Here is a 144,179-nt window from a genome sequence, read left to right as displayed (position 1 = left end):
TAATTGAATTCAAATTCCACCAGCTGCCATGTTATCCCCAGAGCATTAGCCTGGACCTCTGGGTTACTAGTCCAGTGACATTACCACTATGTCACCATCTCCCCACTAAAACTCCCAAAAAGTAACATAAAACTTAGAAGTATTGTGAACTTGAAAAGCATAGCTACGGACTTCAAGAGGACATGGACAGGGTGGTGGAACGGGTGGACAAAGGGCATGTGAAATTTAATCCAGAGAAAGACGGAGTGATATACTTTGAGAAAGTGGTTAATACGGTACCCTGGACTTTGTAAACAGAGGCATACAAAAGCAAGAAAGTTATGATAAACCTGTACAAAGCCTGTAGTGGTAGTGTGACTCACTAGTAAGCTAGAGGCCCAGGCTAATGCTTTGGGGACATGGGTTCAAATCCCACCACAGCAGCTGATAAAATAAAATCTGCAATTGAAAGCTAGTCTCAGTAAAGGTGACCATGAATCTATCATCGATTATCGTAAAAACCCATCTGGTTCACTCATATCCTTTAGGGAAGGAAATCTGCCATCCTTACCTGGTCTGGACTACACGTGACTCTAGACCCACAGCAACGTGGCTGACTCTTAGTTGCCCTCCGAATTGGCCACTCAGTTCAAGGGCAATTAGGGATGGGCAACAAAAGCTGGCCTTGCCAGTGACGTCCACATCCACATCCTGTGAAAGAATTGGAATAAATTGATTCGACCTTAACTGGAGTACTGCGTCCTCTGTGAAATTGTTGGGAGAGGGGGCAGTAAAGGTTGATGAGAACGGGCCCAGGGAATTTCCATTACTTCAGCGGCAATGCTGGGTTTTTCTCCTCAGAAAAGATTGAGAAGAGATTTGACAGAGGTGTTCAAAAATCATGAGAGATCCGGACAGAGTAAAGGAGAAATTGCTCCCATTGGTGGAAGGGTTGAGAACCAGAGGGCAACAAAATAAGGTGACTGGCAAAAGAATAAAGGGTGGAACATGGGGAAGAACTTCTTCAATACAGCGAGAGGTTAGGATCAGGAATGCACTGGCCAAGAGTGCGGTGGAAACAGATTCAATTTGCTTTTCAAAAGGGAATTAGATAAGCAGCTGAAGAGAAAAAAATTGCAAGGCCAAAAGGAGAGGCACTAGGGGGGTGTCTCTCATAGAGTGCTGGCGCAGACATGACAGGTCCAATGGCCTCCTTCTGTGCTGTAACCCATTTCATAATTCTATGAGGATAAGGTGTGAATCGTTTACGATTGAGGTGAGGGAGGAATTCCTTCACCACAAGGGATGTGAATCCTTAGAAATCTCTACTCCAGAGAGCCGTGGATGCTCCATCATAGTTTAGTCAACAGCGGACTACACCCCATGGGCTGCAGCGGTTCAAGAAGGCAGTTCACCACCACCTCCTCGAGGGCAAGTAGGGAATTAAGGATGGGCAATAAACACAGGCCTAGCCAGCAATGCCCACATCCCGTGAATGAACGAAAAAAAATGTACTGCTGAAAAAAAGAGACATATTGAGGCTTTTCATCTTGCACTCAACAGGACACTTCACAAGAATACCAACATAAGGGGAAAACAACAATTTATGCTGTATGAGAAGAGAGTGCTGATTGGTTGGCAAGTGGACTCTGATTGGTGGAGGCGTTGCCATGGAGAATGCACCAATTGATGATGGCTTACAGTTAACTGCCAGCATTGTTTTAAATTTAAAACAGGCAGCTTGACCCTAATTGGTCAAGGCATTGCCCTGAGGAATGAGTCAGCGAATGGCTGTCACTTATTGTTTCGCTGAAACATGTGCAATCTGTGTACGTGTTCTGTGCAGAGAGTAGAGCGGTGTAGAAACCTGGAGCCTTGGCTCTGCAAGTCACGGGGGCCGACCTCCCCGCCGCCCCCCCCCCCCCCCCACCCCCCCCCCACACCCCCCCACACCAAGTTCCAAAATGGGCTGAAGGGGAGGACATGTGAAGCAGGATTCAGATCAGCTGTTAAATTTGCTCGAAAGCATTGAACCACAGTCCTTAAATGCAACACGTAGGGGGCTACAGAAACAGCTCAACACGAGATGCTGCTGAGTTGATCCCACAAGACCACTCACTGGCAGTTCAAGCAGCTGGCCAGCGCTCCATTTAAACAGCCGGGTCTGGATATCACAGGGGCTTCTTCTGTCCCAGAACGGGGCTGGATTTCTGATATAACTGGATCAGTACAACTGTGGAATCATACAATGGAAGCAGCAGAGGAGACCATTCAGCCCACTGCGTCTGTGCCAGCTTTTTTGGAAGGGCGATCGAGTTAGTCCCACTCACCTGGTCTGTTTCAATCCCCCCTTTTCAACTATTTATTCTAATGCCCTTTTGGAAGCTGTTTTTGAGCCTGCTTCTACCATTCATTGTGTAAAAGGAAACTGCATCTCCCCCTTGAAATTTTTGGCCAATTATCCTAAATCTGTATCTATTGGAAACCATTTCTCCTTATTTACTCTGTAAAATCCCCTCATTATTTTAAACATCTCCATTAAGTCTCCCTTTAACCTTCCCTGCCCTGAGGTGAACAATCCCAATAAAAGAAAGCCGGACGTTTAATTTTTCTTTTTCTTCTCATTCTTTCACGAGATGTGGGTGCTGCTGGCAAGGCCTGAATTTGCTGCCAATCCCTAATGACCTGTGAACTGAGAGGTTTGCTAGGCTATGTCAAAAGGCGGTTAAGAGTCAACCACAGTACTGTGGGTCTGGAGTTACACGTAGGCCGGACCAGGTAAGGACAGCAGATTTGCTTCCCTAAGGTAAACCTTACACCAGGCCCCAGAAGGATCTTTACGTCAATCGATGATGGTTGTCATGGCCCCCATTACTGAGACTAGCTTTATATTCCAGATTTATTCAATGAGTTCACATTCTGCCAGCTGCCATGGTGGGATTGGAACCCATGCCCCCAGGGCATTTGCCTGGGCCTCTACATTACTAGTCCAATGACATTACCATGATATCACCGTCTCCTCGAAATAGGGAGGTAACAGACAGGATTCAATTTGTGATGAGCCCTCAAATCCAATCGCGGGCTCAGACTGCGTTATACACGGGAGGCAGTTCACTGGGTGGTGTTGGAGTCAGGTTGGAGAGCCGTGAGCTGCCCTGCTGATGCACCTACCGGTATTCTGTCTTCTACATTGAAGTGGTTGGGATCTGGGGTGAGCCGTGATGGTGTCCAGATGGGAACATAGTTGTCCACCTCCAGGCTGGTCAGTGAGTGACCTGACACAGTCAGTGTCTGTTCACCCACCCGGCTGGTGTCCTGAGAGCTGCCCGGTGGGTTGAGTTCATCCACTGGGGAGGCAACATACAATCGGTCAGGGTGGACGGTGGTACTCGTAGGGCACGGACCAGGCAAGATGGCATGATGTTCAGACCCTCTGGCGATCTGCTCAGAATCAACGTTCTCCCTCCTGTCAGTCAGGTCGGGAGCTGGAGGGTCCTCCTGCATCAACGGGCCGGCTCCACTGTGCGAGGACGAAAGGCACTTGCCCGGGGCACTGGCGGACTCCGGTGAGCGAATGCCACGACCTCTGTCCTGGGTCAGGCAGCAACGAGGCGAGTCAGGTTTGTAGAGAGAGGCATCATGCAAGCGTCCTCTCCTGGCATCCAGCTGGGAGCCACTCCTTGGCGTACCTCGGCTGGCAGTGTCTGACAGCTGGCCATCGCTCTGGGCGGATTGCTGGTGGTCAGCCTGCCGGCCAGCAGTTCCGGAGGTCGCTGCAATACTTCTCCTTGGCAGAGAGTTGGACTTTGGAGTCTCGCTAATCCGTGACAGGATGTGATTGAGCGAGTCGGCAATGGCGCTGTACGCCCGCTGTCGGGGTGAAAATCCTCTCAGGCCGTGTAAGACCAGGCTGTCAAAGCTGGGCTTGTTATCTGGGCCATGGTGCAGGTCCCAGGCCCCAACTTTCTCCATGTAGCTCAGGGGAGGCATGGACTGCAGGGTACCCGGAGAGGCCTGGCTGGTGGAGGAGGCGGCGTTCTGACTGGTGCTGCTCAAAACCTGCTTTCCAAACGAGGGGGCCAGTGAGAACTTGGAGGTGCCAGCCAGAGGAGCCTGGCTTTCAATGAGGCGATTTGCCACTCGCCTTCCCTGGCCCAACTGAGCAGGGCCCTTGGCTGGTAAACTCAAGGGAACGGCTGGTGTAGACTGACAAATGGGACTGGCTAAAGAAGTGAGGAGCGAGGAGTCGGTGAAGCTTGGTGGACACACAGTGGGAGAAAGCTCACTGTCTTTCTGCTCCCGCTCTGTGCTACAACCAGATAGTCCCATCCCATTACCCTTCCTGTCCCCACTCCTGATGGGCAGGACCTCGATGATTGTATCGTCCTTCCCACAGAACAAGCTGGCAGACTCGATGTTGGCTCCTGAGGTGACACCATTCTTGGAGGTAGCAGACAAACTGCGAGAGGATGGTCTTTGACATTCCAAACTTACTTTAGAGTGAGATGTTTGACTGGTAGCACTCACTTGCTGCTCCTGCAATTGGACCGCAGCGTCAGAAAACTCTGGTCTCGCTGGGTCCAATAAACCCATATTCCCAATTCCAAGAGGCTTGGGAAAGGTGATCCCTGGGTCAGACAGGTCAGGTTGCTCGTGCGGCACAAGGAGCTCAGGGTCGGATGATTGCGGAGAAGCCAGAGCTCTCCTGGGGTTGGCAGCAGGATTGTCAGAGGCACTCGGCTCCCATTGCTTCCCAAGGTCTGCACTGCCATGTGCGCCCCCTGCCCCGAGCAAGCTGCTCCTCTGGTTATCACTGAGGGGTCGATTCGTTTCAGTCACACTGCCGGAGCTGGATGTAAAGGCAGGGCTGCTGGGCAATCCAATCTCCTCCTCCAGTAATCGTGGACTGGACAGCTCCCTGCCCAGAGGCAATGCCTGTCCAGGAAAAGGCACCATGTGCACTCCGCCAGTCTGAGGGTGGGATCCATCACTCCTGACGCATGGCGACACACTGGGAAGCTCCATGAAGCGCTGGTCACGGATGAATTTCTCTGCTCGAGCAAAGTCCTCGTCTTCGGTGGCCTCTGACCACCTTGGGCTGGGGGGCGTCAGGGAATGCTGTGACAGGGAGCAGGTGCTGTTGATATCCCCAAGTGGGTGCTGTGACAGGGAGAGGCTGCCCCTCACACAGTTTGAGGAAGCCTCGGAGATGACTGCCTGCTGGAAGGTTCTTGTGTATCCCTCGCACGAGACTCCAGATAGGTCAGGGGTCCCCCTGAAATATAATTGAACAGGAATTGGTGAGTCTCACTGGAAAGATGGTGGAAGGAAATGGCGTTGCTTAGCTAAGTTTAACTGAAATAGTTTTCTTTCAAGAACTATCATTCTAGGGCACAGTACATGACTGGTTTCAGGCATGACATATGGTGAGTGCAGCAGGCTTGGGAAAACAGGCGACTTTGGAAATAACGTTCCCAAAGAAATACGCTTTGGAAATAAACAGAAAATGGGAAGCACCACACTTTGGATACAAATTGGCTGAATGACAGGAAACAGAGAGTTGGAGGTGAATGGTTGTTTTTCGGAGTGGAGAATGGTATTCAATGGGGTTCCCCGGGGGTCACTACTAGGCCCACTGCTTTTCTTGATGATATATTAATGGCCTAAACTTGGGTGTATAGGGCACAATTTCAAAACTTGCAGATGACACAAAGCTTAGAAGTATCATGAACTGTGAGGAGGATAGTGACAAAACTTGAAGAGGACATAGACAGGTTGGTGGAACGGGCAGAGTGTAGCAGATGAAATTTAACGCAGAGAAGTGTGACTGATTCATTTTAGGAGGGAGAACAACCTGACACAATATAACATAAAGGATGGAACTCTGAAGGGGTGACAGGAACAGAGAGAGCTGGGTGTACAAGTACATAAATCATTAAAGGTGGCAGGATCGGTTGAGAAAATGGTTAAAAAGGCATTCAGGATCTTTCTAAATAGGGGCATAGAGTATAAAAGCCAGGAAGTTTTCATGAACCTTTTGTTATGAATTTGTAATTTCACGACTCATGTGTTTTTGAAATATGTTGTAGTTGGGGGATTGAAACTATTAAGTGTCAGATAAAAGATAACTCCTGATTTGAGAAGCTGGTAAATAAGCCACTAAGATAATTGCCAATCAAAGCATGGTCATGGTGGCTTCAAGAGATCAGAGGTGGAAATGTGAAAACTGTAAACAACGGGCCACCTCTTTTTGAGTCTTGGAGATGGCGGGATGGCTACAGTTAAACAAAGAAAGGACTTAAAATATCAATATACTTTTCAGATCAAAGGGCAGCTTTGGAAATTGGAGACAATTTGTTTAAATCTCTATTTTGGACATTCCGGGTGTGCCACATTGCTGTGGGGACTGATTGGAGGATTGTGTTTTGAATTTATCTGTGTGTTTTCTCACAGAAACTGTTCGTCAGCTTGGGAGCAGCTTTAAACAGGCAGTTTATGTACATAGCTGGAACAGTTTGGAAACTGGCAGAAAGAGAGAGAGCGAATCTGCCAGAGGCGGTAAAGGAATTCTTTTTAAATTCATTCACGGGATGTGGACTTCGCTGGCTGGGCCAGCATTTATTGCTCATCCCTAATTGCCCTTGAGAAGGTGGTGGTGAGCTGCCTTCTTGAACCGCTGCAGTCCATGTGGTGTAGGTACACCCACAGTGCTGTTAGAGAAGGAGTTCCAGGATTTTGACCCAGCGACTGTGAAGGAACAGCGATATATTTCCAAGTCAGGATGGTGAGTGGGTTGGAAGGGAACATCCAGGTGGTGGTGTTCCCATCTATCTGCTGCCCTTATCCTTCTACATGGTAGTGGTCGTGCGTTTGGAGGGTGCTGTATAAGGAGGCTTGGTGAGGATCAGGAGAAGAGGGCTATCAGGAACCAGGGGTATTTCTGAGTTGGAGTCACCATGCAAGAGTGCAGTGAGGCCCATGCTTGAGTTGGGGTGCCCACAATCATGAGGTGCCTAAGCAAATTCAGAGGCTTGCTGAACTGGATGTTAGTGAAAGGAGCCCAAGAAATCTCATACCTCAGAGGAAGGGACCTGCAGAGACACTGAGGAGAATCAAAGTGAATTCCTGAGAGCTGTGGCACACCTTGGCTTCAGCCCAGGAGAAGCAAAGGAATCCTCAAAAGTAAAGTATTGGGGAATGCTCGGATGGAAATAAACACTGAATGGGGAGGGACCCACTGAGATTTTTGGACTTCAAGAATAAGTGCTGTTCAGAAATAGAGACAGTTTGAGAGAGTTATGTTGGTGTTTGTGGGTGTTAGGGATGAGTTTTGGGTTTGGGGTTTAAGTTTGATTTGTATTTCTGTATTTATGTATTAAGAAAGGTCAAATTGAGTTTTAGTTTCACTTTAAAAGGAACTTGCATTTCTAATGAGAGTTTTACGACCATAAGCTAAGCAAACAAGAGTAGAAGAATTGGGCTGTTGCCGAGCGACAGGGATCCAGAGAGGCAGGTCCCTCCCACAGACACACAGCAAAACAAGTTACAGCAGTTTTGTTTTAGAAGCTGTTGGAATTCAGCTGGTTTTGAAGACTGCTGCCAAACAGAAGGGGGCTGATAGCCAGCTCTAAGCTAAAGTTGGTTTTGAAAATAGCCGCCAGGAGAAGCTGGAGCAAAGGGGACAGATAGCCAATTACAAGCTAAGGACAAACCCCAAGAGTCCAGGGAGTGGAATAGGAGAAAGTCTAAAGAAGACCTTCTAGTCAAAGGGAAGTACAGTTACCTGGAAAAGGTCCTGTTAAGTGAAGTTAAGAGTTGAGGGCAGAGAGAAAGACTCCAAGCTTCAGACTTAAAGAGACAAAAGCTGCAGAAAGCAGATTTAAAGCGAGAACAACTTTCAAGAGGCAAGAAGGTCCAAAGGGACAACTGAAGGTCTGTAACTCTTTGCTATGGACATGTGAAACAGTCGTACTGTTGACGGCTGAGTTGGTGAGAGACAGCTTGAATGCATGTGGTGGCCCAGGGGAGAGGAATATCAAAAGGGGAGTTCGAAACCCTGGAGGTGAACCCTTGAAGGCGTCTGAGAGAAAGCGTTGCTTTGGGAGAAGATTCCAAGGCGAGGTCTTGGAGAGTGGAGATTGGAAACCCTCATGTGAAAGACAGAGTTCAGTGAGACCAGTTGGCTCACGGTGTGACAAGCGTCTGGGGGTAGTTCAGGAGAGATCCATAGCATCTAGTTCAGGTGACATCGGTTACTTGGTTTCAAAGTGTGGTGTGTCTGACCACAGGTCGCCATAGGTGTACATAGACTGTACTTACTGTTAACATTAAAGTATAAGATAGCATTTGTAACTTGTGTTATCCTTACAAATCTGTATATATCTAGAAAGGTATAGTTGTGTGAAGGGGTATTGTAATATAGTTACTCTTTTCTTGTTGAATAAATGTTTAATCTTTTGTTAAAAGTTCATTAGCTGACTCCTGTGACTACTCAATAGCTACTCTCCACAAATCGAAATGAACAAATTAAAAGTTAGGGTCCATCAAGCTGGGATCCACTCTGGGATCAGGCTTGCCTAGGGGTGACCTCAGCTGGGGATCGTAACAGTGCTTATGAAATATTGTGCTAATTTCGTAGTACTGCCTTGCCATTTTTGAGGGAAAAGAAGAATTCCAGTTTTCCCCTACCCGTTGTAATTTTTGCTTTCATTGCTGAATGGCCTAACTGTGCCCCCTTGGTCTGCATACCTCCACCAGAGGAAACAGTTTCTCTTTATTTACCTCATTGGATCCCTTTAATCGTTTTAAATACCTTGATTAGATAACCCCTGAATCTATATTCAAGGGAATTCAAGCCAAGTCCACATAATTTAACACTTCAAGATCCTGAGTATTGCTGAAAAAAGGGACTTCTTTTGTCAAAGCTTTTCGTCTTGCACTCATCAGGACAATTAGCAAGAAAACCAAACTTAAAGTGAACAATTTATAACGCACGAAAAGAGAGTACTGATGTGTTGGCAAGTGGGCTCTGATTCGTAAAGGTGTTACCATGGTGAATGCACTGGTTGATGGTGACTGACAGGTAACTGCCAAGCACTGTTTGAAATTTAAACCAGGCAACTTGACTCTGATGGGTCAAGGCATTGTCCTGAGGAATGAACCAGCTAATGGCTGTCATTTATTTTGTATAGCTGAAGCAGGCGCAATGTGTGTACATGTTCTTTTTTTCTGCAAAGAACAGGCCCTGTGTATTAATATACGTAGCTTCCAGTACAAATGCACTACACTGCAAGCCTGACTGACAATCTTAAATTGGTTGTCAGCGTGGAAACATAAAAGCATAGGAAATAGGAGGAGTAGGTCATTCGGCTCTTTGAGCCTGTTCCGCCATTCAATCTAATCATGGCTGATCCTCTATCTCAACACCATACTCCTGCTCTCTCCCCATACTCCTTGACACCTTTAGGGTCTAGAAATCTATCTATTTCCTTCTTAAATATACGCAGTGAAACAATGGAGCGCAACATGATAATTTTTAGCACAATGAGGATTATTTAACAAATGTTGTCCAATCGTGGAATCACATCTAATGTTGGACACTACTTTTGAGTTTTGCAAACATGGGCTGGTTGGGTAAGGTCTGTCCCTTGCCCATTACGAGCAGTGGCTGGGAAATGCTTTTTGATACGATCCACCAGTATTTGTGACGTACAGCCAACATACCTACCATCAGCACACTGGCACTGAAATTCATATACCGCATTACTCTTTTGTGTGAGAGGCAGGACATCTGTTTGGCTTGACAGCAGCATCCTGTTAGCAGTGAATATCACTCATGTTGCTACTGCATAGCAGCAGCGTGAAACAGCTGGCTTCACCTGTTGCTCAAATTTTTGCGATACCTTGCCCTTCCAAGTTAATCTGAGGTAGACTGGGCACTTTTCAGGGCCGAAAATGACAGCCTTAGGCCCGTTCATGAGTTTGTGCAATATACAGCGTGAAATCATCTGATCAGGGTCGCCATTACCCCGCAGGATGTCTTTAATGCGCCCTGTTGAGGTGTAGAAAATTATGAGGGGGTCTAGATAAGGTAAACAGTAAAGACTTGTTTCCCTGAGCTGAGGGGTCCATGACCAGGGGGTATAGATTTAAGGTGATTGGTTGGATTAGAGGGGTCATGAGGAAAAACCTTTTTACCCAGAGGGTGGTGGGTGTCTGAAATTCACAGCCTAAATCAGTGGTTGAGGCTGAAACACTCAACTCATTTAAAAGCTACTTGGATCTGCATCTGAAGCGCTGTAACCTGCAAGGCTACGGAGCAAGTGCTGGAAAGTGGGATTAAAATGAACGTCTAGTGGTTTTTCATCTTTTTCTGGCCGGCACAGACATGGTCTCTTTTTGCGCCATATCATTTCTATGGTTCTCTTTCGGCATCAAGCTTATGTGGTGAGCAAATGGCTCGGGCCCTATTTAATACCCATTATCAAACAGGCGAATCTGCGCTGTACCCCTTCCAAGGCCACACTATTCTTCCTGAGTTGCGACACCCAGAACTGGACACAGTTCCTCCAGTTGAGGTCTCATCAGTGCTCTGTAGGACAGAGGCATCACTTCCTCACTTTAAACTCAATGCCTCTTGTAATAAAGGCTGCCATTTTGTTAGCCTTTGTGGTTGCTCTTTGTACCTGTGCTCACTCTTGGTGATGTTTATACCTGGACACCCACACTCCTCCACAGCTCCTGCTCTTTCCCAATTTAGACTATATCCTGATTTGCCTTTCTCAGATTCAATGTCGATGACCGTACCTTTCCCCTTGATTCCCAAGGTAGGGGACAGTCTGTTTTGTACCATGTAATGCACAGCGCATTAATCTGTGAAAATCGAACAATTTTCAACATAACCTGTCTCCTTAAGGCACACACCAATATTGCACATACCGAGATCAACTCCAGATTTATTTTAAGGCTAATACTTTTTCAAAAAGATGATACTGTTTCAGCCAGTTAGGTGTAGTTTCATTTTGTTCATTCATGGGTTGTGGGCTTCGCTGGCTGGGCCAGCATTTATTGCCCAACCCTTGTTGCCTTTGAGAAGGTGGTGGTGAGCTGCCTTCTTGAACCGCTGCAGTCCACGTGGTGTAGGGAGGGAGTTCCAGGATTTTGACCCAGCGACAGTGAAGGAACGGCAATAGATTTCCAAGTCAGGATGGTGAGTGACTTGGAGGGCAACTTTCAGGTGGTGGTGTTCCCATGTGTCTGCTGCCCTTCTCCTTCTAGATGGTAGTGGTCGTGGATTTGAAAGGTGCTGTCGAAGGAGCCTTGGTGAATTCCTGCAGCGCATCTTGTAGATGGTACACACTGCGGCTACTGTGCGTTGGTGGTGGAGGGAGTGAATGTTTGTGGATGTGGTGCCAATCAAGCAGACTGGTTTGTCCTGGATGCTGTCCAGCTTCTTGAGTGTTTTGGGAGCTGCACTCATCCAGGCAAGTGGGGAGTATTCCATCCCACACCTGACTTATGCCTTGTAGAAATAAGGACAGGCTCTGGGGAGTCAGGAGGTGAGTTACTCGTAACACGATTCCTAGCCTCTGACCTGCTCTTGTAGCCAAAGTATTTATCTGGCTAGTCCAATTCAGTTTCTGGTCAATGGTAACCCCCAGGATGTTGGCAATGGGGGATACAGTGATGGTAATGCCATTGCACATCAATGGGCGATGGTTGGATTCTCTCTTGTTGGAGATGGTCATTGCCTGGCACTTGTGTGGCATAAATGTTACTTGCCACTTGTCAGCCCAAGCCTAGATATTGTCCAGGTCTTGCTGCATTTGGACATGGACTGCTTCAGTATCTGAGGAGTTGCGAATGGGGCTGAACATTGTGCAACCATCATCAAACATCCCCACTTCTGACCTTATGATGGAAGGAAGGTCATTGATGAAGCAGCTGAAGGTGGTTGGGCCTAGGACACTACCCTGAGGAACTCCTGCAGTGATGTCCTGGAACTGAGATGACTGACCTCCAACAACCACAGCCATCTTCCTTTGTGCTAGGTATGACTCCAACCAGCAGAGAGTTTCCCCCCAGATTCCCATTGACTCCAGTTTTGCTTGGGCTCATTGATGTCACACTCCGTCAAATGCTGCCTTGATGTCAAGGGCAGTCATTCTCACCTCACCTCGGGAGTTCAGCCCTTATGTCCATGTTTGAACCAAGGCTGTAATGAGGTCAGGAGCTCAGTGGCCCTGGCAGAACCCAAACTGGGCATCAGTGAGCAGGTTATTGCTAAGCAAGTGCCGCTTGATAATATCACGTGGGGTGAATCAAATTGGCTGAAGACTGGCATTTGTGAAGCTGGGGGCCTCCAGAAGAGGCTGAGATGGATCATCCACTCGGCACTTCTGGCTGAAGATTGTTGCAAATGCTTCAGCTTTATCTTTTGCACTGATGTGCTGGGCTCCCCCATCATTGAGGATGGGGATATTTGTGGAGCCTCCTCCTCCAGTGAATTGTTTAATTATCGGCCACCATTCATGTGGCAGGACTGCAGAGCTTAAATCTGATCTGTTGGCTGTGGGGTCGCTTAGCTCTGTCCATCACTTGCTGCTTATGCTGTTTGACATGCAAGTAGTCCTGTGTTGTAGCTTCACCAGGTTGACACCTCATTTTTAGGTATGCCTGGTGCTGCTCCTGGCATGCCCTCCTGCACTCTTCATTGAACCAAGGTTGATCCCCTGGCTTGATGATAATGGTAGAGTGGGGGATATGCCGGGCCATGAGGTTACAGATTGTGTTCGAGTACAATTCTACTGCTACTGATGGCCCACAGCGCCTCATGGATGCCCAGTCTTGAGTTGCTAGATCTGTTCGAAAGCTCCCGTTTAGCATGGTGGTAGTGCCACACAACATGATGGAGGGTATCCTCCATGTGAAGGTGGGACTTAGTCTCCATAACGATTGTGCAGTGGTTACTCCTACGGATACTGTCATGGACAGATGCATCTGTGGCAGGCAGGTTGGTGAGGATGAGGTCAAGTATGTTTTTCCCTCACCACCTGCCACAGACCCAGTCTAGCAGATATGTCATTTAGGACTCGGCCAGCTCAGTCAGTAGAGGTACTATCGAACCACTCTTGGTGATGGACATTAAAGTCCCCCATCCAGAGTACATTCTGTGCCCTTGCTGCCCTCGGTGCTCCCTCCAAGTGATGTTCAACATGGAGGAGCCCTGATTCATCAACTGAGGGAGGGCGATATGTGATAACCAGCAGGAGGTTTCCTTGCCCATGTTTGACCTGATGCCATCAGACTTCATGAGGTCCGGATTTGATATTGAGGACAACCAGGGCAACTCCCTTCCGACTGTATACCACTGTGCCACCACCTCTGCTGGGTCTGTCCTGCCAGTGGGACAGGACATACCCAGGGATGGTGATGGTGGTGTCTGGGACATTATCTGTAAGGTATGATTCTGTGTGGATGACTAGGTCAGGCTGTTGCTTGACTAGTCTGTGAGACAGCTCTCCCAATTTTTGGACTAGCCCCCAGATGTTAGTGAGGAGGACTCTGCAGGGTCAACAGGGCTGAGATTGCCATTGTCATTTCCGGTGCCTAGGTTGATGCCGGGTGGTCTGTCCAGTTTCATTACGTTTTTGTGGCTTTGTAGCAATTTGATACAACTGAGCGGCTTGCTAGGCCATTTCGGAGGGCATTTAAGAGTCAACCACATTGCTGTGGGTCTGGAGCAAGACCAGGTAAGGGCGACAGATTTCCTTCCCTAAAGGACCCAGATGGGCTTTTACAACAATCGACAATGGCTTCACGGTCATTATTAGACTTTAAATTCCCGATTTTTATTGAATTCAAATTCCACCATCTGCCAAATTCCACTACACCATCACCTCCTTCGAAGGGTGTCACTTCAACACGCGACAGGCATGCACTAGATGGCCAAATTTCACAAACAACTTCTGACCACACCTCAGGTACCTCGCATGGAAACCACAGCCCATTCCGACTGCTAATAGGATCTGCTAAAGGCAGTCAGCACGTCATTAATTTCAAGAACGCATGGAATTTCTTTCCTTGTGGCCTTAATCCAGAGGCCTGGACGAATGTTCCGGAGACCTGAGTTCAAATCCCACTGTGGCAACCGGGGAATTTAAATTCAATTAATTAAATAAATCTGGAATTGAAAACTAGTTTCAGTAACGGTGACCATGAAAATACCAGACCGTCATCGGAACCAATCTAGGTCACTGACGTCCTGTAGGGAAGGAAATCTTCTGGATTTACCTGGTCTGGACCATCTATATGTGACTCCAGAGCTAGAGAAATGTGGCTGGTTCTTAACTATCCTGCAATAGCCTAGGAAGCCACTCAGTTAAGGGCAATAGGGACAGGCAATGATTCTGGCCTTGCCAGTGATGCCCTCATTCCATGAGTAAATTTTTTAAAATGTAAAAATAAAAAGACCTATGTTGATATTTCAGTCACACACCTATAGCTGAGCAGGAAAATAAATTGTGGTGAATGATTCAATGTTCCTGTCCTTCAGATTATCCACTCAATGAGTACAAGCAATGTCACGCCACGTCCAGCATGCACAACCCTCAACAACTTCAATCTAACTCGTGCTTTTAATGTAATAAAACAACGCAGGGAGTTTCACAGAAGCTCATCACACTCAGATGCCACCACTTCTCTGCTGAAGGTCTGTGCTGAGGGCTGCTGAGTCTGAAGAGTGCGGGAGTTTTACGGGCTAATTTCTCCCTGAACTCTCATTTTTTCCTTTAATTAAGCAATCAAGTAAATATTACTCTAAGCTAAGAGAAGTTAGGTTTATTCCAGCTTTAAAGAGGGGTATACAAGCTCTCCGAGCTGCTGCAGCTAGTTAATTAGGTAGTTAGCTTAAACTGGCTTTCAGAGCTTGACTCTTTTTTTCAGGAAGTATAAAAACAGGGGTTCCTCAGTGTTGCTTGGGTATCTGTGCTGAGTGCTACTTTGAGTGCACAGGATGTGAAGCTAGGAGTTTGTTGAGGAGGGAACTATAAATTAAGAAATATAAATTCATTTAATTAACTCTGCCAGATGGCAGGGTGGATGAGGTGGAATGGTTGCAGCTCCTGGATGCCAGTGCAATCTGTGGCACCAACATCTGCAGTGAGTGTTTGCAGCTTAAGGAACTTTGGCTCAGAGTTAATGAGCTGGAGGCTGAGCTACAGACATGACGGCTGATCAGGGAGGGGAAAAGTTACCTGGACGCTTTGTTCCAGAAGGCAGTCACACCCCTTAGGTTAGTGTCATCCGATCTGGTCAGGGGAGGAGGTTGCGACTGAAACACAGGCAGGTAAGGGGATTAAGAAGGTGGGAGTGCAGGAGATTCTTAAGGCTCTTGACAGGCTAGATGCTGAGAGGCTGTTTATCCTTGTGGGAGAGTCGAGGACCAGAGGGCATAATCTCAGAGTAAGGGGTCACCCATTTAAGGCAGAAATGAGGAGGGGTTTCTTCTTTCAGAGGGTAGGGAATCTGTGGAATTCTTTACCGCAGAGGGCTGTAGAGGCTGGGTCATTAAGTATATTCAGGCTGAGATAGTAAGATTTTTAATCAGTAAGGGAATTAAGGGCTATGGGGAAAAGGCAGGCAAGTGGAGTTGAGGAGTAGCAGATCAGCCATAATCTCATTAAATGGCAGAGCAGACTCGATCGGCCAATGGCCTACTTCTGCTCCTACATCTTATGGTCTTATAGCTTGTACGGACAAGAGCGAGGGTTGCAGTGTGGATAAGCAGATTGACCATGGTACAGGGAGCCATTCAAGTGGGGGAGTTAAAAGGAATGTAGTGGTAGTCTGAGGTAGTATAGTCAGGGGTAGACATTGTTCTATGCAGCTGAGAGCAAGAATCCAGAAGACTTTGCTGTCTGCCCGGTGCCAGGGTTCAGGATATCTGCTCAGGGCTGGAGAGGAACATGTAGTGGGAGGGGGAGGAGCCAGTTGTTGTGGTCCATGTAGATTCCAACGGCAGAACCTCAAAGGTAATAATCCCTCTGGATTATGACCTGATCGCTGTGCAAATTCGCATAGGGTCAATAAAATGAGAGAGATAAAAGCGTAGCTCAAAGACTGGTGTGGGCCAAGTGGATTCTGGTTCGTTGGGCATTGGCACCTGAACTGGGGAAAGTGGAGGCTGTACCATTGGGTCTATACCTGAACCTTGCTGGGACCCAGTGTTCTAGTGAGCTGTATACCTAGGGAAGTAGAGGGTTTTAAACTAAATAATAGGGGGAAGGGATCAAATTTGAGGAGATGTGCTAAGTCAAAGAGAAGAGACAGGGCAAGAGAGAAAGGTATTAATCTGGGAAATGCTAAACAGACCATGGCAGGAAGGGACAGAGTTCAAATTTAAGAGTAAATCAGCAGGGAAGGCTAGAGATTACAAAAATAATAGAAGAACAAAACTAAAGGCTCTGCATCTGATTGCATGTAGCACTCATAACAAAACAGATGGCCTGATGGCGCCAATAGAAATAAATAAATACAGTCTGACAGCCATTACAGAGACATGACTGCAGAATGACATCGATCGGGACCTGAATACTGAAGGGTACGTGACACTTAGGAACAACAGGAAGCTAGGAAAAGGTTGAGGTGCGGCTCTCTGAATTAATGATGGTATTAGCACATTATAATGGTATTAGCATATTAGAGAGGGATGACCTAAGTTCAGGAAACCAGGATGTAGAAGCGGTTTGAGTAGAGATGAGAGATGATAAAGGCAAGGAGTCACTTGTGGGAGTAGTGTACTGGCCCCCACAACAGTAACCACATGGTAGGAGGGGTATAAAGGAAGAAATAATGGGAGCTTGTCAGAAAGGTACGGTGATCTTCATGGGGCATTTTAATCGACAGGCTGGAAAAATCAGATGGGCAAAGCTAGGCTAGATGAGGAATTCATAGAATGTTTTTGGATTGTTTCTTCTGGTGCCAACCAGAGAGCAGGCTATATTAGACCTGGTATTGTGCAACAAGATAGGATTAATTAATGACCTCATAGTGAAAGCAACCTAGATAGCAGCGATCATAATGTGTTTGAATTTTACATTTGGTTTAAGGGAGAGAAGAACAGGTCTAAGACTAGCATTTCAACCTTAAATAAGGGTAATTATGAGGGCATGAAAGCAGAACCAGCTGAAGTGAACTGGCAAATGAGGATAAGAGCTAGGCCAATAGAAATGCAGTGGCAGACATTTAAGGGGACATTTAAGGGGATATTTCAGAATACACAGAATAGATACACTCCAAAGGGAAAGAAAAATTCCAAGGGCAAGGCCCACCATCTGTGGTTAACTAAATAAGGTAAAGATGGTATCAAACTTAAAGAAAAAGCATACAATTGCACAAGGATGTGTGGCAGGTCAGAAGATTGGACAGAATATAAAAAAACAGCAATGACTAAATGAGTAATAAGGAGGGGAAAATTAGAGTACGAGAAAAAACTAGCTAGAAACATAAAGACCGATCGTCAGAGTTTCAATAGTTATTTAGAAAAGAAGAGTTAAAGTGAGCATTGGTCTGATAGAAAGTGAGTGTGGGAAATTAATAATGGAAAATAAGGAGATAGCAGGTGAATTGCACAGGTATTTTGCATCAGTCTTCACTATAGAGGATACAAGTAACATCCCAGAAGCAGCCGTAAATCATGAAATGGAAGGGAGAGAGGAACTCAGGAAAATTAATCACCCAGGAAGTGGTACTGAGCAAATTGTTGGAGCTACAGGCTGATAAGTGCCCGGGTCCTGATGGACTTGATCCTAGGGTCTTAAAAGACATGGCTAGTGAGATAGTCACTAATTGATTTTAATTTTCCAAAATGCCTTGGGTTCAGGGAAGGTTCCATTAGATTGGGAAATAGCAAATTTGTAACTCCTTTATTCACAAAGGGAGGGAGACAGAAAGCAGGAAATTACAGGCCAGTTAGCTTAACATCTGTCATAGGAAAAATCACAGAATCACAGTGCAGAAGAGGCCCTTCGGCCCATCGAGTCTGCACCCACACGTGAGAAACACCTGACCCACCTACCTAATCCCATTTACCAGCACTTGGCCCACAGCCTTAAACGTTATGACGTGCCAAGCGCTCATCCAGGTACTTTTTAAAGGATGTGAGGCAACCCGCCTCCACCACCCTCCCAGGCAGTGCATTCCAGACCATCACCACCCTCAGGGTAAAAAAGTTTTTCCTCACATCCCCCCTAAACCTCCTGCCCCTCACCTTGAACTTATGCCCCCTTGGGACTGACCCTTCAACTAAGGGGAACAGCTGCTCCCTATCCACCTTGTCCATGCCCCTCATAATCTTGTACACCTCCATCAGGTCGCCCCTCAGTCTTCTCTGCTCCAACGAAAACAACTCAAGTCTATCCAATCTCTCTTCATAACTTAAATGTTTCATCCCAGGCAACATCCTGGTGAATCTCCTCCGCACCCCCTCCAGTACAATCACATCATTCCTATAATGTGGAGACCAGAACTGCACACAGTACTCCAGCTGTGGCCTCACCAAGGTTCTATACAACTCCAACATGACCTCCCTACTTTTGTAATCTATGCCTCGATTGATAAAGGCAAGTGTCCCAAACGCCTTTTTCACCACCCCACTAACATGCCCCTCTGCCTTCAGAAATCTATGGACACACACGCCAAGTTCCCTTTGTTCCTCAGAACTTCCTAGTGTCACGCCGTTCATTGAATACTTCCTTGTCAAATTACTCCTTCCAAAGTGTATCGCCTCACACTTTTCAGGGTTAAATTCCATCTGCCACTTATCTGCCCATTTGACCATCCCATCTATATCTTCCTGTAGCCCAAGACACTGAACCTCACTGTTAACCACCCAGTCAATCTTTGTGTCATCCGCAAACTTACTAATCCTACCCCCCACATAGTCATCTATGTCGTTTATATAAATGACAAATAATAGGAGACCCAGCACAGATCCCTGTAGTACGCCACTGGACACAGGCTTCCAGTCACTAAAGCATCCTTCTGTCATCACCCTCTGCCTCCTACAACCAAGCCAATTTTGAATCCACCTTATCAAATTACCCTGTATCCCTTGTGCCTTTGCCTTCTTTATAAGTCTCCCATGTGGGACTTTGTCAAAGGCTTTGCTGAAATCCATATAAACTACATCAACTGCACTACCCTCATCTACACACCTGGTCACCTCCTCAAAAAATTCAATCAAACTTGTTAGGCATGACCTACCTCTGACAAAGCCATGCTGACTATCCTTGATCAAACCTTGCCTCTCCAAGTGGAGATAGATACTCTCCTTCAGAAATTTCTCCAATAGTTTCCCTACCGCTGACGTGAAACTCACTGGCCCTGGCTTATCTCTACAACCCTTCTTAAATAGCGGAACCACATTAGCTGTTCTCCATTAGCTGTTCTGTGAGGAAAAGCTTTTTTACCCAGAGGGTGGTGACGGTCTGGAATGCACTGCCTGGGAGTGGTGGAGGCGGGTTGCCTCACATCCTTTAAAAAGTACCTGGATGAGCACTTGGTAGTTCATAACATTAAAGGCTATGGGCCAAGTGCTGGTAAATGGGATTAGGTAGGTAGGTCAGGTGTTTCTCACGTGTCGGTGCAGACTCGATGGGCCAAAGGCCCTCTTCTGCACTGTGATTCTGTGATTTTCCCTATGACAGGTGTTAAGCTAACTGGCCTGTAATTTCCTGCTTTCTGTCTCCCTCCCTTTGTGAATAAAGGAGTTACACATTTGCTATTTTCCAATCTAATGGAACTGTCCCTCCCCCAAGGGAGGATGGCACCTCCGTGGCCAGAGAGGAATTAAAAATTTGGGTCAATGTTAGAAACTATTACTAAAGATGTTATAACACGGTACTTCGAAAAAAATTGAGGCAATTCGACAAAGTCAACATGGTTTTGAGAGGGAAATCATGTTGAACCAATTTATTAGAGTTCTTCAAAGAAGTAACACGTACTGCAGATGAAGGAGAGCCAGTGGATATACTGCACTTAGATTTCCAGAAGGCATTTGATAAGGTGCCACATCACAGTATTGCAGAAAATGAAAGCTCATAGTGTAGGGGGTAACATGTTGGCATGGATAGAGATTGGCTCGCTAACAGGAAACAGTAGGCATAAATGGCTCATTTTCTGGTTGGCAGGATGTGTCAAGTGGTGTGCCACAGGGATCAGTGCTGGGGCCTCAACTTTTTACAATTTACATAAATGATTTAGATGAAGGGACCTGTATGATTGCTAAATTTGCTGATGACAAAGAGAGTGGTAGGAAAGTAGGTTTTGAAGAGGACATAGGGAGGCTCCAAACGGAGGATAGGTTAAGTGAGTGAGCAAAGATCTGGCAAATGGAGTACAATGTGGGAAAATATAAAATTGTCCATTTTGGCAGGAAGAATAAAAAAGCATATTATCTAAATGGTGAGAGATTGCAGAGCTCTGAGAAGCAGAGGGATCTGGGTGTCCTTGTGCATGAATTGCAAAAGGTTAGTATGCAGGTACAGCAGGTAATTAGGAATGCTAGTAGAATGTTATCGTTTATTGTGAGGGTAATTGAATATAAAAGTAAGGAGGTCATGCTTCAATTATACAGGGCATTGGTCAGATCACATCTGGAGTGCTGTGTACAGTATTGGTCACCTTATTTAAGGAAGGATGTAAATGTGTTAGAAGCAGTTCAGAGAAGGTTTACCAGACTAATACCAGGAATGGGTGTGTTGTCTTATGAGGAAAAGTTGGACAGGTTAGGCTTGTATCTGCTGGAGTTTAGAGAAATAAGAGGCAATTTGATTGAAAAAAAGATCCTGAGAGGACTTGATAGGGTGGATGTGGTGAGGATGTTTCCTCTTGTGGGAGAATCTAGAACTAGGGGTCACTGTCTAAAAATAAGGGGTGGCTCATTTAAGACAGAGATGAGGAGTATTTTTTCCTCTGAGGGTAGTGAGTCTCTGGAACTCTCTTCCTCAAAAGGCAGTGGAAGCCAAGTCTTTTAATATTTTTAAGGCAGAGGTAGATAGATTCTTGATAAGCAAGGGGATGAAAGGTTATCGAGGGTAACGTTACAATCAGATCAGCCATGAACTTATTGAATGGTGGAGGAGGCTTGAGGGGCCGAGTGGCCAATGCCTGCTCCTAATTCCGATGTTTATGTAATATGGTGCCTTTATTACTGAGTGATTCTGGTCTGCTGCCCGAAACTCATCAGCCTTCCCCAATCTAACCCAGTTCTTTTCCTCAGACAATGAAACCCTGATCACCTTGCCGCTTAGCTTGGTTAAGGATTGGATTCTTCACTTTGATGAATGCAGAAGTACGTAGCACATGTCTTACCTGAGAGGGGCAAACTCCATTGGAGAGCGATGAAAGAACATGCTGGAAAGTTTTTCCTCCTGATTCTGCATGGAGTAGGAAGCTAAGAGTGGGAGTGCAGGAGACAACCCACTTCCCTGAAGCTCTGTGGGAAGAACAACAATCCCCTGTCAGCCCTCTCTACTGAAAGGATTACACATGGATAAGGTGTCCCCAATAAAGGTTAAACCCAATACAGTATGAAGTGGAGCACAAATTCAAATACCTTTCGGGCCCCAGATTAAATTAGTCCTTTTGCATTTGGCATCTTTCCCTTGAAGACATTTCAAGGGCCAGAGAGGCCTCCGGGGCTCATTTCAATTTTCTAAGGGGACCAGGAAGGAATTTCTCAGATACATTTCCCCCAGGTCAGCCTGGGTTTTCACCTCTCCTTGGAGACCACGCTGCTTTAGGTGAGGGTAGTTCGTGTACATATTGTTCTGATGAAAGGTTAACTCTCTCTCCACAAATGCTGCTCAGTGTTTCCAATATTTTCTGGTTTCATTTCAGATTTCAAGCATCCGCAGTATTTTGCTTTTGTGTTGTAGAGTTTTATTCAGTTCTAACAAAACCTCCCAGCATTTATATTCAATGCTTCAGCGCCAGTGAAAGAAAATACTCTATATGCTTTCTTAACCATCTTATCTACCTGTTCTATACCTTCCGGGATGCATTCCTCGGTCTGTCTGTTCCTCTTCACTTCTCGCTATCCTGCTATTTACCATGTAATTCCCTTACCTTGTTTATCCTCCCCAAATGCATTATCTCACTCTTCTCCAGATTGAATTCAATTTTCTGCCCACCTGACCAGGCTACTGATAACTTCCTGCAGTCTATCCTTCTTTTTTATTTAAACCAATTTTTGTATCATCTGCAAACTTCTTAATCATGCCCCCTGCATTCAAGTTCAAATCACTGACATATATCATGAATAGCAAGGGAGTCAGCTCTGCAGAACCCCACTGGAAACAGCCTTCCAGTCACAAAACACGCATCAACCATTACCCTTTACTTTCTGCTACTGAACCAATTTTGGGTCCAACTTGCCACTTGGCCTTGGATCCCCGCGTGTTTTAACTGTTTAACTGGACTGCCGTGTGGCAGACTAGTCAAAAGCCTTAACAAAAACAGAATTACCTGGAAAAACTCAGCAGGTCTGGCAGCATCGGCGGAGAAAAGAGTTGACGTTTCGAGTCCTCATGACCCTTCAGCAGAACTGCCGAAGGGTCATGAGGACTCAAAACGTCGACTCTTTTCTTCTCTGCCGATGCTGCCAGACCTGCTGAGTTTTTCCAGGTAATTCTGTTTTTGTTTTGGTTTTCCAGCATCCGCAGTAGTTATTTGTTTTTAGTCAAAAGCCTTGCTGGAATCCATCTCGAAATTCAAACGTGCTACCCTCATCAACCCTCCTCGGTGTCTCTTCAAAGAGTCCCATTGTTAGTCAGACACAACATTCTCTTAACAAATCCATGCTGACTGTCCTTGATTAATCCCATTTCTAGATGAGGGTGAATACTGTCCCTCACAATTGTTTCCAATAATTTGCCCACCACCGAGGTTAAGCTGAGTGCTTTTTAATTTGGCAGTCTATCCCTTCCTTCCTTTTGAAACAACATACAATGTGAACAGTCCGGCAGTCCTCTGTAACCAGAGAGGGCTGGAAAATCACGGTCAGAGCATCCGCTAACCTCTCCCTTGCTTCTCTTAACAGCCTGGGATACAGTTCATCTGGGCTTGGCGAGTTACCCACTTTCAAAGATCCAAACTCCTTAACACTCTGACTCTCATTGCTGTGGTGGAATCTGTGGTTTGCAGGACCAGTTTTGGGGGTGGGGGGGATGTGAGAACTGTTGTCTGAACAAATGACTTGTCAAGTGTTCTGGTGGGCGCACTGACCATGGTTTCAAAAGTCTGTACTTTTTAGTGTTAGATCCTAACTGGAACTGAAACCGGTTGAAACCAGCCAAAGACACAGAGCCAGCTGAGCTCAGATTGTTCGGCAGTGCAGTACTAGGCAGGCTGAGGGGAGGAGAGTGTGGCACAGCTGATAAAGGACGTGGAGGCTAGATTCAGGAATGGGCAAATAAAAGGCGACAGCCACCGTTTCAGTTATTTTAAAGGTACTGGTTGACCGGAACCGGCCATACAGTGCACTGGATCCTTACGGAGGGTTTGGATAAAGGTAATGCCGGCGAATCCACACCATCAAGCATGTCATGAGCACAGCTGATAAGGGTCTCGAGAAATGCACCTTTGTGTCAAAGATTGTACCTGTGGAATTCTGGTTGAGGGGAAGCTGTGAGAAGTCCTTGAAAAGAAGCTGGAATTTTATCTGAGGAAGATCAGACCTTTGATGGACTCGGTGGCTGAAATTGGTGGCGGACAGGCTGAGTGGCCAACTGAAATATTACATGGGATCGACCTTTGTTGTGTCTGTCATGCAATGCGTGATTTAATAAAATATTGATCATGATTGGTCTGTTAATTCATGGTTAACTTACAGTGACTTTGGTTTGTTCTTAAAGTAATCATTATAAAAAGCAAAATCTTGTCCATTGGTTTCTTGTTGGGGTCATTCAGTAAATTTGATTATATTTATTTGTTGGTTTCCACAGGGATCATAACACTTACTTTAATCCCATTCGATATTTCACAGTCCTCCTCCTTATCTGCACTGTTCCCCCTTTTATACTCATTTCAAAATTTGTTAGGAAAAAATACATTGTTCAAAGCAAGAGTGAATTATAAATCCCATCATGGTGATAACCCCTTCATTCAGCAGGATCTGAGAGTGGGTCAGTGCCCAGGATTCTCTCACCATCACTTACCAAGCATTTGTCTGGGTCGGCGTTCTCCAAAGTCCCCCTGTGTACTCATCGATTCTTCAGTAACAGTGATCATCCCTTCCTCCATGGTGGGGAACTCCTCTGCATCAGCCAGTGGTAGCCGAGACACAGATGCTGAAGTCATTCCCCCAATATCTGTTGTTGCCTGCAGCTGAGGCCCTGACTCGTTTCCCTGTGGTGAAAACAGAGAACGCAGCGCTTGACAGGGAACAGCACCAACTCGGTCTACAGTTCCGTCAATTCCACAAAACAGAACAGGATAATTGGCCAATGGGTCCATGCTGGCAGTTGTGTTCCTCTCACCTTTTTACATCTCACCCCATCAGCATATCCTTCTAGTCCTTTCTCCCTTTTGTGCCTATTTAACTTCCGCTTAAATACATCCAGGCTATTTGCCTCTACCACTCCCTGTGTAGGGAGTTCCACATTCTCATCACTCCCTGGGCAAAGAAGTTTCTCTGAATTCCCTACTGGATTTATTAGTGACTATCTTGTATTTCTAGCCCCTAGTTCTTGCCTCCGCCATAAGAGGAAATGTTTTCTCCACGTCTACCCCATAAAACACTTTCATTACTTGATGGACCTCCATCAATTGCCACATATTTTGTTCTGAACTGAACTGTCTACAAGTGGCTCCTTGAATGTATGTGTGCTCAATAAACTTATGGAAAGAAAATAACCAGCATGATGGAGGGAGTCGTGGAGTTGGTTTATGAGGAGTAACTGTGTAAATTGAGCTTGTTTATACATAAACATGGGTCAACATACGAATTAGGAGGAATAGGCCACTCGGCCCCTCAAACCTGCTCCGCCATTCAATAAGATCATGGCTGATCTGATTGTAACTTCAACCCCACATTCCTGCCCACCCCCGATAACCTTTCATCTCCTTGTTAATCAAGAATCTATCTAGCTCTGCCTTAAAAATATTCAAAGACTCTGCTTCCACCACCTTTTGAGGAAAAGAGTTCCTAAGACTCACAGCCCTCAGAAAAAATTTCTCATCTGTCTTACATGAGCGACCCCTTATTTTTGAAAAGCGACCCCTAGTTCTAGATTCTCCCACAAGAGGGAACATCCTCTCTACATCCACCCTGCCAAGATCCCTCAGGATCTTATATGCTTCAATCAAGTCACCTCTTACTCTTCTAAACTCCAGTGGATACAAGCGCATCCCTTAGAGGTTGAGACAGGAGAAATTATAATGAGGAATGAGGTAATGGCAGAGATGTTAAACAAAGATTTTGTCTCTCTTCACACTAGAAGACACAACATACATACCAGAAAGGGTCTAATGAGACAACAGAATCTAAAATAATTAATATTAAAAAAGAATACTGGAGAAATTAATGGGGCTGAAAGCACAAATCCATAAAGTTAGTGAACAGGCAGGTACAGCAAGCAAGTAAGGCGGCAAATTGACCTTTATTGCAACAGCATTTGAGTACAGGAATAAAGATGTCTTACTGGAACTAGATAGAGCCTTGATGAGACCATACCTGGAGTATTGTTTGCAGTTTTGGTCTCCTTATCTAAGGAAAGATACATTTGCCATAGAGAAAGTGCAGCGAAGGTTCATCAAACTAATTCCTGGGATGGAGGGATTGTCCAAGAGGAAAGATTAAATAGGTTGGGCCTTTATTCTGTGGAGTTTAGGAGAATGAGAGATGATCTCATTCAAACATAAGAAAATTCTTACGGGGCTCGATAGGGTAGATGTAGGAAGGATGATTCCCCTGGCTGGCGGGGGGGATCTAGAACCAGGGGACACAGTCTCAGAATAAGGGGAAGGCTATTTAGGACTGAAATGAGGAGGAATTTCTTCACTCAGAGGGTGGTGAACCTTTGGAATTCTCTACCCCAGGGGGCTGTGGAAGCTCAATCACTGAGCATGTTTAACACCGAGATCAATAGATTTCTACATAATAAACATCAAGAGATACGGGGATAGCACAGGAAAATGTGGTTGAAGTAGGTTAGTCATGGTCTCACAGAATGACTTGAAGGGCTGAATGGCCTACTCCTCTCCTGTTTATGTTTTTATCTTAAAATTAATTTATGGGATGTGGACGTTACTTGCTGGACCAGCATTTATTGCCCATCCCTAGCTGCCCTTGGTGGTGGTGAGCTGCCTTCTTGAACCGCTGCAGTCCATGTGGTGTAGGTACACCCACAGTGCTGTTAGGGAGGGAGTTCCAGGATTTTGACACAGTGACAGTGAAAGAACGGCGATATATTTCCAGGTCAGGACAGTGAGTGGCTTGGGAGGGCAACTTCCAGGTGGTGGTGTTCCCATCTATCTGCTGCCCCTGTCCTTCTAGATGGTAGTGGTCATGGGTTTGGAAGATGCTGCCTAAGGAGCCTTAGTGAGTTTCTTAAGGAGTCTCAACTACAAATGAGTGGAAATGCAGTCTTGGGCTGACAAGTTGCAAGTAACATTCGTGCCACACAAATGCCAGGCAATGACCATCTCCAACAAAAGAGAACCTAACCATCTCCCCATGACATTCAATAACAATACCATTGCTGAATCCCCTACTATCAACATCCCAGGGGTTAACATTAACCAGAAATTGAACTGGACTAGCCATATAAATACTGTGGCTACAAGGGCAGGTCAGAAGCTAGGAATCCTGCAGCAAGTAACTCACCTCCTGACTCCTCAAAGCCTGTCCACCATCTACAAGGCACAAGTCAGGAGTGTGATGGAATACTCCCCACTTGTCTGGATGAGTGCAGTTCCCACAACACTTAAGAAGCTCAACATCATCCAGGACAAAGTAGCGAACTTGATTGGCACCCCTTCCACAAACATTCACTCCCTCCACCAGCGATGCACAGTAGCAGCACATACACTGCAGCAAATCACCAAGGTTCCTTCGACAGTACCTTCCAAACCCACGAGCTCTACCACCTAGAAGGACAAGGGCAGCAGACAGATGGGAACACTATCATCTGCAAGTTCCCCTCCAAGCCACACACAATCCTGACTTGGAACTATATCATTCCTTCACTGTCGCTGGGTCAAAATCCTGGAACTGTCTGCCTAAGAGCCCTGTGGGTGTACCAACACCACGTGGATGGCAGCTGTTCAAGAAGGCCACTCACCATCAGTTTCTCAAGGGAGATTTGGGATGGGCAATAAACGCTGGCCTAGACAGTGGTGCTCAAATCCCATGAATGGAAAAAAAATTAAAACCTCACTGTGCAAGCCTCACATGCAACCAGCCAGGTTGAATTTAAGCAAAGCTTGGCAGTTAAATGTCAGTCATCAGTTAACTGGTGCATTCTCCATGGCAACACCTCTATCAATCAGAGTCCACTTGCCAACCAATCAGCACTCTCTTCTCATGAAGTATAAATTGTTGTTCCCTTAACATTTGGTATTGTTGCGAATGTCCTGACGAATGCAAGACAAAAAGCTTCAACGTGTCTTTTTTCAGTGATACTTAAGTTCTGCGCTGCCAAACAACTTTTTTTTATTCATTTACGGGATGTGGGTGTCGCTGGCTAGGCCAGCACTTATTGTTCATCCCATATTGCCCTTGAGAAGGTGGTGATGAGCTGCCTTCGTGAACCGCTCCAGTCCATCTGGTGTTGGTACACCCACAGTGCTGTTAGGGAGTTTTGACACCGCGACAGTGAAGGAACGGTGATATATTTCCAAGTCAGGGTAGTGAGTGGCTTGGAGGGGGACTTCCAGGTGGTGGTGTTCCCATGTGTCTGCTGTCCTTGTCCTTCCAGATGGTAGTGGTCGTGGGTTTGGAAGGTGGTGCCTAAGGAGTCTTGGTGAGTTTCTGCAGTACATCTTGTGAATGGTACACGCTGCTGCTACTGTGCATCAATGGTGGAGGGAGTGAATGTTTGTGGAATGGGTGCCAATCAAGTGGACTGCTTTGTCCTGGATGGTGCCCAGCTTCTAAGGTGTTGTTGGAGCTGCACTCATCCAGGCAAGTGGGGAGTATTCCATCACACTCCTGACTTGTGCCTTGTAGATGGTGGACAGGCTTTGGGGAGGCAGCAAGTGAGTTACTCATCGCAGGATTCCTAGCCTCTGACCTGCTCTTGTAATCGCAGTATTTATTTCGATAGGCCAGCTCAGTTTCTGGTTAATGGTAATCCCCAGGATATTGATATTGGGGGATTCAGCGACAGTAATGCCATTGATTGGCAAGGAGCGATGGTTAGATTCTCTCTTGTTGTAGATGGTCATTGTCTGGCACTTGTGTGGCATGAATGTTACTTGCAAATTGTCTGCCCAAGCCTGGATATTGTCACGACTGGATGTGGCAGGACTGCAGAGCTTAGATCTGATCCATTGGTTGTGGGACCAATTAGCTCTGTCTATCACTTGCTGCTTATGCTGTTTGGCACGCAAGTAGTCCTATGTTATAGCTTGACCAGGTTGACACCTCATTCTTAGATATGCTTGGTGCTGCTCCTGGCATGCCCTCCTGCACTCTTCATTGATCCCTTGGCTTGATAGTAATGGTAGAGTGGGGGATATGCCAGGCCATGAGGTTACAGATTGTGTTTGAGTACAATTCTGCTGCTGCTGATGGCCCACAGTGCCTCATGGATTCACAGTTGCTAGATCTGTTCAACACCTATCCTATTTAGCATGGTGGTAGTGCCAAACAACACGATGGTGGGTATCCTCAATGTGAAGGCAGGACTTCGTCTCCACAATGACTGTGCGGTGGTCACTCCTACCGACACTGTCATGGACAGATGTATCTGCGGCAGGCAGTTTGTTGAGGATGAGGTCAAATATGTTTTTCCCTCTTGTTGGTTCCCTCACCACCTGCCGCAGACCCAGTCTAGCAGCTATTGTCCTTTAGGACTCGGCCAGCTCAGTCAGTAGTAGTGCTACCGAGCCACTCTTGGTGATGGACATTGAAGTCCCCCACCCAGAGTACATTCTGCACCCTTGCCACCCTCAGTGCTTCCTCCAAGTGGTGTTCAACATGGAGGAGCACTGATTCATCAGCTGAGGGAGGGCAGCACGTGGTAATGAGTAGGAGGTTTCCTTGCCCATGTTTGACCTGTTGCAATGAGACTTCATGAGGTCCGGAGTCGATGTTGAGGACTCCCAGGGCAGCTCCCTCCTTACTGTATACCACTGTGCCACCACCTCTGCTGAGTCTGTGGGACAGGACATACCCAGGGATAGTGATAGTGATATCTGGGACACTATCTGTAAGATACGATTCCATGAGGATGACTATGTCAGGCTGCTGCTTGACTAATCTGTGAGACAGCTCTCCCAATTTTGGCACAAGCCCCCAGATGTTACTAAGGAGGACTATGCAGGCTCGACAGGGCTGAGATTGCCCTTGTCCTTTCCGGTGCCTAGGTCAATGCCAGGTGTTCCATCCAGTTTTTTGTCGTAGTTTGAGTGGCTTGCTGGGCCACTTCAGGGGGCATTTAAGATTTAACCACATTGCTGTGGCTCTGGAGTCACATGTAGACCACACCAGGTAAGGACAGCAGATTTTCTAAAGGACATTAGTGAGACAGATGGGTTTTTACGACAATGGTCTCTTGGTCATCATTCTACTTTTAAATCCAGATTTTAATTGAATTCAAATTCCACTATCTGCTGTGGCAGGATTTGAACCCAGGTACCCAGAGCATTACCCTGGGTCTCTGGATTACCAGTCCAGTGACAATACTACTATGCCATTGCCTCCCCCATAATATCCGAATATTAATTTCTTTCAGTTCCTCATTCTGATTAGTCCCTTGGATCTCTATTATTTCTGGGGAATTTCTTGTATTTTCCTCCATGAAGGCAGACACAAAGTAATTATTTAGCTTCTCTGCCATTTCCTTATTCCCAATTATACATGCTCCTGTCTCTGTTTGTAATGGGTCCACGTTTTTCTTTTCTAATCTTTTCCTTTTTACAAACCTATAGGAGCTTTTACAGTCCATTTTATGTTTCTTGCTAGTTTACATTCATATTCTATTTCCTCTTTCTTTATCAGTTTCTTGGTCCTTCTTTGCTAAATTCTAAAGTACTCCCAATCCTCAGGCTTACCACTTTTTTGGCAACTTTATAAGCCTCTTCCTATTGCAATTTTTAATTTCCTTTGTTAGCCACGGTCGACTCATTTTTCCTGTTGGGTTTTTGTGTCTGAAAGAAATGTATATTTGTTGTAAACCATGTATTAGTTATTTAAATACTTGCCATTGCCTGCCTACTGTCACACCTTTTAATGTATTTTCTCCATACACCACAGCCAACTTGCCTCTCATACCTTCGTAGTTTCCTTGGTTTAGATTTAAGACTCTAGTTTCAGATCGAAGCACATCGTTTTCAAGCTTAATGGAAAATTCTATCATATTATGGTCACTATTCCCCAAAGGGTTCTTTTACCACAAGCTTAATTAGCCCTCCCTCATTGCATCATACTAGATCTAAAATAGCCTGTTCCCAAGTTGGTTCCTCCACATACTGCTCTGAAACAATCTCACACACATTCCAGGAATTCGTCCTCCTCAGCATTCGTGCTCTTTACATTTACCCAGTGTATATGTAGATTGAAGTGTCCCATGATTACTGTATTACCCTTGTTACATGCACCTCTGATTTCCTGCCCTCCATCACCACTACTGTTTAGTGGTTTATAAACAACGCCTGTCAATTTTTGCTGCCCCTTACTATTTCTTAGCTCCACCCAAACTGATTATACATCTTGTTCTTCCCATCCAAGATCCTGTCTCACTAAGGTACTGATCTCACCCTTTATTAACAGCATTACCCCACCTCCCTTTCCTTTCTGCCTCTCCTTCCTCAATATCAAATATCCTTCAATATTTAGTCCCCAGCCTCGATCACCCTACAGCCACATCTGCTCACTCCCTTCCCCGTGGTGTTACCTGCTTTGCTCTCTGGACGATCGCCTCTCCCAGTGAGAAGCCACTCACGTTGGACAGGTGGGTCCCACTTTCAGGGCTACTGGTTTCACTGACCAGCTCCTCCAGGCTACGGGTCATTGGTGGCGTTGTCGCTATCACCTACAAGAGACATGTTGCAATTGCTTCAAAATACATTATTGTAGCAGCCAGTAAGCTTCGCAATTTCCTGTTGTCACATTTTGTCCCACTTTTTGTGCCAACTTTTTCAGGTTATAAATTTTCACGTCCACATGTTCACAAGTTCATGCCACTCTAAACCTGTCACTGGGAAACGCAGTCTGCCCACTAAGTTCGCGTAGTTCACTCATAATGCATTCTGAACATTTTTTATTCGCCATTCTTTTACTGAGTAATTGAAATTATTAATGTCCAAAATAGATGTAAACATTTTCTTTAAAAATAAAAAAGAATTACATATTTCACAAAATATGATGAAATGTATCCCTAGAGTTGTCTTATCTGACTTTTCACTTGAAGGGCTGCCTCTCTCCAAAAAGCCTGGGATTGGAGTTGATTCTTTTACCAACAGACGTGACATGTGAGCAGAATTTGGAATTGGGCAGTAGCAGTGTGAATAATATACTGGCTACAGGACCAAAAGCAGAGTGGTAGTGAATAGCTGTTTATCAGACTGGAGGGAAGTGTACAGTGGTGTCATCCAGGGGTTGATCAGGGGTTTATCAGGACCACTGCCCTTTCTGATATATATTAATGACCTAGTCTTTGGTATAGTGGGCATCATTGCAAAGTTTCCCAATGATGTAAAACTCAGAATATAGTGGATAAAATACAGTTAAATTTCATCTCCTATCTGTCTGCCCATTTCAAGCAACGAAGTGTGAGGTGATGCACTTTGATGGGAAGAATTAAGTAAATTATTTTATTTAAAAGGGAGTTCTTAGAAGGAGTCACATGTTCTGTGGATAAAGGGGAACCGGTGGATGTACTGTACTTGGATTTCCAGAAGACATTTGATAAGGTGCCACATCAAAGATTATTACAGGAGATAAAAGCTCATGGTGTAGGGGGTAACATATTGGCGTGGATGGAAAACCGGCTAGCTAACCAGAAGCAGAGAGCTGGCATAAATAAGTCTTTCTCCGGTTGGCAGGATGTGACGAGTGGTGTGCCACAGGGATCAGTGCTGGGGCCTCAATGTTTTACAAGTTATATAAATGACTTGGATGAAGGGACTGAAAGAACGGTTGCTAAATTTGCTGACAACACAAAGACAAGTAGGAAATAGCGAAGAGAATGAAAGGCGGCTACAAAATGACACAGGTAGATTAAGTGAGTGGGCAAAGATCTGACCAATGGCGTTTAATGTGGGCAAATGGGAGATCATTCATTTTGGCAGGAAGAATAAAAAAGAAGCTTATTATCTAAATAGTGAGAGACTGAAGAACTCTGAGATTCAGAGGGAGATTCTGGATGTCCTAGTGCATGAATCACAAAAGGTTAGTGTGCAGGTACAGCAGGTAATTAGGAAAGCTATGTTATCATTTATTGTGAGGGGAACTGATTGCAAAAGTGGGGAGGTTACGCTTCAGTTGCACAGGTCATTGGTGAGACCACATTTGGAGCACTGTGTACAGTACTGGCCTCCTTATTTAAAGAAAGATGTAAATGCATTCGAAGCTGTTCAGAGAAGGTTTACTAACTAATACCAGGAATGGGTGGGTTGTTTTATGAGGAAAGGTTGGACAGGTTAGGCTTGTATCCACTGGAGTTTAAAAGCGTAAGAGGCGACTTAATTGAAACCTTTAAGATTCTGAGGGGTCTTGACAGGGTGGATGTGGAGAGGACATTTCCTCTTCTTGGAGAATCTAGAATGCGGGGTCACTGTTTAAAAATAAGAGGTGGTTCATTTAAGACAAAGATGAGGAGAAATGTTTTTCTCTCATGCGGGTAGTGAGTCTTTGGAACACTCTTCCTCAAAAGGTAGTGAAAGCTGAGTCTTTGAATATTTTTAAGGCAGAGCTAGATACATTTTTGATTAACAAGGGGGTGAAAGGTTATCTGGGTTTTGCAGGAATGTGGGGTTGAGGTTACAATCAGGTCAGCCATGATCTTATTGAATGGTGGAGCAGGCTCAAGGGGCTGAGTGGCCTACTCCTGCTCCTAATTCATATGCTTGTATGAATGCAGTTCATATGCATGAATGCAAGAACTCACCAAGCCTCCTTAGACAGCACCTTCCAAACCCATGACTACTACCGTCTAGAAGGACAGGGGCATCAGATAGATGGGAACACCACCATCTGGAAGTCCCCCTCCAGGTCACTCACCATCCTGACTTGGAAACATATCACCATTCCTTCACTGTCGCTGGGTCAAAATCCTGGAACTCCCTCCCTTACAGCACTGTGGGTGTACCTACACCTTATGGACTGCAGCAGTTCAAAAAGGCAGCTCACCACCGCCATCTCAAGGGCAACTAGTGATGGGCAATAAATGCTGGCCCAACCAGCGAAGCCCACATCTCATGAGTGAATAAAAAAATGGCACAGAGATACCAGGAGGCATATTAATAAAATTTAGGAAAGATGTGAAGGCTTGAGACAGGTTGCAGAAAAGACTTACAAGAACTGTTCCAGGGAACAGAGACCTCAATTACACGAAGAGATTTGAGAAGCTGGCACTGTTCTTCCCAGTGAAGAAAAGGCTGAGAGAAGATTTGATAGGGCTAGCTTTTAGGGCTAGGAAATTATGAGGGGTCTGGACAGTGTCGATAAAGAAAAACTGTTCTCATTGGTGGAAGGGTTGAGAACCAGAGAACACCGATTGAAGGTGATTGGCAAAAAAAATAATGGTGACATAAGGAAAAAACTTTTTACACAACGAGTGTTTAGGATGTGGAATGCACTGCCTGAGAGGCAAGATCAATCGGGGCTTTCAAAGAGAATTTAACAATTATTGGAAGAGAAAAAATTTGCAGCGCTACAAGTTAAAGGGCAGAAAAGTGGGGCTAGCTGAGTAGAGAGAGCCAGAACAGACAGGATGGCCCTTTTGGCCTCCTTCTACTGTAGCCATTCTATGATTCTATTCTATGAGAATGTTTTTACATTGTGAATTGCTGTGCATTCTGTAATGCACTGACTAAAAGGATGATAGAACCAGATGGAATTGCAACAATCAAAAAGAAACTGGATAAATACTTGAAGGGAAGAAAATTACAGGGCTCTGGGCAAAGAGCAGGGACATGGGGTTAATTGGATAGCTCTTTCAAAGAGCAAGTACAGGCACGATGGGCCAAAAGGCCTCCTTCTGTGATGTATCATTCGACGACCATGGGCACTACCCTGTATAACAAATTTCCTAGAATGCATCTTGAAGTCAGTCACACTGAGGAGACATTATTAAGTTATTTGAAGCTAGTGGACAAATTTTCAAGGAGTTTGCTTCGCTCTGTGTTGACATTAGGGGAGAACAAGACTGAGCGTTGCACTCAATGGCTGAACAGGCCTTTGGCAATCACTGTTTAAACTCGCACACAGGAACACACTAAGGTGTGTCACAGGCTCCTGCAGATTTAGAACAAGGTGGGGCGAAATCGGGATATGCAAGTGCTCCTCGACAGACTGGTAGTCAGTCCCGAGACAAGAACGCCAGTTTGCACTCGGAACAATTTTCACACAGCTCTACCGCTACCCCAACTTCCACTGAATCAGTAAGCTAACAGACGCGACATTGGTATATCTCAGCTGCAATTACCTTCAAAGAGTTTTATTTAAGCGTGAAACAACGGAAAGCTGACCAGCAGAGACAATGCAATCAGGCTAATTCCAGTAGTCCCTGTAATTCATGAGGTTGCAGCTCAGTCTAGTTAGGCTCATCAAGAACAACAACTCACATTCATCAGCCAACAGACATATGAATTGCAGCCTTGACGGAGAGGCTGTCTGTAAGGAGAGAAAGTATACCTTTCTGTAATTAAAGCATAATATGCTGTATATTCCCAAACATTTTCAGGTTTTGTTTTTAGACCGCTTTCTGGTTACAAATCATGCATCCTTGGTCACCTTCCTTTTACGCTGAGTGTAAAGTGCAAACACAGAGGGATTGCACTCCAACTTTTTCCTGGCAGGAAGGTGTGGATCCTGCAGGGACACAGTTTCATGTTTACTCTCACACAAGGAGCCCATTCCTCATGAATAAAAGAGTACCTTTCACAACCTTTACAGTCAATTTAAAGTACTTTTGAAATGTAGTCATTGTTGTAGTGTAAGAAACACAGCAGTCCATTTGCAAAGAGCAAGATCATATAAAGAACAATGTGATAACGAATAGATCATCTGTTTTTTTTAGATCTGAGCAAAATACTGTGGATGCTGAAAATCTGAAATAGATAACAAAGTGCTAGAAAAACTCAGCAGGTCTGGCATCATCTGTGGAGTCACATTAGAGACGAAATGTTAACTCTGTTTTTCTCTCCAGGGATGCTGCCCAACTTGCTGAGATTTTGTTTTTGAGGTGTTGGTTGAGAGATAAATATTGGCCAGGACACCGAGGAGAACACCCTTACTCTTCAAAATGACACCCTGGGATCTTTTACACCCTCCTGAGGGGGGGGGGGGGGGGGGGGGGGGAAACGGGGCCTCGGTTTAACATCTCATCCAAAAGACGGCACCTCCAGCAGTGCAGTGCTCCCTCAGTATGGCACTGAAGGGTCAGCCTAGATTTTTGTGCAGAGTTGCTGGGGTGAGGCTTGAAGCTGGAACTTTCTGACTCAGAGGCGAGAGTCAAGCTCACAGGGACAGACAGGAAATTATTGAAGCCTCACCTGGCCGAACATCCCTTCAGAGACTTTCCAGTGAAGATGAATAAAGACCTGTCCCTGAACCGAGATGGGGGGATGGGGAGGGTTCCTGACTCACAAAGTCTTTCCTCACTCTCAGCTTCACAAGTCTTTGGGGTTAGGGGCTACAGGAAAACCCGAGGCTGCTGTGGGGACCAGGCCCGAGGTGGTGGGGGGGGGGGGGGGGGGGCGCGAGGGTTTAATTTAAACTAAACCCTAGAGACCAAAATCACGGGAGACCGAGGCTCTGCCTTAGTTATTGGAACAACTGAACAAATATCATGTGTAATGAATGTGCCCCACGGCTCAATGGGCTCTCACCTCGCTTTCCGCTCGCTCCATCTGCAGCTCCCCAATCAACAGACCGCATCGCGCATGCTCCTGACGGACCCCGAGCCGCACCGCGCATGCTCTCCCCGGCAGCGGACCGCACCGCGCATGCTCCCCCCGGCAGCGGACCGCACCGCGCATGCTCCCCCCGGCACGAACCGCACCGCGCATGCCCGTCCAGCAGCAGCCGCCAAGACGGTCGCCCGGGCGGTTGCTAAGGACGCTGCGTCCCCGCCTCGGCGGGAAAGGCAGGCGGGCGGGCGGCTGATTGGGTTTGGTTGGAGGGGGAAGAGCTGAATCCTACTTGCTCCAATTCTTCTCCCCAGATTCGAACCTCCTCTCCTGCCAACACTGATTCTTGCTGGGGTCAGTTCCACCATGACCATCATCCAACCCCCCAACCCCACACACTCTTCCCTAAAGCAAAGTACTGCAGGCCAGTGTTCCAGGGGAGGGCAAAGGAAACGCTTCAAAGACACTCTGAAACTCTCCTTGGAGCTCGGCAGCATTGACGTTACTGACTGGGAAGGCGCTCGCTCACCAATCGTCCAAAATGGCGACAGCTTGTGCATCGGGCTGCATCGCGCTTTGAGTCCCAACGTCTCAGTGACGAGGCAGAGCGGCGGCGGCAGAGAAGGGAAGAAAAGGAAGCAGATCCTGCGCTCCGGATCCCGCTACCTCATGGGTCGTCCTGCCCCCATGTGCCCAAGTCCCTACAGGGTCAAGAAATGGCCGGTTCAGTCACTTGAAGACTCCTGGGAGAAAGCTGAGTAGATGTCATCCTCGAATTGAGGGACAGCTGGTGACAATAGAAACAGGGGGAGGCCATTCAGCCACTCCAGCCTCCTCCACTTTCAGTTAGATGATGATTTGATCTACGCCACAGCTCTATTTTCCTGCCTGTGCTCCATATCCCCTTGATATGCTCGCTCAACATTCGTCTCGAAAGTTTCAATTGACCCCCAGAGTCCACAGGGTTTTTGGAGGAGCACTCTCCTCCATGTGAAGAAATGCTTCCTGATTTCACTCTGGAACGGTCTACCTCTCATTTTAAGGTTGTGCCCGTTTGTCCTGGAGACCCTGATCAAAAGAAATAGTTTCGCTCTATCAAATCCTTTTAACATTTTACTCTCATCGATCAGATGATCTTTCAATCTTCTCACCTCGATGGCAGCCAATTCTATGAACTGTACTCACAATTTAGCAGATATGTATTAAGATGAGCATGTAGCATCAGATATAAATAAATGCATGAGTATCAACACCATCACTGTACTTGAATGTAAATTCTGCATCCATTGACGTGCAATGATTGAATACAAATGAATGTATTTATGCTAACACTTTCTGGACTGATGTACCTCAGAGTGCCTTTTATCTGATATCATGACCATACAATCTACACAATGTTTGTCAGATCTTGGGTTTGTTTACAAATAAAAAAAAATTGTTGGAGGCGGAATGGTTGCAGGCCCAAATTGTGATGGATCATAATCTTAGCCCCTTTTTGAGACAATCCCAGATCAGGAGTACCACTCAGTACCTCTCAATTTAGGGAAGGTTAAGAAAGACGTATCTCGAAGAACACAAGGAAGATGCTAAATGGTCTATTTGATGGTCTAAATGATCTATCTCTGCCGAAAGGAAAGGAAAGCTGTATTACCATCCTCCGGATAGATTTTTTAAGAACTTTAAGCCAGATTATGAAATCCTGGATATTATCGGGGTCCGGGCTACTCCTTAGTAATGTACTCCTCCACTAAAGAGAGTACAGAGTCGGGTTCTCAAGCTGGTGATACAGAAGACTGTGTGAAACAAGATAGATTTTAAAATATATAGAAGTTTATGAAAGAACTGCACATGCAATTCAAAGACAGGTGGAAACACTCAACTGAAACGTGAAATGGGTTCTAGGAAAAAGAGAAAAAAATACAATCTTATTTCTTGTAGAGAATCCAGTTTTAAATTTCTCAATTATTGTTACAGTAAAATGTTTTAAGTAGGATATCCTTCAATTATTAAAGTAGCATTTTCCTTAATTTCCCCAAGTGAAGTCTACAGTTAGGGAGAGAATCATCTTCATTGAGCATCAGCAGTTAAACCTTTATCTTGTGAGAGATGCCTGAGTGAGTTCAGCAAATCGGAAAATCGTATGACTTTTCTCAATATTTATAGTATTTTTTGGAGGCTGCATAGCTAATTTCTTACCGATAGGGGTGGTATCTTAATTGTAATTAAGTTCAGCCCCTTTATGTTCCAAATTTGGTTTTGATCACTGTTAATTTCTACTTAAGGACAGCCCTTTTTGATTCTAAGAAAATTTATTTAACTGTCAAATTCTACGTAGGCCTCACTGATTCCAGGAAAGCCAAGCTTGCATGGACTTGTGGTGGTTAATTAGTCAGGGGTCTGCATTTTAAGGTTATAACATGGTTCCAGGTTGTAAAATTTCCAATTGAGTGTGATCTTGGATTATCAGTATCAACTCATCTTATCAAATCCTACATTGTGTCGGCGTTCCTGACAGTGTACAGAAAAAAATATGCTGATGTGCAGTTTTGGGAATGCGTTTTTCTTATCGGGGATTTTCTTACTGCTGTAAGCAGACACATGTCTGTACATGTGAGGATGCGTGATTAGACATTGTTCTTTTAAAAAACTAGTGAGATGTAAGCCGCCTAAATGTAAACAAAACAGGATAGGAAAGAGTAAAGTAAGGGAAGACAAAGGAATAAATAGAGTTAAAGAATGAGAGTCTAAAAAGATGGCTAAACATAAAGTGCATGGAAATCCTTTTTAAACTGAGTTAAGATGTCGGTACAGTGGTGCGCACAGTATCCAAAAATAAAAAGGGAGCTCGAGACAATTGGGTTGGAAGGAAGCAGACGTGGTAAAGATTACTGAGACATGGCTACAGAAAATCAGGACTGGGAATTAAACACTGCAGGGTATGATATATTTGGAAAAGATGGAGATGGAGAAGAGCGGGGTGGATTAACTTCAGGATAACAAGATGGCAGTAGAAAAAAGGGACACAACTATGAGCAAGACAAAAATAGAATCTATGTGGATAGCAATAAAAGATAATCAAGGATCAATCACAGTAATAGGCGTCGTCTACTCACCACCTCAAAGTGGGAGGAAGGTGGAGGAGGAAGTATGCAAATTAGAGGATTGAGGAACATTTAGAATAATAATCATGGGGGATTTCAATTACTCTGATATTAAATGAACAGAAAAAGTAGGTAAAGGGGATTAGGGTTAGGAGTTTCTATAGTGTGTACAGGATTTCTTTCTAACCCAGTATGTTAAAAGCCCAACAAGGGAAGATTGGCTATTGGATCTAATAATGGGGAATGAACCAGAGCAGATGCGAAAAGTAGAAGCGGGGAATATCTAAGCAACAGTGACCATAATATAATCCTCGTTAAGATGATGATAGAGAAGGACATAAATAAGACAAAAACCATGTAGGTTGGAGCAAAGCTGATTTTGAGGGCCTTTTTTAATCAAATGGCAGGGGAGCAGTTATAATTTGATGTCGAGGTTAACAATTCATTCATTGAGGGGCAGAGATTCGAACTTAGGAAAATAAAGTGTGCAACAATATTGGCAAATATGTGGAAAAACAATGGGAAACATTTAAAACGGTGTTCAACAGAGTGTGGGGGAAATATTACAGAATCTTTATAGTGCAGAAGGAGGCCACTCGGCAAATCGGGTCTGCACTGGCTCTCTGGAAGAGCATTCTACCTAGTCCCGCTGCCTTATCCCTGTACCTTGCACATTCTCTCTTTTCAGGTAGCAATCCAATTCCCTTTTGAATACCTCGATCTATCCTGCCCCCACCACCCTCTCAGGAAGTTTGATCCAGACTCCTCCCTCTGGGAGAAAAATTTTCCTCGCATCACTTCTACTCCTTTTGCCAATTATTTTGAATCTGTGCCCTTTAGTTCTTGATGCTCTCCTGAGTGAGAACAGTTTCTCATTATTTACCATGCCCATACCCCTCAGGATCTTGAATACCTCTATCAAATCTCCTCTCAGCCTTCTTTTCTTCAAGGAAAACAGTCCCAGCCTCTCCAATCTATCCTCATAGCTACAGTTGTTTATCCCTGTAATCATTCTTGTGAATCTCCTCTGTACTCTCTCCAATGCCCCCACACCCTTCCCTAAGTATGGTGCCCAGAAATGGAAGCAGTATTCGAGATGAGGCCTATCTAGTGTCTTATACAAGTTCAACATGACCTCCTTACTCTTGTACTCAATGTCCCTGTTAATAAAGCCTAAGATACTATATGCTTTATTAACTGCTCTCTCAAAGTGCCCTGCCATCTTCAATGACTTAAGTACATATACACCGAGGTCCCTTTGTTCCTGCACCTCCTTTAGAGTTTCTCCCTTTATTTTATACTGTCTCTCTATATTCTTCCTGCCAAAATGAATCACCTCACACTTCTCTGCATTGAGCTTCATCTGACACTTGTCTGCCCAATCCACCAACATGTCTATGTTCTTTTGAAGTTCAAGACCAGCCTCATCACAGTTGACAACGTATCATTTTTGTATCATCAGCAAGTTTTGAAATCATGCCCTGAACAGCACAGTCCACCCTAGGTCATTAAAATATATCAGGAAGAGCAAGAGTCCCAACACTGACCCCTGGCGAACTCCACTACAGACTTTCCTCCAATCTGAAAAACAACCATTTATCACTACCCTCTGTTTCCTGTCATTCAGCCAATTTCTTACCCAAGTGTCTGCTTTCCCTTTTCTTCCATTACCTAGGATTTTGCTCACAAGTCTGTTGTGTGGCACTGTATCAAGTACCTTTAGAAAATCCAAATATACCGCGTCAACAGCGTTGCCCTTATCAACCTTCTCTGCTACCTCCTTAAAAAACTCCAGTAAGTTAGTTAAACGTTATTTTCCCTTACTTAATCCATGCTGGCTTTCCTTAATTATCCTGCACCTGTCGAAGTAACTATTGATTTTGTTCCAGACTATAGTTTCCAGAAGGTTTCCTACCACTGAAGTCAAACTGACTGGTCTGTAGTTGCCAGCATTATCCTTGCACCCTTTTTGAACAAAGGTGTAACATTCGCAATTCTCCAATCCTCCAGCACCAGTCCTGTGTCTAAGGAAGACTGGAAGATTATCGCTTGTGCCTCTGAAATTTCCACTCTCACTTTCCTCAGTGCCCTTGGATGCATCTCAACTGGTCCTGGTACCTTATCAATTTTAAGTAAAGATAGCCTTTCTAACACCCCCGCCTTCTCAATTGTAAAATCCTTGAATGTACCGGTTATCTCCTCTCTCTCCTTGACCTGGGTAGCATCTTCTTCCTTTGTAAAGACAGATGGAAAGTATTCATTTAATACCTCCACTACTTCTCCAGCCTCCACATGCAAGTCCTCTTTTTTATCCCTAATTGGCCCTACTCTTTCTTCTTTTACCACCCTTTTATGTTTCTGCCATTCTCTTTTCATGCTCTCTCCTTGCTTTTCTTATTAGCTTTTTCACTTCCTCTCTGGTCTTCTGTATTCAGCCTCATTCTCCATTGTATTTTCTGCCTGACATCTGTCATATGCGTACTTCTTCCTTTTCATTTTTACCTCTATCTCTCTTGTCATCCAGGGCGCTCTGGATCTATTTACCCTCTCTTTCCCCTTCAAGGGAATATACCTTGACATTGCCTGCAATACTTTATCTTTGAAGATGGCCCATTGTTCAGCCACTGTCTTTTCCGCCAACATTTGATTCCAACTCACTCGACTCAGGTGCATTCTCATCCCATTGAAGATGGCTTTCCCCCAACTAATTATCCCTGTTCTGGATTGTTCCTTGTCCTTCTCCAGGGCCAACCTAAACCTTGTGATATAATGGTCACTGTTCCCTAAATGCTCTCCCATTGATATTTGATCCACTTGGGCCAACTCATTCCTCAGAACCAGGTCCAACAGTGCCTACCCTCTCGTTAGACCAGAAACATACTGCTGCAGAAAATTATCCTGAACACATTCCAGGAACTCTCGCCCCTCTTGCCGCCTTGCACTATTCCTATCTCAGTCAATATTTGGACAATTGAAGTCCCCCATTATGATTACTCTATAATTCTTGCACCTTTCTGTAATTTCTTTGCAAATTTGTTTCTCCACATCCCTTCCACTGACTGGTGATCTATATACTATATCGATCAATGTTATTGCACCTTTTTCATTCCTTACTTCTAGCCAGAGAGATTCCGTCCTTGACGCCTTTGGAACATCATCTCTCTCCAGTACTGTAATAACATCTTTAATCAATATTGCGAAGGGTTCTCAAAATTCCCACATTTTTCATCTCATCAACAAGGATATGACTTATGGACTTTTATGGCAGAGGACCCAACTGCTGGGTTAAGTGTAGAACCCTGCAGATAGGAGGCTAGGGCGAGAGGAGACAGAATACGCATTCTTCCCTTTAAAACAATCAACCCAGAGGAAGACTTCATCTTACACAAAACTAAAGCCCATCAAAATCTTGCATAAATAATCGCTACTAACTACTAAGGCAGGAAGGCCGCAATCAATGCAATTATGCGAACCTATCAATACTCTACATATACAATGGCTTTCAGTTCAAGACTAGTTACGGGGGCAGGAAGACAATGATAAACATCATGCGAGCCCATTAAAAACAACGATCACCTGAAGAAGCCCAAATCAGACAAAGATCTAACCTTGATTTGGTTTCAGATAAGAAATTTGAGAAAACAGTATAACTGGGCCAGCAGTTACAAAGAGAAAGGGAACAGAGGAGGGGTGAGCAGTTTTTGGAGTGGTTGAAGCAGAATTTAAGCAGGGAGCTGAGCCAAGCGGAGGAAGGAGATCTGGAGGTTTGCAGGCCCGCAGGCAACATCACGGTGAGGGGCATGGGGTGGCAGGCTCAACCGAAGACAACAAGGCCGCAACCGCAGCCCTCCACGAAGATCGACCACCCACAACCGCCCCCTCCACCCAACTGAAGAACCTTCGCAGATTCCACAGACCAGGACCACGTGGGGACGGCAGGCCCCAGAGGACACAAAGAGCGTACCCCAAAACTGCAACCGGCTTACCTGGCTGGATTTCGAACTGTCAAGGAACCCTGGTTGGTGAGCATGATCCCTGACCTCTCCTAGTTCAATTTAGTTAGGTTTTGGGGGTGGGACGAGGGTACGGGGATTAGTAGCGTGATTTTTCCTCGTTATGCCGTGTGTTCCCCATTCTTAACTAAGTGTACTTTGTAGGTCTGTATAATCTCAGTGTAATCCTAATGTTATAAGTTCATTTGTGTCTTCAATAAACCCAGTTTTTTTTTTCTTGCACCAAAACCAGTTGCCTGCTGCACTTTGTCACAACCCCCAAATAAGTCCAAGGTCTAGAACCCAGGGAGTGGGAGCGATTCGGACTGCTCAGAAGTCAGAGGTGAAGCTGACACACACACCACCCCCTACAATTGCCACTCCAACCCTTTTCTTCCTTTCCTGTCTATCCTAAACACCTTGTACCCAGGAATATTTAACACCCAGTCCTGCACTTCTTTGAGCCAGGTCTCTGTTATAGCAATAATATCACAATTCCATCTGTCAACCTGTGCCTTTAGTTCACCAATCTTGTTAACCACATGCATATTAACCCTGATTTAGGCTTTTTTACCTTCCCCCTTACTCTGGCCCCATCTAATGATTTAATATTGTCTTCTCTAATTCTAGCAAACTTTCCAAGTATTCTATTAAAGTTGATACTACTCGCTGATATATCCTCAGCAGTTAATACTTCTCTACTTCCCACTGCCAGTTTTTCTCCTCCCCTCTCTGAATTTCCCCCCCAGGTTCCTATCCCCCTGCCAATCTAGTTTAAACCCTCTCCAACAGCACTAGCAAACCTCCCCATCAGGACATTAGTCCCAGTCCTGTTAAGGTGTAACCTGACCTTCTTGTACAGAGCCCACCTGCCCCAGAACCGGTCCCAATGCTTCAGAAATTTAAAGCCCTCCCTCCTACTCCATTTCTCCAGCCATGTGTTCACTGCTCAGTCATGCTATTTTTATGCTCAGTACTATGTGGCACTGGGAGTAATCCTGAGGTTACTGCTCCTGAGGTCCTGCTTCTTAATTCTCTTCCTAACTCCCTAAAATCTGCTTTCAGAACCTCATCCCTTTTCCGACCTATGTCATCGGTCCCAATGTGGACCACAACCTCTGACCGTTCACCCTCCCCCGCCAAAAGAATGTCCTGCAGCCACTCTGTGACATCCTTGGCCCTGGCACCAGGGAGGCAACATACCTTCCTGGAGTCACATCTACGGCCACAGAAATACCTTTCTGCTCCCCTAACTGTGGAATCCCCTACCATTATAGCACTTCAACTCTTCTTCCTCCCCTCCTGTGCAGCTGAGCCATGAACTTGGCCCTTGCTACAGTCGTCTGAGGTACCATCTCACTCACCAGTATCCAAAATGGAAAAATGGTTAGAGAGCGAGATAGCCTCAGGATTCCGGCACTACCTGCCTGTTTCTCTTAGATATTCTGGTGGTCACTCATTCCCTCTCTGCCTGTGCACTTCTTAGCTGCGGTGTGACCACCTCTCTAAACAAGCTATCCACATCCTCCTCAGCTTAACCTATCTACATATTGAGGGTGAAGTAAGGCATTCATTAAGTACATAGACAGCAGGATAAGAGAAAATACGAAGAGGTTAGGAGAAAATTTAAAAAAAACAATTAGGAAAGCAAAGAGGAACAATGAAATTATCAAGGAACATAAAACAAAATAGTAAAATATTTTACAGGCACATCAAAAAAAGGAAGTTTGTGATGGACCATTAAGGGTTAGACAGGATAATATCAAAGAACATGGCAGAAATATGAAATACTTATTTCACTACGGTATTTACCAGCAAGATTAGGCAGGTAGACATGACATTGAATGATGAGATGTGAAATGAGATTTAAAATTTAAAATTTAAAAAAGGGAATGCATTGAATAAATTAAACTCAAAGAGGATAATATTCCTGGTCTAAATAGTTTGCATTCATTTATTTTTTTAAAAAATCTAGAGAAGAGATAGTAAAGGCATTACTGGATGTGTCCAGGGAATTATAGATCAGTCAGCTTAACATCAGTGGTAGAAAAGATGATGGAATTGTTACTCGAATTTTTTGAGACATCTTACTCTTCCAGGGTAATCCAAGGTGACTGGGCGCTGTTTTATGCAGTAGCAACACGAGTGCTATTCTCCACTAACAGGAGGCTGCCACCAAGCCAAAAAGATGTTCTGCCTATTACACAAATGAGAAATGTGGTATCTAAATTTCAGTGCCAGTGTGATGTTAGGTATGTAAGCCGTACATCCCAAAGACTGGCGGATCATATCAAACAGCATGCCCCAGTCACTATGTGCAACAGGCAGGGTACAGACCTGCTTAGGCTGATAAGTGACAAGTAAGATTCGTACCACACAAGTGCCAGGCAAAGAACATCTCCAACAAGAGAGAATCTAACTGTCGCCCCTTGACATTCAATGGCATTACCATCACTAAATCCCCCCACTATCAACTTCCTGGGGGGGTTACCATTGACCAGAAACTGATCTGAACTAGCCATATAAATACTGTGGCTACAAGAGCAGCTCAGAGGCTGGGAATTCTGTGGTGAGTAACTCACCTCCTGACTCCCCAAAGCCTGTCCACCATCTACAAGGCACAAGTCAGGAGTGTGATGGGATACTCCCCACTTGCCTGGATGAGTGCAGCTCTGACAACACTGAAGAAGCTGGACACTGTCCAGGACAAAGCAGCCCACTTGATTGGCACCCCTTCCACAAACATTCACTCCCTCCACCACCAACGCACAGTGGCAGCAGCGTGTACCATCTACAGGATGTAAGAAATGCTGGCCTAGTCAGCGATGCCCACCTCCCGTGAAAGAATGAAAAAAATTTACATTAACAATTTGGACTTGGGAATCAAAAACACAATTTCTAAATTTGCAGATGGCACCAAATTGGGTGGATAGTCAATACTGAGGAGGATTGCAATAAATCACAGGAGGACATGAATAAACTCGAAGAATGGACAAATAACTAGCAAGTGAAATTCAGCACAGATAAATGTGAGATAGTACATTATGTTAAGAAGAATAGTGAGGTCATTATTAAGTTTTTTCATTTATTTGATGGGATGTGGGCGTCGCTGGCTAGGCATTTATTGCCCATCCTTAATTACCCTTGAGAAGGTGGTGGTGAGCTGCCATCTTGACCTGCTGTAGTCCATGTGGTGTAGGTACACCCACAGTGCTATTAGGAAGGGAATTCCAGGATTCTGACCCAGCGACAGTGAAGGAACGGCGATATATTTCCAAGTCAGGATGGTGAGTGACTTGGAGGGGAACTTCCAGGTGGTGGTGTACCCATCTATCTGCTGCCCTTGTCCTTCTAGACAGTGGAGGTCGCACGTATGGAAAGTACTGTCCAAGGAGTCTTGGTAAGTTCCTAAAGTGCATCTTGTAGATGGTACACGCTGCTGCCACTGTGCGTCGGTGGTGGAAGGAGTGAATATTGAAGGTGGTGGATGGGGTGCCGATCCAGTTGGCTGATATGTCCTGGATGGTGTCGAGCTTCTTGAGCAAATTCCACCTTTCCATCCATCAACTCTATCTTCCACTATTAGTTCTAATGCAGGAATTCCTCATGTTATTTGTATATTATATTTCACCGCCATCCCTTCCTCTCTCACTGGCATCCAATGCCCACTTCCTGGCTATACATTCTGCCTTCTACCCATACATCTTGTTCCCTCCAAGGTCCCACTTGAATCTGATGGCTAACAGACCCGTCCACTCCTCTTTGCTGCCCCTGGTGCTGGTCGCCCGGTCTCTTTCATGCCCATGGCAAGTTTTAAAGGGCTTTACCAGCCAGTGAAGTGGAAGGTTTCCACTGAGCCACAGCTGACTGTCCCTACAGAGGATGGGGGAATGGGATAGGTGTGACGGGGGTTTGGGTCAGGGCCGGAGCGGGGGAATTGGGGTAGATAGAGGCCCTGGTGCTGATTGACATCAGAAAATGTTGACGCGATTCCCAGGCACTCGAAACAGATCATGCAGTCCCAATCTGGAAGAAACTGAGTGTACTCTGCAACCACAAAATTTCAAAATGTAAAACTTATGTTTACACCGAGGTGGAATTCTTGCTCCAAATCATTGCTGAAGGAGGAGGGTCCAAAATCTAGTTTTAAAGAGATAAAAAAAACAAATCTCCAAGGATACAGGGACTAACATTCATTTCTATTTTTTATTCGTTCATGGGATGTGGACATCTCTGCCTAGGCCAGCATTTATTGCCCATCCCTAATTCCCTTGTTCAGGGGGCATTTAAGAGTCAACCACAGTGCTGTGGGTCTGGAGTCACAGGTAGGCCAGACCAGGTAAGGACAGCAGATTTCCTTCCCTAAAGGACATTAGTGAATCAGATGGGTTTTTCTGACAATCGGCAATGGTTTCATGGTCATCATTAGACTTTCAATTCCAGATTTTTATTGAATTCAAATTTCACCGTCTGCCATGGCAGGATTCGAACCCGGGACCCCAGAGCATCACCCTGAGTCTTATGGTAAAAGGATCAGTAAAGGCTTGATGGACCTAATGTCCTGTATCCTTGTCTAACTCAGTGGGTAGTACTGTTGCTTATAAATCAGAAGATTGTGAGATTAATTCCACCTTAAGGCAGTAAATCCATAATCCAGGCTCACAGTCTCAGTGCCATACTGAGGGAGCCCTGCATTGTCAGAAGTGCTGTCTTTCAGATGAAACGATAATCCAAGGCGCTCATCGGCCCTCACAGGTTGACATATAAAATCCTGTTTTGAAGTGTAGGGAAGTTCTCCCTGGTGCCCTGGCTAATATTTATCCCTCAAGCATCATCACTGAAACAGATTATTTTGTGATTATCATGTGGTTATTTGTGGCAGCTTGCTGTGTAGAAATGAATATCTTGCGATTCCAGGGTCCTACTCCAGTATCTTCGCTTCTTTGTATGAGCATTAGCTGTCGCCATAATTTTAAGGGTTTGTTCTGTGTCCCACAGAAAGGTCTGGAGCCTTGTATGGTTCAACATTTCAAGTGTTTACTGGTAACACGTAACTATAAACGTCTCCAGGCAGGGCCAGCTCTAGACCTGACTAACCTACATTACACTGGTGACAGCATTTCAAACCTGCTTCATTTGTTGTATAGTGCTTTGGGACGTCCTAAAGTTATGAAAGGCACAACAGTAATGCAAGTTCTTCTTCACTCTTTACTGCCCTTGATCGAGTGTGGCATCAAGGAGCTCTGAGCAAAACTGAATAGGAATCAGCCGGGAAACTCTCCACTGGTTTGAGCTATACCTAGCACAAAAGAAGATAGGAACATAGGAAATAGAAGCAAGAGTAGGCCATTCAGCCCGTCGAGCTTGCTTTGTCATTCAGACAGATCATGGCTGATCATCCACCTCTATGCCATTTTCCCCACTATCCTCATATCCCTTGATGTTGATGTCAGTTCCAGGGACACTGCTACAGGAGTTCCTCAGGGTAGTGCCCTAGGCCCAACCATCTTCAGCTGCTTCATCAATAACCTTCATCAACGAATGCAGTAGACTAAGTTAGGGGAAATGCAAGTGAAATGCTGCTTCACTTGAAAGGAGTGTTTGGGCCCTTGGACGGTGAGGAGAGAGGAAGTGAAGGGGCAGGTGTTGCATCTTCTGCGTGGGCATGGGGAGGTGCCATAGGTGGGGGTTGAGGAGTAGGGGGTGATGGAGGAGTGGACCAGGGTGTCCCGGAGGGAACGATCCCTATGGAATGCCATCAGGGGGGGTGAAGGAAAGATGTGTTTGGTGGTGGCATCATGCTGGAGTTGGCGGAAATGGCGGAGGATCATCCTTTGAATGCGGAGGCTGGTGGGGTGAAAAGTGAGGACAAGGGGGACCCTATCATGTTTCTGGGGAGGAGGAGAAGGCCTGAGGGAGGATGCGCGGGATATGGGCCGGACACGGTTGAGGGCCCTGTCTACGACCGTGGGTGGAAAACCTCGGTTAAGGAAGAAGGAGGACATGTCAGAGGAGCTGTTTTTGAAGGTAGCGTCATCAGAACAGATGCGACGGAGGCGAAGGAACTGAGAGAATGGGATGGAGTCCTTACAGGAAGCGGGGTGTGAGGAGCTGTAGTCGAGGTAGCTGTGGGAGTCGGTAGGCTTGTAATGGATATTGGTGGACAGTCTATCATCAGAAATTGAGACAGAGAGGTCAAGGAAGGGAAGAGAAGTGTCAGAGATGGACCATGTGAAAATGATGGAGGGGTGGAAATTGGAAGCAAAATTAATAAATTTTTCCAGGTCCCGACGAGAACATGAAGCAGCACCGAAGTAATCATCGATGTACCGGAGAAAGAGTTGTGGGAGGGGGCCGGAGTAGGACTGGAACAAGGAATGTTCCACATACCCCATAAAGAGACAGGCATAGCTGGGGCCCATGCGGGTACCCATAGCCACACCTTTTATTTGGAGGAAGTGAGAGGAGTTAAAGGAGAAATTGTTCAGTGTGAGAACAAGTTCAGCCAGACGGAGGAGAGTAGTGGTGGATGGGAATTGTTCGGGCCTCTGTTCAAGGAAGAAGCTAAGGGCCCTCAGACCATCCTGGTGGGGGATGGAGGTGTAGAGGGATTGGACATCCATGGTGAAAAGGAAGCAGTTGGGGCCAGGGAGCTGGAAATTGTTGATGTGACGTAAGGTGTCAGAGGAATCATGGATGTAGGTGGGAAGGGACTGGACAAGGGGAGAGAGAAGGGAGTCAAGATAACGAGAAATGAGTTCCGTGGGGCAGGAACAGGCTGACACGATCGGTCTGCCAGGACAGTTCTGTTTGTGGATTTTGGGTAGAAGGTAGAAGCGGGCCGTCCGAGGTTGGGCGACTATCAAGTTGGAAGCTGTGGGAGGAAGATCTCCAGAGGAGATGAGGTCAGTGACAGTCCTGGAAACAATGGCTTGATGTTCTGTGGTGGGGTCATGGTCCAGGGAGAGGTAGGAGGAAGTGTCTGTGAGTTGACGCTCAGCCTCCGCGAAGTAGAGGTCAATGCGCCAGACAACAGCACCACCCTTGTCAGCGGGTTTGATGACAATGTTGGGGTTGGACCTGAGAGAATGGAGTGCAGTGAGTTCAGAGAGAGACCCACCCCGTTTCTCCCCCCTCCCTTTTTTTTCAATAATTTATATAGATTCTTCTTTTCCCACCTATTTCCATTATTTTTAAATCTAAAACTAAAACTTTGTTAGTCTTTCCACCCCACCCCCACTAGAGCTGTACCTTGAGTGTCCTGTCTTCCATTCTTAATTAGCACTTTTCTTAGACAATATCACCACCTTCAACACCTCTTTGATCCTTTTGTCTGTGACATCTTTTGATTATCTGCTCCTATCACTGCTTGCTTATCTCCACAACCACCCCACCCTCAACTTCTCTCTCCCCGACCCCACCTTAAACCAGCTTATATTTCACCCCTCTCCTAACTATACTTCAGTTCTGCCGAAGGGTCATGTGGACTCGAAACGTTAACTGATTTCTTCTCCACCGATGCTGCCAGACCTGCTGAGTTTTTCCAGGTAATTCTGTTTTTGTCCATGGTCAACTTTCCCACCTCACTTATTGTTTTCGCCCGTCTCAAAGATGGCGGCCGACCCGTTCAACCTGTCACAGCTGCTGAGCGGACATGCGCAGTACGATCTGCTGGCCGGGGTTGGGGGTGGGGTTGGAGCCTGGGAACCGCGCGCCGCGCCATTTCCGCTTCCGGCCGGGTTGTTGTGAGGCGCGGGGCCTAGAGTCTGAGGGAGACCCGGAGCCCGGGGGAGGGCAGGAGAGAGAGAGAGAGGGACAGCCCGAGGCCGGGGGCCCCAGCGGCTGACGGAGCTTCAGGATCCCCGGAGGGTGATCGCCGAGTCAGGCCGGGGCCTGCGGGCCCCGCACCACCACCACCAGCAGCAGCTTCAGGAGCCCTGGCCTCTCCTCCCCACGGAGCGGCCGACATGAGCGGCAGAGGCCGCGAACAAACCGACCCGATCTGGTGGCTGGAGAATGGTGAGAAACCGAGGAGTGGAGGGGGAAGCAGAGGGTGGGGAAATATGGAGGGAGAGGGAGGGGAGGTGAGAGGGAGAGGGGGGAGGAGAGGGGGAGGGGAGGGGAGGAGAGGGGGGAGGGGAGGGGAGAGGAGAGGGAGGAGGGGGGAGAGGGGGGAGAGGAGGGGGAGGAGGGGGGGGAGGAGGGGGGAGAGGAGGGGGGGAGGAGGGGGGAGAGGAGAGGGAGGAGAGGAGGGGGGAGGAGGGGGGAGAGGAGGGGGGGAGGAGGGGGGAGAGGAGAGGGAGGAGAGGAGGGGGGAGAAGGGAGGAGAGGGGAGGAGAGGGGGGAGGGGAGGAGAGGAGGAGAGGGAGGAGGGGGAGAGGAGGATAGAGGAGGAGGGAGATAGAGGAGGGGGGAGGTGAGAGTGTGAGAGGGAGGAGGGGCGAGAGGGAGGAGGGAGAGGGAGGAAGAGGGGGTGAGAGGGAGGAAGAGGGGGTGAGAGGGAGGAGGGGAGAGGGAGGGAGGCGGAGGGGAGGTGAGAGAGGGAGGAGGGGTGAAGAGGAGGAGGAGAAGGGGTGAGAGGGAGGAAGAGGGGGTGAGAGGGAGGAGAGTGCAACTTCCTTTTGGGAGGGCAAACACAGCCAGGGAATACACAATGAATGGTGAGACCCTAGGAAATACAGAGGATCAGGGGAACCTCGATGTACATATCTATGGATCTCTGAAGGCAGCAGCACAAGTACATAAGGTGGTTAAGGAGTCATATGCGACACTGTGTGCAGGTCTGGTCACCACATTATAGGAAGGATGTGATTGCACTGGAGGGGGTGCAGAGGAGATTCGCCAGGATGTTGCCTGGGCTGGAGCGTTTCAGCTATGAAGAGAGAATGGATAGGCTCGGATTGTTTTAGAGCAGAGAAGGCTCAAGGGGGGTTGGGGGAGGGAGGAGGGGGACCTGATAGAGGTATACAAAATTACGTGGGGCGTAGATAGGAAGAAACTTTTCCCCTTAGTGGAGGTGTCAATAACCAGGGGCATAGATTTAAGGTAAGGGGCAGGAGGTTTAGAGGGGACTTGAGGAAATATTTTTTAACTCAGAGGGTGGTTGGAATCTGGAACACACTGCCTGAGGGGGTGGGAGAGGCAGGAACACTCAGAGCATTTAACTATTTAGATGAGCACTTGAAATGCCTTAGCATACAGGGCCACGAGCCAAGTGCTGGAAAATGGGATTAGAATAGATAGGTGTTATGACTATATGACTGGGAGGGGATGAGAGTGTGGAGGGGAACGACCAGGGGTGAGGGGAGTGACCGGAAGAATGGGGTGAGAGGGAGGAGGGGAGCAACCAGGAAAAGCCGGGTGAGAGGGAGGATGGGTGCGACCGGAGACGAGGTTGAGAGGGAGGAGGGGAGTGACCAGGTGAGAGGGAGGATGGGAGCGACCAGGTGAGAGGGAGGATGGGAGCGACCAGGAGAGGGGGGTGAGAAGGAGGAGGGGAGCAACTGGGGAGTGGGGGAGAGGGAGGAGGGGAGTGACTGGGGGTGGGAGGGAGGAGGGGAGTGACTTGGGGGGGGTGGTGGGGGGGATTGGTGGAGTGACCCCGGGGAGGGAGATGGGGATCGACCGGGGGTTGGGGGGCAGGAGCAACCAGGGAGGGCGAGAGATGGGCGGACAGGGAGGAAGGAATGAGGGGCAAAGCAAAGAGGGGAGACAGAGACAATTCTGTGAAGATCAGTGCTAGGGCAGAAGATTGGAGAATGTAAAACCAGCGAAGAATGACTAAAGAGGGAGAAATGAGAGAAAGCTAGTAGAAATATGAAAACTGATAAGATTATTAGGTATTAAAATACACAGGTATTTAAAAAAAGCAAAGGATTAACTGAAGTGAGCATTGATCCCTTAGAGGGTGAGACTGGGGAATTAATAGGGAATGGGGGAAGCATTGAACTGGTATTTTAACAGAATGTCAGAGCGTTATGACCTAATGCCATTGCCCTGCCTTTTCCCTGTGCCCCTGCACATTGTTTCTATTCAAATAATCGCCTAATATCCTCTTGAATGCCTCGATTGAACCTGCCTCCACCACACTTCCAGGCAGTGCATTCCAGACCCGAACCACTCGCTGTGTGGAAAAGTTTTCTTTCAGGTCACATTTGCATCGCTTGCAAATCACTTTAAACCTGTGCTCTCTCGTTCATGATCCTTTTACGAGAGGGAACAGCTTCTCCCTAACTAGTCTGTCCCTCATGATTTTGAACATCTCTATCAAACCACCTCTTAGCCGCCTTCTCTCCAAGGAGAACGGTCCCAAATTCTCCAATCCACCCTCATAGCTGAAGTTTCTCATCCCTGGAACCATTCTTGTAAACCTCTTCTGCGCACAGTCCAATGTGTTCACATCCTTCCTATAATGTATAATATATAATATATAATCTATAACTGTACACAATACTCCAGCAGAGGTCTAACGAGTATCTTATATAAATTCAGCATAATCTCCTTGCTCTTGTACTATATGCCCCTATTAGGTTACTATACGCTTTATTAACTGCTCTCTCCACCTGTCCTGCCACCTTCAATGATCTATGCATAGATGTACCCAGGTCTTTCTGCTCCTGCACCCCCTTTAGAATTTCACCCCTTATTTTATACTGTCTGTACATGTTCCTCCTACCAAAATGCATCACCTCACATTTCTCTGCATTGAACTTTATCTGCCCACTCCACCAACTTGTCTGTCCTTTTGAAGTTCCACACTGTCCTCCTCACAGTTCACAACACTCTCAAGCTTCGTATCATCTGCAAACTTTGAAATTGTCCCCTGCACATGGGGACAGTTTCAAGTCCGTGTACACCACATCAACAGCATTACCCTCGTTGACCTTTTCTGTTACCTCTTCAAAAAACTCCAGCAAGTTAGTTGAACACAATTTCTTCTTTAGAAATCTATACTGGCATTTCATTATCAACCCGTATTTTTCCATGTGACTACTAATTCTATGCCGAATAATTGTTTCTAGAATCTTGCCCACCACTGAAGTTAAACTGACTGGTCTGTAATTGCTGGGCTTATCCTTATACGACCTTTTTTGAACAAGGATGAAATGTTTGCAATTCCCCAGTCCTCTGGCACCTCCCTTGAGTCTAGGGAAGACTGAAAGATTATGGCCAGTACCCCTGCAATTTTCACTCTCACTTCCTTCAATATTCTTGGATGCATCTCATCTGGTCCCAGTGCCTTGTCAACTTTAAGTACCGACAGTCTATTTCCTCCTTACCAATTTTGAACCCTTCTAGTGACAGAGTTTCCTCGTCACCATGGCCTGAGTAGCATCTACCTCCTTGGTAAAGACAGATGCAAAGTATTCATTTAATACCTCAGCCACGGCCCCTTCGTCCATGTGTAAATTCCCTTTTAGGTCCCTAATCGGCCCTATTCCTCCTTTTACCACCCTTTTACTATTTATATGCCTATCGAAGACTTTGGGATTCCCCTTTATGTTGGCTGCCAGTCTTTTCTCGTAATCCCTCTTTGCTTCTCTTAATATACTTTTTCATCTCCTCTCCGGACCTTCTGTATTCCTCTTGGTTCTCAATTGTATTTTCTACCTGATACCTTTCTTAAGCACACTTTTTCTTTATCTTAATTTCTATCTCCTTTTTCATCCAGGGAGCTCTGGATTTGTTTGTCCTACCTTTCCCTTTCGATGGAATATATCTTGACTGTGCCGAACCAATTCTTTCTTGAAGGTAGCCCATTGTTCAGCTACAGTTTTCACCCGGCAATCTTTAGTTCTGGTCTATCTTGTCTCATCGATATTTAACACCCAGTTCTGCCCTTATTTGAGCCATGGCAATCTGCGCCTGTAACTCTCCAATCTTGTTTACTCCGTGCATTCATATACATGCATAGTAACCCTGATTTAGATTTTGTTACTTTCTCCCTCACCCTACCTATTAACTTACTATTCTCGCTTCTGTGTCTCCCTTCACTGTAAAAGACCAAAAACAATGCCAAAATGAAGAGGTAAAAGGGAGAGAAGAACTTAAAACATTCACCAGGGAAAAGGTACTTGGAAAATTATAAGAGCTAAAAGCTTACAACTCCTCTGGACCAGAGAGCCTGCGTCCTAGGATCTTAAACACAGTAGCTGCAGAGATAGTAGAGGCATTAATTGTGATCTTCCAAACTTGCCCAGATTCTGGGAATGTCCCAGCGAATTGGAGAATCACTGATGTAACACCTTTATTCAAGGAAGGAGGGAGACAGAAAGCAGGAAATCTAGGCCAGTCAGCCTAACGTCTGTCATTGGGAAATGCTAGAATCCATTATTAAGGAGGTAATAGGGCATTCAAAAAATCATAATACAATCCGGCGGAGCTAACATGGTTTTGTGAAAGGGAAATCATGCTGGACTAATTTATTAAGACTTCTTTGAGGATGTAACTAGCAAGGTGGATAAAAGGTATGTGTGGATGTGCTGTACAGGTACTTAGATTTCTGAAAAGATTTGCTGAGGTGCCACGTCAAACGTTATTGTGCAAAATAAGAGCTCATTGTGTGGGGCGGGGTAACATAGTAATTCGGATGGAGGATTGATTAGCTAAGAGGAAGCAGAGTGTAGTGATAAATGAGTCATGTTCGGGTAGGCAAGTGATGGAGTGCTACAGGGATCAGTGCTGGGACTTCAACTATTTACGACCTTTATCAATGACTTGGATAAAGATGATGTATGATGTATATTTGCTGGTGACAATTTCCTACCTACCTTTGTGAGTTGTCAAGAAGACAGAGTCTACAAAGGGATTCAGATAAGGGACTCATTTATGAGTCGGCAAAAATTTGGCAGGCGGAGTATAGAAACATAGAAAATAGGAGCAGGAGTAGGCCATTCCGCCCCTTGAGCCTGATCCACCATTCAGTGTGATCATGGCTGATCCTCTCTCAATGCCATTCTCCCACACTCTCCCCATACCCCTTAACGCCTTTAGAGTCCAGAAATCTATCTATTTCCTTCCTAAGTATATTCAGTGACTTGGCCTCCACAGCCCTCTGTGGTAGAGAATTCCACAGATTCACCACCATCAGAGTGAAGAGATTTCTCCTCATCTCAGACCTAAATAGCCTACCCCAAATCATGAGACTGTGTCCCCTAGTTGTGGACGAACCCCCACCCGCCCCAAGCCAGGGGAGACATCATCCCTGCATCCAGTCTGTCCAGCCCTGTCTGAATTGTATATGTTTCAATGAGATCTCCTCTCATTCTTCTAAACTCCAGTGAATACAGGTCTAGTCGGCCCAATCTCTCCTCATACGACAATCCTGCCATCCCAGGAATCAGTCTATTGCACTTCAGCTGCACTCCCTCTATGGCAAGTATATCCTTTCTTAAGGTTAGGAGACCAAAACTGTGCACAATACTCCAGGCGTTGTCCCACCAAGGACCTGTACAGCTGCAGTAAGATATCCCTACTCCTGAACTCAAATCCTCTTGCAATGAAGGCCAACATACCATTTGCCTTCCTAACTGCTTGCTGCACCTACATGCTTGCTTTCAGTGATTGGTGTACAAGGACACCAAGGTCCCTTTGTACATCAATATTTCCCAATCTATCACTATTTAAATAATACTCTGCCATTCTGTTTTTCCTAAAATTGGATAACTTCACACTTATCCACATTATTCTGCATCTGCCATGCATTTGCCCACTCACTCAACTTGTCTAAATCGCCTTGAAACCTCTTAACATACTCCTCATCGCTCACATTCCTACCTAGTTTTCTGTCATCAGCAAACTTGGAAACATTACATTTGGTTCATCCAAATCATTGATATATATTGTGAATCGCTGGGCCTAAGGACAGATCCCTGCGGTGCCCCATTAGTCACTGCCTGCCACTCTGAATAAGACCCATTTATTCCTACTCTCTGTTTCCTGTCTGCTAATCAGTTCTCAATCCATGCCAATATATTACCCCCAATCCAATGTGCCTTAATTTTACACACTAACCCCTTATGTGGGACTTTATCAAAAGCTTTCTGAAAATCCAAATACACCACGTCAACTCTACTAGTTAAGTCCTCAAAAAATCCCAGTAGGTTTGTCAAGCATGATTCCCTTTCATAAATCCATGTTGACTTTGTCTAATTCCGTTGATATTTTCTAAGTGTCCTTTTATCACACCCTTTATAATAGATTCTAGCATTTTCCCTACCACTGATGTTAGGCTAATCAGCCAGTAATTCACTCTTTTCTCCCCTCTTTTTTTAAATAGTGGGGTTACAGTTGCCACCCTCTAATTTGCCGGGACTGTCCAGAATCTACAGAATTTTGGAAGATGACAACCAACACATCCACTGTTCCCATGGCCACCTGCTTTAGTACCCTGGGATGTAGATTATCAGGCCCTGGGGATTTATTGGCTTTCAGTCCCATTAATTTCTCCAGCACCATTGTTTTAGTCATACAATTCCTCCTCCTCACTAGACCCTAGGTTCTCTAGTATTTCTAGGAAGTTATTTGTGTCTTCTTCTGTGAAGACAGGACTAAAGTAGTTGTTTAATTGCTCTGCCATTTCCTTGTTTTCTATTATAAATTCTCCCATTTCAGACTGTAAGGGGCCTACATTTGTCTTCACTAATGTTTTTCTTTTTACAAACTTATAGAAGTTTTTACGTTCTGCTTTTATGTTCCTTGCAAGTTTGCTCTCATACTCTATTCTCCCCCTCTTGATCAATCTCTTGGTCCTCCTTTGCTGCATACTAAATTGCTCCCAATCCTCAGGCTTGCTACTTTTTCTAGAAACTTTATATGACTCCTCTTTGGATCTAAATTACTATCCTTGATTTCTTTTGTTAGCCATGGTTAGGTTGCTTTTCCTGTTATGTTTTTCTGCCGGAAAGGAATGTATAATTGGTGCAATGCCTGCATTCATTCCTTAAATATTAGCCACTACCTATCCACCTTTTAATGAAGTTCCCCAATCCATCAATAGCCTTTGTGGTTTCTCCTTGTTTAGATTTAGGACTCTAGTTTCGGATCGGAATACTTCTCTTTCCATCCAAATGAAGAATTCTATCATGTTGTGGCCACTCTTCCCTGAGGTACCCTGCACAACAAGATTATTAATTCACCCCTTCTCTTTGCACAGTTCCAAATCTAAGATAGCCTAGTTGGCTTCTCGATGTATTGGTCTTAAAAACCATCTCTTGCACACTCCAGGAATTCATCTGCCACAGTATAATTGCGAATTTGGTTTGCTCAGTCTATATGCAGATTAAATATGGTGTGGCAGGAAGAATAGAAAAGTAGTGTAGTACTTGAATGGAGAGAGACTGCAGAACTCAATGGTACAGAGTGATCGAGGTGTCGTGATACCTGAATCACAAAAACTTACTATGCAGGTACAGCAAGTTATTAGGAAGCCAAATGGAATGTTGTTGTCTATCACAAGGGGAATTGAGTACAAAAGTGGGGAAGTTTTGTTGCAGTTGTACAGGGCATTGGTGAAACCACATCTGGAGGACTGTGTACAGTTTTGGTCTCCTTATTTAAAAAGGGATATGATTGTATTAGAAGCAGTTCAGAAAAGGTTCACTCAACTGAGTGAACCTTCCTTGGATGCACTTTGGCAGGAAAAAATCAAAAGGCAGACTATTATTTAAATGGAGAGAGATTCTAAAAAAGTGCAGCACAGAGGGATCTAGGTGTTCTTGTGCATGAAACACAAAAAGTTAGCATGCAGTGCAGCTAGTAATTAAGAAGGCAAATGGAATTTTGGCCTGTATTGCTAGGGGGTTGGAGTTTTAGCATAGGGAAGCCATGTTACCACTGTACAGGGTGTTGGTGAGGCTGCACCTGGAGTACTGTGCACAGTTTTGGTCCCTGTATTTAAGAAAGGATATACTGGCATTGGAGGCAGTTCAAAAGAGATGCGCTAGGCTGATTCCTGGGATGAAGGGCTTGACTTATCAAGAACAGCTAAACAGGTTAGGCCTTTATTCATTAGAGTTTAGAAGAATAAGGGGTGATCTTATTGAAACGTTAAAGATTCTGAGGGGGCTTGACAGGGCAGGTGTTGAGAAGATGTTTCCACTCATGGGGGAACTTCAAACTTGGGGACATAGTTACAGAATAAGGGGACACTCATTTAAAGCCTCCAGATATGGTTTCACCAATGCCCTGTACAACTGCAGCAAAACTCCCCCACTTTTGTACTCGATTCCCCTTGTGATAGACAACATTCCATTTGCCTTCCTAATAACTGTGAAATAATTTCTTCTCTCCGAGGGTAGTGAATGTCTGGAATTCTCTACCCCAGAGAGTTGTGGAGGCTAGATCACAAAGTATTTAAAGATGAGGCAGATAGATTTTTAAAATATCGGGGAGTTGAGGGCTATGAGGAGCTGGCACGAAAGAGGAGTTGAGGCCTGGGGCAGATCAGCCATGATTTTATTGAATGGCGGGGCAGGCTCGAGGGGCCAAATGGCCTACTCCTCCTATTTCTTCTGTTCTTATGCAGGGGTTAGCGTGAGAGTAAAGGCTGGAGAGGTAGGGCCTGTATCCACTGGCGTTCAGAAGAATGAGAAGCAATCATATTGAAACATATAAGATCCTGAGGGGACTTGACAGGGTGGATGCTGAGAGGATGTTTCCCCTTGTGGAGGAATCTAGAACTAGGGGACACAATTTAAAAATTAGGGGTCTCCCATTTAAGATGGAGATGAGAAATCTTTTCTCTCAGAGGGTTCTCTTCTACAGAGCGCAGTGGAATCTGGGTCATTGAATATATGCAAGGCTGAGTTGGACAGATTTTGATCGACAAGGGAGTCAAGTGATTTGATGGGTAGACAGGAAAATGGAGTTGGCCACAATCGGGTCAGCCTGATCTTTCTGAATGGTGGAGCAGGAGTCGAGGGACTGAATGGGCTACTCCTATGTCTTGTGTTCTTGTGGGGAGAGAGGGAGGGAGCGTCAGAGTCGGAGAGAAAGGACGCAATAGGGAGGGAGTCAAAGCCGGAAAGAGGGCAAAGTGGATGTGGGATGGGGATCGGAGTCAGAAAGAGGGAGAGTCGGGGGAGGGAGAGAGAGGGGATACTGGAGCCAGAGCGTGAGAGAGAGTGGGTCAGAACCGGGGGGGAAAAGAGAGAGAGAGTGCGGGGTCAGAGCTGGAGGGGCAAAAGAAAGACAGAATGATGGAGCCAGGGAAAGAGAGAGAGAGAATCAGAGATATCAGGGATGGGGAGAGAGAAAGAGAAAATAAGGGATTTTGTAGATCATGAATGGTTAAAGTTATAGCAGGACCTCTGGTATGAAACAGGGAGGAATTGTAGAGGATGAAAGCAGGGCAAAAAATCTTTTTACATTGTTCCTCCTTACGAATGATTGTGTGTGTGAGCTCATCAAGGATATGAAACCATTCTTAGAGCTCACTGTAGAGAAGGAACTGGTTATGGAAAAATCATGGAAGAAGCTAGATTAAGCCTTGAATCTGGTAGGATGCACCTTTGAGTTCAGAGGGGAGATGGCAGAGACTTTGGTTACCGGTTCAATCCTCCTCCAATGTGTAAATTGTTTTTTTAATGATTCATTTACAGGATGTGGACTTTGCAGGCTGGCCAGCATTTATTGCCCATCCCTAGTTGCCCTTGAGAAGGTGGTGGTGAGCTGCCTTCTTGAACCGCTGCAGTCTCTGTGGTGTAGGTACACCCACAGTGCTGTTAGGAAGGGAGTTCCAGGATTTTGACCCAGCGACAGTGAAGGGACGGTGATATATTTCCAAGTCAGGATGGTGAGTGGCTTGGAGGGGAACTTCCAGGTGGTGGTGTCCCCATGTGTCTGCTGGCCTTGTCCTTCCAGATGGTAGTGGTCGTGGGTTTGGAAGGTGCTGCCTCAGGAGCCTAGGTGCATTTCTGCAATGCATCTTGTAGATGGTGCACACTGCTACTACTGTGCGTCGGTGGTGGAGGGAGTGAATGTTTGTGGGTGTGGTGCCAATCAAGCGGGCTGCTTTATCCTGGACAATGTCAAGCTTCTTGAGTGTTGTGGGAGCTGCACTCATCCAGGCAAGTGGGGAGTATTCCATCATACTCCTGACTTGTGCCTTGTAGATGGTGGGCAGGCTTTGGGGAGTCAGGAGGTGAGTTACTCACCGCAGGATTCCCAGCCTCTGACCTGCTGTTGTAGCCACAGTATTTATATAGCTAGTCCAGTTCAGTTTCTGATCAATGGTAACCCCCAGAATGTTGGTAGTGGGCGATTCAGTGATGGTAATGCCATTGAACATCAGGGGATGATGGTTAGATTCTCTCTTGTTGGAGATGCTCATTGCCTGGCACTTGGGTGGCATGAATGTTATTTTCCACTTGATAGCCTAAGCGTGGATATATGTCCAGGTCTTGCTGCATTTGGACATGGCCTGCCTCTGTATCTGAGGAGTCAAGGATGGTGCTAAACATTGTGCAATCATCAGCGAACATCCCCAATTCTGACTTTGACGAAGCAGCTGAAGATGCTTGGGCTGATGACACTACCCTGTGGGCCTCCTGCAGTGAGGTCAGAAGCTGAGTGGCCCTGGCGGAACCCAAACTGAGCATCAGTGAGCAGGTTATTGCTAAGCAAGTGTCGCTTGATAGCACTGTTGATGACTTCTTCCATCACTTTACGGATGATCGAGATTAGACTGATGGGGTGGCAATTGGCCGGATTGAATTGGCTGAAGACTGGCATCTGTGATGCTGGGGCCTCCTCCAGAGGTCCAATTCAGCCAATTCGATTCACTCCACGTGATATCAAGAAACAGCTGAAGCATTGGATATTGCAAAGGCTATGGGCCCTGACAATATTCCGACAATAGTACTGAAGACTTGTGCTGCAGAACTTGCTGCACCCCTAGCCAAGCTGTTTCAGTACAGCTACAACGCTGGCATATACCCGGCTATGTGGAAAATTGCCCAGGTATGTCCTGTGCACAAGAAGCAGGGCAAATCTAACCCTGCCAATTACTGCCCCATCAGTCTACTTTCCATCATCAGTAAAGTAATGGAAGGGGCCATCAACCTTTGGTGGGTTTGTCCTGTCAGTGGGACAGGACGTAGGCAGGGATGGTGATGGAACAGTCTGGGATATTGACTGTGAGGTATGATTCCGTGAGTATGACTGTCAGGCTGGGCTAGTCTGTAAGGAAGCTGTCCCAATTTTGCCATAAGCCTCCAGATGTTAGTGAGGAGGACTTTGTTGGGTCGACAGGGCTGGGTGTGCCTTTGTCATTTCTGGTTCCTTGATCCACATATTTGTTGAGCTTCCACCTCCAGTGAGTTGTTTAATTATCCACCACCATTCACGACTGGCTGTGGCAGGACTGCAGAGTTTAGACCTGATCCGTTGGTTGTGGAATTGCTCAGGTCTGTCTATCACTTGCAAGAAGCACAGTGCTGTAGCTCAACAAGGTTGACACCTCATTTTTAGGTATGCCTGGTGCTGCTCCTGGCATGCCCTCCTGCACTCTTCATTCAACCAGGGTTTATCCCCTGGCTTGGTGGTAATGGTAGAGTGGGGGATATGCCAGGCCATGAGGTTACAGATTGTGGTTGAGTATAATTCTGCTGCTACTAATGGCCCACAGCACCTCATGGATGCCCAGTCTTAAGTTGCTAAATCTGTTTGAAATCTATCCCATTTAGCACAGTGGGAGTGCCAAACAACACGATGGAGTGTATCCTCAATGTGAAGATGGGACTTCATCTCCACAAGGACTGCGAGGTGGTCACTCCTACCGATACTGTCAAGGACAGATGCATCTGTGGCAGGCAGGTTGGTGATGATGTCAAGTATGTTTTTCCCTCTTGGTGGTTCCCTCACCACCTGCCGCAGACCCAGTCTAGCAGCTATGTCATTTAGGACTCGGCCAGCTCGGTCAGTAATGGTGCTACCGAGCCACTCTTGGTGATGGACATTGATGTACCCCACTCAGAGTACATTCTGCACCTTTGCCACCCTCAGTGCTTCCTCCAAGTGATGTTCAACATGGAGGAGCACTGATTTATCAGCTGAGGGAGGGCGGTACGTGGTAATCAGCAGGAGGTTTCCATGCCCATGTTTGACCTGATGCTATGAGACTTCATGGGGTCTGGATTCAATGTTGAGGACTCCCAGGGCAACTCCCTCCCGACTGTATACCACTGTGCCGCCACCTCTGCTGGGTCTGTCCTGCCTGCGGGACAGGATGTATGCAGGGATGGCAATGGTGGAGTCTGGGACATTATCTGTAAGGTATGATTCCGTGAGGATGACTGTATCAGTCTGTGAGACAGTCTGTGAGACAGCTCTCCCAATTTTGGCACAAGCTCCCAGGTGTTAGTAAGGAAGATTTTGCAGGGCCGACAGGGCTGAGTTTGCTGTTGTCCGTGCTGGGTGATTTCATTCCTTTTAGACTTTGTAGCGGTTTGGTGCAACTGAGTGGCTTGCTAGGCCATTTCAGAGGGCATTTCAGGGTCAGCCACATTGCTGTGGGTCTGGAGTCACATGTAGGCCAGACCAGGTAAGGACAGCAGATTTCGTTCCCTAAAGGGCATGTGAACCCAATGGGTTTATGCCCATTGTTCATGGTCATCATTAGACCTTCAATTCCAGTTTTTGATTGTGTTATGGTGGGATTCAAACCCAGGTTCCCAGAACATTACCCTGGGCCTCTTGAATACCAGTCCAGTGACAATACAACTTCACCACCGCCTGCCCAGTTTTGGGACTGGAGAGTGGGTAATGTAACAACCTAAGTCAAGAAGGGAAAAGGAAGCAAAGGGGAATTTTTGATGCCTGTTTGGTGACTGGAAGGCTGTTTCTAGTGGGTCCAAAGGCCTCAGTACCAGGACCGTTGCTGTTTGTGATATCTGTCGATGGTATTTACTGAAATGTAGAGGACAAGGTTAAATTTGCAGACCCAGTGGTTGACAGTGAGGAAGAAAGTTGTCGACTGCATGAGATGTCAGTGGACTGGATCAGGTTGGCGAAGAAAGAGGCAAATGCAATTCAATGCAGTAAAGTGAGAGGGAATGCATTTGGGAGGACAGAGAAGACACGGGAGAAATCAAAGGTTTTTATTCTTTTCATGGGATGTGGGCATTGCTTACCATATCAGCATTAGTTTCCCAACCCTAAATGTCCTTGACCTGAGTGGCTTGTTAGACCATTTCAAAGGGCAGTTAAGAGTCAACCACAACAGAGTTAATTATCAACATCCTGGGGGTTGTCATTGACCAGAAACTGAACTGGACTAACCATATAAATACTGTGGCTACAAGAGCAGGTCAGAAGCTAGGAATCCTGCGGCAAGTAACTCACCTCCTGACTCCCCAAAGCCTGTCCACCATCTACAGGGGAGTGATGGAACACTCCCCACTTGCCAGGGTGTGTGCATCTCCAACAACACTCAAGAAGCTTGATTCCATCCAGGACAAAGCAGCCCGCTTGATTGGCACCACATCCACAAACATTCACTCCCTCCACCACTGATGCACAGTAGCAGCAGTGTGTACCATCTACAAGATGCACTGCAGGAATTCACCAAGCCTCCTTAGACAACACCTTCCAAACTCGTAACCACTACCATCTAGAAGAACAAGGGCAGCAGATAGATGGGAATACCCCCACCTGGAAGTTCCCCTCCAAGTCACTCACCATCCTGACTTGGAAATATATCGCCGTTCCTTCACTGTCGCTGGGTTAAAATCCTGGAACTCCCTTCCTAACAGCACTGTGGGTGTACCTACACAACATGGACTGAAACAACTTAAAAAAGAATTGGTCAACACAGGAAACAAAAGTGAGGGTAAATGGGTGAAGCTTCACCCCTACCCAAACATAAGTTGAAACTTTCCTCAAAACCCACCACTGATTAAACCTTTGGTCACCTCATCTGGTATCTGCTTCAGCTTGGTCTCTTTTTTTGATTACTGATATGAAGTGGATTGAGACCTTCTGCTATGTTAAAGACACAGATAGTTGCTTGATGTGGAAAAGGGTTGGAGCTGATTGTACCCAACATTTAACAGTGGGTGCACTTTTCTTGCTGTTTCCGGATGATTTAGACTGACAATTCCCAGTCCCTATAACGAATTGGGTTCAACGGGTTTCCCACACCTGGCGGTCCACCCAGTGTAATGCGCACGCCGCCCCGGCTATCTAAGGGCATCGCAGATCTGTTATTGCTCAGCCTTGTTTGGCTGTACGCTACTTGTCCTTCCAAGAAATTGGACGCGGACCACACTTGGTTATAGCAGACAGAATCCCAATGTAGCTTGTCTAAGACTCCACAAAGGTGTAGGTGTGTTAATGGAATGGGCAGACTCTGGACAATTTCATGTGCATAAATTTGAGGCAATTCACCTTGAAAAAAACCAGACACTAAGAGGGTGAACGTCATGGAAAGACGCTGAAAGGTGTGGATACATAGAAAAGCCTCTGGGTTCACATGCACAATTCCCTCGAGCTGCAAGTGGAGGGAGACAAGACCTTTAATAGGGCCAGTAGAATATTTCAATATAAAGTGAGACACAGAGATGAGGAACTGCTTCCACAGGAGCAGAGAAGGCTGAAGAAATTTAAAAATTAAAATTATCAAGAGCTTTGTGTGCTGGTAGTGGGCAGGGCAGATGTTACAATTCGGAAACTATACCTTCAGATTGAAAATTTCAAATGTCACTCTATTTTAATATCACCCATGACCAGAGAGAGTGACTGACTTGAACAAGTATGAGCTCATCAGAGAGTCAGCATGTATTTGTAAGGGGTAGGTCATGTCTGACTAATGGTTTTGAATTTTGGGAGATCATCATCATCACTGATGATAGGGGAGTGGCTATGGCTGTTGTCTATGAGGGCTTCCAGGAAGCATTGGTAAGGTTCTGCAGAAGGAATTACTAGCAAAATCAGAACACCCAGGAACGGAGGTAATCTTATGAAACAGCAATTAGCTATTTAGTAAGAGACGGTGATCTCGACTGTAGAACTCCTGATGCTGAAGGGTTAACAATACATTGCCAGTTGCTGTTCTCTGAACCACATTTGAATTGTACATTTGCCAAGTATTGCTCGAGTTTTAGTTTCATTTCTGCTTTATCTTTCTGATTTTAATCGGTGACTCAAACAGCAGTTCCCACCTTCAACACAGTATTTATTTGCAGAAGGGTTTTTATATTGAACAAGGCCTTTTTAAAACCGCTTTTGTTATGGAGAGTAACTTATTTGCTGGAATCCAAAGACAGCGTTGAATTTGTTTTAGTTTGGAGCTTAAAGGTTCATCTGTGCCCTTTCAAAAATGGCAGTCTCACTATCGACCAAAAGTGGACCCTGGTAGTGAAGTCCCTCTAGAATAAGCATTTATCAATTTGGTAGGTGAATATTTCAATGTTATAAAGAGGCAACAAGAATTTAAGGACTTGTCATGCGGATAAAGATGCTTTCGAGACTGCTTGCCATCAGCAGATGCGGGTAAGGATAATGTTTTGAGGGCTGTTTCCTGCCTGTGTTTTATGCTGTGAAATGGCAGGCCTAAGCAGCCCAGGAGTTGCCACTCTGTGGGCCATTCATTGATCCTTCAGTGATCTGAGTAGAGGGCTGTGTGTGTGAAATGGGTACAATGCCATTTATAGGGGGGGGAATCCGAGGGGCAGTGTGTCTCGAAGAGTTTGGAGCAAACTACAATTAGTAAATGAAGTTCAGTCAGCATCTGAGGGATTTGAGTCCTTGGAGACGAATGATAAGAAAGACCACTTGAAGTAGAAGCTGAGCTGTCTGCTTTACTCTCGGGCTTACCTCTGTCACTGGTGCTGCTTTTAAACAAGTCTTGAGTGTTTAAGAGTTAAGAGACCTGACCTTCTAGAATCCACGTGTGATGTTAGCGCTACAGCAAATTTGCACAAAGTGATGTTCCACAAACAGCATTGTGATAATCTGTTTTTGTCATGTTGTTTTGAGGAATGAATGTTGGATGACAGTCACCTGCTTTTCCTCTTAATTGTGGCCATGGAATCACAGAATCACACAGCGCAGAGGAGGCCCTTCGGCCCATTGAGTCTGCACTGGCACGTGAGAAACACCTGACCTACCTACCTAATCCCATTTACCAGCACTTGGCTCATAGCCTTGAATGTTATGATGTGCCAAGCGCTCATCCAGGTACTTTTTAAAGGATGTGAGGCAACCCGCGTCCACTACCCCCCCAGGCAGTGCATTCCAGACCGTCACCACCCTCTGGGTAAAAAAGTTTTTCCTCACATCCCCCCTAAACCTCCTGCCCCTCACCTTGAACTTATGTCCTCTTGTGACTGACCCTTCAACTAAGGGGAACAGCTGCTCCCTATCCACCCTGTCCATGCCCCTCATAATCTTGTACACCTCGATCAGGTCGCCCCCTCAGTCTTCTCTGCTCCATCGAAAACAACCCAAGTCTACCCAACCTCTCTTTGTAACTTAAATGTTTCATCCCAGGCAACATCCTGGTGAATCTCCTCCGCACCCCCTCCAGTGCAATCACATCCTTCCTATAATGTGGAGACCAGAACTGCACACAGTACTCCAGCTATGGCCTCACCAAGGTTCTATACAACTCCAACATGACCTCCCTATTTTTGTAATCTATGCCTCGATTGATAAAGGCAAGTGTCCCAAATGCCTTTTTCACCACCCCACTAACATGCCCCCCCCCGCCTTCAGAGATCTATGGACACACACGCCAAGGTCCCTTTGTTCCTCAGAACTTCCTAGTGTCATGCCGTTCATTGAATACTTCCTTGTCAAATTACTCTTTCCAAAGTGTATCACCTCTCACTTTTCAGGGTTAAATTCCATCTGCCACTTATCTGCCCATTTGACCATCCTGTCTATATCTTCCTGTAGCCCAAGACACTGAACCACACTGTTAACCACCCGGCCAATCTTTGTGTCATCCGCAAACTTACTAATCCTACCCCCCACATAGTTATCTATGTCGTTTATATAAATGACAAATAATAAGGGACCCAGCACAGATCCCTGTAGTACGCCACTGGACACAGGCTTCCAGTCACTAAAGCATCCTTCTGTCATCACCCTCTGCCTCCTACAAATAAGCCAATTTTGAATCCACCTTATCAAATTACCCTGTATCCCATGTGCATTTGCCTTCTTTATAAGTCTCCCATGTGGGACCTTGTCAAAGGCTTTGCTGAAATCCATATAAACTACATCAACTGCACTACCCTCATCTACACACCTGGTCACCTCCTCAAAAAATTCAATCAAACTTGTTAGGCATGACCTCCCTCTGACAAACCATGCTGACTATCCCTGATCAAACCTTGCCTCTCCAAGTGGAGATAGATTCTCTCCTTCAGAATTTTCTGACGTGAGACTCACTGGCCTGTAGTTCCCTGGCTTCTCTCTACAACTCTTCTTAAATAGCGGAACCACATTAGCTGTTCCCCAGTCCTCTGGCACCTCCCCCATGGCCAGAGAGGAATTAAAAGTTTGGGTCAGAGCCCCTGCGATCTCCTCCCTTGCCTCCCTCAGCAGTCTGGGACACAAATCATCCAGATGGAGATTTTAAGCCTGCCAACACCTCCAATACCTTGTCACTCCCTATATCAATTTGCTCAAGAACCTCGCAGTCTCTCTCCCCGAGTTCCATACCTTCATCCTCATTCTCTTGGGTGAAGATGGATGTGAAGTATTCATTCAACACTCTAGCGATGTCCTCTGGCTCCACCCATAGATTACCCCCTTGGTCCCTAATGGGCCCTACTCTTTCCCTGGTTATCCTCTTCCCATTGATATACTTATAGAATATCTTGGGATTTTCCCTACTATTACCAGCCAGAGCTTTCTCATATCCCCTCTTTGCTCTCCTAATTGCTTTCTTAAGCTCCACCCTGCACTTTCTGTACTCCACTAATGCCTCTGCTGATTTGCTTCCCTTGTACCTGCTAAAAGCCTCTATTTTCCTTCTGATTGTATCCTGAATATCTCTGGTCATCCATGGTTCTCTGGGCTTGTTACTCCTTCCTATCACCCTAGAGGGAACATGTTGAGCCTGTACCCTCCCCATTTCCTTTTTGAACGCCCCCCACTGTTCCTCTGTAGATTTCCCCACAAGTCGCTGTTCCCAGTCTACCTTGGCCAGATCCTGCCTTATTTTACTAAAATCCACTCTCCCCCAATCCAAAGCATTTTTTTGCAACTTGTCTATTTCTTTGTCCATAACAAACTTAAACTGTGCCATGTTGTGGTCGCTATCACTAAGATGCTCCCCCACCACCACCTCAACCACCTGTCCGGCTTCATTCCCCAGAATTAGGTCCAGCACTGCGCCGTCCCTTGTTGGACCCTTTACATACGGGATCTTTTACGTCCACCTGAGAGGGCAGACAAGTCCTGGTTCAACATCACTGAGAGTCATGGGGGATTGGGGTGTATGGAGCTGTGAAGGTTCCCCATCACTGAGAGTCGCAGAGGTGGGGTGCGGTGAGCCTGGGGGATGGGGGAAGGCAGGGGGGGTGAAGATTCCCCATAATTGAGAGCCTCGGGAAGGGTGAAGATTTACAGGCACTACAGGGGGATAGGGTGCGGCAAAGGTTCACAGCCACTGAGAGCCTCGCGGATGAGGAGAGGTGGGGGACGAAGATCGCTCCTTAAATAAGGAGATGAAAACTACATAGTACTCGAGGTGTGGTCTCACAATGTCCTGTACAGTTTTAGCAAGACTTCCCGATTTTTATGTTCCATCGCCCGTTGTAATAAAGGCCAATATTCCATTTGTCTTCCAAATTACTTGCTATACCTGCATGCTAACTTTTTGTGATTCATGTACAAGGACACCCAGATTCTTCTGTACTCTGCATTCTGCAGTCTCTCTCTCCAATTAAATAAAATCCTGCTATTCTTTTCTTTCTGCCAAACTGGACAACCTCCCACATCATACTCTCTTTTTACCCACTCACTTATCCCTGTTTGTATCCCTTTGCAGAGTCTTTATATCCCCCTCTCAACTTGCTTTTCTACCTATCTTTGTATCATCAACAAATTTGGTTTCAATATACTCACTCCCCTCGTCCAAGTCATTAATATAGATGGTATGTAGTTGAGGACCCAGCAATGATCCCTGTGGCACAGCACGAGTTACTGTCTGTCAACCTGAAAATGAGGGTCTGGGACAATGGAGCTCAGGCTGAAGATCAGTCATGATCACATTGAATGGCGGAGAAGGCTCGGTGGACCCTACTATGTCTTGAGTTTTTATGTCCTACTCCAGGACTCGATCACAAACAACAAAGCTGACACTCCACTGCATTACTGACAAGAATGCTTCACTGTCGGAGGGGCCGTCTCCCTAGGGCTCTCAGTGACGGTGAACTTTCACTGCCCCACTCCCCGAGACTCTGTGACGGTGAACTTTCACTGCCCCACTCCCCGAGACTCAGTGACGGCGAATCTTCACCGCCCCACTCCCCGAGACTCTGTGACGGCGAATCTTCACCGCCCCACTCCCCGAGACTCTGTGACGGTGAATCTTCACTGCCCCACTCCCTGAGACTCTGTGACGGTGAATCTTCACCGCCCCACTCCCCGAGACTCAGTGACGGTGAATCTTCACCGCCCCACTCCCCGAGACTCTGTGACGGCGAATCTTCACCGCCCCACTCCCCGAGACTCAGTGACGGTGAATCTTCACCGCCCCACTCCCCGAGACTCAGTGACGGTGAATCTTCATTGCCCCACTCCCCGAGACTCTGTGACGGTGAATCTTCACCGCCCCATTCCCTGAGACTCTGTGACGGTGAATCTTCACCGCCCCACTCCCCGAGACTCTGTGACGGTGAATCTTCACCGCCCCACTCCCCGAGACTCTGTGACGGCGAATCTTCACCGCCCCACTCCCCGAGACTCTGTGACGGCGAATCTTCATTGCCCTCACCCCGCTGAGGCACTCAGTGATGGCGAATCTCCACCCCCCTGAGGCTGTGACACCGAATCTCTCCCCCCACCCCATCCCCCCGAGACTGTGACAGTGAATATTCACACCCCCACCCCCCTCAGTCTCTCAGTGATGATCAATCTTCACCACCGCCTCAAACCCATCCCCCAAGACTCTGTGGTGATGAATCTTGAATGCCCCTCTTCCCAATCCCTCTGCGACTCTCAGTGACGGTGAGTCTTCACCACCACCCCATCCAAGCCCTGCCTGTGGGAGTTTCTCCCAGACAGTGTTGGAATGTTGAAAGATGTGAGGCGCCAGGGATGAGAAAAATATGCTTTGTTTTTGCCTGGTGTTAGGTTTGTTTTACATCGTGATTCTAACAGATTTTATTGTCATTTCATGAACTGAATTGCTGGAATTCTGTTGAGACTGAAATAGCTCTTTGTTCAACAATCTCAGAATTGTATCTGAAGTGTCACTCTGCTCCTAGCCAATATTCTGGCCTTGCATCTCCTGTTAGATTGCTTAATGTCTGCCTATCGTGAGGTAAAGATTTTTCCCATTGCTTGTGAGGAAAGCCATTTACTCTGCAGACGGTGATGGTTAATGCTGCTGAATCTGTAGCATGGGACTGCATTAGTATAGAGTGAGAGGGGCATGGGCTAATCCAGGATACTCAACATTGTGTTTTGTAAAGGGGTTGATCACACTGGGCTTATCCTAATTGAGCTATTTGACAAAGTCAGAGTTTGTAAGTAAGGAAATATGGTGGATTTTGGGTGACATTTGATGAGATGCCACATGACAGACTTATTACATGGCATGTGCCTTTTTTTTATATTCATTCACGGGATGTGGGCTTCGCTGGCTGGGTCAGCATTTATTGCCCATCCCTAGTTGCCCTTGAGAAGGTGGTGGTGAGCTGCCTTCTTGAACCGCTGCAGTCCATGTGGTGTAGGTACACCCGCAGTGCTGTTAGGAAGGGAGTTCCAGGATTTTGACCCAGTGACAGTGAAGGAACGGCGATTATATTTCCAAGTCAGGATGGTGAGTAAGTGACTTGGAGGGGAACTTCCAGGTGGTGGTGTTCCCATCTATCTGCTGCCCTTGTTCTTCTAGATGATGTAGTTGTTGTAGGTTTGGAAGGTACTGCCTCAGGAGCCTTGGTGAATTCCTGCAGTGCATCTTGTAGATAGTACACACTGCTGCTACTGTGTGTTGGTGGTGGAGAGAGTGAATGTTTGTGGATGGGGTGCCAATCAAGCGGGCTGCTTTGTCCTGGATGATATCAAGCTTCTTGAGTGTCGGAGCTGCACTCATAAGGCAAGTGGGGAGTATTCCATCACACTCCTGACTTGTGCCTTGTAGATGGTGGACAGGGTTTGGAGAATCAGAAGGTGAGTTACTCGCCACAGGATTCTTAGCCTCTGACCTGCTGTTGTAGCCACAGTATTTATTTGGCTATTCCAGTTCCGTTTCTGGTCAGTGGTAACCCCCAGGATGTTCCTAGTGGGGGATGGTAACCTTCCACACTGGGCACACCATGAGTGGAGAAGTACAAATGGGGTGCAGCAGGTTTTTGAAGGATGAGGAGTGATGATGAAGACAAGCTGCAGATGCCTTGAGCGCACTGCGACACTGATGGTGAGTATTTTATTTTAAAGGAATGGAATGTTTTTTCCCCTAAAGTTTGTGTCCTTTTTCTTTTTGCAGAAGACCATTACCTGTCAACATTGAAGCATAAAGTCAACGTTTACCAACATAACCTGCAGGACAATCCAGCGGTGACCACTCAGGTACGGATGCAGTACGTTGGGGCACCTGTCATTCAACTTTGATGCCGTGGTAGGTAATGTTCAGGGACAAGCATGGTGCTGCCAAATTGCTCGTGGTGAATCCTGCTGATATGTGTTTACCCAGCGGAGGTGGCGGGGGTGGGTGGTGTGGTGTGATGTTAGAATGGTTTTCGAACTTCCCTGTTGTGTGGATCCAGTGAGAATAAGAACTTCTCACGGACACCTAACCTTGGAAAAATAGTGCCAGCCAGGAAAAACGGTGCCACTGCAGAACATGTGTGCATGCATTTCCTGCAACCACAAGCATTTTTATTTTTATTCATATGAATATAATAAAATAAAAGAAATATATATATATGTGTATATCTGTGTGTACGGGGGGAGGGGGCCCCTGTTAGCTCAGTTGGCTTGTCGGCTAGTTTATGGATCAGATGACTGCCAACAGCATATGGTTAAATCCCTGTTCCGGCTGACGTAGACCTGCCACCTCATCCTACCCGTGGCAAAAAAAAAGTCCTGGCACTTTACTGGAGTTCAGTGAATAATTGCCAAGGAACTCGAGCAGAAGATGGTGTATATACAGTAAAATCCCAATGAGTCGAATCCCAGGGGTCCTGCCCACCAATTTGTGTTAAAGCGGAGCTTTGTGATCGCTGGGGAGGCCCATTCCCACATGAGTGCAACTCTATGTAACCCAATACGCCTACAAACGTTGTCCAGGTCAAAAATGGCAGCTTCAAACGCCAGATAAAAACAAAGTAAAGCAATAAATGTGTGAAGAAGTCTTTATTCAATTTGCTTGCACCTTACAATAGCCTGACCTTGTCTGGACCTTGAGCTTTGCATTGAAAAATGTCGCGAGTTGGATCTGGAAAACCCCTGGTTTTTTTGTGCGTTCAGTGTGTTGTCTCCAGATGTGCACGATACAAGTCCACCTTGTTGTTAGTGCAGTCAAAAGTGTTTTCGGTGTTTCTGTGCTGCAGCATGAAATCCCAGACCATCTCCGCGGCCTTTGGGGCATCAGCTTAGGGAACAGGCAGCCGATATCCGATTGACAACTCTTGTTAACTTTTTCCCAGGTTTAGCCATGCTCGCTCAGAGGAGGAACTCTGTCACATGATGGCTTGCCCAGTGCTCTACGATTTTTGGGCTCGCGTGGTCTAACTCTGGTTGGCGTGGTCATGTGACAAAGCTAGACAAATTTGGCTAATCCGGAGTTACCAATGTGGAATTCTGGCTTATTGTGGGCGTTGTCCTGTGGAATTTACTATTCTGACACCTTCGACATAATCGGAATTTTTGTGTCATCGGAGTTTGGCTCATTGTGATTTCACTGTGTATTTGTAGGTAAACATACAATGTATTAAAATCTTGGATATGGGCCCATTTCCTGTAACACCTCATCTCATCTCGCTGAATTTCAGTGATTTCCATTTCACCCTCTGAGCTTAGCCCCTCAGCCTGTGTCACAGTGGTGTCAATCATTCCTGGTGCCCATTGTTGAAGAGGACCATATGGCGCCATGTTCTCTAGTATAACGGGACTGCTAAGTACTGTTTGTCCCCATTCTTCCCACTTCCAGCTTCTGGTGCTCCACTGCTCACAGATCACTTCAGGAAATTTGGAACCTCAGGCAGCCCACTCTGTATACCACCGTCAGTCAGTCCCTGCAGTTCCCATCCCCCTTGCCTCTCACCACAGTTCCAGCTTCCCGTCCGGATTGGGAGCCTTGAACCGTTCCTGAATCGCTCACTTCTACTGAGGTTGCCTGCTCCCTTCAAGTATTGGTTCCTCCCTGCCTCAGCGCATGGGGCCACAGGCTTCTCTTTCATACACCCAGCCACCATCTTTCAGTCAGACACGATGGGCCAAATGGCCTGCTTTTGTGCCATAAATCATTCCGTGATTCTGTCTGTCTGCTTGTTCTGACTGTGCTTCTCCGGTCATGTCGTCCTCCTTGCCTTCAAGACATCTATAAGACCATCAGACATAGGAGCAGAAGTAGGCCATTCGGCCCATCAAGGCTTCTCTGCCATTCAATGAGATCATGGCTGATCTGATAATCCTCAACTCCACGTTCCTGCCTTTTCCCCATAACCCTTGATTCCCTTACTGATTAAAAATCTGTCTCTCTCAGCCTTGAATATACTTAATGACCCAGCCTCTACAGCCCTCTGCGGTAAAGAATTCCACAGATTCACTACCCTCTGAGAGAAGATATTCCTCCTCATCTCTGTCTCAAATGGGCGTCCCCTTACTCTGCGATTATGCCCTCTGGTCCCAGACTCTCCCACAAGGGGAGACAACCTCTCAGCATCTACCCTGTCACGGCCCCTGAGAATCTTATATGTTTTAATAAGGCTGCCTCTTCTTCTCCTAAACTCCAATGAGTACAGGCCCAACCTACTCAACCTCTCCTCATAAGAAAATCCCTCCATACCCAGGATCAACCTAGTGAACCTTCTCTGGACTGCCTCCAATGCCAGCATATCTTTCCTTTGATAAGGGGACCAAAACTGTTCACAGTACTCTGGCTGTGGTCTAACTGGTGCCTTGTATAATTTTAGCAAGACTTCCCTGTTTTTATACCCCATTCCCTTTGAAATAAAGGCCAACATTCCATTTGCCTTCCCTATTACCTGTTGAACTTGTATGTTAGCTTTTTGTGATTCATGCACAAGGACTCCCAAGTACCTCCGTGCTTCAACCTTTTGCAGTCTTTCTCCATTTAAATAATATTCAGCTCTGCTATTCATCCTGCCAAAGTGCATAACCTCACATTTTCCCACGCATTATGTTCCATCTGTCACTTTTTTGCCCACTCACTTAACCTGTCTATATCCCTCTGTAGACTCCTTGTGTCATCCTCACCACTTGCCTTCCCATCTATTATTGTATCATCTGCAAATTTCACGATAGCACATTAACTTCGCTAATCTAAGTCATTAATATATATTGTAAATAATTGTGGCCCCAGCACTGATCCCAGTGGCACTTCACTTGTTACAGGGTGCCATCCCGAAAATGCCCCCCGTTTCCTCTATCCATGCTAATATACTACCCCCAACACCATGGGCTGTTATCTTATTAAGTAGCCTTCCGAGTGGTACCTTATTTGAGCGCCTTTTGGAAATCCAAACATATTACATCTACTGGTTCCCCATTATCTATCCTGCTGGTTACCTCCTCAAAGAATTCTAATAAATTTGTCAGGCATGATTTTAACTTGATGAAGCCATGCTGACTCTGCTTGATTGGATTATATAATTTGAAATGCTTTGCTATTACATCCATTATCCTAGACACTAACATTTTCCAATGACAGATTTTAAGCTAATTGGCCTACAGCAACTATTTTTTGTCTCCCGCCCTTTGTGAATAAGGGTGTTACACTGGCAGTTTTCCAATCCTCTGGAACTTTTCCAGAATCAAAGGATTCTTGGAAGATTACTACCAGTGCATCCACTATCTCTGGAACTGGTTTCCAAGTATGTAGTGGAAAAACACAGACTCACTGTTTTCAAATACTGTGGACCCTGATTATTCCCAGGGTTTCGGTATTCTGTTGAATACTGATTATTCCGAGGTTTTTGTATTCTATGGATACTGACTCCCCTGGGATTTTTGTATTGTGGGATTAAATTAAGCACTGGTATAAATGCTGTGGTTACAAGAGCAGGTCAGAGGCTAGGAATCCTGCAATGAGTAACTCACCTCCTGACTCCCCAAAGCCTGTCCACCATCTACAAGGCACAAGTCAGGAGTGTGATGGAATATTTCCCACTTGCCTGGATGAGTGCAGCTCCCACAACACTCAAGAAACTCGACACCACCCAGGACAAAGCAGCCCGCTCGATTGGCACCTCATCCACAAACATTCACTCCCTCCACCACTGATGCACAACAGCAGCAGCAGTGTGTACCATCTACAAGGTGCCTGCAGGAATTCACCAAGGCTCCTTCGACAGCACCTTCCAAACCCATGATCTCTACACCTAGAAGGACAAGGGCAGCCAATCCATGGGAACACCCCCACCTGGAAGTTCCCCTCCAAGCCACTCACCATCCTGACTTGGAAATATATCGGCCATTCCTTCACTGTCGCTGGGTCAAGATCCTGGAACTTCCTCCCTAACAGCACTGTGGGTGTACCTACACCACATGGACTGCAGCGGTTCAAGAAAGCAGCTCACCACCACCCTCTCAAGGACAACTAGGGATGGGCAGTGATAGGCAGTGGCCCCCACATCCTGTGCAAGAAAAAAAAATGTCCCCCAGGATTTAGATATTCCGGGGGCGCTGAGAATTGCTGACAGTAATTTTTTAAATGTTCTGTCTTGCAGAGGGTGGAACGCCTGTTTAAAAATCTGGTAGAGAATAATCCAATGGAAGTTCATCCGTGCATCTTTAATGAGGACACAGTCAGGATGGAGCATCATGGCTTTGGTAAGTTGTGGCAGCAATATTCCTGCTTGCTCTTCGTGTTGACCTTGATTCTATTTTTGTTGGAATTTACGCACATTTCAGCAACCCTAATCCCCCCCCACCCCAGTTTTCCCTCCCTCCAGTGCTGGCATATAATTTAATGAGGTCCTGCTCCCTCTGCTTAGTTTCTTTAGTCAATATTCTTCTATGGGTGGGCTTGTACAGTGGCTGAAGGCAGCTCAGTAACTTATTGTGTGAGCTTGCTATGTGCAAATTGGCTGTTGCTTTTTTCTGCATTCTTCATTGGCCATAAAGCACTGTGGGGCGTCCTGAGGTATTGCAAAGTGCTCTCGAAACCTTGTATTTACAATGGTGTGTGTTAGCTGATTGTATTGATCCTGTAGGAGTAGAATCGAGCGAGGAGGAGGATGATGATTACACCTATGAAGATGAAGACTATTCCAATGACGACGATGACCACAATGTGAACACGTTTTGTGGACTGCGGCGAAATTTCCTCTCTGATATTCCAGAGTTGTCATCCAAGCATAAAGATATTACAGATCCATACAGTATACAAGACTCCAATTCATATAGAGGTTCTGCCGAGGTCAGTAAACGTAAGAAATACAACTGCGCGGCACTTTAATGCAGGGGTTTTGTCTCGTTCAACTGCAGATTTAACCCAATAGCGTCTGTCAGTCTCAGTGAGACCCCGTCTATCCTGGGGGTGCCACTCAGTCTCAGTGAGACTCCGTCTATCCTGGGGGTGCCTCTCAGTCTCAGTGTGATCCTGTCCTGACCCGGGTCAGTGTCGGTCTCAGTGTGATCCCGTCCTGTACTGGGTCTGTGTCGGTCTCAGTGTGATCCTGTCCTGTCCCGGGTCTGTGTCTGTCTCAGTGTGATCCTGTCCTGTCCCGGGTCTGTGTCAGCCTCAGTGAGATCCTGTCCTGTCCCGGGTCTGCGTCAGTCTCAGTGAGACCCCGACCTGTCCCGGGTCTGTGTCGGTCTCAGTGTGATCCTGTGTTGTCCCGGGTCTGTGTCGGTCTCAGTGTGATCCTGTCCTGTCCCGGGTCTGTGTCGGTCTCAGTGTGATCCTGTCCTGCCCTGGGTCTGTGTCAGTCTCAGTGTGATCCCATCCTGTCCCGGGGTCTGTGTCAGTCTCAGTGTGATCCTGTCCTGTCCCGGGTCTGTGTTGGTCTCCGTGTGATCCTGTCCTGTCCCGGGTCTGTGTCAGTCTCAGTGTGATCCTGTCCTGTCCCGGGTCTGTGTTGGTCTCCGTGTGATCCTGTCCTGTCCCGGGTCTGTGTCAGTCTCAGTGTGATCCTGTCCTGTCCCGGGTCTGTGTCAGCCTCAGTGAGATCCTGTCCTGTCCCGGGTCTGTGTCAGTCTCAGTGAGACCCCGACCTGTCCAGGGTCTGTGTCGGTCTCAGTGTGATCCTGTGTTGTCCCGGGTCTGTGTCGGTCTCAGTGTGATCCTGTCCTGTCCCGGGTCTGTGTCGGTCTCAGTGTGATCCTGTCCTGCCCCGGGTCTGTGTCAGTCTCAGTGTGATCCCATCCTGTCCCGGGGTCTGTGTCAGTCTCAGTGTGATCCTGTCCTGTCCCGGGTCTGTGTTGGTCTCAGTGTGATCCTGTCCTGTCCCGGGTCTGTGTCAGTCTGTGTGGTCCTGACCTGTCCCGGGTCTGTGTCAGTCTCAGTGAGATCCTGTCCCGGGTCTGTGTCAGTGACAGTAAGATCCTGTCCTGTCCCAGGTCTGTGTCGGTCTCAGTGTGATCCTGTCCTGTCCCGGGTCTGTGTCAGTATCAGTGTGATCCTGTCCTGTCCCCGGTCTGTGTCGGTCTCAGTGTGATCCTGTCCTGTCCTGGGTCTGTGTCGGTCTCAGTGTGATCCTGTCCTGTCCCGGGTCTGTGTCAGTGACAGTGAGATCCTGTCCTGTCCTGGGTCTGTGTCGGTCTCAGTGTGATCCTGTCCTGTCCCGGGTCTGTGTCAGTGACAGTGAGATCCCATCCTGTCCCCGGTCTGTGTCGGTCTCAGTGTGATCCTGTCCTGTCCTGGGTCTGTGTCGGTCTCAGTGTGATCCTGTCCTGTCCCCGGTCTGTGTCAGTGACAGTGAGATCCTGTCCTGTTCCGGGTCTGTGTCGGTCTCAGTGTGATCCCGTCCTGTCCCGGGTCTGTGTCAGTCTCAGTGTGATCCTGTCCTGTCCCGGGTCTGTGTCAGTGACAGTGAGATCCTGTCCTGTTCCGGGTCTGTGTCGGTCTCAGTGTGATCCCGTCCTGTCCCGGGTCTGTGTCAGTCTCAGTGTGATCCTGTCCTGTTCCGGGTCTGTGTCAGTGACAGTGAGATCCTGTCCTGTTCCGGGTCTGTGTCGGTCTCAGTGTGATCCTGTCCTGCCCTGGGTCTGTGTCGGTCTCAGTGTGATCCTGTCCTGTTCCGGGTCTGTGTCAGTGACAGTGAGATCCTGTCCTGTTCCAGGTCTGTGTCGGTCTCAGTGTGATCCTGTCCTGCCCTGGGTCTGTGTCGGTCTCAGTGTGATCCTGTCCTGTTCCGGGTCTGTGTCGGTCTCAGTGTGATCCTGTCCTGCCCTGGGTCTGTGTCGGTCTCAGTGTGGTCCTGACCTGTCCCGGGTCTGTGTCAGTATCAGTGTGATCCTGTCCTGTTCCGGGTCTGTGTCGGTCTCAGTGTGATCCTGTCCTGTCCTGGGTCTGTGTCAGTGACAGTGAGATCCCGTCCTGTCCCGGGTCTGTGTCAGTGACAGTGAGATCCTGTCCTGTTCCGGGTCTGTGTCGGTCTCAGTGTGATCCTGTCCTGTCCCGGGTCTGTGTCAGTGACAGTGAGATCCTGTCCTGTCCCGGGTCTGTGTCGGTCTCAGTGTGATCCTGTCCTGTCCTGGGTCTGTGTCGGTCTCAGTGTGATCCTGTCCTGTCCCGGGTCTGTGTCAGTGACAGTGAGATCCTGTCCTGTTCCGGGTCTGTGTCGGTCTCAGTGTGATCCTGTCCTGTCCCGGGTCTGTGTCAGTGACAGTGAGATCCTGTCCTGTTCCCGGTCTGTGTCGGTCTCAGTGTGATCCTGTCCTGTCCCGGGTCTGTGTCGGTCTCAGTGAGATCCTGTCCTGTTCCGGGTCTGTGTCGGTCTCAGTGAGATCCTGTCCTGTTCCGGGTCTGTGTCGGTCTCAGTGAGATCCTGTCCTGTTCCGGGTCTGTGTCAGTGACAGTGAGATCCTGTCCTGTCCCCGGTCTGTGTCGGTCTCAGTGTGATCCTGTCCTGTTCCGGGTCTGTGTCGGTCTCAGTGAGATCCTGTCCTGTTCCGGGTCTGTGTCAGTGACAGTGAGATCCTGTCCTGTCCCCGGTCTGTGTCGGTCTCAGTGTGATCCTGTCCTGTCCCCGGTCTGTGTCAGTGACAGTGAGATCCTGTCCTGTTCCGGGTCTGTGTCGGTCTCAGTGTGATCCTGTCCTGTCCCGGGTCTGTGTCAGTGACAGTGAGATCCTGTCCTGTTCCCGGTCTGTGTCGGTCTCAGTGTGATCCTGTCCTGTCCCGGGTCTGTGTCGGTCTCAGTGAGATCCTGTCCTGTTCCGGGTCTGTGTCGGTCTCAGTGAGATCCTGTCCTGTTCCGGGTCTGTGTCGGTCTCAGTGAGATCCTGTCCTGTCCCGGGTCTGTGTCGGTCTCAGTGTGATCCTGTCCTGTTCCGGGTCTGTGTCAGTGACAGTGAGATCCTGTCCTGTCCCCGGTCTGTGTCGGTCTCAGTGTGATCCTGTCCTGTTCCGGGTCTGTGTCAGTGACAGTGAGATCCTGTCCTGTTCCCGGTCTGTGTCGGTCTCAGTGTGATCCTGTCCTGTTCCGGGTCTGTGTCAGTGACAGTGAGATCCTGTCCTGTTCCGGGTCTGTGTCAGTGACAGTGTGATCCTGTCCTGTCCCGGGTCTGTGTCAGTGACAGTGAGATCCTGTCCTGTCCCGGGTCTGTGTCGGTCTCAGTGAGATCCTGTCCTGTTCCGGGTCTGTGTCAGTCTCAGTGTGATCCTGTCCTGTTCCGGGTCTGTGTCGGTCTCAGTGTGATCCTGTCCTGTTCCGGGTCTGTGTCGGTCTCAGTGTGATCCTGTCCTGTCCCCGGTCTGTGTCGGTCTCAGTGTGATCCTGTCCTGTTCCGGGTCTGTGTCGGTCTCAGTGAGATCCTGTCCTGTTCCGGGTCTGTGTCAGTGACAGTGAGATCCTGTCCTGTCCCCGGTCTGTGTCGGTCTCAGTGTGATCCTGTCCTGTTCCGGGTCTGTGTCGGTCTCAGTGTGATCCTGTCCTGTCCCCGGTCTGTGTCAGTGACAGTGAGATCCTGTCCTGTTCCGGGTCTGTGTCGGTCTCAGTGTGATCCTGTCCTGTCCCGGGTCTGTGTCGGTCTCAGTGTGATCCTGTCCTGTCCTGGGTCTGTGTCGGTCTCAGTGTGATCCTGTCCTGTTCCGGGTCTGTGTCAGTGACAGTGAGATCCTGTCCTGTTCCGGGTCTGTGTCAGTGACAGTGAGATCCTGTCCTGTTCCGGGTCTGTGTCAGTGACAGTGAGATCCTGTCCTGTCCCTGGTCTGTGTCGGTCTCAGTGTGATCCTGTCCCGGGTCTGTGTCAGTGACAGTGAGATCCTGTTCTGTTCCGGGTCTGTGTCGGTCTCAGTGTGATCCTGTCCTGTCCTGGCTGTGGGGTCTTGGTCTCAGTGAGCGTTTGGATGCTGTTGATGTGCTTTGATGCAGTATCATTTCCATCATGATGAATTTTGCAGGAGGCAGAGAGAATTGGTCAAGAATTGGTCAATGAAGAAGAACAAGCTAAAAGGAAGGCTGAAAAACGAAGACTTAAGAAAAAAGTGAGTAGAGTGTGTTATGTTGACGCAGGGCTCCTGTTTCTGATCCGTGCCCTAGGTAACTGTATTTACACAGGGCTCCTGTTTCTGATCTGTGCCCTAGGTAACTGTATTTACACAGGGCTCCTGTCTCTGATCCATGCTCCAGTACCTGTGTTTGCACAGGGCTCCTGTCTCTGATCCGTGCCCTAGGTAACTGTATTTACACAGGGCTCCTGTCTCTGATCCATGCTCCAGTACCTGTGTTTGCACAGGGCTCCTGTCTCTGATCCGTGCCCTAGGTAACTGTATTTACACAGGGCTCCTGTCTCTGATCCATGCTCCAGTACCTGTGTTTGCACAGGGCTCCTGTCTCTGATCCGTGCCCTAGGTAACTGTATTTACACAGGGCTCCTGTCTCTGATCCATGCTCCAGTACCTGTGTTTACACAGGACTCCTGTCTCTGATCTGTTCCCCAGGTGCCTGTGTTTACACAGGACTCCTGTCTCTGATCCATGTCCCAGGCACCTCTGTTTACACTGGACTCCTGCCTCTGATCTGTTCCCCAGGTGCCTGTGTTTACACAGGACTCTCTCTGATCCGTGCTCCAGTACCTGTGTTTACACAGGACTCCTTTCTCTGATCAAAAACAGAATTACCTGGAAAAACTCAGCAGGTCTGGCAGCATCGGTGGAGAAGAAAAGAGTCGACGTTTCGAGTCCTCACGACCCTTCAACAGAACTGGTGAAGGGTCGTGAGGACTTGAAACGTCGACTCTTTTCTTCTCCACCGATGCTGCCAGACCTGCTGAGTTTTTCCAGGTAATTCTGTTTTTGTTTTGGATTTCCAGCATCCGCAGTAGTTTTTTGCTTTTATCCCTGTCTCTGATCCATGTCCCAGGCACCTCTGTTTACACAGGACTCCTGTCTCTGATCCATGTCCCAGGCACCTCTGTTTACACAGGGCTCCTGTTTCTGATCCATTCCCTAGGTACCTGTGTTTACAGAGGACTCCTGTCTCTGATCCATGTCCCAGGCATCTCTGTTTACACAGGACTCCTGTCTCTGATCCGTGCTCCAGTACCTCTGTTTACACAGGACTCCTGTCTGATCCGTGCTCCAGTTCCTGTGTTTACACAGGACTCCTGTCTCTGATCCATGTCCCTGGCACCTCTGTTTACACAGGACTCCTGTCTCTGATCCGTCCTCCAGTACCTGTGTTTACACAGGGCCCCTGTGCTCCAGTACCTGTGTTTACACAGGGCCCCTGTGCTCCAGTACCTGTGTTTACACAGGACCCCTGTGCTCCAGTACCTGTGTTTACTCAGGGCCCCTGTGCTCCAGTACCTGTGTTTACACAGGGCCCCTGTGCTCCAGTACCTGTGTTTACTCAGGGCCCCTGTGCTCCAGTACCTGTGTTTACACAGGGCCCCTGTGCTCCAGTACCTGTGTTTACTCAGGGCCCCTGTGCTCCAGTACCTGTGTTTACACAGGGCCCCTGTGCTCCAGTACCTGTGTTTACACAGGGCCCCTGTGCTCCAGTACCTGTGTTTACACAGGGCCCCTTGTGCTCCAGTACCTGTGTTTACACAGGGCCCCTGTGCTCCAGTACCTGTGTTTACACAGGGCCCCTGTGCTCCAGTACCTGTGTTTACTCAGGGCCCCTGTGCTCCAGTACCTGTGTTTACACAGGGCCCCTGTGCTCCAGTACCTGTGTTTACACAGGGCCCCTGTGCTCCAGTACCTGTGTTTACACAGGGCCCCTGTGCTCCAGTACCTGTGTTTACACAGGGCCCCTGTGCTCCAGTACCTGTGTTTACACAGGGCCCCTGTCTCTGATCTGTGTCCCGGATCAATGTATGTTAATGATTTTGTTTTCACCTCATTATTGGCGCATCAACAGGATATGACTCTTGGCCTGTATACTATAATGCAAACACATTACCCGCTGTGCCATGCTTAAAGTTCAGTGATGGACATTCACTGGATGTTCATTTTGCTGCACAAATTATGATTCATGTTTGGTGATCAATGTTGATTGGAATTAATTTTCTTCAGAGACAAAAAGAGAGAAGACGGCAGCAAAAATTGGAAAAAGAAAATCGAAGTGAGAATAAAATTGGAGAGAATGTTAAGGATAAGGTAAGAGCACTCTCCTGATGTATTGATGAGCTCTGGAGGAGATGGGATCTTACAGGCTGAAGAGTTGCGCCTAAATGGAGCTGGGACTGAGTGCCATTGGGGAAGGTGTAAACTAACTTGATAGGGCTGTTGGAGCCAGGAGATAAAATCGGAGAATACCAGGTGCGCAGAATCCAGGGAGAGATAGCATTAGAGTAGGGAATAATATGTTAATAGGTGGGGTCAGAGTAAGGGAGGAAGTTTAAAAAAAAGTCAAATCAGTGTTACTGTGCTTGTATGCGAATGCACAGAGCGTGGTTAATAGGATTGGTGAGTTACAGGTGCAGATTGCCATGTGGAAATGTTGTAGCTATAATAGAGAGCTGGCTCAAAGATGGGCAGGACTGGGTGTCACATATTTCTGGATATAAGGTGTTCAGGAAAAACAGGATAAGAAAGAAAGGGGGAGGTGTGGTGCTGTTGATGTAGGAGAGCATTGCAGTGCTGGATAAAGAGGATGCCCCAGAGGAGTCAAGGACAGAAGCTATTTGGCTGGAGCTACAGAGCGTAAAAAGGGTAATTACATTGCTCAGTGTCGTCTATATCCCACCAACTGGGAAGGATGTAGAGGAACAAATTTGCAAGGAAATTAGGTGCAAAAATTCAAGTCCCCACCCAGAGTACATTCTGCGCCATTCGCGACTCCTCAGATACTGAAGCAGTCCATGTCCAAATGCACCAAGAACTGCACAATATCCAGGCTTGGGCTGACAAGTGGCAAGTAACATTCACGCCACACAAGTACCAGGCAATGACCATCTCCAGCAAGAGAGAATCAAACCATCATCCCTTGATGTTCAATGGCATTACCATCACTGAATTCCCCACTGGCAACATTCTGGGGGCTGCCATTGACCAGAAACTGAACTGGACTAGCCATATAAATACTGTGGCTACAAGAGCAGGTCAGAGGTTAGGAATCGTGCGACGAGTAACTCACCTCCTGACTCCCCAAAGCCTGTCCTCCATCTACAAGGCACAAGTCAGGAGTGTGATGGAATACTCCCCACTTGCCTGGATGAGTGCAGCTTCCACAACACTCAAGAAACTTGACACCATCCAGGACAATGCAGCCCGCTTGATTGGCACCACATCCACAAACATTCACTCCCTCCACCACTGATGCACAGTAGCAGCAGTGTGTGTACCATCTGCAAGATGCACTGCAGGAATTCACCAAGACTCCTTAGACAGTAAACCCACGACCGCTACCATCTAGAAGGACAAGGGCAGCAGATAGATGAGAACATCACTCCCTGGAAGTTCCCTTCCAGGCCACTCACCATCCTGACTTGGAAATATATCGCTGTTCATAGAAACATAGAACTAGCAGCTGGAGTAGGCCATTTGGCCCTTCGAGCCTGCTCTGCCATTCCTTATGATCATGGCTGATCATCCAACTCAATAGCCTGCTCCCGCTTTCTCCCCATACCCTTTGATCCCTTTCGCCCCAAGAGCTCTATCTAACTCCTTCTTGAAAACATACAATGTTTTGTCCTCAACTACTTTCTGTGGTAATGAATTCCACAGGCTCACCACTCTCTGGGTGAAGAAATTTCTCCTCATCTCAGTCCTAAATGGTCTTCCCCTTATCCTCAGACTGTGACCCCTGGTTCTGGACTCCCCCACCATCGGGAACATCCTTCCTGTATCTACCATGTCTAGTCCTGTTAGAATTTTATAGGTTTCTATGAAATCCCCCCATATTCTTCTAACTTCAGCGAATATAATCCTAGCCGACTCCATCTCTCCTCATATGTCAGTCCCACCATCCCAGGAATCAGTCTGGTAAACTTTCGCTGCACTCCCTCTATAGCAAGAACATCCTTCCTCAGATAAGGAGACCAAAACTGCACCAGGTGTGGTCTCACCAAGGCCCTGTACAATTGCAACAAGGCATCCCTATTCCTGTACTCGAATCCTCTGGCTATGAAGGCTAACATACCATTTGCTTTCTTTGCCGCCTGCTGCACCTGCATGCTTACCTTCGACTGGTGTACAAGGGCACCCAGGTCTCGTTGCACATTCCCCTCTCTCAATTTATAGCCATTCAGATAATCTGCCTTCCTGTTTTTGCTACCAAAGTGGATAACCTCACATTTATCCACATTATATTGCATCTGCCATGCATTTGCCCACTCATTCAGCTTGTCCAAATCACACTGAAGCATCTCTGCATCCTCCTCACAGCTCACCCTCCCACCCAGCTTTGTGTCATCTGCAAATTTGGAGATATTACATTTAGTTCCCTCATCTAAATCATTAATATATATTGTGAATAACTGGGGTCCCAGCACTAATCCCTGCGGTACCTCACTAGTCACTGCCTGCCATTCGGAAAAAGACCCGTTTATTCCTACTCTTTGTTTCTTGTCTGCCAACCAGTTTTCTATCCATCTCAATACACTACCCCCAATCCCAATGTGCTTTAATTTTACACGCCAATCTCTTACGTGGGACTTTGTCGAAAGCCTTCTGAAAGTCCAAATAAATCACATCCACTGGCTCCCTCTCATCAACTCTACTAGTTACATCCTCGAAAAATTCCAGTAGATTTGTCAAGCATGATTTCCCTTTCATAGATCCATGCTGACTCTGTCCGAATCTGCCACTGTTTTCCACGTGCTCAGCTATTAAATCTTTTATAATGGACTCTAGAATTTTCCCCACTACCGACATCAGGCTGATTGGTCTATAATTCCCTGTTTTCTCTCTGCTTTCCTTTTTAAATAGTGGGGTTACATTAGCTACCCTCCAATCTGTAGGAACTGCTCCAGAGTCTATAGAATCTCGGAAGATGACCACCAATGTATCCACTATTTCTCGGGCCACTTCCTTAAGGACTCTGGGATGTAGATTATCAGGCTCCGGGGATTTATTGGCCTTCAATCCCATCAATTTCCCCAACAGCATTTCCCTACTAATACTGATTTCTTTCAGTTCCTCCCTCTCACTAAACCCTGTGTTCCCCAACATTTCTGGTATGTTATTTGTGTCCTCCTTTGTGAAGACAGAACCAAAGTATGTATTTAGTTGGTCAGCCATTTCTTTGTTCCCCATTATAAATTCCCCTGTTTCTGACTGTAAGGGACCTACATTTGTCTTCACCAATCTTTTTCTCTTCACATACTTACAGAAACTTTTACAGTCAGTTTTTATGTTCATTACAAGCTTACTCTCGTACTCTATCTCCCCCTTCTTAATCAATCTCTTGACCCTCCTTTGCTGAATTCGAAAGTGCTCCCAATCCTGTTTTTTCTGGCCAATTTGTATGCCTCTTCCTTGGATCAAATACTGTCTCTAATTTCCCTTGTAAGCCAAGGTTTGGCCATCTTTCCTGTTTTACTTATGCACCAGACAGGAATAAACAATTGTTGCAGTTCACCCATGTGCTCTTTGAATGTTTGCCATTGCCTATCCACTGTCATTCCTCCACTGTTGCTGGGTCAAAATCCTGGAACTCCCTTCCTAACAGCACTTGTGGGCGTACTTACAACATATGGACTGCAGCGGTTCAAGAAGACAGTTCACCACCACCTTCTCAAGGACAACTAGGGATGGGCAATAAATGCTGGCCCAGCCAGCGAAGCCCAAATCACATGAATGAATGAATAAAAAAAAAGTCTACATTTAGATAACCAGGGAGAGGGCAAGACTTTGCTCAGGGGGATTTTCTACAGTAGCATGTTTCCAGTTCAGTGAGAAAGAAGGCACCGCTAGACTTGGTTCTTGAGAATGAGGTAGGCAAATTAGATTACATGTCAGGAGGAGAACATTTTGGGGACAGTGATCATTTTATCATAAGGTTTAGGCCAACTATGGAAGGAAAAAGAGCAGCCCAGAGTGAGTATAGTTAACTTGGGGAAAGCCAACTTCAATGGGGTAGGGACGTACCTGGGTGGAATAGATTGGAGCCAAAGGTTGGCAGGGAAAACGGTAGCTGATCAATGGGCCATCTTCAAAGAGGAGATGGTGTAGGCAAGTGTAACGCCTCGAAAGGGAAAGGTCGGACAAATAAAGCCAGAGCTTCCTAGATGACAAAAGAGATCGAAATTAAGGTAAAGAGGAAAAAGTGTGCTCAGGTTGAAAATGCAATTGAGAATAGGGCTGAATACAGAAGGTTCAGAGAGGAAGAGAAGCACAGAGGGAATATGAAACGAGTTAACATAAAAGGGAATTCCAAAGTCTTCCATAGTAAAAGGGTGGCCAAAAGGAGGAGTAGGGCTGATTAACGACCAAAAAGGGGATTTGCACATGAGTGGCAGGGGGCACGGCTGAGGGAGTAAATGAATACTTTGCCGCTGTTTTTAACAAGAAAGATGCTATCCAGATGTTGGTGAAAGAGGAGGTAATTCAGACACTAGAAGGGTTTGAAATTGATAAGGAGGTGGTATTGGATAGGCTGTCTGTATGTACTTCAAGTTGATAAGGCACTAGGACGGGGGGAGATGCATCCAGGGATACTGAGGGGAGTGAGAGTGGAAATTGCAGAGGCACTGGCCATAATTTTCCAGTTTTCCTTAGACTTGGGGATGATACCAGAGGACTGGAGAATTGCAAATGTTACACCCTTGTTCGTAAAAGGGTGTAAAGATAAGCCCAGCAACTGCAGGCCAGTCAGTTTAACTTTGGTGGTGGGGAAATTTTTAGAAACAATAATTTGGACAAAGTTGATAGTCACATGGACAAATGCGAATTAATTGAGGAAAGCCAGCTTGGATTCTTAATGGAAAATCTTGAGAGAGTTGACAAGGGCAGTGCAGTTGTTGTGGTGTACATGGACTTCCAAAAGATGTGTATATATATATATATATAATATATAAAATATGTATATCCTATGTGTCTTAATAACCTAGACTTTGGTGTACAGGGCACCATTCAAAGTTTGCAGATTATTCGAAATTTGGCCATATTGTAAATTATGAGGAGGGTAGCATAGATCTTCAAAGAGACATAGACAAGATGGTGGAATGGGCAGGCAGGTGGCAGATGAAGTTCCACGTGGAGAAATGAGAAGTGATTCATTTTGGTATGAGGAACATGGAGAGACAATATAAAGTAAAGGGGAGAACTCTAAAGGGGGTGCAGGAGCAGAGGACCTGGGGGTATATGTGCATAAGTCATTGAAGGCGGCAGGACAGGTTGAGAAAATAGTTAATAAAGCACACAGTATCTTGGGTTTTGTTAATAGGAGCATAGAGTACAAAAGCAAGGAGATTATGTTGAACTTATATAGGACACTAGGTTGGTTTCAGCTGGACCATTACATCCAGTTGTGGGCAATGCGCTTTAGAATCATAGAATAGTTACAGCATAGAAAGAGGCTATTCGGCCCGTGTGTCTGTGCTGGCTCTCTGCAGGCGCAGTTCGCCTAATGCCACACTCTTGCCTTTTCCCAGCAAACCTGCAAATGTTGTCTCTTCTTGTGATTAAGTTCTCTTTTGAAAGCCACTGCTGAATTTGCCTCCACCATCGTCTCAGGGAAAGGATGTGAAGAAATTGGAGGGAGTGCAGAAAAGATTCACAAGAATGGTTCCAGGGATGAGGAACTTCAGTTACCAAGATAGATCAGAGAAATTAGGATTGTTTTCCTTGGAGATGAGCAGATTGAGAGGAGATTTGAAAGAGGTGTTCAAAATCATGAGGGATCTGGATAGAGTAGATAGGGAAAGCTGTTCCCACTTGTGAAAGGATCAAGAATGAGAGGGCACTGACTTAAAGCAATTGGTAAAAGAAGCAAAAGTGACATGAGGAAAAGCTTTTTCATGCAGTGAGTGATTAAGGTCTGGAATGCACTGCCCAAGAATACAGGGGAGGCCGTTTCAATCAAGGCATTCAAAAGGGAATTAGGCCGTTATCTAAAAAGGAAGAATGTGTGGGATTCCCGGGAGAAGGCAGGAGAATGGCACTCGGTGAATTGCACGTTCAGAGAGCCAGTGCAAACATGATGGTCCAAGTGGTCCCCTCATGAACTGTAACAATTCTACGATTCTGTGAAGTACTTCATGCACCAGAGCTTGCAGCTGAGCTTCTCCCCTCTATTCAGTTAAAACTGTATGTAACACTGAACCACGCACAAAAACACTGTCCCATTGTTAACGTCTGATCCATAAGAAGATAAGTAAGGCATGTAGCCCACCAAACCTGTTCATCTGTTCAATAAAGTCATGGCTGATCCACCTCAATTGCACCTGTCCTATTACCGGTGTTCCCTTAGTGTCCAAATACATATCAGTCTCGGCTTTGAAAATGCTCACCGATTGTGCATTCGTATCCAGGTGGGATAGAGAATTCTCAACCCTATCTCCCTATCTCAGTTTTCTCATCCCAGGAATCGCTGTTTTCCGTGTAAAATTAATCAACCTCAAGTCTGTGGGATGGGATGTTCAGCTGAGGCTGCTGTCGTCTTTCTCGGGTGAACGTCAAGGGGTTTAAAGAAGAAAAGGGCCCTGGTGCCCTGGCCATTTATCCCATTGTGGTAATTTATAGCCGAAGTCCATGAGGAAGGACTGTTGGCATTTCCTCTTCATCAGAAAGATACAGTTGGTTGTCTCACCTGAAAGGCACCACTCCACATTAGGTGTGGGGCAGGCAAGGAGGTAGGCCTCCCACAGCCAGTACGAGGATTGAACTTGCCTCGTTGGTGTCATTCTGCACCATGATCTAGCCATCTAGCCAACTGAGCTAATTGACCCCCCCACATGGTGGGGATAGCATAAAGCAACTATTCTTTGTTATGCAGGAGCTCAGGTAAGTTTCCCTTTCCCTCCCAGCTGGTGTGTCTAGCCGCCTGTCTCAATGTGGTGTCAGTACCTTACCCGGATTGTGCGGAGTTAAAGGATTTATGCTGATTTACAAAAAAATTTACTGAACAGTTTGAACTAATGTCGGGTCTCTTCTGATTGCAGAAAGTTTTATCAAAGAAAGAAAGTTGTAGCGACGGAGAGGAGGATGACGAAGAAGTGAGTGGAAATGTTAAACGTGGTCTTGATCTGTCACCTGAGAAAGGGCCTTCGGCGTGCAAAAATCAGAGTTCCGACAGAGCTAACAGTAGGCATGAGGATAGTGTGAAAGTGGCTGCTAAAGACAGTAAAGCGAAGAGGGATAGAGTGGGTGAGGATGAGAACGCAGCCGATAAATCTGTGTATAATTTCGAGGTAAGGACTTGGGCTTTGCAACACTCCAGATGATGGAGAGTTAGCTGCGGTGGCTTTGTGGAGAAGGGCTAAGGGGTTTGAAAATTCCCCCTCTGTTTTTGTGGGGGCGCCATGGTGGTGGGCAACTTGCAACCTCCCCTCAGGAGCTGGTGTCCCTCTCGCTTAACATCTCTGCAGTGCGTCTGAAAGCCTGGAGCAAGGGAAGGCCATTGAATCTATCAAGCCGACTCCGCCTAAATCACATGTTGACTTGTTCAAAACTCACTCTCCTGCTGCTCCCTTGCCCTCGCCTCCTTCCCCCCCACCCTCGCATGCCCGCCGTCCACTCCACCCCTCCTCTCTAGAAATACGGCTAGTTTATTTCCTTTTACCGCCTTTCCCGTTGTCCTCCTGGTAACTTGATTGCGTTTTGAGTGAAAAAGGTTTCTCCTGTCATCCCTTCATGCTGTTACAGTCCTGATTAGTGATGCTTTTAACGGAGGTGGTTCTGTCCCTGGTTTCTGGCGCCCTTGTCCCCGTTGAACTACCAAAATATTTAGGAAGGAGGAAAAGGGAACCAGCTCCTCTGTTTGTCTTGCTTGTGCTGGAATTTGGAGGAGTGGGAGTGCGCGTGCGGTTTCTGGGCTGGTGGATTAAGTTTCTGTTGACACTGTCTGCTCTTCTTGCAGGATGAGCTGGACATGAACAGTTCTTTTGTTTCAAAAGCTGTCAACCAGATAAAACGTAAAATGAATATAAAACCTAAAGCTGAGAGGAAAGAGAACGAGAAAAAGAAAGGTGAAAAGAAACTAGAGGTGAGGAAGCTTCTGACCATTGCTGCACGAGCTCGAACCCGCTAAACTGTTAACTCGACACTGGCGGGTGGCTGCTTATTGCCCATCTGATGGCACCGACTCTTGGGGACTGGCAAAAACACCAACCTGCATTTATTTTGCCTCTTTAAAGAAAAAAATGTAAAATCATCTCCAGGCACCTTGACAGGAGCACACAATCAGATAAAATTTGATCCTGATTAACAGAGAGAGATTAGGACAAATGACCAAAAGCTTGGTCAAAGAGAAGAGGATTTTAAAGAGCTTTTGAAAGGAGGGAGTGGCTCAAGGAGAATTATTCCGGAATTTGAGGCCGAGAGGGCTGCCGATAACGGAAGAGTTAAAATCAGGATGAACGAGAGGCCAGATTTGGAGCAGCACAAAGAACCTTGGAGGGTTTTTTTAAAAATTTATTCGTTCATGGGATGCGGGCGTCACTGGCTAGGCCAGCATTTATTGCCCCGTCCCAAATCGCCCTGGAGAAGATGGTGGTGAGCTGCTGCCTTGCACCGCTTCAGGCCCATGTGTTGTAGGAACACCCTAGAGCTTGTGGGGATTTCAGATGAATAGAATGGAAGAACAAGGTCACAAAAATAAAGGATGAACATTTTAAAATTGAAGCCTCACCAGACAGGGAGCCAATGTAGGTCAGCAGGGACGAGTGAATGGGCCTTCATGCAAGGTGGGACACCGGGCAGCAGACTTTTGGATGAGCTGCAGTTTATGGCAACTTCACAGTATTTTCCCCAAGTGTATGTGTGTGTGTGTGTGTGTGTGCGTGCGGTGGGGGTGGTGGTGCAGCAATGGGTTATTTGATCATGGTTGAACAGAATAAGACATCAAATCTGAATTTCGATCTTGCCCTTGCTTGCCATCTGTGTTACCCTGTGTTGTGAGCAGGGATCAGCTGGTCACGATGAGAGAACGGTTACTTGAGCAGGTACTATCTTGCACTGTGAACCCTGATTTCAGTCGGAACTTCTGCTTGGATGTCAGGCTCATTAACGTAATGTATGTTGAGGAAATTATAGTTTTAACATTACTCAGAAATAGGAAGGCAGGACTTCTGTTATGTGGAGAGACGAGAGAAGCTGGGGTGGGTAGAAGGATAAGGGGAGATTTGGTAGAGATGTTCAAAATCATGAGGGGCTTCAATAGAGCATTTCGGGAGAACCTTTGTGGCTTGCTTGCACATTTGCCTCCAAGCTAGAAGCTTATGGCTTAAAACCCAATGGGACTTCCCATAATCTAGCCTATACTGCAGCCAGTATTGAGGGAGTGCTGCAATGTTGGAGATGCCGTCTTTCGAACGCAACATTAAACTGAGGCCCTGTCAGCCCCCTGAGCCCACGGGTAAAAGATCCCGTGGTATTGTGCAGAGAGAAGCTGAGGTGCGAGTGACTGCCCTTGACATCAAGGCTGCATTTGACCGAGTGTGGCATCAAGGAGCCCTAGCAAAACTGGAGTCAAAGAGAATCTGAGTGGTTGGAGTCATACCGAGCACAAAGGAAGATGATGATGGCTGTGGTTGTTGGTGGTCAGTCATTTCAGCTCCAGGACATCACTGCAGGAGTTCCTCAGGGTAGTGTCCTCAGCCCAGCCATCTTCAGCTGCTTCATCAGTGACCTTCCTTCCATCACAAGGTCAGAAGTGGGGATGTTTACTGATGATTGCAGAATGTTCACCATTCATGGCTTCTCAGATACTGAAGTAGTCCATGTCCAAATGCAGCAAGCTCTAGACAATATCCAGGCTTGGGCTGATAAGTGGCGAGTAACATTCGTGCCATACAAATGCCAGGCAATAACCATCTCCAACAAGAGAGAATCTAACCATTGCCTCTTGACATTCAATGGCATTGCCATCACTGAATCCCCCACTATCAATATCCTGGTGGTTACCATTGACCAGAAACTGAACTGGACTAGCCATATAAATACTGTGACTACAAGAGCAGGTCAGAGACAAAGAATCCTGTGGCGAGTAACTCACCTCCTGACTCCCCAAAGCCTGCCCACCATCTACAAGGCACAAGTCAGGAGTGTGATGGAATACTCCCCACTTGCCTGGATGAGTGCAACTCCAACAACACTCAAGCATGACACCGTCCAGGACAAAACAGCCCGCTTGATTGGCATCACATCCACAAACATTCACTCTCTCCACCACCAACGCGCAGTAGCAGCAGTGTGTACCACCCACAAGATGCACTGCAGGAATTCACCAGACAGCACCTCCCAAAACTCACGATCACTACCATCTAGAAGGACAAGGGCAGCAGATACATGGGAACACCACCACCTGGAAGTTCCCCTCCAAGTCACTCTCACCATCCTGACTTGGAAATATGTCACCGTTCTTTTACTGTTGCTGGGTCAAAATCCTGGAACACTCTCCCTAACAGCACTGAGGACTGCAGCGGTTCAAGAAGGCAGCCCGCCACCACCACCTTCTGAAGAGCAATTAGGGATGGACAATAAATGCTGGCCTAGCCAGCGAAGCCCACATCCCATGATTGAATAAAAAAAAGGTGACTTCTCTATTGTTTAACATCCCTCTCCTGGAGCTGGTCAAAGGTCATTGCCCTGATAAGTTAACACCCTCTCTCTCCACAGATCCTGCGTGACTTGCTGTGTGTTTCCATTTTTTGTTTTTAACCCTCTCTCTCACTCTGGCACTATTTGCTGTTCTGGGATTTCACTGGGTCCAGAATGACATTTCCCTACATCAGTGGCTATGTCAAGTAATTCATTGTACAATGTTCTTTACACCTTTCACGGTGACAAAGTACAAGATGTGTGATCATGTTTTAATTACTTGTTACTTCTCTCTTTGTCAGCAAACTGCAGACTCGAACGCCTTGAATGCGAAGATTTTAGAATTAGCAGGTAAGCTGAAGCCATGGTTGGGAATCTGTTAGTGTAGACATGTGGTCTCAATCTTGGATCGCTGGTAATGGAGAGGATGCTTTGTGTACTTAGTGAAGATCATTGACACAGAGTCCTGAGGAAGGATGTGAAGGTTCAGTTACATAGGAAAGGAGGTGTGAAGATTCACTGACACTGGGAGAGAGGGAGAAGGGGGTGTGAAGATTCACTGACACTGGGCGAGAGGGAGAAGGGGGTGTGAAGATTCACTGACACTGGGAGAGAGGGAGAAGCGGGTATGAAGATTCATTGACAGAGAGAGAGAGGGCCAAGGGCACCTGAAGGTTCACTGACTCTGGGAGAGAGGGAGAAGGGGGTGTGAAGATTCATTGACACTGGGAGAGAGGGAGAAGGGGGTGTGAAGATTCATTGACAGAGAGAGAGGGCCAAGGGCACCTGAAGGTTCACTGACACTGGGAGAGAGGGAGAAGGGGGTGTGAAGATTCATTGACACTGGGAGAGAGGGAGAAGGGGGTGTGAAGATTCATTGACAGAGAGAGAGAGAGGGCAAAGGGCACCTGAAGATTCACTGACACTGGGAGAGAGGAAGAAGGGGGTGTGAAGATTCACTGATATTGGGAGAGAGGGAGAAAGGTGTGAGGATTCACTGACACTGGGAGAGAGGGAGAAGGGGGTGTGAAGATTCACTGACACTGGGAGAAGGAGAAGCGGGTGTGAAGATTCACTGACACTGGGAGAGAGGGAGAAGGGGGTGTGAAGATTCACTGACACTGGGCGAGAGGGAGAAGGGGGTGTGAAGATTCACTGACACTGGGAGAGAGGGAGAAGCGGGTGTGAAGATTCACTGACACTGGGAGAGAGGGAGAAGGGGGCGTGATGATTCACTGACACTGGGAGAGAGGGAGAAGTAGGTGTGATGATTCACTGACACTGGGAGAGAGGGAGAAGGGGGTGTGATGATTCACTGACACTGGGAGAAGTAAGTGTGAAGATTCACTGACACTAGGAGAGAGGGAGAAGGGGGTGTGAAGATTCACTGACACTGGGAGAGAGGGAGAAGGGGGTGTGAAGATTCACTGACACTGGGAGAAGGAGAAGCGGGTGTGAAGATTCACTGACACTGGGAGAGAGGGAGAAGGGGGTGTGATGATTCACTGACACTGGGAGAGAGGGGGTGTGATGATTCACTGACACTGGGAGAGAGGGAGAAGGGGGCGTGATGATTCACTGACACTGGGAGAGAGGGAGAAGGGGGCGTGATGATTCACTGACACTGGGAGAGAGGGAGAAGGGGGTGTGAAGATTCACTGATACTGGGATAGAGGGAGAAGGGGGCGTGATGATTCATTGACACTGGGAGAGAGGGAGAAGTAGGTGTGATGATTCACTGACACTGGGAGAGAGGGAGAAGTGGGTGTGATGATTCACTGACACTGGGAGAGAGGGAGAAGTAGGTGTGATGATTCACTGACACTGGGAGAGAGGGAGAAGTAGGTGTGATGATTCACTGACACTGGGAGAGAGGGAGAAGTGGGTGTGATGATTCACTGACACTGGGAGAGAGGGAGAAGTGGGTGTGATGATTCACTGACACTGGGAGAAGTAGGTGTGAAGATTCACTGACACTAGGAGAGAGGGAGAAGGGGGTGTGAAGATTCACTGACACTGGGAGAGAGGGAGAAGGGGGTGTGAAGATTCACTGACACTCGGAGATTCCCAGGGTGGGGGGAAACGGGGAAGGATGTGATTGAAGATCCACTAACACTGGATGAGATCAGTGCAGGGAGAGGTCTTACATGAAGATTCAGTGACATCCAGAGAACATGATGTGAAGGTTTGGCTATGTAAATGCTCAGCAGATGAGTAAATATACCCGATTGCTGTGAAGAGGTGCTTCAGAGAGTGATTGGAAAACCTTTTTTCCAAGCAGATTATCGGAAGGAGTAGATTTGATGCAATTTGAAGCTGGATCTTCATCTGAGAGAAATTCTCAGAACTGCTTGATGTTTTTTCAGGAAATTCAGGCAATGAATTGCCTCTTCTTGCCCCTGACACTACTATCCGTGTCTATATTTGGATACTTTAAGTCCCCATTAATAGTAATCTATAATCTTTGCACCTCTCTGTAATTTCCTTGCATATTTGTTCCTCTACATCCTTCCCACTAGCTGGTGGCCTATAGTGGAGCAATGTAATTGCACCTTTTTTTTACCCCTTAGCTCTAGCCAAATCGATTCTGTCCTTGACCCCCTCTGGGACATCCTCTTTATCCAGCACTGCAATGCTCTCCTTAATCAATAGCACCACACCTCCACCTTTCCTGTTTTTCCTGAACCCCTTGTATCCAGGAATATTTAACACTCAGTCCCGCCCTCCTTTGACCTAGGTCAGTGTTACAGCCACAACATGGCAATCTCTGCCTGGGACTCACCAATCTTATGACCACACTCCATGCATTCACATACATGCATAGTAACCCTGATTAGACACAATTACCTTCTCCCTTAGTTTGACTCCACCTAGAAACTTCACTATTCCTGATTCTCGTGCCATCTGTTTCTCTCGGTATTCTGTGCACGACAGTATTCCTCTGATATTTTCTCTTGGTTCCCACACCCCTGCCAAGTTAGTTTACAACCCCTCCCCAAAGGGCACCAGCCAAACGCCCCGTAAGGAACTCGGTTCCAGCTCTATTTGGGTGTAACTCATCCAGCTTATACTGGCCCCATCTCACCCAGAGCCAGTCCCAATGTCTCAGGAACCTAAAGCTCTCCCTCCTGCATCATATTTACATCCATGCACTCACCTGCTTTATCCTCTTATTTCTGTACTGACTTGCGCAAGATACAGGGAGTAATTCTTTTGAAATCCTGCTTGCTACTTTCCCTAAATTCTGACTGCCGGACCACATCCCTCTTTCTGCCTGTGTCACTTGTACAAATGCGGACCATGACTGCTGTCTGTTTACCCTCTCCCCTCCGGGTTCTCTGCAACCGCTCAGTGATCCTGGCACCAGCAAAGCAACACGCCATCCTGGATTCATGTTTGTGGTCGCAGAAACACCAGCCTATTCCCTGAGCTGTCAAATCTCCTAAACTATATTGCTCTTCCAGTCTTCCTTGTGCACTCTGTACAGCAAAGCCATCTGTGGTTCCTCGTACTTCGGACTTGGCTCTGGCTGCACTCCCCAGGTGAACCATCACTCTCATCGGCATTCAGAACTGAACACGGGTTGGAGTGGAACGCACTCGAGGGATTCCTGCACTATGCCTGTTTCTACTTCACTATCTGGTGGTTTCTTTTTTCCCCTCTCCCTGCATACTCTTAATCTGTGGGGTGACCACATCTATAAATGTGCTATCCACAAAGTTTTCAACTTTACAGATGCCCGGCAGTGACGCCAGCTGCTGCGCAAGTTCAAAACCCAGAGCTCGGTTTGCTGCAACTGATGAGACTTGCTGCACAAACGGTTATACAGGACATAGGAAGTGTCCTGGAGTTCCCACATTGCACAGGATGTGCACCCTAGAGGTTGGAGCCACCCTGCCATTTCACTGTTAATAATCTTGCTGCTTCTAATAAATCTTACTCCTACGAGTAACTCTTAGTCAATGCTAATAAACCTTACTAATAGTTAATACATTTTACCGGTATGAATAAACTTTACTTCAAAGAAAGATAAGACTTATCTGTTTATTCCCTATTTAGATAAACTAAATAGGGGAATACACCCCAGCCAATCACCTCTCTCCTGATGTCACACCTTGATTTTTTTTTCTTTCTGAAATGCTGATTCTGACTGGCAGTGGTGGCTGGCGATTCATATCCCCGTTCCCGCTGTCTCCCTCTCCGCGCTGTTCATATCCCCGCTCCGGGTCTCTCCTCCTCCCTGTTTATATCCCCGCTCTGGGTCTCTCCTCCACCCTGTTCATATCCCCGCTCCGGGTCTCTCCTTCTTCGCACTGTTCATATCCCTGTTCCCGGTGTCTCCTCCACACTGTTCATATCCCCGCTCCGGGTCTCTCCTTCTCCCTGTTCATATCCCCGCTCCGGGTCTCTCCTCCACCCTGTTCCTATCCCCGCTCCGGGTCTCTCCTTCTCCCTGTTCATATCCCCGCTCCGGGACTCTCCTCCACCCTGTTCATATCCCCGCTCCGGGTGTCTCCTTCTCCGCACTGTTCATACCCCCGCTCCGGGTCTCTCCTCCCTGTTCATATCCCCGCTCCGGGTCTCTCCTCCGCGCTGTTCATATCCCCGCTCCCGGTCTCTCCTCCTCCACACTTCATATCCCTGCTCCGGGTCTCTCCTCCTCCACGCTGTTACTATCCCCGTTCCCAGTCTCTCCTTCTCCGCGCTGTTCATATCCCCGCTCCGGGTCTCGCTTTCTTCAGGCTGTTTATATCCCCGCTCCAGGTCTCGCTTTCTTCAGGCTGTTTATATCCTTGTTCCGGTCTCGCCTTATCCACGCTGCTCATATCCACACTCCTGCTCTTTCCTTATAGAGTCATAGAAGTCTACAGCACAGAAAATAGTCCTTCAACCCATCGAGTCTGCGCCGGTCAAACAAGTACCTAACTATTCTAATCCCATTTTCCAGCACTAGGCCCATAGCCTGTATGCCACGGCATCGCAAGTGCACATCCAAATACTTCTTAAATGTTATGAGGGTTTCTGCCTCTACCACCCAGTGAGTTCCAGATTCCACCACCCTCTGGGTGAAAAAATTCTTCCTCACATCCCAAACCTCCTGCCCCTTACCTTAAATGTATGCCCCCTGGTTATTGATCCCTCCAAGAGGAAAAGTTCCTTCCTGTCTACCCTATCTATGCCCCTCATAATTTTATACACCTCAATCATGTCCCCCCCTCAATCTCATCTGCTCCAGGAAAAATAGCCCCAGTCTATCCAATCTCTCCTCATGACTAAAACTCTCCATCCCAGGCAACATCCTGGTAAATCTCCTCTGCATTCTCTCTAGTGCAATCACATCCTTCCTATAATGCAGATTCCAGAACTGCATGCAATACTCTAGCTGTGGCATAACCAGTGTTTAATACAATTCCAGCATAATCTCCCAGCTCTTATATTCTATGTCTCAGCTAAAAAGGCAAGAATCCCATATGCCTTCTTAACCACCTTAAGGGACCAGTGGACATGCACTGATCCTCGGTACTTCCCAGGGTCCTACCATTCATCGTGTATTCCCGTGCCTTGTTTGTCCTGCCCAAGTGCATCATCTCACACTTATCCGGATTAAATTCCATTTGCCACTGGTCAGCCTATCTGTCCAGCCTGTCTATACCCTCCTGTAATCTAAGGCTATCCTCCTCACTATTTACCACCCCATCAATTTTCGTGTCATCCACGAACTTAACGATCACCCATAGAACCATAGAAAAGTTACAGCACAGAAGGAGGCCACTCGGCCCATCTTGTAAATGCCAGCCCGAGGACACCCAGGTGCCCTTCCTGCACCCGGCCCATAGCCCTGCAGCTTACAGCACTTTAGGTGCAGATGCAGGTACTTTTTAAAAGAGTTTAATGTTTCTGCCTCTACTACCAACTTGGGCAGCGAATTCCAGACACCCACTACCCTCTGTGTAAAAAAAATTCTTCTACATGTCCCCCCTATGCCTTCTGCCACTTATCTTGAATCTATGTCCCCTGGTTCTAGAATTCTCCATCAAGTGAAACAATTTTATCCTGTCCACTCTATCTATTCCCCTCATAATTTTGTACACCTCAATCAAGTCACCTCTCAGCTTTCTTTGTTCTGAGGAAAATAACCCCAACCTATCCAATCTCTCCTCGTAGTTACACTTTTCTAACCCTAGCAACCTTCTTGTAAACCTCCTCTGCACTCTCTCCAGAGCTATTACCCCCTTCCTGTAATGTGGTGTCCAGAACTGCACACAATACTCCAGTTGTGGCCTCACCAGTGTTTTATATAATTCCAACATTATATCCTTACTTTTATATTCTATACCTCTGCCAATGAAGGAGAGCATTCCATATGCCTTCTTTACAACTTTGTCTACTTGAACTGCTGCCTTCAGGGACCTGTGCACTTGTACGCCAAGATCTCTCACTTCACCTACCCTACTTAGTATATTCCCATTTATTTTGTAATCCCTGTAACTGTTTGACCTCCCTAAATGTATGACCTCACACTTCTCTATGTTAAAATCCATCTGCCACTTTACCGCCCACTCCACCAACCCATCTATATCGTTTTGGAGATTATGGCTATCCTCTACACTATCCGCTACTCGGCCAATCTTTGTGTCATCTGCAAATTTCCCAATTGTGCCCCCCACGTTCACGTCCAAATCGTTAATATATAACACAAACAGCAAGGGTCCCAACACCGAGCCCTGTGCAACACCACTTTAGACAACTTTCCATTCGCAAGGGCATCCATCGACCATTACCCTTTATTTCCTGTTACAAAGCCATCCTTTTATCCAGTTTGCCACATTACCCTGAACCCCATGGGCTTTTACTTTCCTGACCAATCTGCCATGTGGGACCTTGTCAAATGCCTTGCTAAAATCCATGTACACAACATCCACTGCACTACCTTCGTCAACCCTTCTTGTCACTTCCTCAAAGAATTCAATCAAATTTGTGAGGCAAGACCTTCCTTTAACAAATACATGCTGACCATCCCTGACTAGTCCATGCCTTTCCACATGACAGTTAATCCTATCTCTCAGGATTGATTCTACTAATTTTCTCAACACCGATGTGAGACTAACTGGCCTATAATTGTTTGGCATTTCCTTTGATCCCTTTTCAAACCCTCCTACATTCAAGTCTAAATCATTTACATATGCCACAAACAGCAAGGGACCCAACACTTATCCTTGTGATACCCCACTGGACACAGGCATCCAGTCACAAAAACACCCCTGGACCATCACCCTCTGCTTCCTGCCACTCAGCCAATTCTGGATCCAATTTGCCAAATTGCCTTGGATCGTATGGGTTCTTACCTTCGTTATCAGTCTCCCATACGGGATCTTGTCAAAAGCTTTGCTGAAGTCCAAGTAGACTACGTAAAATGCACTGCCCTCATCTACACATCTGGTATCCTCTTCGAAAAATTCAAGCAAATTGGTCAGACATGACCTCCCCTTAACAAAACCATGCTGACTGTCCTTGATTAATCCCTGCCTCTCCAAGTGTAGATTTATTCTGTCCCTCAGAATTGCTTCCAATAGTTTCCCCACCACTGAGGCGCTGTTTATATCCTACTCCCGATCTCTCCTTCTCCGTGCTGTTTATATCCCCCCTTCCGCTCTGGTCTTTTCCGTGCTGTTTATATCCCCGCTCCCGGTCATGTCTCCTCCGTGCTGTTTATATCCCGCTCCCGGTCATGTCTCCTACACGCTGTTTATATCCCACTCCCGGTCATGTCTCCTCCACGCTGTCTATATCCCGCTCCCGGTCATGTCTCCTCCACACTGTTTATATCCCTGCTCCCGGTCATGTCTCCTCCATGCTGTTTATATCCTGCTCCCGGTCATGTATCCTCCGTGCTGTCTATATCCCGCTCCCGGTCATATCTCCTCCACGCTGTTTATATCCCGCTCCCGGTCATGTCTCCTCCGTGCTGTCTATATCCCGCTCCCGGTCATGTCTCCTACACGCTGTTTATATCCCGCTCCCGGTCATGTCTCCTCCACACTGTTTATATCCCCGCTCCCGGTCATGTCTCCTCCACACTGTTTATATCCCCGCTCCCGGTCATGTCTCCTCCACACTGTTTATATCCCCGCTCCCGGTCATGTCTCCTACACGCTGTTTATATCCCGCTCCCGGTCATGTCTCCTCCACACTGTTTATATCCCCGCTCCCGGTCATGTCTCCTCCACACTGTTTATATCCCGCTCCCGGTCATGTCTCCTCCACACTGTTTATATCCCCGCTCCCGGTCATGTCTCCTACACGCTGTTTATATCCCGCTCCCGGTCATGTCTCCTCCACGCTGTTTATATCCCCGCTCCCGGTCATGTCTCCTCCACGCTGTTTATATCCCCGCTCCCGGTCATGTCTCCTCCACGCTGTTTATATCCCCGCTCCCGGTCATGTCTCCTCCACGCTGTTTATATCCCCGCTCCCGGTCATGTCTCCTCCACGCTGTTTATATCCCCGCTCCCGGTCATGTCTCCTCCACGCTGTTTATATCCCGCTCCCGGTCATGTCTCCTACACGCTGTTTATATCCCCGCTCCCGGTCATGTCTCCTCCACGCTGTTTATATCCCGCTCCCAGTCATGTCTCCTACACGCTGTTTATATCCCGCTCCCGGTCATGTCTCCTCCGCGCTGTTTATATCCCCGCTCCCGGTCATGTCTCCTACACGCTGTTTATATCCCGCTCCCGGTCATGTCTCCTACACGCTGTTTATATCCCCGCTCCCGGTCATATCTCCTCCACGCTGTTTATATCCCACTCCCGGTCATGTCTCCACCGCGCTGTTAGTATCCCCCAATGATCTCTCTTTCCCGCTACTCTGACTGAACTCTCGCCTTCTCCAAGCTGTTTATACCCCAATCCTGGTCAAGCTCTTTTCTAGTGCTCTGACTTATCTGCCAACCTTTTTATTCTGCCTCCTGCCATGAAGCCTGAATCATTGACCTGTACCTCAAAAAGCGAGGGACCCAGCACTGAGGTCTGTGGAATCCAACTGGAAATAGCCTTTGAGTGACAAAAACACCTGTGGACCATTACCCTTTGCTTTGTCAATGAACCAATTTTGCATCTAACGTGTGGGAGGGGTGTCCATGTTAGAATCATCAGGCGTGGGCTTGGGGTAGAGTTTATCTGATAGGCTGAATGGGCCTTTGCTTCTCTGAATGTGCTTGTGTTCTTATTAATTGGAGCCACTGACTGGTTAATTTTGTTTCCCTCTGTAGTGCAAGGTAATAGTATGGCTAATAAGGGACGCTACGGAGACGCGGTGGAATATTTTACAGAAGCAATTAAATATGATCCCAAGGAGTATCGGTAAGAGTCTGTATCCAATTTTCAACATTGCCAGTATGGTCTGTCTGAGGGAGGGTGGGCTGGAAGTGATGTGGGTACTTGTCCAACATCCTAGTGTCAGTCACCGCAGAAGCTTGCATGGAGGAGTAAAACATTTACTTTCAGAAATGCTGGCCGTCCTAAAGTGCTTTACAGCCAATAAACTACTCCTGCAATGCAGCTACTGTTGACATGCAGGGAATGTTGCAGCCAATTTACACACAGCCAGTTCCCATAAACAGCACTGTGTTAATGACCAGATAATCTCTTTTAGTGATGTTGGTCAAGAGGTGAATATTGGCTGGGACACTGGGAGAATGATCAGTCCAGGTACAGCCCATGTCTTTTGGACTCGGATGAGTCTCCTACCACTGAGCCAAGGATCAGCCTTGGCGCTGGAATCCATCCAGTATCATGTTGGACTTGAGAAAGCGGTGTTTTGTTTCAGTTGTGATTGTCATGCCCTTTTCATATTTCCCCTCTATCAAGTAAATCACAACATTCAGTGTCAAATAAGAGGATTTAATTAAGTCTATCCCTCCCAAATGCCAGTTAGTGTAAATGGAAATTCATGAGAGTGGAGCTGAGGCACATTAATGTCACAATGCAGAGGGAAATACTTAACCTGTGCTGTACCTGCCCTGGGAGTGTTTGATGGGGACAGTGGAGAGGGAGCTTTTCTCTATCTAACCTCGTGCTGTACCTGCCCTGGGAGTGTTTGATGGGTCAGTGTAGAGGGAGCTTTACTCTGTATCTAACCCCGTGCTGTACCTGCCCTGGGAGTGTTTGATGGGGACAGTGTAGAGGGAGCTTTACTCTGTATCTAACCCCGTACTGTACTTGTCCTGGGAGTGTTTGATGGGACTGTGCAGAGGGAGCTTTACTCTGTATCTCAACCCGTGCTGGGAGTGTTTGATGGGGACAGTGTAAAGGGAGCATTACTCTGTATTAAACCTGTGCTGTTCCTGCCCTGAGAGTGTTTGATGGGACAGTGTAGAGGGAGCTTTACCCTGTATCTAACCCCATGCTGGGAGTGTTTGATGGGACAGTGTACAGGGAGCTTTACCCTGTATCTAACCCCATGCTGGGAGTGTTTGATGGGACAGTGTACAGGGAGCTTTACCCTGTATCTAACCCCATGCTGGGAGTGTTTGATGGGGACAGTGCACAGGGAGCTTTACCCTGTATCTAACACCATGCTGGGAGTGTTTGATGGGGACAGTGCACAGGGAGCTTTACCCTGTATCTAACCCCATGCTGGGAGTGTTTGATGGGACAGTGTACAGGGAGCTTTACCCTGTATCTAACCCCAGGCTGGGAATGTTTGATGGGGATAGTGTGAAGGGATCTTTACTGTGTATCTAAACTGCACTGTACCTGCCCTAGGAGTGTTTGGCAAATTCCTGAGTAATTTTTGGTTTGACTTTGATTCTTCCACAGGCTGTTTGGAAACCGTTCTTACTGCTACGAGAGACTGAAGCAATATAGTCGAGCACTGAGTGATGCTCAGATTGCAGTGAACCTGAATCCATCATGGCCAAAAGGATATTTCAGGAAAGCGAGAGCATTAGCTGGAGTTAAGGTATCTTTCATCTCGGTTTTGCTCTGAAATTTTTGTGCCTGTAACAGAATACTTGGGGCTAATTCTGATCGTTATGGTTTTAGTGAACGCTGCTTCATTACACTTTGAGGCTTTGTACCCCTGCTATTGAGGGCAGTCAACCCCTCCCATCCCCACGTAAATCCCTTCCCTTCTGCGTGATTGTTGCTGTGAACCCATACTTTACTGTTGCTTTTTATTAGGCCGCCGTTCCTGGCTTCCTATTAAAAACTGGACCTTGGTCACTGGCCAGAACAGGTACTGTTGATCTGTCATTACCTGTCGGAACCTGAAGCCCCAACTATCACCAAGTGCTCATGGTCATCGTGTGTTTTGCCAAATCATGTTCTTTTCAACCAGCCTTCAATGTCTGCTGCGGGTTGGTTGAAGAAGACTATTTTTGTGTATTGCTGAGAAAACAGACAGGCTGTCGACGCCTTTCGTCTTGCACTCATCAGGACAGATGCAAAAATACCAAATTTCAGTGAGCTACATGAGCAAAGGGTGCTGATTGATCGAGCATTGCCATGAGAACATACCAGGGAAATGTCTCGACCAGAGTCAGCTTGCCAATCAATCAGCAACCCTTTCTTGTGCAGTATAAATTGTTGCTCGCTTTGAAATTTGGTATTCGTACGTCTGTCCCGATGAGTGCAAGATATAAAGCTTCAATAACATGTCTCTCTTTTTCAGCAATATACAAGTTCTGTGCTACCAAGCGACCAAGACTATTTGTGTGTCATATTCTTCAGATATGGGGAATAATGGTGGGCCACTGCCCATCCCTCGTGGGGAGGGACCATGAGTATTTATTACCCATCTCTGGTTGTCCTTGGGAGCATTAAGAATCGATCCTGTAGGACTGAAGTTGCGTGTAGACTGGAGTGGATAGGGATGGCAAGTTCCCTTCCCTGAAGGACATTAACAAAGCAGTTGGGGTTTGTGACAGTTTGACAACTTCACGGTCACTCTCCCTGGTGCCAGTCCCACAAACTACCGGATTTGCTGAATTCAAGTTTACATCTCGCCATGGTGGGATTTAAACTCATGACCCCCCCGGGATTGCTGCTTCAGTACAAGGACCTCACACTCCCACATCCCAGTAACTTCTCACACAGAGGCTCCATCCCTTCCATCAGCCCTTACCATCTGAGGAGTGGGGCAATTCCCTGTGCTTACACAAGTAATCATGCCTTTTTTTTATATCGCTGTCGTTATAACCTCAGGCCTTTCCTTTCACATGCAGAGATATATAGAGGCCATAGAGGCTTTTCAGGAGGTGCTGAGAATTGATAGTTCCTGTAAAGATGCCGAATATGAACTACTTCAAGTCCAGATGCAGCTAATGATGGTGAGTAATATAATGAGAGGCAATGAAGTAGTATATTTAAATAGTAAAGCCTATGGGATTAATGGGGCCGTGGCTGCATAGATACAAAATTGAGGGATAGAAAGCATAGAGCAGCGGTGAATGGTTGTTTTTCAGGCTGGAGAGAAATGCTGTTCCCCCGAGATTGCTATTGGGACCACTGCTCCTTTTGATGTAGGTTAACACCTGGGTATACAAGGGATTATTTCAAAGTTTGCAGCTGATATGGAACTCTGAGTTCAGGTGAATAGCGAGGACGCTAGCGATGGACCTCAGGAGGGGGCATTTGGACCTGGTGAAATGGGCAGACACGTGTCAGGATGGATTTAATGCAGAGGAGTGTGAAGTGTCTGTCTTTTGGAAGAACGAGGAGAGCTGGCTGCAGGTACGTTTTCACAGATCCATGATGGCAAGAAAAGCTGGGAAGGCTTCTTTTGAAAAAAAAAAGCATATGGGTTTCTTCGCCTTTTTTAATAGAAGCATGAAGTACAAAACAAGGAATAGGGGTGCGTGTAATGCGAGGGGCAGTGAATGTGGGGGTGGATAATGGGAGGGGCAGAGAGTACGGGGGTGGATAATGGGAGGGGCGCTGAATACGGGTGTACAGGGGCAGTGAATACGATTGTGTGTGATGGGAGGGACAGCAAGCGCCGGTGTATCACAAGAGCCGAATGCTCCTTGTGTGAGCTGAGCTTGTCGCCTATGGTGATCCTGGACCTCAGCAACACCTGGAGTTGCTGATGACTGACTGTCCAGTGGCCTTAGCTGGGATAGCCTGTGTTTACCCTTGAGTGAGGGCTGGATCCCCCATTGTTGAGCAGCTAACATACAAGGCCCACTTGCATATGAAGACTTGCTTCCGGAGCAGAGTTTTAGGAGTTGCCCCCATGTAGCTGGACTCAGCGGTCATCCATCCCTCTGGGAGGGATGAGGAGGGTAATAAATAGAGGAACCACAGCACTGTCCTTCAGTGTCTTCTGAATCTGTTGCAAAGATAAATGAATTTGTTTTTGTCAAACCCTGCTGTTACAAGGCAAATGGAACAAGCACTTTCCATACAGGGAGGTCTTCTAAACAGCAGTGAGACCGATGATAACAGTTCTGGAAATACTCAGTAGGCCTGTTAGCATCTGTGGAGAGAGAAAAACGGTCAGTGTTTCAGGCCAATGAACTTTCATCAAAGAAACCAAAATTTCCGTTCGTCCTCTGGGGAAAGGGTCATCGACTTGGAACGCTAACCCGGTTTCTCTCTCTGCAGATGCTGCCAGACCTGCTGAACATTTCCAGCACTTTCTGTTTGTATTTCAGATTTCCAGCAGCTGACACATTTTACTTTTGCAGTTGAATGAATCTGATGAATTCTGGTTTTATGGGATAAATGTTTACTAGACTGCTGGGAGAACTGAGGCATGGACTTGATGGAGTCGAATGGCTTCCTGTGCCATAAATAACTTTAACCCTGTGACTTTAACTCCATGATAACCTTCAAAAAAAATGGTGTTTCTCATCCACCTGAATCATGGAATGGTTAAGCGCAGAAGGAGGCCACTCCACCCATCTCATCCATGCTGCCTCTCTGCAAGAGCAGCTCCTAGTACCACTCCCCCCACCTCCCGCCCCTCCTCACAACCTCTTTTCCCCATATCCCTGCAAGTTTCTTTTCTTGAGATAACTGCCCAGTTCCCTTTCTAATACCCCGATTGAATCTTGCCTCTACCACACTCAGCTAGTGCATTTCACATCTGAACCACGCGCTGTGTGCAATTGTTATTTCCCAGGTCACCGTTGCTTCTTTTGCCTGTCACAAATCACCCTCTGGTTCTAGATCCTTCCGCCAGTGGGAACAGTTCTTCATATCTACTGTGTTCAGTCCTGTCGTGATTTTGAACACCTCTATCAAATCTCCTCTTAATCTTCTCCAAGGAGAACAATCCCAGCTTCTCCAATTAACCTATGTAAATGGAGTTCCCTGGCACATTCTTGTGAATCTTTTCTGCACTCTTTCTAATGCCTTCATATACTTCCTAAAGTGTGGTGCCCGGAACTGGATGAAATACTCCATTTGAGGCCAAACCAGTGCTTTATACAAGTTTAACATAGCTTCCTTGCTTTTACACTATGTGCCCCTATTAACAATGCCTAAGATACTGTATGCTTTATTAACTGTGCTCTCAACCTGTCCTGCCACCTTCAATGACACATGGACATAGAAACACAGGTCCCTTTGCTCCCGCACCCCTTTATAATTGTACCCTTTAGTTTATGTTGCCTCTCCTCATTTTTCCTACCAAAATGTATAAATGTATACACTTTGCTGCATTAAATTTCATGTGCCACATATCTGCCAATTCCACCAACCTATCTGTGTCCTATCACTATCCTCCGCAATATTTACAAGTTTTGTATTATCTATAACTTTTGTAATTGTGCCCAATGTACCAAGATCTAGTTCATATGTTAAGAACAGCAGTGGTCCTGACATTGACCCTCGATAATGCCACTATAAACCTTTCTCCAGTCGAAAAGAACAACTATCCACCACTACTCGCTGTTTCCTGTCACTCAGCCAATTTTGTATCTCTGCTGCTTCAGTCCTTTTGTTCCATGGGTCCTACCTGTGCTGAGAAGCCTCTCATGTGGCATTTTATCAGACACCTTTTCGAAGTCCACATACACTACATCAACCGCATTACCCATGTCAACCTTTTATCTCATCAGCCAACTCTATGAACAAGTTAGTTCAGCACGATTTGCCCTTAACAAATCTGTGCTGGCTTTCCTTAATTAATCCATATTTGTCCTGTTAATTTTTGTCCTGGGTTATTATTTCTAGAAGCTTCCCCACCGCCGAGATTAAATTGACTGGGCTGTATTTGCTGGGTGTACCCTCGCACTCCTTTTTGAACAAGGGTGTAAAATTTTAAATTCTCTGGTCCTCTGGCACCGCCCTGTATCTAAGGAGAATCGGAAGATCATGGCCGGTGTCTCCACAATTTCCACCCTTGCCTCAGTATCCTTGGATACATCTTATCCGGCCCTGGTATCTTAGCAATTTTAAGAATAACCAGCCTGTCTTAATATCTCCTCCTTAGCAATGATTAGCCTTGTTTGATAGACAGCCCCTCCTGACAATGCAGCACTTTCTGAATACTGCGCTGGAGTGTCAGCCTGGATTTTTTTTTTGCCAGAGTCTCTTGGAGTGGGATTTGAAGCCATGTTTCCTCACCCAGAGTGAAAGCCCAACTACCTGAGCTAAATGCAAGCATAATCCCAACCTGTATTGATAAAGCACCTTGAAATGCCTGTGCTCCACTCGTTATGTATTGAAGTGGTGTTTATGTAGGCTGGTGTTATCTTGGAGCTGTTTGTAGGTGGTAGACACGTTGCACTCACTTATCCCCCCTGAGCCAACTGAGGGGGATAATTGAGTGCAAGTGAGGGGGGCTGTTCTTTAAGCTGCGACTCCTGACCCCTCTCCCTTCCTATTTAATATTGAAACCTGTTGTGGTTTTTGAATTTGCAGGAGCGAGGTTTTACTCAGCAACAATGTGAAGAGATTCTAAGTAAATATGGAAGCTTAGAACAAGTGCTATTGTCTTCAGGTGAGAACCTTGCTTGTTATGTTACCTGTCTGTCTGGCTGATCCCTCTTGTCTGTCAGTAGCAACAGCTTGTACTTACATAGCACCTTTAGCATAAAATGCCCCAAGGCACTTCACAGGTGTGCTTTCAAATAAGGTAGGCCTTAAGCAGTGTCCTAAAGGTGGTGAGTGAGGTAAAGGGCATTAGGGAGGAAATTCCAGAGCTTAGGATCTGGGTCGTTGAACGCACTAAGTAATTAAAATCAGGATGCTCAAGGGCTCAGAATTGGAGGGAGTGAGGCCAGGCAGGGATTTAAAAGGAGGATGGTGATTTTAAAATCGAAGCTTAACCAGGAGCCAATGTAGAGCACTGAGCACTAGGGCGTGATGGGTGAATGCCCCATTGTGAGAGTAAGAGTATGGGTAACCAACCTGGAGTGAGTTGGAATATTCAACTCCAGAGGTACGGCTGAAGGTTGTGTGGGTCCTGATGGACTTCACCCTAAGGTTCTTGGCTAGTGAAATAGCTGATGCAGGCAAAATACTGCGGATGCTGGAAATCTGAAACAAAAATAAAAAGTGCTGGAAAATCTCACCAGGTCTGACAGCATCTGTGTGGAGAGAAAGACAGTTAACATTTCGAGTCCGTATGACTCTTCAGAACTAAAGAGAAGCAAAAATATGGTGAAATATATCCTGTATAAGGGGTGGGGTGGGACAGGTGGAGCTGGATAGAAGGCCAGCGATAGGTGGAGGCAAAGGAGATATTGCTAAAGATGTCATAGACAAATGGTCGAAGGGGTATTGATGGTGGTGATACTGACTAAAGGAGGTGCTAATGGTGACATTAAGAGTAGAAAGCAGCATGAGCAAGTGACAGATGGTCCTAGTGGGGGGAAAAAAACATCGAAATAGGCTGAAAGGTGGGGATAAAACAATGAATAAAAATGGAAATAAATTTTTTTTAAAAATAATAAAAATAGGTGGGAAAAAATATAAATATAAGAATTAAAAGGTAAAAATGAATATTTGAAAAAAAAGGGGATCAGAAAGGGGTGGGGATGGAGGAGAGAGTTCATGGTCTGAAGTTGTTGAACTCAATGTTAAGTCCAGAAGGCTGTAAAGTGCCCAGTTGGAAGATGAGGTGCTGTTCCTCCAATTTGCATTTAGCTTCGCTGAAATGGCAAACGACAGGGAGGTCTGGGTCATGCTTGCGGACAGACCGAAGGTGTTCTGCAAAGCGGTCACCCAGTCTGCGTTTGGTCTCTCCAATGTAGAGGAGACCGCATTAGGAGCAGCGAATACAGTAGACCAAATTGAGCAAGTGAAACGCTGCTTCAATTGAAAGCAGTGTTTGGGCCCTTGGACAGTGAGGAGGGGGGAAGTAAAGGGGCACGTGTTGCACCTTCTGCGATTGCATGCGAAGGTGCTGTGGGAGGGGGTTGAAGTGCTGGGGGTGATGGAGGAGTGGACCAGGGTGTACCGGAGAGAACGATCCCTGCGGAATGCCGCCGGGGGGGTGAAGGGAAGATGTGTTTGGTGGTGGCATCATGCTGGAGTTGGCGGAAATGGCGGAGGATGATCCTTTGAATTCGGAGGCTGGTGGGGTGATAAGTGAGGACAAGGGGGACCCTATCATGGTTCTGGGAGGGAGAGGAAGGTGTGAGGGCAGAGGCGCGGGAGATGGGTCGGACACGGTTGAGGGTCCTGTCGACCACCGTGGGTGGGAAACTTTGGTTAAGGAAGAAGGAGGACATGTCAGAAGCACTATTGTGGAAAGTGGCATTATTATAACGAATGCGACAGAGGTGAAGGAACTGAGAGAATGGGATGGAGTCCTTACAGGAAGCGGGGTGTGAGGATCTGTAGTCGAGGTAGCTGTGGGAGTCGGTAGGCTTGTAGTGAATATTGGTGGACAGTCTATCACCAGACATTGAGACAGAGAGGTCAAGGAAGGGAAGGGAAGTGTCAGAGGTCGACCATGTGAAAGTGATGGAGGGGTGGAAATTGAAGCAAAATTAATAAATTTTTCCAGGTCCAGACGAGAGCATGAAGCAGCACCGAAACAGGCATTGATGTACCAGAGAAAGAATTGTGGGAGGGGGCCTGAGTAGGACTGGAGCAAGGGATGTTCCACATACCCCATAAAGAGACAGGCATAACTGGGGACTGAGCTCCCTTGCCATACTTTTTGTTTTTATTTAAAAGACTATTTCCTTAAATTTAGACCCTGCTCTGCCCACTGAAGTATCGCTGTTTACAACCCCGCTCTGCTCAGAGTTGGAAACATATCGCTGTTCCTTCACAGTCGCTGGGTCAAAATCCTGGAACTCCCTCCCTAACAGCACTGTGGGTGTACCTACACCACATGGACTCAGTGGTTCAAAAAGGCAGCTCACCGCCACCTTCTCAAGGACAACTAGGGATGGGCAATAAATGCTGGCCCAGCCAGCGAAGCCCATGTTCCATGGATGAATAAAAAAAAACAAAGGTTGGACAGACTAGGCTTGTATCTGCTGGAGTTTAGAAGAGTAAGAGGTGACTCGATTGAAACATGTAAAATCCTGAGGGGTCTTGACAGGGTGGATGTGGAGAGGATGTTTCCTCTTATGGAACAATCTAGAACTAGGGGCCACTGTTTAAAAATAAGGGGTCGCCCATTTAATACAGGGATAGGGTGAATTTTTTTCACTGAGTGTTGTGAGTGTTTGGAACTGTCTTCCTGAAAAGGTGGTGGAAGCAGAGTCTTTGAATATTTTTAAGGCAAAGCTAGATAGATTCTTGGTAAGCAAGGGGGTGAAAGGTTATCGACTGTAGATGGGTGGGATGCAGATTTCAGGTTACCATCAGATCAGCCGTGATATTAAATGGCGGAGCAGGCTCGAGGGGCTGAATGGCCTACTCCTCCTCGTTCGTATGTTTTAAATGTTGGGCTGCTTCTAGCTATCTCAGTTGATATATGAGGGGTGGAGACTTGGCAAAGCTGTTGGGAATCGCAGCGGGCTAGGAGGAGGGAAGGTTGGGAGCATGGACTAAGTGAAAGTCTATTGGTGAGTTTGAGTCCGCTCACAGCCTCACCATTGGAAGTTAATGTAAGTGTACCATGCAAAGGAGGCCACTCGGCCCATCATATCCCTTTGACCCCGTAAGTTGTCTTTGAACATTAATTGTTGAACCTCCTTCAGCATCCCTGAACCGTTTAATTTTGTTCACTGCCTCTACTCTCTTCCACTTTTATTTCAGCTCCTAAACCCCGAAACAGCCATATTAACACAAGCATATATGTATCGGATGAAGACGATAAGGACTTTGTACGTGTGAAAAAATCCAAAAATAAACCTGCCTCACTGTTAGTGCAGCCACAGCTGCAGCAGCCAAGGTAAGTGCAGCATCTGTTTAGAGCGACAGCCTTTATAGTCATTTGGGCAAGGGTATTGAGGGTTACTGAACCAAGGCAGATATCTTGACTTAAGATACACATCAGCAATGATCTAATTGAATGGCACAACAGGCATGAGGGGCTGAATGGCTTCCTGTTGTTCCCCTGTACCCAGTCACAGTTTAATCATCATAGAAAGTATTTGTAACTCTCTTTTGCAGAACATAAGCCAAGTGATGCAGTTATAGATGCACAGGAGGGAGACCATGCAGCCTGTCATGCCTGCTATCTATCCTCCTCAGTTTACCACTGCGCCCCCATCTCAGTGGGTATGTTACTGGACTTAGCAATCTAGAGGCCCAAACTAATGCTCTGGGGACATGGGTTCAAATCCCACCGTGGCAGCTGGTGGAATTTAAATTCAATGAATAAAATATGGAATTGAAAAGCTAGTCTCAGGAACGGCGACCATGAAACTATCACCAATCGTCATGAAAACCCATCCGGCTCACTCATGTAAAATAAAAATAGAAAATGCTGGAAAAACTCATCAGGCCTGACAGCATCCATGGAGAGAGAAACACAGTTAATGTTTCGAGCCTGTCTGACCCTGCTTCAGAGCGGGTTCGCTAAGGTCCTTGTGGAAAGGAAACCTGCCGCCCTTACCTGGTCTGGTCTACACGTGACTTCAGACCCACAGCAGTGTGGTTGGCTCCTAACAAACCACTCAGTTCAAGGACAATCAGGGTGGTGCAACAAATGCTGGCCTTGCCAGCGCCGCCCACATCCCGTGAAAGAATAAAGAAAAAAACTCGAACCCTATTACCCTGCCTTTTCCCCGTTTCCCACAATATTTGTCTTCCAAGTCTTAAATGCTTTAACTGTTAAGGAAGTCAAAAAATAAACTGTTCCCATTAGCTGATGATACAAGGACTAGGGGACACAGATTTAAGGTTTTGGGTGAGAGATGTGGGGGAATGTGAGGACGAACATTTTTATACAGTGAGCGGTAATGACCTGGAACACACTGTCCATCAGGTTGGTGGAAACAGAGTTGATTAATGATTTCAAAAGGAAATTGGATGAGCAATTGAAGGGAATTAACTGGCAGTGCTACAGGGACCAAACAGGAGAGTGGAACCTGGACAATATCCAGGCTTGGGCTCATTAGCGGCAAGTAACATTCACGCCACAGAAGTGCCAGGCAATGACCATCTCCAACAAGAGAGAATCTTAACTATTGCCCCTTGACATTCAATGATATTACCATTGTTGAATCTCCCATCATCAACATCCTGATGGTTACCATTGACCAGAAACTGAACTGGACTAGCCATATAAATACCGTGGCTACAAGAGCAGGTCAGAGGCTAGGAATCGTGCGACGAGTAACTCACCTACTGACACCCCCCCCAAAGCCTGTCCACCATCTACAAGGTACAAGGCGTGTGATGGAATAATCTCCACTTGCTAAGATGAGTGCAGCTCCAACAACACTCAAGAAACTTGGTACCTTCTTCCGCTTCATCTTTTCCCCCTTGTGGGAATGTACCTCGACTGTACCCAAACTACCTCCTCTTTAAAGGTAGCCCATTGTTCCATTACAGTTTGGCCTGCTACTCACTAATTCCAATTTACCTGGGCCAGATCTGTTCTCCCCCCATTCATTATTTTTACTCTTGATTTCGCCTTGTCCCTTTCCAGAACCAATCTAGACCTTACGATGCAATGATCACTGTCCCCTAAATGTTCCCCTACTGACACTTGATCCACTTGGCCCACCTCATTGCTGAGAACCAAATGCAGCAATGCCTCCTTCCTCTGGCCTGGAAACATACTGATGTAGAAAATTCTACCTTCCTCCTCTTCCTCTTCCTCCTGTCGGCCCTTACATTATTACTATTCCAATCTATATTATGATAATTAAAGTACCCCATTATATATATCTTTCCCACTATTGGTGGCCTATAGCATGCACCCAGCAGTATAATGGCACCTGTATAGCTTCTTAACTCGAACAAAATAGATTCTGTCCTTTGTCACTCTCTAGCACTGTAATATTCTCCTAAATCATTACTGCCAGCACTCCTCTTTCCTTCCTTATTTTCCCTGAATACCTTGTTATCCTGGAATAGTTAGTACCCAGTGCTGCTCTTTTTTGAGCCAGGTCTCTGTTATAGTCACAGGATCATGTTTTCACCTGGCTACCTGTGCGTGTAGTTCACCAACCTTACCTACCACACTCCATTCGTTCATATACATGTACTGGACATCTAATTTAGAACTTAGTGCATTCCCTATTACTCTGACCAGACGTAACATCTTAGTATTTTTTATTCTAGTGCTATCTGCCTTGCCCAATCCTTTGTGCACCTTGGGACCCCCTCTGATATTACCTCCTGGTTCCCATCCCTTTGCCCAGCTAGTTTCAACACTTCCCAATCGCATAAGGATATTGGTCATGGCCCAGTTCTGTATATTCATATTTTTAATCTCTCTCTGCCTGTGTTGTCTATGTTAAATATGTTTGATCTCTCTTTCCTTTTGTGTTGTTACACTCTGGTTCAGGTTTCTTTGTGTTCAAATTGTAATGTCGGAAGTCTTGTGTTTTTTTAGGGAATTGTTTCCGATCTGGATTGGGAACGTAACCACTCGAATTACTGAAGAAGCATTGCGCACAAAGTTTGAAACGTGAGTCACTTAATTAGATGTTGGAGGCAGCGGATTGCGGAGGGCACTGGGGTTAGGGATAGGGCTTTATCTTGCAGCGGGTTTGAAAAAGTGTTAGTGCCGCAACTGGGTCTGTAAATCTGCTCCCTGCGCGATTATAAGATCACCCCTACAATCCTGTCTGTGGGCTAGAGGAGGGGGCTTTGTTCCCGATTCCAGCTCAGCAGGCCGAATCGGTGCCCTACTTCGGGAACGATCTCTCCAGAATCATTCAGGGACTGCTTGCCTGCTGGGTGAAGCGGCATCACGGAGCCCACAGACCTGGCCTCGAGAGTCGGTGTTTAAGGGGGCGGACTCGGTAGTTTGGGGAAAGAGTCGCTCTTGGCTGGCCTTCCTACTTTAACAATGGTTGTAAAGTATCCTGACTAGCATGTGGCCGGAAGGAGTTAAGCGAGAGGATCCTGGCGTCCCAGATGATCCGATGGATTCCTGAGTTTGAACCTTGGTAGCGGCACCAGCACTGGCTTGACATTAAGATAAAAGCAAAAAACTGCGGATGCTGGAAATCCAAAACCAAAACAAAAACACCTGGAGAAACTCAGCAGGTCTGGCAGCATCTGCGGAGAAGGACACAGTTAACGTTTCGAGTCCGAATGACCCTTCAACAGAACTAAGGAAAAATAGAAGATCGAAACTTTAACTGTGCTCCTCTCCGCAGATGCTGCCAGACCTGCTGAGTTTTTCCAGGTATTTCTGTTTTTGTTCTGGCTTGACATTATGTCCTTTACTGTTCCAAGCCGCTTCTCCCTGCAGAAGAGGTGTAGAGCTGCCTCCTCCCACTCTTCCCCTCTCCAAGGAGTCACGTTTATAGGCCTGGGCAGGGAGTGACCAACTCCTTTGTTCAATTTATTGGAACTGTAGCCCGAGTTTGCTGAAAGTTGCTTTGTGTTGCCACTGCAGTGTTGGAATCATACACAGCATCCGAATGCTTCAAGATCGCTTTTGTGCCTTCATTAACTTCACGACCAAACAGGGAGCGGAGCGTGCCATTGCGGAGTTACAGGTAACGGAGCATGCAGACTGTTTCTGGCAGGTACACGGTGAGGACTGTCCTCCTGCTGTGCTTTCCTGAGTAAAATGTTTTTGATATAAAACTCCGAGGTGGAGTTGGCATTACTTGCCAAGGCTCTGAGCAGTGAAAAAAAATGTTTGTCACGAAGAAGCAGTGTGTTCACCCCTCTGGAGTAACATGGAATATCCTCACCACCAGTGGGAGCTCCAGCGACAGAGAATGTAGAGGACGAGTCAAGGCCTGAGTGAAGGCTCTGGCTGACCACAAGCACCAGACAAGACATCTTCAATGAGTGGCAGTCCTGGGTCTTTGCTGTGAGCTGTACTGTACCTTACTCACGGTGAATGTTCCTACTCCGGCTCTAGTTCTCGTCTTTCTGTTCCGGATTGCGTGAATACAGGAGATTCAAGCCCGTGGATCAGTCAGCAGGGTCACTAATTTCGCTTTTTTCCCGCTCTGCCCGGGGTTGCAGTGATTTATGGGACAGCTCTATACGGAGGAGAATTCAATTTTACTGGGACGGCAGGCAAGAGGGGTCGGCGGGAGGGCGGGGGAGGGGTCGGCGGGAGACGGGAGGGCAGGGGAGGGGTCGGCGGGAGACGGGAGGGCGGGGGAGGGGTAGGCGGGAGACGGGAGGGCGGGGGAGGGGTCGGCAGGAGGGTGGGGGAGGGGTCGGCGGGAGACGGGAGGGCGGGGGAGGGGTAGGCGGGAGACGGGAGGGCGGGGGAGGGGTCGGCGGGAGTCGGGAGGGCGGGGGAGGGGTCGGCAGGAGGGTGGGGGAGGGGTCGGCGGGAGGGCGGGGGAGGGGGCAACGGGAGGGCGGGAGAGGGGGCGGCGGGAGGGCGGGGGAGGGGGCGGCGGGAGGGCGGGGGAGGTGTCGGCGGGAGGGCAGGGGAGGTGTCGGCGGGAGGGCGGGGGAGGGGTCGACGGGAGGGGTCGGCGGGAGGGCGGGTGAGGGGTCGGCGGGAGGGCGGGGAGGGGTCGACGGGAGGGCGGGGGAGGGGATGGCGGGGTATTGGAGGGGAGGGGGAGGGAATGGCAGCGGGAGGGAATGGCGGGGTATTGGAGGGCAGGAGGAGGGGGTGGCGGGGTACTGGAGGGCAGCGGGAGGGAATGGCGGGGTACTGGAGGGTGTGGGAGAGGGTGTTGGGGGATTGGAACGTGGAGGGAGGGGATGGTGTTGGTGTTGGGAACTGGAGGAGTCGGCCATTTAACCCCTGTTGTCTGTTCTGTCATTCAATGAGATCATGGGCTGACCTGTGAACTAAGTCCATTTTTTTTAGTTTAAAAGCAGAGTTGAGGGCAGGTACAGGGGTTAGTCAGGAACTGGAGGATGGGGACTTGCACTGGCAGACTGGGGAGGGTGAGTGTCTCTGGATATCAGACAGCAGCTGGACACAGGTAGGATGGAGAGCAAGATGCAGTAAGAGGTCAGAATGTCAGAGGAAGGCAGGAGAAAGGGGAGGGCACGACCCTGAACTTTGACAGAATTAAAACTTGCGTTGGACTGCGGTTTGATTTTAAGTCACAGAAAGTACATGAGGAGCAGAGTGTGCGGCAGGATAAGGGACAATAGTGATGGTCGCTATCAGGGGTTAGAGAGCAAAAGGGGACAAGAGATGAATCGGCAAGAGGAGCCCCCCCCAGACGTGGAAACACTTTCAAGGATTGGAGTTCAGAGATATCGAGGGAAAAAGAAGCATTTGTCCTTAGAGAGGAATCATTCAGCAGTGAGTCCAAGAGTCAGGAGCTGGAGGATGGAGCCGTCAGCAGTGGAGAATAAGGAATTGCGCTGGAGATCAGAGGAGATAGTGAGGACACGAGCGTCGGTAGACGGAGACGAGGCAGCTAGCAGAACTAGCGAGAAATGCCGTTTGAAATTTGCTCGGTGCCGTGCCTGAGTTTGCTGCCCCGCTGATTGCTCTCCCTCCTTTCCACAGGGCACCGAACTTGAAGGAACCAAGCTGGTGATTCGCCATCCTGACAATAATTATAAAAACCTTGGGGCAGCCAAGACGGCTGCTCCAGCCGTTAAACCTTCACTTGTGTAAGTAGCGCTTGTGTAGTACTGTGCCCTCTGCTGCTGCCAACACTTCCCAGCCAGGGGCACACGGGATCTGACGCCCACTGTAGATTCACTAGCAACACCGCTGACCCCCCACACACATCTATTGCAATTTGTTCAAACCCCCCCCCACCCACCCACCTGCCCCTCCATTCCTGCCCCCCCCATTCCCACCCGTCCCCCCGCCCCCCCCCCCGGCGACTAACTGATCTCTCACTCACACCTCCAACAGGGAGAAGGTGAAAATCCCACCCACCATAGAGTGCCATTTCTGGAGGAACATCGGCTGTGTCTACGGAGACAAGTGTCGCTTCCGGCACATTCCACAGCACAAAGGCGTGGACAGCAAGGTCTCTCAGAACTAAACGTCGACCAGGCGCACGTACCTTTTATTTATATTTCAAAAAAAGGACCCCCCCCCCATCCCCCACCCCCGGCCAATGAGGCGGCGCCCGATAACGGACTGCGATAACTAACGGATCAGTGAACAGAACGAGTGATGTACAATAGAGGATGTTTTGCCGTCGCCTGGACTGCGACGGAGACGTTTTTGCAATCATGTCTACGAGAGGCGAGCAAGAACACTTTTGAGTTGGAAAACGAACTTTTTTTTAAAGAGTCTTTCCGCTGAACGTGGAGGAGAAGCAGGAGTTACGAGGAGGGGTTCCACGTGTGAAGGAGCAGGGGTTTCCAGTGCTGTTTGTACAAAGAGTGATTGAACATTCCCGAGACGCACGGGCCAGAGGTTTAGGACTGCAATACGGCAGTCGTCACTTCAGTGGATCTCTGGAGCGTAAGCATGAATCTGGGGCAGGCATTGCAAGTCCCCCCCCCACCACCCCCTGCCTCTGGGATTGAATGGTGCAGCCTGGCAGCCCATGCTTACTGACCTCGGTCTCGTGGTTAGAGGATTTGGGTAGGTGGGGAGGGAGAGGTCACTCGTCACCTGCCCTCCTGCTGTGGGAGGTCCTGACTGGGATTTGGTGCTCGTCCTTCCCTGACAGAAGGAAACCAGGTCATGGAATGCTATTTGGAGGCAGAGCTAATCCCAGCTTCCCTACAGCATGTGGGAAGGGCTTTGCATTTTAATATTCCCACTCCTGTGGGGAGTGTTCCTGGCTTGGTTAAAAGCCCAAAATCAGGAATGAGCTGTTGGGGAGGATGGAATCATACTGTTCCTGGAAATGTCACCCTCAAGCATGGATACTGTCGTGATGGTCACCCTCTTGCAGAACGGAGTGAGCTCTGTGAATTCAATGCCCTCTCAAACCTCCTCTCCACACTGCCTTGGTGTGCCTTGGGCTTTTAAGTTGAAGGTTGTTCTCGGAGCTGTTTGCTGTGGCTTGCTCCTGGAGACAATTTCCACACCGCGATCCCACCTTGGTTCAACGCTGCCTCAACTCCTGGTCTTCGTGTTGCCGTACCTGCAGTTGTGCCGATTGATTCCATAAACCATGTCTACAAATGTGTTTAAGGGTTGGGGGGCGGGGAGGTGGGAGGGGGTTTGTTCTGAACCTGCTCTCTGCTCCCTGTTGTGCCATATTGGAGGCAGTGCACTCTGATGAATGTTAAAATGTTGCACCCTGTAATAAATTAGCTGATTTTACCTTTTATAAAATGCACAATGCCTTTATTTATATATATATATATATATATATATTATATATATATATATATATATATATATATATATAAAAAAATCAAGTTTCTATAACCGGATATGAAATGATTGGAGGAAAATGAGCAGTGCCAGAGACTGCAAATATATGTCCAGATAAAATCCCACTCAGACTCTTGTATACTTCGTCTCTTCCTTTACCAGCCTTGGCTCCTGACACGCACCTCAATACAGCACGGAGAGCCACACAGCACGCTGACACATTGGCTATTGGTTATCCTGAGAATTGTGTCTCTCCTACAAGTCGGCACCAGTTCACTTTAGACTTGATGGATACACATGGTTTGTTCTGATTAGTGAGGGTGTTTCTAAAGATCGGCTCGTTAAACTAGCGAGCAAAAGTTTTTTTTTTTAAACTTGCTGGCTCACATGGCTTCACCTGGTTGGTGAGGAGGTTTCTAAAGACTCTGTTGATGAGAAACTTTCTTCTATTTCCAACTGATTTTCAAGTTATCCTGTATTGTTTCAGCCTGTCAGACCCAACTCTGTTGCCAGCCTTCTCCCTACAACCATTCCTGGCCAGTGGGGAAAACGTCACAGTGTATTCCTCCTCCTCAAACCTCGGCATGTGGAAAGGGGATTGATTGAGTGCTCATGTAATAATGTCTCCAGCTGAGGTGGAGCAAGTTGGAGAACAGGTTGGTCTCAGATTGTGCATCCGGTGGCAGGAAGATGGTCAGTCCATGCAGTGCTTGTGGTGGGGTAGGAGATGGTCAGTCCATGCAGTGCTTGTGGTGGGGGGGGAGATGGTCAGTCCATGCAGTGCTTGTGGTGGGGGGGGAGATGGTCAGTCCATGCAGTGCTTGTGGTGGGGGGGAGATGGTCAGTCCATGCAGTGCTTGTGGTGGGGGGGGAGATGGTCAGTCCATGCAGTGCTTGTGGTGGGGGGGAGATGGTCAGTCCATGCAGTGCTTGTGGTGGGGGGGAGATGGTCAGTCCATGCAGTGCTTGTGGTGGGGGGGAGATGGTCAGTCCATGCAGTGCTTGTGGTGGGGGGGGAGATGGTCAGTCCATGCAGTGCTTGTGGTGGGGTAGGAGATGGTCAGTCCATGCAGGGCTTGTGGTGGGGTAGGAGATGGTCAATCCATGCAGGGCTTGTGGTGGGGAGGAGATGGTCAGTCCATGCAGTGCTTGTGGTGGGGAGGAGATGGTCAGTCCATGCAGTGCCTGTGGTGGGGAGATGGTCAGTCCATGCAGTGCCTGTGGTGGGGAGATGGTCAGTCCATGCAGTGCCTGTGGTGGGGAGATGGTCAGTCCATGCAGTGCTTGTGGTGGGGTAGGAGATGGTCAGTCCACGCAGTGTTTGCATTGGGTGTGATAAGGAACATAACAAATAGAAGCAGGAGTAGCCCATTTGGCCTTTCAAGCTTGCTCTGCCATTCAAACAGATCATGGCTTATTGTCTACCCCTTACCCCATTCTTCCCACTACTCTCAAATCCTTGGTGCCATTGGTATCCAGAAATCTATTGCTTTCTGTCTTGAACATGCCCAACGACTGACCTTCCACAGCCCTCTGGGGTAGAGAATCCCAAAGATTTACCACACTGAGTGAAAAAATTCCTCCTCCTTACAATCTTTGGGGGCGATGGTGGTATGGTAATGTAGTGGTAACGTCACTGGACTAGTAATCCAGTGGCCTAGTAACCCAGGCTAATCCTCCAATTAATAACATTTGGAATTGAAAGCTAGCCTCAGTAATGGTGAAACATTGTTGTAAAAACCCATCTGGTTCACTAATGTCCTTTAGGGAAGGAAATCTGCTGTCCTTACAAGGTCTGGCCTACATGTGACTCCAGACCCACAGCAATGTGGTTGACCCTTAACTGTCCTCTGAAATGGCCTAGCAAGCCACTCAGTTCAAGGGCAATTAGGGATGGGCAATAAATGCTGGCCTTGGCAGTGACACCCACATCCCATGAAAGAATTTTTTAAAAATAGCCTGCCCCTTATTCTGACACTGACCCCTGGTTCTAAGAGTTTAGCCAGCCAGGGGATACATTTACCCTGTCAAACACTAAGAGTTTTGTAAGCTTCAGTGAAATCACTTCTCATTCTCTGAAATTGTTGCACTATCTCCTCAATCTTTCCTCATAAGACAATCCCACCATCTCAGGAATCAGACTAGTGAATCTCTGTTGCACTCCCTCTATGGCAAGTATATCCTTCCTTCAATAAGTAGACTAAAACTGTACACAATACTCTAGGTGCGGTCTCACCGAGGCTCTATACTATTGCAGCAAGACATCTTTACTCCTGTACTCAAATCCCCTTGCAATGAAGGCCAACATACCACTTGCATACTAGCTTTCAGTGACTAGTGACCAAGAAAGCCCCTTTGGACATCAACACCTTCCAACCTCTCACCGTTTAAGAAATATTTTGCCTTTGTTTTTTCTACCAAAATGAACTTCACACTTGTTCACTTTATATTCCATCTGCTATGCTCTGGCCCAATCACTTAGCTTGTCCAAGTCCGCTTGCGCCCTCCTCACAACTTACATTCCCACCTAGTTTTGTGCCATCATCAAATTTGGAAATATTACATTTGGTCCCCACATCCAAATCATTTTTATAGATTATGAACAGCTGTGGCCCAAACACCGACCCTTGTGGTACCCCACAGCTAACAGCCTGTCATCCTGAGAATGACCCGTTTATTCCTTCTCTGTTTTCTGTCTGTTAGGCATGGAGCAATGGTCAGTCCAAGCAATGTTTCCAAGAGACAGTGGCTTTTGTGGGACTGTACTGTGTCAATCTGAGTCTGACCAGTTGCATGTTGGCCATCTGTCTTCACTTGTGAAGCTACAGTGGGCAGCATGAGTTTCTGACCAGTCCATGTTTTAGACAAGAGCGTGGTCTAAGCTGAAGCGGCACCAACCACTTCCATTGATTCTTGTGTTTGACTTTGGCGAAGTGAGATGGCCCTTCATGAGACCAACTCTCCCTCAGTATGCTCATTAAGAAGTTGCTATGGGATCAGACTATTCCCTATAACAGCTTCCCTGTGCACATTTCAAACCCATCACCACTAGCATCTAGAAGGACAAGGGCAGCAGATAGATGGGAACACCACCACCTGGAAGTTCCCCTCCAAGTCACTCACCATCCTGACTTGGAAATATATCGCCGTTCCTTCACTATCGCTGGTTCAAAATCCTGGAACACTCTTCCTAACAGCACTGTGGGTGTACCTACACCACATGGACTGCAGCGGTTCAAGAATTCAACTCTCCACCACCTTGAAAGCAGTTACAGATGGGCAATAAATGCTGGCCCAGCCAACAAAGCCCATCTCCCGTGAATGAATTAAAAAAAAATTCCATCACAACTCGCCCAGAGGATCGTGCATGTATGTAGGAATGTATATATGTGCTGGCACCCATTTTTTTCCAGCCAAGGCATTCTGAACCAAGGCAATGGTTTGGATGGATGTCCAGTCCACTAGAGGCTTAACCCATGCTGGGTTCATGGAGAAAGACCTTAGCCCCCCCACCGGCCCAAAGGACTGTTGTCCAGGCTGAAGTAGGATCAATAATTGACATGTGCCCCATGTGTCTTCAAGATTTCCTGCCTTGTTTCCCATGGGAAGAGTTCAACCACAACACCACTTTCAGAATGCCTGGAACAGACTCTCCAGCCCGATGATGCTATTCATTGTCATTAATGAAGATATGGAATAGGACAGGTGAGAGCTTCAGGAGGGGTCAATGACCCCAGACCCAAATAAAACCCAATTGTTCCCAGCAGCTTTGAAGGCTGAGTGAGCCATTGAGTGAAAAGTCTTAAAATCAGTAAAGCGAAGTTTCTCTGAATTGTATCGCACTCCACAATATCATCCTCTATGTGCCTCACGAGAGCCGCTTCAGTCTGATGTCAGCTGTGGGTGGCACTCGTGTCTCGGTCAGGAGGTCGCTCGCTCGCTCGCTCAAGCTCTCACTCCAGAGATTTTGAGACAGTTCTAAATCGACATTTCAGTGCAGTACTGGGAGAGTGCTGCACTGCCAGGTTAGGGTTAAACCATGAGATTGTCTTGCCTTTCAGGTGGATGTAAAAGATCCTGTTGCACTATTTCAAAGAAGCCCAGTGTCCTGGCCGATATTTGTCAGTCACTATCAGCGAGAAAGATTATCCAATCATTATCACATTGCTGTTTGTGGGAGCTTGCTGGGCATACATTGGCTACAGTGTTCCCTACATTACATCAGTGATTACACTTCCAAAAAATAGTTTGTTGGCTGTAAAGCGCTTTGAGACTTCTGGAGTCGTGAAAGGTGCTGTGGAAATGGGCTGTGTTTATTTGCGCTGGAACACTATGGGGAGCTCTTCCTGCACGTGCACAGCAACAGTAGGAGATGCTTTCAAGTGCAGCTGGTTTTTTTTATAACTCATTTCATCAGAATCATGTTAGGATTGAATTTTCCGCCAAAATATTCTGTCCATTTGTAATTATTAAAATTCTCATCAGAAATGCATTGGGCTATTGTATTTTTTAATAGGTCCTTTTGCTGATGGTATCAAAAAGACCTTTGAGAAGTGTCAAGCTGGATGGGCTTACTACATCTTGCATTATTGATCAATGTTTACTATTGTCTACAAATTAATGTTTTCTTCAGTCATTGGGCTCTCCCCTGTTCACTTTTTATACTTCTTGCACCTGTGACAAGAGCCTGCATTCACCACAATTGTTCAGTGTTTTGAATAAAAATAGTAAAATATTAAATTTTAAAAATCTTCACTCAGTGCGGGGCTGGAGCCAGTGACAATGACCTGTGCGGCAATCGGGATTTGCTGTCACCCTGCTCCTGCCACAGACCAGAAAGACATCCGGGTCAGTTGTGCAAGCTCCGGTGGCTGCGCTGCTGGCCGAGTGCGGGTGCCCAGCCGTTGCTAACACCTTTCCAGCCCGTGGCAGGAGTAAGCGATAAAAATGCAAGTCTTTCAGTCCTTTCTGATTACTTCCATATTGGTTCTCCTGTACAGGACAAGGTGAGAGGTTGGAGGGAGTGGTGGGTGGAGGCAACCACAGCAAGAATCTACCCTAATGTAGTGAGCATGTTGGACTGCCTGCAGCAATTCCTTTTATTATTGGACCTTCTGTGCAGGTACTTAACGTGTCTTTCTACCTTCCAACCCCTCCCCACCCTGCCCCATCCACCCGAGGTCATGGCTGTACCACAGCAGTAGAGGTTTGAGTGTGTTGTGGCTGTAACCCAGCACAATGATGTCACACACTCAAGGAGCCACATGTTTGGAAGCCTGCGAGTGAAGGATTGTGAGAATGGAGGAGAAGATGAGAAGCAGAAAGATGAGATTAATAAGACCAACTTTTCCTTCTAAGGGTGATGGGAGGGACAGTTGAGCTGGCAGGGGGGTGGAGGGGTGGGAAGGCTAAGTAGATCAAGCCCAATGATTTTGAGCTTCTAGAAATGAATGATTGTTGAGACTGCCAGTTAATCTCAGAGCTCCCTCCCCTGGTTGTCTATGTTGGCACAGGTCCCAGAGATGACCTAGTGAGTTTTCTTTCATAATGAATTGCCTTGTGGGCTTGTGCTTTCTAGCTAGACTTTGGAATTGCAATGATAACAGTCTGGGACAGTAATGGACACAACTTCATGTGTATCATTAAGATAATTGTAGCTTAAAGGCTCTACACCCACATGACAAGAGGACAGTTATATTCCTTCTGTGCACTGCAGTTATCAAAACTTACATCTTTGGGTATAAATTCGTCTTGGGTGTCCCACAGTGCTGTTTGGCGGGGGAATTCCAGAAGTTCGACTTAGCAGTGATGAAGAAATTGTGATATATGTCCCAAGTCAGAATTGTGTGGGACCTGGAAAGGAACTTAGAACTGATAGACATTGCTGTCCTCGTCCTCAGTAGTGAAGATCACAGAAGATGGAGATACTCTTGAAGTTTCTGCAGTGCACCCTAATCCAACCACAGTATGCTGGTGGAATGGGAATGGAGACTGGCAACTGGGCATCAAGTGAGCTACTGCGCTCTGCATGGTGCTGACAAGCTGTTGTTGAAGTTGCACCAGCCTGGCGAGTGGAAAAGATTCCAGGACACTTGCTGCTGTGGACCTGACCTGGGTCAGCCTTCTTCACCAACACTCCTTTCCCCACCTGCACAGGGAGCCTAAGCTCTAGCAGTTACTTGTGAGCTGCCATAAGTGAGTCTCCTGAGCAATGTAGACATGGCACAGCAAGCGAAGGTTCAATACTGAGTTCAGTAAACACCTTGCACTGTTATGAAGAAATAAGGAGTGATGCTGGTTGTTCTGAACTGAGACTGCGTCATCATTCCCTTTAAACCCCATGTCCCATCGCCCACCTTAACCACTTTCCTTTCCACAGGTACTGACTCATGAGGGTTTTATTCGCCATGGTCAGCCTGTCATGGCCATTTTACATTCTTGGGATCCACCAGAACGCTCCATAAGAAGAACAAGGGCAGAAATGTCATGGGAACACCATCACCTACAGGTTTCCCTCCAAGCCACATACTATCCTGACTTGGAACTATATTGGCGTTCCTTCAAAATCCTGGAACTCCCTCCCTAACAGCACTGTGGGTGCAGCTACATCACATGGCCTGCAGCGGTTCAAGAAGGCAACTCACCACCACCTTCCCAAGGGCAACTCTAGGGATGGGAGCAGATGCTGGCCCAGCCAGCGATGCCCGCATCTCAAGGATGACTTCTTGAGAAAAAAAGAATTACTTTTAAAGGTGTCACTGCTGTCAATAAACATGGCAACCGATCAGCACACAGCAAGATCCCGCAAACAGCAGTGTGACAACTGACCAGCTAAGCGATGACAGGACACCAAGAAAACTCCCCCCACTTCCAGTAGTGGTCATGACATAGATCACATCCAGCTGGGAGGGCAGATGGGCCCTGGGTTCCACATCTCAAACACCCTGCAGCACAGAAGGAGGCCATTCAGCCCATCGCACCTGCTGTGTCCACTCTTTTTAAAGTCCCCCCTCCCCACGGCCCTGCCAATGTCTCCTTTTCAAGTGTTCATCCAATTCATGGCTGGGAGCTTCACCTTCTAGGCAGCAGGGTCCACATCACAAAAAACATTCCTCCTCCCATCCTGATTCTTTTACCTTACCTTTTAATCTTAAATGTGTGTCCTCCTAGTTACTCCTGCTGCCCAGTGGAAACAGTTTCCTCCCTGCCTACCTACTCCAGGTTAATCATACTTCCACACCCTCCCTTGCACGTCCCCCCCACCCCCCATGTCCAAGACTTGTGAGGGGGCTTTATGTGGGTGCAAGTGCCCCTTTAAAACACGCCTTAAGCCAGCGGTGCAGAATCCCAAAAAAAAAACCACCTTTGGTTTCCCCTCGTCCCAACACACTTCAGTTTTCAATGATTCCCTTCTCTTTCCCCTCTGGCCCTGAGCCCCGCTCTCACTTGTGTTGATTCGGCCCTCACGGTCCTGACATCAATCAAACTGAGCTGAAAAAATCTTTGTGAGAGAGAGAGACAGACAGAGAGAGAGAGAGAGAGAGACCAGCTGGAGTCTCACAGCTCAGACTGGGGACCAGGAGAAAGTTTGGAAAAGTTTCTCAGATCAGGTAAGAGTATTTTCTCCAGTTAGAACTGTTCAAAACACTTTTAAAACCATTCACGGGATGAGGTTATTTAATCTTTTGAAGGAGAGTTTTCTTTTTCTTTTGCAAACTCTTTATTTCTCTCAGTTCCCCTCAGGGTCAAGAATGGAAGTTTTAAATTACACCGGACTTAAAACCCAGCGCGTCTCTGTCTCTCTCTCTCTCTCAGTCATTCCGGGAGGTTATTTTTTTTAGTTTGGGGATGATCAGGGTAGGGAAAGTGCTGTTCCACACATCGATTTCGATCCAAGTCAAAGCTAATTCATAGATTTTTTTAAAAAAAAGATACAGCGCCGCGAGTAATTCCGTAAACCTCGGCATGGAGAGTGAAATGCCTTCTTTAGGGGAGGGAGAGAGATAGGGACAGAAAGGGCGAGGGACCCGAAGAAAGACAGGGTCGCAGAGAGCGAGCTTTAGATAAGAGCCAGACAGAGAGAGAGAGAGAGAGAGAAACATGGCCAGAGGAAGAGAGACTCGGGTATAGCCTGGGAAAGAAAGGCGTGCATTTCTGTAACATTTCACCACCTCCTGACGCCTCAAAGCGCTTTTACTGCCAGTGCAGTACTTTTCGAAATGTGGTCACTTTTATAAAAAATGCAACAGCCAATTTTGGGGCTCAGCAAACTCCCACAAAACAGCAATGTGATCATGAGCAAATAATCTGTTGTTGTGATGTTAGTAGAGGGCCCTGCTGATAAACTCCCCTGCCCTTCTTCCAACACAGTGGTCATTGGCCTTCCTTTATTTCCACTCGAGATGCTCAGTTTAGTGTCACATCTGAGAGGACACCTCCAACAGGGCAGCACTCCCTTAGTACTGCGCTGGAAAGTCAGCCTTAGATTGTGGGCTCAAGCCTTGAGAAGTGGGACTTGAACCCACCAGCTCTGACTTAGACAAATGGGGTAGCCCACTGAGCCAAGAAAGACATACAGAGAGAGAGACAAACCCACAAACACACTGACAAACACACATTAGCACCAGCAAACTTAACAAACCAGCACATGCACACAGTACAAACTAACACACACACACACGCGCGCAAGTGGTCCTGCTCAGCAGGCAGTTATGGCCACTGGAAAGTGATATTGTCCATCCCTTGTTTTTCTTCAGAGGGCATTGAGTTAACCACGTGGTATGGAATTGCTGTACAGGCCGGGTAAAGATGGCAGGTTCACTTTCCTCAAGGACATTAGCAAACCAGTTTGATTTTTACAATGTTTCGGTGATTTTTTTTGTTTTATTCATTCACGGGATGTGGGCTTCGCTGGCTGGGCCAGCATTTATTATCCATCCCTAGTTGCCCTTGAGAAGGTGGTGGTGAGCTACCTTCTTGAACCGCTGTAGTCCATGTGGTGTAGGTACACCCACTGTGCTGTTAGGGAGGGAGTTCCAGGATTTTGACCCAGCGACAGTGAAGGAACGGTGATATATTTCCAAGTCAGGATAATGAGTGACTTGGAGGGGAACTTCCAGGTGGTGGTGTTCCCATCTATCTGCTGCCCTCGTCCTTCTAGATGGTAGAGGTCACAGGTTTGAAAAGTGCTGAAGAAGGAGCTTTGGTGAGTTTCTGCAGTGCATCTTGTAGATGGTACACACACTGCTGCTACTGTGCGTCAGTGGCAGAGGGAGTGAATGTTGAAAGTGGTGGATGAGGTGCCAACTAAGAAGGCTGCTTTGTCCTGGATGGTGTTAAGTTTCTTGAGTGTTGTTGGAGCTGCACTCATCCAGGCAAGTGGAGAATATCACACTCCTAACCAATGTTCCCATTATGCCTTGTGGGTGTGTAGCTATGCAGCAATTGGAAATATGCCATCTGGGGGAACAAACAGGCTGTGTGCAAGCAACTGTCCCTTTAAGACGCGCACATGCATGGCTGCACATCAGTCTGAAAGGGAGTGCACAGTGCAGCAAACAAGCCACACACAGCAAATAGAAGTCAACCTTGTGCTTTGTAGATGGTGGACAGGCTTTCGGGAGTCAGGAGGTGAGTCAGTAAGTGCAGAATTCCCAGTCTCTGACTTGTTCAATGGCCTGTACCTGGTGTCAGGCCACACAACTGACCAGATTTACTGAATGCAATTTCACAACTTGCCCGGGTGGGACTTGAACTCACCACCTCTTGAGTTACAGCATTATCCTGCACTCCCTCAGCACCATGTGAAGCAAGGGGTAAGGTACAGGTATGGGACAGTCCCATCCTGCGGGACAGTCGCCACAGTGAGGGTCAGAGCCTCCTGGGGAGGAACGACAAACCCAAACTCTCTTGGCTGGAGTTGTGAGGAGATGTCGGCAATACAAAAACAGGAGGTGTCGTCTGTGCCAGGGAACAGCGGCTAATTCTCCCAACTTGCTGTGGGCTGTAAAAAAAAGCCATTTTATTTTTGGGGCCAGAGAGAAGCAGAACACCTCAAGGGCTCAGGAATACCAAGAGGTGGACACTGTACAGAGTGCTGATTAAACCCCATCTGAAGCACTGTAACACCCTTTGCTGAGGAAGGATATATTGACAGATTCACCAGAATGCTAACAGGGCTAAAAGGGGTTAAATTATGAAGACAGGTTTCATACCTTAGGCTTGTACTCCTGTATATCACCTGACTCCTCCCCTGCCTTAGCTCATCAACTGCTGAAACCTTCATTCATGCCTTTGTTACCTCCTAGATTCAACTCACCCATCGCGCTCCTGGCTGGCCCCCCACATTCCACTCCCTGTAAATTGAGGTCATCCAAAACTCTGCTGCCCGTGTTCCCTGTGCTCGCTGACCGACACTGGCTCCTGGTCAAGCGATGCCTCGATTTTAAAATTCTCATCCTTGTTTTCAAACCCCTCCATACCCTTGCTCATCACTACCTTGGTATACTTTTCCAGCCCCACACATTCAGCTGCCAAGGCCCCTACGCTCTGAAATTCCCTCCTTACACAGAAGGAGTAATTTGACAAGGAAGTATTCAATGAACGGCATGACGCTAGGAAGTTCTGAGGAACAAAGGGACCTTGTCGTCTGTGTCCATAGATCTCTGAAGGCAGAGGGGCATGTTAGTGGGGTGGTGAAAAAGGCATATGGGACACTTGCCTTTATCAATCCAGGCATAGATTACAAAAGTAGGGAGATCATGTTGGAGTTGTATAGAACCTTGGTGAGGCCACAGCTGGAGTACTGTGTGCAGTTCTTGTCTCCACATTATAGGAAGGATGTGATTGCACTGGAGGGGGTGCAGAGGAGATTCACCAGGATGTTGCCTGGGATAAAACATTTAAGTTATGAAGAGAGGTTGGATAGACTTGGGTTGTTTTTGTTGGAGCAGAGAAGACTGAGGGGTGACCTGATGGAGGTGTACAAGATTATGAGGGGCATGGACAGGGTGGATAGGGAGCAGCTGTTCCCCTTAGTTGAAGGGTCAGTGACGAGGGGACATAAGTTCAAGGTAAGGGGCAGGAGGGTTAGGGGGGATGTGAGGAAAAACTTTTTTACCCAGAGGGTGGTGATGGTCTGGAATGTGCTGCCCGGGAGGGTGGTGGAGACACATCCTTTAAAAAGTACCTGGATGAGCACTTGGCATGTCATAACATTCAACGCTACAGGCCAAGTGCTGGTAAATGGGATCAGGTAGGTAGGTCAGGTGTTTCTCACGTATCGGTGCAGACTCGATGGGCCGAAGGGCCTCTTCTGCACTGTGTGATTCTGTGATACACCTCTCCATCTCTCTTTTCTAAAAACTATGGCTCGGTATCAAATTTTGTTTTATAATGCTTCTGTGAAGAGCCTTGGGGGTGTTTTATTACGTTAAGGTGCTATATAAATACAGGTTGTTGTTGCCTTGTTGTGAATGTAGAGAATTAAGGGGTGATCTGATTGAGGTGCTAAAAACGTGGAACTTGCTGTCAAATGGAGCGGTTGAAGCAGAGTAGTAACTAGGGCACAGATTTAAAACAACTGGCCGCTCACCACCACCTTCTCAAAGGCAATTAGGGATGGGCAACAGATGCTGCTCTAGCCAGTGAAGCCCATATCCTGTGAAAGCATTTTTTAAAAAGCCAGCGGGGAGATGAGAGGTTTTTATTTTACTCAGCGAGTTGTTATGATCTGGAATGCCTTCTTGAAAGGGTGATGGAAGCAGATTTAATCGCCACTTTCAAGAGCCAATTGGATTAATACTCTTTCAAGGAGCCAGCACAGGCTCAATGGGCTGAATGGTCTCTTTCTAAATGGTGCTGTAGGTTTCTGAGACATCGAACCGAGGCCACATCTGCTCTGTCTAATGTTTGGAAAAAGATGGCATGGCATTAGTGGAAACGGAGGGGGGAAACTTCTCCCAGTGTCCTGGCCAACATTCCTCCCTCAACCAACACCATCAAAGAGCCAGCACAAGCATGATGGGTCAAATGACTGCCTTCTGGGCTGTATCATTCCATGATTCAATGATGTGTTCAATGGGAGGCTTTATGCATTCATGGAGGGAAAAGGAAATGGCAAGATCCAGGGGTTGGGGGGTAGGGTGGGGAGAGGTAATTAGAGCGGGAGGAGGCTTGTGTACAATATAAACACTGGCTGAGACCAGGCGGGCCAAATGGCCTGTTTCCATGGTGTCGACTGGAAGGAAATCCCCAGCAACACAGGTTCACAAGGAGGATGTTAGAACTACCAAGGAGGGAAGTCCAGGGAATGTTTCTACCCAAGAACGAAATTGAGTTTTGGAAAGAGACACAGAGGAATGGCACTGTAGGGAGCGGTGTAAATGAGTGAAGCAGTAGCTAACAGGGGATGAAATGTTCCGTCACTGCATGACGTTGGGGCATAGACAGCTCCTTGTTTTGGTCACCGTGCTGACATTAGCAAGTACGTGCACAGTCAGGTAGGTTAACCCCTCACCAGGAGAGCTCATCAGCTTCTGCTGGAAAAAGGCTGATTTACCAACAGAGAGAACCCTGTCGATGGGACAGCAAAGAAGGAGCTGGGATCTCATTCGTCATTATTCTTTCAGAACCAGGGGCTATAATATTCTGGCTTTCTAGGAATATATTAAACATCTCTTTAACAGACCTGGCACAGGCACGATGGGCTGGATGATCTTCATAGAATAGTGCAGGAGGCTACTTTGGCCCATCTCGTGAAGAGTAATCCAGTTAGTCCTCCTTTTCTCAAATCCCTGTAATTTGCTCTATCATTCGATGATCGGAATAGGAGTAGGCCATTCAGCCCCTCAATTCTGTGCCACCATTCAGTGAGATAACAGCTAATCTACCTGCCTCCTTTCCATAACCCTTAATACCCTTCTCAGGGCTAATTATCCCATTCCCCGCTGCTGGTCTCTGCCAGGTCTCTGAGTGGTTCTGACTCTTGGTGACATTTAGACCAGAGGACAATGGATAATTTTATAAAACGCAATCCTGCGGTCGAGTTACCAGATTAGTAATTCGGGGAACTCGAGTTCGAATCTCACCCTGCCATTTTGAGAATTTGGATTTGGTTTGAAAAAAAAAAATTGGAAGTAACTATCTGGCATCAGTAAAAGTGACCATGAAGCTGTCGGATTGTCCTAAAAACCCAACTGGTTCCTCTGGATTGTCCGCATCACAACTGCTGATGGGCAGGAAACCTCGCGCTCAGCTTCCCAGGCTGCCGAAGTAGTGAATCCCAGGGATGACAGTCAGGGACTATCAGAAGGTTCAGGACCAAGAACAGTCCCATAGACAGCGACAAGCTTCCACTCACAATAGGCGATACAGTACTAGAAAGCTGCCCAGGCTGAACAGAGGTGACAAGGTTTGGGTCAGGGGCCTTGACAGAGAAGGCCTCGTTGTCCTGAGGAACGATGATGGTCTTACTTGACCCATACCCCAGAAAGGACAATCAGACTGGAACAGGAGAAGTCTTCTCCCCGTTCCTCCTATCGTACGTTTGAGCGAACCAGGTGTGGAAACCCAAATAATCGGAAGACCGAGTACTACGACTTCAACTCCAGAGTAACAAAATCAGCCCTAAACAGCTGAGATTACCGCTGCTCCTAACTTGGAAAGAATGAGATCTGGAAGAATGGTAAAACTGTCTGAACCTGTAAAGTTAGAGATGTAAGTATTATTGTAAATACATTTGGGTAAAGACTTGGGGGGGAGGTGTAGTATTAGGGTGTTCAGGATTGCCAAAGGTTAATGTGGGACGAGAGAACGAGTACCGCCCACATTATGATGCAGAGAGTCACATGCGAGTAATGGAGTGTGGTGGTGAGTCATGTAGAAGTCATGAAGATAGCACCTAGTCAGGTATATATGCCTCTAGTTATGTGTCAATAATGAACAGTTATTGTTCAACCATACCAGCCTCTAGACCTCTTCATGAGACAACAAACAACCTTACAACAGAAACCTGTTGTCCTTACCTGGTGTATGTGACTCTAGTCCTGCATTAACATGGTTAACCCTTAATTGCCCTCTAACGAGGCCAAGCGAGACACCCAATTGCATCAAGACCAGCAGTACAAGAAGGCGGCTCACCACCTCCTCAGGAGAACCAGAGACAAGTATTAAACGCTGCCCTTGCCAGCGATGCCCACATCCTGAAAATGAATTTTCAAGAGGGCAGGATGTTTCTTGTTCTGTAATTCTTTCAGAAGCAAGGTTGTAATGGTCTCTGTGTGTCTGATCGATTACCCTGTTTCCCCATTCCTCATCTCTGCCCTCTCTCTGGGTGGATACCATTCCATTCTAGAGGTCAATAGGCCATTTCAGGAAGCAGAGGCTCTCCCATTACAGACAAACAGGCTTCCAATCTTATCTTCGAATGGGGCTCAGAGGACTGAAAACCAGCGACTGGAGGCCCACAACCTCATTCAACTAGTGCTCCCATAAACCCAGACCTGCCCGGGAGGAGGCTGTGCGGAATCAGTGAGTTCAGAAGCAGAGAAATTATTTTATAAATTCTCACTTTAGAGTTGCTGCTGTTCTATTTTGGAAACCTCAAACCTCTTGTCTCCTCTTTACATCGTGTCATCACCTGACGCTACTGCTGCTCCAAGTCACCCAGGATCGTACTCTTACCTCAGGGTCAGAACGTTGTGCATTCAAGGCCCACTCGGGAGGCTTGGGCCCATAATCCAGGTTGACATTCCCAGTTCAGTGCTGCTCTGTCGGAAGTTCCCTCTTTTGTTAAACCAAGGCCCTGTCTGCCCTCTCAGGTGGATGGAATTAGATCCCTTGGGCACTACTTGAAGAAGACCAGAGGTGTCCAGTGCCCTGGATAATATTTATACCTCAACCATCATCACTAAAAGAAAACAGATTATCTGGCTATTTATGAAACATTGGTTTGGCCTCAGCCGCAGTATTGTGTTCAATTCCGAGCTCCTCACTTTAGGAAGGATGTCAAGGCCTTGGCAAGGACACTAGAAGAGATTTAATGGAACGGGTTCCCGGGGTGAAGAACTGGAGAAGCTGAGAAACCCAGAACACAGAAGGTTAAGAGATTTGACAGAAATGTTCAAAATGATGTGGTGTTTTGACGGAGTAGATGGGGAACTATTTCCACTGGCAGGAGGGTCAGTAACCAGAAGACACAGATTTCAAATAACTGGCAAAAGAACCAAAGGAGAAATGAAAAAAAAATGCCTTTCTACATTAGCAAGTTGTTGTGATCTTAAATGCGTTGTCTGAAAAGGTGGCAGAAGCAGACTTAGTGGTAACTTTTGAAGGAAACTTGGCGATATTTCTCAACATTCGAAGAGAAAACACCAGGAGAGGGACTTTGAGAGAGCTATCCAATTAGTTCCTGTCACCCCCTGTTAAGAGCTAGCACAGGTACAATAGGCTGAATGGCTTCCTTCTCTACTGTATCATTCTGTGATTCTATATCATATTTCCGTTTGTGGGATCTTACTGTGCGTACATTGCCTGCTGTTCGACGTGCTTCATTGGTTGTAAAGTGTTCCGGGAGGTCCTGAGGTCATTAATTACACTATATAAGTGCGAGTTCCTTCATTTATTCTTCCATTCATCGCAGCGAGACTACGTTAGATGGTGCTGGGGATGTGACCGATGTTTTCTGGTGTTGTGACAATCTGTTGCTGTGCTGGGGAAATCCGTGAAGCTTGCATGTGGCCTGGGTGAGGGGCAGCCTGACCTGGCCCTGTGCCTGAACCCAGGATCACACTCTGCTTGTTTACAGTCTAACTAGAATGCTCGTGGCCTGATATCCCCAAAACTGTGCCTCACTTCCAGAAACGCTGACACAACTTGGTCTGTAAACATACTACATTCAGCAGTGCCCCCGGGAGACTTTAGCAAGCAGCCTGTTCACACTGTGTTACTCTGTCAGCTACTGGGTTAGTCTTTCCCTGCCTCTCTCTGTCTCTAACTGTGTCTGTCCCTTGCTGCCTCCTAATAAATCTGTCTCTTTTTCTCTCTTCCTCTCCATGTCTTTCTAACTCTTTCTGTTTTTCTTTCTGCCTCTATTTATCTATCCCTCTTTTAATTCTCTGATTCTCTGTCTCTCTCTTTTTCTCTCCATCTCTGTCTCTCAACCTCTCGTTGCCTCTCTTTGTCTCTCTCTCTCTCCTTCTGTCTCTGTCTCCCTCTCTCTCTGTCTCACTCTCTCTCTGTTTCTGTCTGTCGCTCTCTCCCTCTCCCTCTCTCTCTGTCTCACTCTCTCTCTGTTTCTGTCTGTCGCTCTCTCCCTCTGTCTGTCTGTGTGTGTCTCTCTGCTCCTGCTTCTCTCTTGTATCTCCCTCTTATCGCTCACTAACCCTTGGCTCCTTATCCCTTGTCAGACACTTCAGAAAGAAGTTGTTCCCATCTGTTGCCAGATTCTGTCAGCTGTGTAAAGCAAACTCGACAGCTCCTCAGATCCTGAGCTCTGCTGTTTATCTCACTCTGTCTCTTTAGATGTTTCAGTCCTTTAATTGGATGTTGGACGACAGCAATATAGTTATTTAAGATATCCAGGGACATGGGGATAGTGTGGGAAAATGGCGTTGACGTATAAGATCAGGCATGACCTAGTTGAATGGTGAAGCAGGCTCGAGGGGCCAAACAGCCTACTCCTGCTGCTGCTTCCTCTGTTGCTATCTTTGCGCTGACCATGCACGCTATCACCTAGGTAACCGAGGTGGTGAGTAATGAAATAGATCATGTGAGTGAGCACTTTAATATTGTGATAATGTTCAAGACCAACCTAGAAAGAAGAAAAGTGAATTCAAAATCAAAAAACAAAATGGATCGGAGCTGATTTTAGGAAGAACTTGAAATTCTTTAGCATCTTTTTACTGTCTTCAGGATCTCCCAAAAGGCTTTACAGACAGCGGAGTGATTTTGAAGCACAATAGCTGATTTGTGCACAGCAAGCTCCCACAAATGACAACAATGACCGGATAATCAGTTCTTTTAAACAATGTTTTGTTGAGGGATAAATATTGGCCAGGGCACCAGGGAGAACTCCCCTGCTCTTCTTCAGAATAGCTCCGTGTCCACCGGAGAGGACAGACACGGCTTTTGTTCGATTTCTCATCCAAAAAACAGCACCCCCGACTGCGCAGCACGTGCCTCAGTACTGCTCCAGAGTGTTAGGTCTGGAATTATAGGATCAGGTCTCCAGACACAACCTTCTGACATGGGTGTGGGAATGTTACCCACTGAGCCGAGCCTGACGGAGGTGAAAAGCGAACTAATTGAGGGGAGGTGGAAGGGGGAATCGGCACACAGAACTTTATATTAATAATGTGACATTTGTGAAAAGAGATTGCAGGCGTACGGAATAATTATAGGCCATTAAAAAAGAAACAGAGCACCATTTGTTTTAGGACAGGTAAAGAGGCTAGAAACAAATTCAATTTGATAGACGTGAGTTGTGAGCAACTGTGTCAAAATAAAACAAGGTTGGGAGGGAACATGAAGCATAAACAGCCTCGACAAATATTGAAAGGGAGAGGAATCGATGTGAAGAGGGGAATGCTGAATGCACCCTATGTACTCCGGGAGGAGAGGATTGTCGAGGTGTCAGTAATGATGGTTGATATCTGACATATAGAGAAAGCATAGCACAGAAACAGGCCATTCGGCCCAACTGGTCCGTGCTGGTGTTCCTCCTTTCTCTTTCTCGCATTTGCCTAGCTCCTCCTTCAATGCATCCGTGAGATTCATCTCAGCCGCACCCTGCGGAAAGAACTTGTAGCTTCAGCATTTATTTGCTGTTGTTTTACACGTTGGACTTGAAGAGCATCTTGTGCAGGGTGAGGGGGAAGAAGGAGGGTGAGAGTGAGGAGGCTACCATTTCTCTCCCTCTCCCCCACCACGTTCACCCTTCATCACAGGGTAAATGCTTGTGGATGTAGTTAATAAATATTTCACATGGGTCTTTATTTAAGAGAAGGATGTGAGAGAGACAACCCTTCCATGGGTCAGTCAGTGACAACCGTCATAATCTGTTACTGAGCCTCGGTGAGAGCTGGCTGCTGTGGGTACAGGAAGAGACAAGGTCGGAATTTACTCTTAAAAGCAACTGGGAGTGAGAGAGAGAGCTGAGCTCCACAGATACTGCTTCATCTTAGCCTCCCGCACCAGGAATCCTGATCACCAGGGGTTTGTGGGCTGAACCACTGGATGGCGCTAGCATGGGTGAGGGGGACACAGGACAACTCATCAGCTTGGGGTATAACTGAGGGGAATGGCGGAGCAGACTCGATGGACCGAATGGCCTAATTTCTGCTCCTATGTCTTATGGGACAGTGGCTTGCTAACCCTCACACACAAGAGTTTGGCCCCTTGGGGGAGGCCGAGAGAGAGAACCAGGATGTCTGTATCCCTGGGCGATCCCAGACTCTTCTGGAGATGAAGGGCAGAAGCTGAGGGGATGAGAGAGGGTGAAAGAGGGGGAACGGGGCACAGTAAAACTTACAAATTGTGACTTTCATTTCAAAAATAAATCTTTTTATCGCGACAGCTCCCACTCCGCGCACAGTAAGATCCCACAAACTGTCAGAGGTTAGTTAATCTGTGATTTTTTTTAATGGAAGGGGGGCAGGGGAGTTTTCCCCAGTGTCCTGGGCCAATATTTAACCCTCAACTCACATCACTGAAAACCGGATTGTCTGGGCATTGCTGTTTGTGGGATGTTGCTGTGTGCAAATTGGTTGCTGTGTTTCCGCCATTATAACAGTGACTACACTTCCAAAGTACTTCATTGGTTGTAAAACACTTTAGGATGTTCTGAGGTGGTGAAAGGTGCTATAGAAATGCAAGTTTTTCTTCATAAGTGAAGAACTACACTTACCCATGTTTGATCCTACCTGATATTAATTCATTTGCTTCAAAGATATAATAAATATTTCCTTCCTTTGCATTCTCCCCTCTCACTCCACTCTCTCCACTCTCTCCCTCCCTTCCCTCATCCCTCATTCCCTCACTCCCCACCTCCCTCCTTCACTAACTCCGTCCTTCCCTCACTCCTGCTCCTCCTCTCATCTTCCCCTTCACTTTCCTAACTCCTCACTTCCCCTCCCTATCTCTGCCCTCATTGCCCACATCTCCCCATCCCATTCGCTTCCTCCTGACTCTCCTCACCTCTCAATCGCTCCCTTACTCCATCTCCTCTTACTCCCCATTCCTTCACCCTTCCTGCTCCCTCATCCTTCCTCTTCCATGCCTCACCACCTCCCCTTCTCCTCCCCGCCCTCTCTCCTTGCTCCCTCCGCTTCCCCTACCCCCTCCCCTCCGCCTGCTTCCTCCACCTCCCCTACCCCTCCCCTCCTCCCACCTCCACCACTTCCCCTACCCCCTCCCCTCCGCCTGCTCCCTCCACCTCCCCTACCCCCTTCTGCCACCACCACTTCCCTAAACTCTTTCCCCTCCTCCTGCCCCCACTACTTCCCCGACACCCTCCACTCCTCCTACTCCCTCCGCTTTCCCTACCCCTGCACCTTCCTTCGTCCCCTCCACTTCCCCAAACCCCTGCCCTCCTCCTGCCCCCTCTACTTCCCATCCCCTCTCCTCCTGCTTCCTCCACCTCCCCTACCCCCTCCTGCTCCTTCTACTTCCCATCCCCCCTCCCCTCCTCCTGCTTCCTCCACCTCCCCTACCCCCTCCTGCTCCCTCTACTTCCCCTGCTCCCTCCCCTCCTCCTGCCCCCACCATTTCCCCGACGCCCTCCACTCCTCCTGCTCCCTCCACTTTCCCTACCCCTGCGCCTCCTCTCATCCCCTCCACTTCCCCAAACCCCCTGCCCTCCTCTTGCTGCCTCCACTTTCCATTCCCCCTTCCCTCCTCCGACTCCCCACTCTTTTCTCTTCCCTCCTGCTCCCTCTTTCTTTCCTCCCGCCCCCCACCCCTTCCCCTTCCCCTCCCCCCCTCCCTCGGATGTCCCCGTTGACAAGGTGTGAGATGCGGGACCCACGTGTGACACTGACGCTCCTCGGGATATGGGTGCTGGCGGCGTGTGGTCAGCAGACGACGCAGACGCCCCCTCACGGGGAGAAGGTGCCGGTCCGATTGTCGGGCTATCCTCGAAAGCACAACGAGGGGCGAGTGGAGGTCCTCTATGAGGGAGAGTGGGGGACCATCTGTGACGATGACTTCAAGCTGGAGAATGCAGTGGTTCTGTGCAGGATGATGGGTTTCACTACAGCCACAGGGTGGACCCACAGCGCCAAGTACGGCAAAGGAACAGGTGAGACCACTCGGGTGTTCCCAGTGACCCCCTTTGCTCTGATTTGTAACCCGAGGGTTAAGCAATCAGACAGATTTGACAGAACCATCCCAATCAGACAAGACCCTCCCGTAGAATCACACAGCATAACAGGAAACCATTCAGCCCATCATGCCTATGCCAGCTCTTTGAAAGAGCTCCTTCGACAGCACCTTCCAAACCCACGACCGCTCCCATCTAGAAGGACAAGGGCAGCAGATAGATGGGAACACCACCACCTGGAAGTTCCCCTCCAAGTCACTCACCATCCTGACTTGGAAATATATCACCGTTCCTTCACTGTCGCTGGGTCAAAATCCTGGAACTCCCTCCCTAACAGCACTGTGGGTGTACCTACACCACATGGACTGCAGCGGTTCAAGAAGGCAGCTCACCCCCACCTTCTCAAGGGCAACTAGGGATGGGGCAATAAATGCTGGCCCAGCCAGCGAAGCCCACATCCCATAATTGGATAAAACAAAGTCCATTTGGCCCTTCGAACCTGCTCTGCCATTCAATAAAATCATGACTAACCTTTTGCCTCAACTTCACCCTCTTGCACTATCCCAGATTCCAAAAATCTATTCCTGCCTCTCTGGAATTTAACCGCGCGAGCATTCTTCCAAAGATTCTGAACCGTTTGACTGAAGAAATTCCTCATTATCTAAGAGCTGTATGGCTGACCCCTCATTGACCCCATGTTTTCCAGGCAGCGGAAGCAGCTTCTCAGCATCTGCCCTGTCAAAGCTCCAAGAATTTTATAGGTTTTGTTAAGGCCACTTCTCAATCTTCTAAATTCCAGGCCCATTTTACTCAGCCGCACCCTGTAGGACAATCCCGACATTCCAAGAATCAGTCCAGTCAGTATCCTGATCCTGGGAGCTATCCAGTTAATCCCAAATTCCGCTTCTTTCCCCATGGTCTCTGCACATCTTCAAGTATTTATCCAATTCTGTTTGAAAGTTATTATTGGATCTGCTTCCACCAGCCTTTCAGGCAGAGCTTTCCAGATCACAGCAACTCACGATGTAAAACATTCTCCACATGTCTCCTCAACTCTTTTGCCAATCTGTTTAAATTTGTGTCCTCTGGTTACTGACCTTCCTGCTACTGGAGATAGTTTCTCTGGAACCATTCTTGTCAATCCATTGCACCCTCTCTAATCACTTTCTAAAGAGGGGCAGATGACGGCAAATACAAATCGCCTTTCCCGTTGCTTTCCAGGGAGGGTGTGGCTGGATAACCTGGACTGCCGTGGGACAGAGAAGGATGTCTCCGAGTGCAAGTCCCTAGGCTGGGGTCAAACCGACTGCACCCACGAGGAGGATGCCGGAGTCGTCTGCAAGGATGAGAGGCTCCCTGGATTTATAGACTCGAACGTCATTTCGGTAATGAACCATACCTATTTACCACTCCAACAAAGTGCAACACCAAACCTCACTGACTGGGAAGGTGTTAGATCAGGAAGGTGTTAGCTCAGGAAGGTGTTAGCTCAGGAAGGTGTTAGCTCAGGAAGGTGTTAGCTCAGGATGATGTTAGCTCAGGAAGGTGTTAGCTCAGGAAGGTGTTAGCTCAGGAAGGTGTTAGCTCAGGAAGGTGTTAGCTCAGGATGATGTTAGCTCAGGATGATGTTAGCTCAGGATGATGTTAGCTCAGGATGATGTTAGCTCAGGATGATGTTAGCTCAGGAAGGTGTTAGCTCAGGAAGGTGTTAGCTCAGGAAGGTGTTAGCTCAGGATGATGTTAGCTCAGGAAGGTGTTAGCTCGGGAAGGTGTTAGCTCAGGAAGGTGTTAGCTCAGGAAGGTGTTAGCTCAGAATGATGTTAGCTCAGGATGATGTTAGCTCAGGAAGGTGTTAGCTCGGGAAGGTGTTAGCTCAGGAAGGTGTTAGCTCAGAATGATGTTAGCTCAGGATGATGTTAGCTCAGGAAGGTGTTAGCTCGGGAAGGTGTTAGCTCAGGAAGGTGTTAGCTCAGAATGATGTTAGCTCAGGATGATGTTAGCTCGGGAAGGTGTTAGCTCGGGAAGGTGTTAGCTCAG

At 47.2% G+C, this 144,179-nt stretch overlaps 1 protein-coding gene and 1 pseudogene across 11 annotated transcripts in view; both read left to right on the top strand.

Annotated features, from left to right (window-relative positions):
- The first annotated feature begins 51,081 nt into the window (after positions 1 to 51,081).
- On the top strand, positions 51,082 to 126,537 carry LOC144688523 (tetratricopeptide repeat protein 31-like). Of its 10 annotated transcripts, none has more exons than XM_078555279.1 (18): positions 51,082 to 51,391; positions 73,038 to 73,169; positions 77,464 to 77,566; positions 77,950 to 78,155; positions 82,304 to 82,387; positions 84,422 to 84,505; positions 91,453 to 91,506; positions 92,370 to 92,495; positions 95,353 to 95,401; positions 104,322 to 104,412; positions 105,871 to 106,012; positions 107,277 to 107,381; positions 110,923 to 111,001; positions 114,223 to 114,358; positions 116,975 to 117,049; positions 117,989 to 118,091; positions 120,041 to 120,147; positions 120,398 to 120,767. In XM_078555279.1, exons 3-18 carry the CDS (start codon positions 77,506 to 77,508, stop codon positions 120,528 to 120,530), a joined length of 1,635 nt encoding a protein of 544 aa, XP_078411405.1. In that variant the 5' UTR covers positions 51,082 to 51,391; positions 73,038 to 73,169; positions 77,464 to 77,505; the 3' UTR covers positions 120,531 to 120,767. The 10 variants fall into 10 exon arrangements, with proteins under 10 accessions (XP_078411405.1, XP_078411368.1, XP_078411353.1 ...); XM_078555242.1 differs by having other exon boundaries at positions 91,453 to 91,701; XM_078555227.1 differs by lacking the exon at positions 120,398 to 120,767 and adding an exon at positions 125,460 to 126,537 and having other exon boundaries at positions 51,100 to 51,391; positions 73,038 to 73,120; positions 91,453 to 91,701.
- A 15,293-nt stretch (positions 126,538 to 141,830) lies between these two features.
- The window catches only part of LOC144679971 (lysyl oxidase homolog 3B pseudogene), a 6,219-nt pseudogene continuing 3,870 nt past the window's right edge, over positions 141,831 to 144,179 (top strand). The window contains exons 1-2 of the transcript XR_013576467.1: positions 141,831 to 142,121; positions 143,364 to 143,527. The product of XR_013576467.1 is annotated as a lysyl oxidase homolog 3B pseudogene (transcript). The remainder of the gene's footprint in view (positions 142,122 to 143,363; positions 143,528 to 144,179) is intronic.

The sequence above is a fragment of the Cetorhinus maximus genome, chromosome 1 (assembly GCF_964194155.1).
Source record: "Cetorhinus maximus chromosome 1, sCetMax3.hap1.1, whole genome shotgun sequence".
Lineage (NCBI taxonomy): Eukaryota > Metazoa > Chordata > Chondrichthyes > Lamniformes > Cetorhinidae > Cetorhinus > Cetorhinus maximus.
This window is presented reverse-complemented; position numbering and strand designations above follow the sequence as displayed.

What these genes read in the sequence shown, in the direction of transcription:
- LOC144688523 (XM_078555209.1), top strand. Translation starts at nt 51,340, where the DNA reads ATGAGCGGCAGAGGCCGCGAACAAACCGACCCGATCTGGTGGCTGGAG. An exon ending in ACAAGTGCTATTGTCTTCAG is followed by an intron (nt 111,002 to 114,222) that starts GTGAGAACCTTG and finishes CTTTTATTTCAG; the next exon opens with CTCCTAAACCCCGAAACAGC. An exon ending in GCCGTTAAACCTTCACTTGT is followed by an intron (nt 120,148 to 120,397) that starts GTAAGTAGCGCT and finishes CACCTCCAACAG; the next exon opens with GGAGAAGGTGAAAATCCCAC.